We start from the raw sequence: 144,179 nt of genomic DNA, 5'->3' as shown, positions 1-144,179 counted from the left end.
AGCGAACAAAATATACACCCTAGAACGCTAGTCTAGACAAGACACCGGTGTCCGGCTAGGGCTATTTTACACCAGAGCGCCCCGCCTGACTAACCAAATCAAACGGTCTGACTAAAGAGCGTTCGATCGAGCGGTGCGCCTTCGCTCCTTCCCTCCGACAGAGGGGGCAGATACAGATTCAAAAACCCCTTTGGGCCTACCGCACAATCGGTATACCCCTAGCGGGTCCTGCCGTCTAAAACAGCAGTTGTCTTACCTCCTCGTTCCTGAACCTGAGTTCACACTCATCGACGGGGACACCCCAGCACTTCTCACGTAGAGGCCGATGATCTCCTGGACAACAGACCAGTGGCGCCGAGACGAAGGGAGGTCCACGCAGAAGTTCAGGGGTGCAGCCGTAGAGAACGTGGGCAAAGATAGACCGTCTCACGCCTCTGCCTCTCAGCTACCGTTGAACGATGAGCTTCCCGGCCAATGCACCAAATGATACCGGAGAAACTGACGGAAGCCAAGCACAGAGAGATGGACACAGGTTTCTTCAGGAAGGAAGAGATTCTTTATTGGATCACCGATCGGGACTCAGAGGGACTAGCGTCACCAAAATACAGCAAAATCTGAGCCCCGGACAATAGTGCAGGCTCCTTATATAGGCATATAACTCCTCCCATATTAAGCTCCACCCGCACATTCCCTTGACCAATCAACACAAATAAGAATTAACTTCCTGTTTGACCGCATGGCTTGTCCAGCACAATGGAGGAGGGGGAATACTATATCCTGTATTCTTGCACATGCTCCGTACACTACTGATCATATCTTGCCTCGTGCAACCAACTGATCGATACGTCAGCATATGCACGTACACATGCCACGTGGTAATCTCGGCCTACTAAATTTATTTTTACCGAGATTCCACCACAGTACTGTAAAGTGACAAATACTGGATGGTACCAGAAATACACTCACATGAATCAGAGCCCAATATATGACTCAATAAACATGTTGCTGTGCTCTTAAAGGACCACTATAGTGCAAGGAAAACATACTCGTTTTCCTGGCACTATAGTGCCCTGAGGGGTTCTGGAGAGAGGAAGGGGTTAAACACTTACCTTTCTCCAGCTCCGGGCGGGGAGCTTTCCTCCTCCTCTCCTCCTTCCTCGCAACGTCATCGGCTGAATGCGCATCAGGAGCCGCGCGCTCATTCATCCGGTCGCATAGGAAAGCTTCTCACTGATTTTCACAGTGAGAAGCACGCAAGCGCCTCTAGCGGCTGACAAATCCAGCCACTAGAGGCTCTGGAGGCTGGATTAACCCTCAGTATAAACATAGCAGTTTCTCTGAAACTGCTATGTATATTAAAAAAAAGGGTTAATCCTAGAGGGACCAGGCACCCAGAACACTTCTTAAGCTGAAGTGGTCTGGGTGCCTAGAGTGGTCCTTTAAGGCATCACCCCACCTTGCTGCAATGATAATCCATTCTCAAAAGAAATAGAAAGGCAATGATGGTGTAATATAGCCAAACAATAATATAATAAAACTCATCTTACGCAGAGTCCTTTAAATCCTGGCTCTGAGGTTGAATAGCCTGGAACTATTAAAAAAATTATAAATCCAAGTCATAAAAACAAATGCAAAAAAACACTGGTAGTGCCCTTATCAAATGATATAATCCTGTCGAGTAACGTTTCACTCTTCAGCTTAATTGGTAATAATCCAGTTCCAGTCCATAGCTGTAAGCTTGTTTGAGCAGGGCCCTCTCCAACCTATCGTTCCTGTACATTTTCCTGTAATTGTCCTATTTATAGTTAAATCCCCCCTCTAATAATATTGTAAAGTGCTACAGAATCTGTTGGGGCCATATACATAGCAATAAATAGCAATAAATAGCAATAATAATATTTACAATAACTCCATATTTAAATCCGCACACATGATGGATTGGCACGATCATGTGATGTCCTTCAGCCTGTCCTCAGCTGCGGCATCCGGAATTGACATCATCTGCCACTAAATGATGCAACCTTTGCGGCACGTCATTTCCTCTTTCTCGGCTTTGATGCTATAGTCCTCATATATACACTCCATATATACCAAAGCTGCCTTATTATACGTGGGCAAACTGAAAAAGGAACATCATAAGAAACCAGCAATAAAGAAAGGGAAAATGTATACTGTGGCGAAACCTACCTCGCCACGTGTCCTTGGAGGGGGCTGCTTGCCCGCCTCTTGCCTTTAGACTATGGCCCCTGTTCTTTTTCCCTGCAGAAAGGCTGGTTTGTGCCTTTCTGCGGACTGTTAAAGCCATGCTACCCCAGATAGCTATGCCATGGAGCCCAGTCGCATACTGAAAGACTGTATGAAAGACTTTAGCTCCATGGCGATTGAACTGTATGTATATGATCTGAGCGCCATCCGGTAATAAGGTGCGCTCAGATCTAAGCTATCTGGGGATAGGTAGAATGTCTGTATTTTATGTAATAAATGTATCCTTGTGTATTTTATTGTATTTTACTGTCTTTTTACTGCCATGTGCTTAATGGATTACTTCTCAATTATCTCCAGGATAGAAGACTCTGTGGAACTGGTTTTGGGCAGAAAAGCCATGCTTCATTGGTCCCAAAGGACTTCGATCTATCTTTTAAACCAATGGACCAATTTGGATGATTTTGACATATGTTTGTATTTGGAGTACGCTGATTATGAAAATGTATGTTTTGTGTTTGCGACATGTATATTTTAGAAGTTATAAATATTGTGTAAAAACTGTGAGGCAGAGGGGAGGATTTTGTGTGGGAGTGTCTGTGTGTATTGTACGGATTGATTGGTTGTTCTGTAATACCCTGTGGGCTGTACTGTGGTTGTGGATTGGGAATAAAAGAGACTGTATGTGCCAGGACAGTCAGATTCTGCTTAACCCTCAAAACGAAGTGTCGTTTCGTTATTGGGGGAATTGGATTGTATGCTGACTGCCAGGAGTGTAACCCTTTCATATGGTTTTCCTGTTCAGATATTTCCAGGGTTCATGTGTTTTCAGGTCGGGAGATTGGTGCTTACAGTAGCTGCTTGTCTATCTGGAAGGGGATTATCGCCTAAACGGTTTTTAACCTCTGGTGAGCGAAACAGTCCGTTACATATACCTGCAAAATCACATTGTACGCAGTACTGGAGACCGTATCTTCAGAAGGATATTGATACTTTAGAGAGAGTTCAGAGAGGGGCTACTAAACTACTAAAACTTACCAGAAAAGATTAAAGAATCTGAACATGTATAGCTTGGAGGAAAGACGAGACGGGGGGGATATGATAGAAACATTTAAATACATAAAGGGAATCAACACAGTAAAGGAGGAGACTATATTTAAAAGAAGAAAAACTACCACAACAAGAGGACATAGTCTTAAATTAGAGGGGCAAAGGTTTAAAAATAAAATCAGGAAGTATTACTTTACTGAGAGGGTAGTGGATGCATGGAATAGCCTTCCAGCTGAAGTGGTAGAGGTCAACACAGTGAGGGAGTTTAAGCATGCGTGGGATAGGCATAAGCAGTGGTGTACACACAATACATGGGGCCGCGGTGCGAAATTGATCCGTGGACCCCCCCCGATCTGTGCCCACTCCCGATCCATGCCCCCCCAACACATACAGACAGACATACATAGAGGCACACACATATATATACATACATACACACAGACAGACACACATATACAGTCTGTACGTATGTGTGTATGTGTGTGTGTGTGTGTCTGTATGTATGTGTGTGTGCGTCTCTATGCATGTCTGTCTGTGCGTGTCTGTATGTATGTGTGACGACTCGCGCATGCCCATTTCAATAAATTAAGTCTAATTTATTCCAGGATGTGGCACTGGTATAGACGTCACTCAAATGTGACGTTGCGCCAGGATCCTTTGTAGAAACGTCCACACATTGATTTTAAGTCCTTGCACATGCACAGCAAGTAGGATTAACTGTGCCTGCATTTAAAGCCTGACGAAGGTGCACCGAAACGCGCGACAGGTGTTTGTCTCATCACTCTGTACACTGTGCACGCTTTGCACACAGGGCTGGACCGTGAAGAAAATTCAGCTCGGGCAGTTTTGAATTACAGTGGCCCACTAAAAAGGGGGCGTGGCCAGATAGGGTGTGTTTTGTCATCACCAATGACAAGCATACCACATCACAAAGTGTGCATGTTGATTCAATGCTCTTCCAGGGCAGACCATGCGCAGAGCCCTGCTGAAGAGCTCTAGCATGAGAAAAAGACCCTGCATTTGTTCTGCACAGCGCAAGCAAACTTAATAACATGCTTGCACTATGTTTGCTTGAAATTTGTCTCTGGTGTCTCCATAGATGGGATACCAGGAGACAAAAATGCCAGGAAAGAGTATTGTGCAGTGTGTGTGCGAGGGTGCTGTGTGTGTGTGTGTGTGTGTGTGTGCAAAAGGGGTGCAGTGTGTGTCTGAGGGGTGTAGTGTGTGTGTGTGTGTGCTGTGTGTGAGTGATGGCTGCTGTGTTTGCGTGAGGGTGCTATGTGGGTAAGGGTGCTATGTGGGTAAGGGTGCTGTGTGTGTGAGGGGTGCAGTGTGTCTGAGGGGTGCAGTGTGTCTAAGGGGTGCAGTGTGTCTGAGGGGTGCAGTGTGTGTCCTGTGTGTGAGTGATGGGTGCTGTGTTTGCATGAGGGTGCTATGTGCGTGTGAGGAAGCGGTGTGTGAGGGTGCAGTGTGTGTGAATGAGGGTGTTGTGAGTGTCAGGGGTGCAGTGTGTGTGTTTGTGTGAGTGTGTGAGTGAGGGTGCTGTGAGTGTCAGGGGTGCAGTGTGTGAGTGTGTATGTGTGTGAGTGAGGGTGCTGTGAGTGTCAGGGGTGCAGGGTGTGTATGTGAGTTATTATATCCCCCCTCCCTTTTTACCTTTAGCCTGGGAGGGGGGTTGTGCTGTGGCAATCCCTGTAGTGCTAAAACTGAGAATATCTGGCCCATTTGTACAAAGAATTAGATCAGTTTGAAAGAGGAAGCAAAGCTGGTCCAACACTAGACATGAGCAATAAACTGAAACTAGTCAAAGGAAAGATTAACGATTTATTGATTCTCAAAGCTAATGCTGCCTTAGCTAGTTTAATCCCTTAAGGACCAAACTTCTGGAATAAAAGGGAATCAAGGGGTTAAAAAGATCATGGTACTATAAAGGCAACAAAGCAGACAAACTACTTTCTAATCGACTAAAAAAGGAAACATGAAAAAAATTGTTGCTAAGATTGTTCATGGGAATACTGATGTCCTCGCTCCCACCAAAATAGGACAACCTTTCCAAGAATTCTATTATAATATATATATATATATATATATATATATATATATATATATATATACCGTATATATATATATATATATATATATATATATATATATATATATATATATATATATATAACTTATCTGAAAGACAGGATAAAATTAAGTTACCCAAAATTTTACTAGATTGGGCAAATAAACTGAATGAGCCTAACTTGGTGTCGGAAGTTAATAGCGCTATTAAAAAAAACTCAGAGCTCATAAATCTCTGGGCCCAGATGGTTTCAGTAAATTTTACACATTGTTGACCAATAATCTTGCTAATACATTATCTAATACATTTAACAAGTTTATGACTAAGGGGAAGATCCCTGAAGAAATGTTAAAGGAGCACTATAGGGTCAGGAACACAAATATGTATTTGTGTATTTGTATGTATCCTATAGGGTTAAAACAACTATGACGAAAAACCACTTTGCCACTGGGGTTTGGAGGGGACTACTTGACAGCCTTTTACCCTGTGACTATGGCCCCTTTAAGTTATTGTGGTTGAGATACCCTATTTGTGGCTATTGGGACTTTAAACAATGGTTCTTCGAACTCCCGAACAGTCAAAGTGGTCGCCATTCGAACACGTGGTGGTGGCCATCTTGTCCCCATGGACCAAAACCACGCATAGAGTTCAGGGGGGCTAAGCTACGAATGCCCTGAAACTATTTTCGGCATGAAAACCTTGTGGTTTCCGGTCGGTCCTCCAGTGGCACTTAGCCACTATTCTAAGGAACTGTTTTGGGCATGGGACCATGCCTGTGCAAAAATATGACTTCCATAAAATTTTCGAACCCCTTATCTGATCTGGGTGATTTTTGGATATGTTGTTCACCCAGATCAGAGCTATCAGGGGATGTTATATGAATATGTTATGTTTTGGGGTACTTTATAAAAATGTGTTTTTTTTCTGCCTGGGGATAATTAAGTTAATGCATTATCTGCCTTAATTATATCACAGGCCGAGGGGGGGGATTGTGTTCTGTATGTGGGAGTGTCAGGCATTGTTACATTGTTTTTTATTGGTCTGTACATGTTGTAATTTGGTGCCCCATCAGGTCCAGGGGGTGTTCCTCTGGCCTGAGTAATTGTATATAAAGCCAACCTGTACCAATAAACCTTCAGATCTTCTTACCCTCAACTCGCAGCCTCATCTCGTATTGTAGGGAACAGCTATAATCACTACAGGGATTGCTATAATCATTATTCTCGCTTAAATTCTACTAGCTCTTGTAAGAGCTCTACAGCTGATCCTGCTATCCTCTCTTGGAGAAGAGGGTTACCCACTGGAAACTGGAGGCTTGTCGTAGGTCCAGGGTGGTCAGAAGACATCGAGACCCCAACCAAGCTCCGGCGGTGGGGTCTGCAGTGCTTATGGTGTCTGGTGTGGTGCTGGTGGTCTTGGTGAGCACTATGAGCATCCGACGGTGGAGGGTCCATCACAACCACCATCTAGCCCCCCTGGTCCCCTCATGTCTCCCTAAATATAGAAAAATCTTACTTGTATTTAAGTCTGGAGCTGCTTGCTTTGTCCCTGTTTCCTTTTGACCTGCCCAATGCCTGCTGACATCATCAGAAGTGGTAGCCTGATCCAATCACAATGCTTCCCCATAGGATTGGCTGAGACTGACAAAGAGGCAGATCAGGGGCAGAGCCGGCACAATTCAAACACAGCCCTGGCCAATCAGCATCTCCTTGTAGAGATGAATTGAATCAATGAATCACTATGAGGAAAGTTCAGTGTCTGCATGCAGACGGTGCAGACACTGAATGTTTTGATGCATTTTAGGCAGCAATGACCCAGGGATCTCTAACAGCCATCTGAGGAGTGGCCAGTGAAGTTATCACTAGGCCGTAATGTAAACACTGCATTTTCTCTGAAAATACAGTGTTTACAGCAAAAAGCCTGAAGGTAATGATTCTACTCACCAGAACAAATCCAATAAGCTGTAGTTGTTCTGGTGACTGTAGTATCCCTTTAAGGGCTCATATAGTACCCATCCCCAAACATAAAAATCCAGAGCGGATTACAAATTACAGATCGATTTCATTACTAGCTGTAGATCTTAAACTATACTCTTCAATAATTGCTGCTAGATTAAATACAATTATACCCGATATTATACACCGTGATCAAACTGGGTTTGTATCTAATAGATCATCAATATATAATATTAGACGACTTATTGACATAATTGATCAGGCTCACAAAAGACGCTTGTCCCTCCTGATCCTGTCATTGGATGCTGAAAAAGCGTTTGACAGGGTCAGGTGGGATTACCTGGATTCGTTTTTTGACGCTTTCGGATTACAAGGGGATTTTAAGAGAGCTATTATGGCACTTTACGCCTCTGTAACCGCTAGAGTGATTGGGAGTGGGTTCATAGCCGATTGGTTCCCTTTGAAAAACTGGACAAGTCAGGGGTGCCCACTCTATCCACTCTTGTATTTGCTGGCAATTGAACCGATGGCTGTGGCAATTAGAGATAAGTATACAATTAAGGGCTTAGAAATAAAAGATGATTGCGTTAAAGTGACCATGTACGCGGATGATGTAGTTCTCACTCTCAGAGACCCAGTGAGCCCACTGAATAATCTGCTGTCACTCAGGGAGGAATTCTCGCTTTTTTCAGGTTATAAACGTAATCTTAATAAATCAGTGGCCCTACCGATTAATTTAAGTCAGGATGTCATGGAGGCCCTAAAAAGCGAGTGTGATTTCTGTTGTGCTGAGGAATCATTTAACTGTCTGGGCATTGTAATAGCTATTGAATTAGCCATTGAATTACATTTTTTAACATTATTTAAAGCAGGTAAAAAAATGTAATGAATGGAAAAATCTTGAGATTTCATGGTGGGGTAGAATCAATACAGTGAAATCATAAATTCTCCCGAAGTGGATTTACCTGTTTAGGATGGTTCCTTTAATGTGCCCAGTTGTCTTGGCACAATCCTATATTAATAAATTTATCTGGTTAGGGAAACCTCCAAAAGAAAATTCTAAATGCCTAGCTTTAAAAGTCCAAATGGGGGTGCTGGGGCTCCCCCTGCTGAAAGAATATCAAAAAGCGTGCATTTTATCTCATGCATTTATAACTCAAATAGATCATTCTAAAGAGGAGATTTGATATAAAATGGAACAATTATTGACTAATGCGGATACTCTTCTTAATGATCTCAGTCCTATTTTTTGGAAACTTAATGCTAAACAATGCAGCCTAAGTATGAGAACCAACAGTTCTGTTCTAAATACAATTTTGCCACTATGGGAGAACTGCAGGAAAGATATTTTAACATATAATAAATGGATTTCTGGGGGCGGGGCCGAACCGCCGAGCTGAGCGGTCGCAAGAGAGACCAGCTCCTGCAACTTATAATCTTTTAAGCATGAAAAACATGAAAATTTACCTAAATACAGACCGACAGCATTGGACCTCAGTGCTGAGGGGTCACTGGATCCAGGGCGAGGCTGGCTCCTCGAGCTTCAGTCCCCTGGAGGTGAGACCTTCGACGACCCAGTTGAGGCTTACTCCGGCGGTGAGAGGGGTGGACGGCCGCTGCCCCTCTATCCTGCCTAACGGTGCCCAGCCTGAGACCCAGACCCGGGGGGACCCGGCCCCGTTCCTCCCCCTATGGACCGGTGGGGGTGATCCCGGTCCTCACCCAGAGGCAATGAGTCCAAGGCCCAACAACACCACCACCACCCTCGAGTGCCCGGACGCAGCACATAAGATGGCGGATGCCATGTGCTCCGGAATCAGCGGAGAGAACTGCTCTTCCACCGAGCTCTCAACAATCAGCGTGATGCCCAGGAGGACTGATGAGTCCGTGGCTTTCCCACCCCACACCGCAGCCCTGCAGGCGATCTCTTACCGGTCCACGACGCAAGCCAAGTCAACGGCGAGCAGCGACGGAAACCAAACCAGACCGTTAGTGGCTGTGGGGCTGGAGACACGGGACATCGCACAGCAATTACCCCCGCCGGCGACTACCAAACCTGCCGCCATGCAAGGTACTCCTACAGCAGGACTGACCATACGTGCACCCTTGGGACTTGCTGCAGCAAGAACTGGAAGCACAAATAAAAGGCGCATAGTCCCACCTAAGATAGCGGCCGCCTTAAGTGCATCGGGCCCACTATCCCACAGCATGTCGGAGCTTGATCGCATCTTTACGGCTTTCTGGGCCAAGTTGGCTCACAGATTACCCAGTGCCACGCAAGAGCAGATACCCGCTGACATACCCCAGCGACCACGAGACAAAGGAGATGCGTGGGAAGTCGAGCCAGCAAAGCCAGCAGTGGGCCAAACATCAAAGCGAAGGCTTAATGGAGGCAAGGAGGGTGTCCCTTCTCCTCGGCTACTCCGCAAACCTCGAAAGCAACACTCTACTCGACCTACCCGGATCAAACAGCACATCAGTGCGTTTGGCGCGGAGCATGAAACCAGGACTCTCCTTGTACAGACAGCTCAGTCGGGGAAGCCTTGGGTGAAGAGCCAGGATGACCCTCAGGCGCATGGGCGAGATACACGAAGACCTCAGACTACTCTGTGGGACCCTGCTGAACCGGTGAAAGGTGTGGGCTAACTGCATGGACTCTCTTTCGGGCCCTGGGCCGCAGTCTGGGTGGACACAGTCATCCCACCACATGAAGGTCTTAATGGCCTCTCTCTGCTGATAAGCATGCTTTGTACTTTTTACTAGTTCCTTGTTTTATATTTTAATTACTATGATTATTATTATTATTATTTTACTTTTTATTTTTATTATTTATTTTCTTTATCCCTCATTTTAGCCAATTTGGCTTCTTTCTTTTATTTTTTACACGGCACATACTCTTGATAATAGAGACCATCATGTAGGTATCTTACATATCACTGATTAAGCTACCCTAACTGTACAAATTGCATTCTGCTTGCATGTCTATTTGTCCTATATTTTACCTTAATACCTGATACAGTCTATGACACATCAAGCTTCTCTAAACCTCACAATTTGTGTAACTCAGTGGAACGCCATGAAGGGGTCTCTGCGGAAAGCACTATGTTCATATAGACACAGCATTTGTATGTATCTAGCCAGTGTGCCTGTCCTTTTTTTTTTTTTTTTTTTTTTTAATCCTATATTTTTCTACTTTCTTATTGCAACCACTAGGCATGTTTTCAAATAGGCTGTAAACCTACCCTCACTCTGACACATATGTTTGCCTAATACTTTACCAGTTTATTATTTTCCTTTCTTAACATTTAATAGTCATGTCTCACCAGCTTGCTTTGAAACTCATTTTCACATACCCACTCACATGTCTGTGTAACTCATTTAGACCTCATCTTATGTTTTGCTAAACACTTTAGACATGTTTGACTACTCAGTGAACTAGCTACTTAACTTAAAAAATGTGTGCAATGACCTTCTATGCCTTATACTTGTTCATGTATGTATTTTACCAATCTTGTACCTGCTGTCGGGGCATGGCAAGAGCTTGTATTAACTATGTGCACCTCAAAAATAAAGAATTAAAAAAAAAAAAAAAAAATGGATTTCTTGTCTTCCCCTAACCTATATCAAATATTTTATGCCTGATCTATATTTATATCAATGGCTAAATGGTGGTGTGGTTGCAATTGATAACTTATTAACCAATAATGAATGGCTAGATTTTCAATTGTTATGTGACAGTTATAATTTAGATGGTTAAGAAATGTTTAACTATCTTAGAATTAAATGCTTTTGCTACATACAAAATAATAACATTGGAACGTGATGTATATGCTATGATTACACAGGTGAAATAAAAACACATTCACAGCAAACTAGCCAACACAAAGCAACTACACAAACCAGCTAACATGAGGCAACTACACAAACCAGCTAACAAACAGTATCTACGCAAACCAGCTAACACAAAACAACTACGCAAACCAGCTAACACAAAGCAACTACACAAACCAGCTAACATGAGGCAACTACACAAACCAGCTAACATGAGGCAACTACACAAACCAGCTAACAAACAGTATCTACGCAAACCAGCTAACACAAAACAACTACGCAAACCAGCTAACACAAAACAACTACGCAAACCAGCTAACACAAGACAACTACACAAACCCAAATCACACTAGGTTATACCCGCCTAGACAATATATCTTAAAGTACGCAGAGTACACACCTGTCTAATTAAATTGACTGCACATGTTCAGTTTACCTGTTTCAATATTTACGCCTCTGCGTAGGCGACCATATGCTTTTACAATATTATGTTTGATTTCCACATCTACAATGTGATGACAATAAAAACGATTTCAAACAAAATAATAACATTGGAAAGGTTATTACATACCTCTACTAAAATGGTGGCGGGTTGTCTACAACCAATTACTAACGATTCAGATAGATATATTGAATCGATAGTCAACAAATGGCAAACAGAGCTTGATATGATGCGAGAGGATTGCCCTTGGGGTACCTCAGGCCTGTATGTACCTATCTTATGCACTGCAAAAATATAATAAAAAAAAAATTCAAATTAGTTGCGAAGAATGGACGATTTCACTATTTACAGTCTACAAAGATACACACTGTCTTAATTTAAATGAATGCCATTGTAAGGTCTTAAATAGGTGGCATATGGTCCCGAGCAGACTGGGCAAATTTGATTCAAACAAATATCAGAGATGTTGGCGCTGTGGGATATTTGGTGGGAATGTGGTCCAATTCAACTTTTCTGGAATATGATTCCAAAATCAAAATTGTAACTTCCAAGTCTCTTGAGCTTCACCCTACAATATTTTTATTGCTGATTAATATTAGTCAGATATTCAGAAATAATTCACCTTTAGCCACCCATTTGATGGTAGTGGCTAAAATGGCTATTGCAAGACATTGTAAGACATCCCTGGTTCCAACATGGTCTGTAGTTAAACAACAATTTAAATTCCAACTGAAAATTGAAAAAATAAATAAATATAAATATGGTTTATGGTTAAAACAAATAGAGAATCTTTAAGCTGGATAAGGAGATAAAATGCACACATGGGAGAACTAAACTTAATTTAGTTTTCTGCGTGTCTCCCTCCCCCTCCCCAAAGGATCAAAAGGTGAAAGGATTAATATACATATTATTGAGTTATTTATGGCCATACTGTATAAGTTTGTCTTGTGTGTCTTTTTGTTTCAATGCATTGTACAGACGGTCTTCAATCTGAATATCTACTTAAAGTAGGGTCACATTAAGAATTTGTTTTAAAAGATGTCTTGATATTTAAAAATCGATCACGTAGATATTGATATAGACTAATTATTGTCACGGGTGGCGGTACGGAGACCGGGCCCCTTGGTGCAGGGTAACCACACGCCCTCTGGTGTTGAGCACCAGCGTTTGTGCAGCCACATACCAGAACCCTAATGCAGCTACAGCGGATCCCAGGAACTTGAAGCTTGATATGCAGACCTCCCAGGAGCTGAACAGGGAGGCTCTGAAGCAGGAATGTATCCAGTACAGAAAACAAGGCAAGACTAGAACAGACACCAAACATGAAAACAAGACAGAACTAATAGAACCCAGTGTCAGGATCGGGACAGGGATCCAACACGCAGAGTACAAACAGGTGGTAGGTACGTATACCGGACCTTAGAATGGCCGGACTTAACGTAAGGAGTAAGCAGAGAATAGTCTAGGAACAAGCCGAGGTCGAGGGAACGAGAGGACAGGTAAGCGAGAGACAAGCCGAGTCAAGGGGTAACAGAGATAAACAGAGTAGTACAAACAAGCCGGGTCAGAACCAAAGAGACAACTAGAATACAAGAGCACTGAGTGACTAGACAGGCTAGAACCACGACAGGGCAATGAGCAGATGCCGAAAGCCTTACTTTATACCTGGTTCTAGAGGGTAATCACGCCCCCGACAAGTCCTGATTAGTGCTCGGGACTTGACTGACAGGTCGTCCCGGGTTGACGTCATGACGTCGACTATTGAGCGTCGCATCATATAAGGAAGTGGATCCATCGCGGTCGGCTTGTAAATGGCCGAGGGAAACGCGAGGAACGGAAGAAACTTCCCCTCTGGGAGGATAAACGTCTAAGTCTCTCACCTCCTCTGAGGTAGAGACTACAGGTACCCTGACAGTACCCCCCCTCTCAGAAACGCCCCCTGGGCGGAAGGAACCGGGACGAGATGGAAAACGGGAGTGAAAAGCCCTGCGGAGGCGAGGAGCATGTACATCCTCCTGAGGTACCCAAGTCCTCTCCTCAGGACCATATCCCTTCCAGTCAATAAGATATTGTAACTTCCCCCGGGAGATTCGAGAATCGATGATGGAGTTGATCTCATACTCCTCCTGACCCTCAACCTGAACAGAGCGAGGAGAGGATACAGTGGAGGAAAATCTGTTACAGACTAGTGGTTTCAGTAAGGAAACATGAAAGGAGTTAGGGATGCGTAAGGCAGCTGGAAGAGCTAGGCGATACGCAACTGGGTTGATTCGAGTCAGAACCCTGTAAGGACCAATGTATCGAGGAGCGAATTTCATAGAAGGCACCTTTAAACGAATGTTTCTTGTACTCAACCATACCCTATCACCTGGAACAAAAACCGGAGCCGCCCTTCTGTGTTTATCAGCGTGTTTCTTGAACAACATGGAATTATGCAGGAGAATTTGTCGAGTCTGATCCCACAACTTCCTCAGATTGGCAACATGAACATCAACCGACGGTACCCCTTGGGAAGGAGAGACCGAGGGAAGAATGGAAGGATGAAAGCCATAATTCATGAAAAAGGGGCTGGAACGAGTAGAATCACAAACGAGATTATTGTGTGCAAACTCCGCCCAAGGAATCAAACCGACCCAATCATCCTGGTGTTCAGAAACAAAACAACGCAAATATTGTTCAATCTTTTGATTGGTACGTTCAGCAGCTCCGTTAGACTGAGGGTGATAGGCAGAAGAGAAATTTAATTTGATGCCCAGTTGGGAACAGAAGGATCTCCAAAAACGTGAAACAAATTGGGAACCTCTATCGGAAACAATTTCGGAAGGTATCCCGTGTAAGCGAAAAATCTCTCTCGCGAATATCTCCGCCAATTGAGGAGAAGTCGGGAGTTTAGTTAGGGGCACGAAATGGGCCATCTTGGTAAACCTATCAACCACCGTGAGAATCACAGTCTGTTTTTTAGAGACAGGCAAATCAACAATGAAGTCGATAGCCAAACAGGACCATGGTCTCTCTGGAATGTTCAAGGGATGTAACAAACCACATGGAGACGTGTGAGGTTGCTTAGTCTTCATACAGACCTCACATGCTCCGATGAAATCCCTAATATCCTTCCGTAAAGAAGGCCACCAGAAATCTTTAGAGATCAAGGACCATGTCTTGCGAATACCCAGATGCCCAGCTGCCTTACTGTTGTGAAAACACTGTAAGAGTTCCAGTTGGAGTTCAGGAGGAACGAAATGCCTTGCCCCAGGAGTCTGTCTAGGCGCCAGATGCTGTAACTTCATGATCTGATCAAGCAACGGAGAGTGAATCTTGAGACTCGTGTTGGCGATAATATTACACCTGGGTGCTATAGAAGACAAAACCGGCTCAGATATCGCAGAAGGTTCATATTGGCGAGACAAAGCATCGGCTTTAGAATTCTTAGAACCAGGTCTATAAGTGAGCACGCATATGAATGCGTGAGGAATAAAGACCAACGAGCTTGCCTGGAGGACAAGCGCTTGGCTTCCCCAATATAGGACAAGTTCTTGTGGTCTGTCAAAATAGTAACGGGATGTAAGGTGCCCTCCAATAAATGTCTCCACTCCTTCAAAGCCATGATAACTGCTAGTAATTCCCTTTCACCAATATCATATCTGCTCTCAGGACCTGATAGTTTCTCAGAAAAAAAACCACACGGATGCAAGGGCTTATCCACACCTAACCTTTGGGACAGGATAGCACCTATACCTGTCTCTGAGGCGTCTACCTCGAGTAGGAAAGGCAGAGTCGTATTGGGGTGAACTAGAATTGGTGCGGAAGCAAAGAGTTCCTTGAGTGTTTTGAAGGCAAGAAGGGCTTCGGTAGACCAGTTCTTAGTGTCAGCCCCCTGTCTGGTCATATTGGTAATAGGAGCTATAATTGAAGAATATTCCTTAATGAAGCGCCTATAATAATTGGAGAATCCGATAAACCTCTGAATGGCCTTGAGACCCTTGGGTAAAGGCCAATCCAAAATGGACTGGAGCTTATCCGGGTCCATCTTAAACCCTTCCCCAGAGATCACATAACCAAGAAAGTTTATCTGGGATTGGTCAAAGCTGCATTTCTCCAATTTGCAGTACAAGCCATGTTGAAGAAGCTTGCTCAATACCCTTCTGACCTGTCTGTGGTGAGTCTCAATCTCTCTAGAGTGTATAAGTATATCATCCAGATATACAATAACGCAGTCATGTTGAAACTCCCTAAGAACTTCATTGATCAGATCTTGAAATACTGCCGGTGCATTACAGAGACCAAAAGGCATTACTGTGTATTCATAGTGCCCATAACGGGTATTGAACGCCGTCATCCACTCGTGTCCCTGCTGAATTCTCACCAAGTTATACGCCCCTCTGAGATCTAACTTGGTGAAAATTTTGGAGCCTTTTAGACGATCAAAGAGCTCTGTAATCAAAGGAATAGGGTAGGCATTTCTAATGGTTATTTTGTTCAAACCTCGATAATCAATGCAAGGTCTTAGAGTACCATCCTTCTTTTTAACAAAAAAAAAACCCAGCCCCGGCAGGAGAGGAGGATGAATCCTTTTTCAAGGTTCTCACGAATATACTCCTCTAAGACTAAGTTCTCTTTAGTAGACAAAGGATATACATTACCCCTGGGAGGCATAGTGCCAGGTAGTAGATTAATCTTACAATCAAAAGACCTGTGTGGAGGTAAAGTATCAGCATTCTTTTTGTCAAATACTGCCTTTAAATCCAGGTACAGGGGCGGTATTTGTACCTCTGTAGAGTAGGTAGAATTAATTGGTGTGTTAACTGTGCAAAGTGGTGACACTGTCCGTAAACACCTGTCCTGACAACTCTGACCCCATGAGACTATCTCCCCTAGTTCCCAATCAATAATAGGGTTATGTTTCTTTAACCAAGGATACCCCAGGACTATGGGAACAGAAGGAGACTAAATAAGCAATAAAGATAGATCCTCCTCGTGTAAGATACCAACAGTTAATTTAACGGGTATGGTTTCACGAAAAATAACAGGCTCAACTAAAGGTCTACCATCTATGGCCTCAACGGCCAAGGGTGTTTCCCTTAACTGGGATGGGATAGTGTGTTTGGTAACAAAAACTTGGTCGATAAAGTTCTCAGCAGCTCCGGAATCTATCAATGCCATAGTTTCTAGTACTCCACTCTCCCAAGTTAAAGAAACGGGTAGCAGAAGCCTGTGATCTTTATAATTATGATTAGAGGACAATATAGAAACACCCAAGGCCTGTCCTCTAGAGAAACTTAGGTGCGAGCGTTTCCCGAGCGATTAGGACAATTTAGGCGTAAATGACCTCTAACTCCACAGTACATACACAACCCCTCCCTTCTCCTGTACTGCCTCTCCTCTTCTGAGAGGCGAGTATTGCCTATCTGCATAGGTTCTGGAAAAAGTGAGATTGTGGATTCAGAACTTTGAAATGAAGAAGCTAGTTTAAAGGAAGGCCTACGGTCTCTCTCTCGAGTGTTCTGCCTCTCTCTTAAACGTTCATCAATGCGAGAAATAAAAGAAATTAAATCCTCCAAATTTTCAGGAAGCTCTCTAGTAGCAACCTCGTCAAGGATTACGTCTGATAACCCGTTTAAAAATACATCTATATAAGCCTGTTCATTCCACTTAACTTCTGCCGCCAAGGACCTGAACTCTAGTGCATAATCCACAAGTGTTCGGTTATCTTGTCTAAGGCGCAAAAGTAATCTAGCTGCATTGACCTTTCTACCTGGGGGGTCAAAAGTTCTTCTGAAAGCAGCTACAAAGGCATTATAATTATATACTAACGGATTATCATTTTCCCACAATGGATTGGCCCATCTCAGAGCTCTTTCAATAAGTAATGTGATAATAAATCCAACCTTCGCCCTATCTGTAGGATAGGAGCGGGGTTGTAATTCGAAATGGATACCTATTTGGTTTAAGAAACCACGACACTTCTCTGGAGAACCACCATAACGTACAGGTGGGGTAATACGGGAAGAAGCACCTACAGTGGCTACCTCTAGACCTGAACTCACAGGGGAGATAGAAGTATTACGCATCTCTTCTGGTTGATTACTAGAACGAGATAGTAACGCCTGTAGTGCTAGAGCCATCTGGTCCATTCTGTGATCCATGGCGTCCCACCTAGAATCAGAGGAACCAACCTGAGTGTTTGTACCTGCAGGATCCATTGGCCCTGTCGTAATGTCAGGATCGGGACAGGGATCCAACACGCAGAGTACAAACAGGTGGTAGGTACGTATACCGGACCTTAGAATGGCCGGACTTAACGTAAGGAGTAAGCAGAGAATAGTCTAGGAACAAGCCGAGGTCGAGGGAACGAGAGGACAGGTAAGCGAGAGACAAGCCGAGTCAAGGGGTAACAGAGATAAACAGAGTAGTACAAACAAGCCGGGTCAGAACCAAAGAGACAACTAGAATACAAGAGCACTGAGTGACTAGACAGGCTAGAACCACGACAGGGCAATGAGCAGATGCCGAAAGCCTTACTTTATACCTGGTTCTAGAGGGTAATCACGCCCCCGACGAGTCCTGATTAGTGCTCGGGACTTGACTGACAGGTCGTCCCGGGTTGACGTCATGAAGTCGACTATTGAGCGTCGCGTCATATAAGGAAGTGGATCCCTCGCGGTCGGCTTGTAAATGGCCGAGGGAAACGCGAGGAACGGAAGAAACTTCCCCTCTGGGAGGATAAACGTCTAAGTCTCTCACCTCCTCTGAGGTAGAGACTACAGGTACCCTGACACTCAGAACCAGAGAAGGATCGGAAGCTAAACCCAGAACATATACACAATACATTAGGGAAACATTGACATAACATGGGCAGGACAAGACAGGACTGTACATGGACTGGGAATACAAACTAAAACAAGACAAGATATGATAGGCAAAACAAGAGGAGAAATAACTAAGTACTATATATGACAATCATGGGGATTTAGTCATATTATATGATCATACATTGCATAAGCCTGCCAACAACGCCAATGTACCCCATATCTGGCAGGTCCTACTCTGCCTAATGCAAGCTAAACCAACCAAAGAAAACACACATAGTACTTACCTGCAAGAAAGGGCAGAAGACTTGAGCAGCTGCCTGCAGGACACTGAAACAAAAGGAATGATGGAAAACAAACGGGTGTGGCAACATAAAACAAACATTTAAAGGAAACCTGGAGACTGGGAAATCCAGGGATGAAATATAGGAATGAACCCAGCATAAAGAAAACCAGACATAGAATAGAAAACAAAAAAAACAAGAAAAACAAAACAAGAATTGTAAAAAAAGAGTACTGGATACTAGAAGCCATCACCAGACTGATCCGCAGCTAGGAACAGGATGTGACAATTATAAAGACATCACATTTTTAAATTCTAAATTAAGTGAAGACTTCTAATAATATTTTATGCTTGATATTGTTAATAATGTATTGGATGCATTTATATGTCTTAAAAATTAATAATAAAAAAAAAAATCCCCACCTCTCCAGTGGTTCTTGAGAGCGGCTATCCCTATAAATTTTATTTTGATAAATTATAGTAATAAGAGCAGACAAATTAACAAAATAATAAAAAAAATAAAAAAAATGTTACATTTTCAAGGATGATACAATTTTATCATTAGCATTGTTCCCATTGTTAATCTATAATTTGTTCTCTATTTATTTTTAAAGCTAAAAGAGAATGAATAAATGAAACATTATTTGTATGATTGGAGAAGGAGCATTTGGTAAAGCATTTCTTGCCATTGGGAAATAATTATGTCTACACCCAGGCCCACAGCTACCGTGTGTGTTTTATAAACAATAAATAATCTATCTCCAGGCAAATTAAATAGTATACACAGTCATGTAGTAAACTCCAAATTGTAGTGAATTGAGATCCAAATGGCAAAGTTCAGGCAATAATAGCTGATTTGGAAGACATATAGTCACAGATTGGCTATGTTTAGTGAATTAACCCAAAGTTTTAAACTCTACAGAGACAAAAAAAATTGCATTCTTTTACCTTACTTTTACCCTGTATTTTAGTTTGGTTTCCTCTCTATTATTATTATTTGTGGCATTTATACAGTGCCAACTTAATCGGCAGCTCATTACATAATAAAAGGGGTAAATTCAACAATAAATTAGACCATTCTAAAATGCTACAAGAACAATAGGTTGATGAGGACCCTGCTCAACGAGCTTACAGTCTAGACAAGGCAAACATCCCAACATGCAAAAATGCATTTCAGGGAGGCGGCTTTACCAGTACCCCCCTCCACCACACACACACACACATACAGTCATTAAACATTTATGAACATGACACACAGATGGATGCACTGGCGCTTACACATAAACTCAGAAGCACACTGACAAACTGAGACATTGAATCACACACTGACACATAGATACACACTGGAACATACACACAGATACACACTGGCACTTAACACACACAATCATTTACACACTGGCAAATACATACACTGACACGCTCACTCAGATAAACACTGACACATACACTCATAAACACACAATGACCTACAGTACATACTGGCACTTACACACACAGTGATATTATAGGGGCCCAGTCCCACGAGTATTATTGGGGGGGGACACAAATCATATAATATCCTAAAATCACACACCCACACACACACACACAATCTGATAGACATTGTCTGTCAGATTGTGTGTGTGATTTCCGGGATATAGTAGGAGATTTGCAGTTGTCAGGGAGCTGCATTCAAAGTGTGTCAGTCTCCCGGTAACTTTGGACTTGGGATGTCTGAGGTAGTGGGGTATAAAAAACACGATAGCAAGGGCATTGAGGGGGATTGCAACCAAAGAACAAGGTGAGAATGTAGCGAGTTGAGTGTAGCCCTTTAGGAAAGAGCAAGAGACAGATTTGTAAATTTAGCTATTGGTTGTGTTAAAAATATAATTTCAATTATTTCTTTACAATTTGCATGCATTGCTGGGCAAACCCAGGCAAATTATTTAAATCTGTTTTCTCTTGTAGTGCTGTACATACAGCACATGCACTGGAAAAAATGCTGGAAAATGTGTTTGTGTGCAAAAAATCTTGCCATTAGATGCCTATGCGCACCTGAGGCATCATGGGATGGTGAACTGGCCACAACAAGGTACTGCTACCTCCTCTGTGTTGTTCACTCCAGTAAATGCAGTTTATTGACATTATGCCCACATACAGTCATACGACTTACATATATTATGGCAACTAAATTCAAACAATAACAAGATTTCATTAGAAATAATATTAGTCAGATATTTAAATATTATGTTTTAGATTAGAGAGTGTCAGCCATTTATACATCTTATTAAAAATGACTTTATGTTATTTCCACTGTTTCTTATGAACCTGATAAAATTATTGCAAGATATGAGACACTCCATAATCTTAATACTTTATACCCTTCCGGTATTTCTGAATTTGCTCTACAAATGATTGGAAAAATAGACCATTTTATTTGTTATGTGTCCCTTAACAACTGCACATACAGTAAACTGTCCTTTGTTTTAATTTTGTACACTTGCATTGCACTTTATAACGCTTGGTAGTAAAGGGGTATAATTGATGACTCTACCACCCATACATACATTAATGAACTACTGTGATGCAATGCATAGCTTTTGAACTAACTTTAGAAATCTGACAAAGAAAAAAATTCAAGATAGTTGAACATAACTTTAAACCAGTTTTTCTTGTTGTAGTTTCCTGTTAAAGGAACACTCCAGACTAGTGATGTCGTGAACATAAAATTTTCCGTTCGTGAACGGCGAACGCAAACTTCCGCAAATGTTCGCGAACGGGTGAACCGGGCGAACCGCCATAGACTTCAATAGGCAGGCGAATTTTAATTGATGACTCTACCACCCATACATACATTATTGAACTACTGTGATGCAATGCATAGCTTTTGAACTAACTTTAGAAATCTGACAAAGAAAAAAATTCAAGATAATTGAACATAACTTTAAACCATTTTTTCTTGTTGTAGTTTCCTGTTAAAGGAACACTCCAGACTAGTGATGTCACGAACATAACATTTTCCATTCGCAAACGGCTCTCGCGAACTTCCGCAAATGTTCGCGAACGGGCGAACCGGGCGAACCGCCATAGACTTCAATAGGCAGGCGAATTTTAAAACCATGGAAAATTACATAGTTGATGCAGAGTCTGGTTTTAATCCATAAAGGGCATAAATCACCTAACATTCCTAAATTGTTTTGAATAACGTGCTTTAAAACATCAGGTATGATGTTATATCGATCAGGTAGTGTAAGGGTTACGCCCGCTTCACAGTGAGAGACCAAACTCCCCGTTTAACGCACCGCAAACAACCGCAAACAGTCCATTTGCACAACCGCAAACTCCCCATTTGCACAAGGTTGGATACCAAGCTAGCTGAAGTGGAAATCAATCAATAAATTCATCTGCCCCTGGCCAAATTAAAGAAACAGTGCGTGCACGCTCCCTGAAGTAATTCACACCAGACACAAGTTTCAGGTTAATGAAGAACTTGAGGAATGTTTATTCAGAGGGGCAGGCGACCCCTTATAAAGCACAATTACATCATAAGCATTGTCAGAGATAACATTGATTTATGCGTCAATAATTGGTTAGGGGTTAAGTGGTTGATTTATTGCTCGTCCTACCGGGTGTGATGTCACTGGCATCATGCGGGTCTCCCCCAGATTCCAGCGCCATCTTGTTAGTAAGGGTGTTATTCGATGACTCCCTGGCCCTAGCGGCCATTTTAAGTAAATCATATAAAATGATAAATGCTGATTGAGAACTATATAAAGTAAATAGACACTTTACAAGTTTAAGAAATCAGGATAATATTCCATTTCCACAACAGTCCCCCCTCAAAATGGCTATTTATTAAACAGACTACAACTGTCCCTAATATGTCCCTAAATGCCTGCAGCACATCTGTCTTAACAGGCCTCGAACACTTCACTCCGCGGGTATCCCGCAGTGGCTAACCCACTACTTCTCCCACGAGAGTCTTTTGCCCGTAGAGACAGACGCTATCCCTACTCTATCCCTATAGGAAAGCAGTTGTCTGTTTAAATTGGTGAGACTGTAGGGGTGTGTGTGGTCTGTCACATTCTGTATCGTCAATGTCCTGGTGTAGAAATGTGGGAGTTACGTTATCAATGGTCTGTCCTACCGTCTTCTGTAGGTATCTCTGTATACAGGGTAGTATACAGCATATCAGGAAGAGAAAGATGACTGTTACCGTCAGGACGGCTATTCCTACCTGGAGTAGGGTCTTCTGCCACCCATTCATCCATCCAAACCATCTATCCCATGTATTAGGGACCCCAGAATTCTTTTGCAATTTGTCGGAAAGGTTGTCAAATATTTCTATTGCCATAGTCACCTTCCCATTAGGCCCAGTATTGTCAGGAATAAAAGTACAACAGGTCATAGTGTCGGGGAGTATTTTACATACTCCACCTTTTTCAGCTAAAATCATATCTAAGGCCATTCTATTTTTAAATGTCATTTGGGAGGTAGCTTGTAGTTGTTCCGCTAAGCCCTTTAAGGCATCTCTGGTATAATTAACAAACCGCTGTTGAATATAATAAATGTAGTGTATCCAGTTGACGTTTTTGTTAGCGGTGATTAGTGGCACAAGGGATTCAAATCCTGTCGCTACCTCATCTCTTGCTTTGAACTCATTAGGCTCCCCCCTTGGCACCCCTATGGCATCAATATAAATATGTGGGTCAAAACTTCCTCGAAGAGGTATTTCTCGTTTGACTCGGAAATATGCATGTGGGGAGTCTAGTGGGCCTTGGTGTTCGTCTGAAATAATATGAATGGGCATTATAGCCTTAGTCAGGGTACATTCCCCCCACCATAGGCCAGTCAATTGGGATCTTAGATGCATATCTCCACATAGCCAGTAAATATGCCCAACTGATTTTATATGATTTATCAGTAATTTCATAGGTGGGTCATGATAGATAGCACAATAACCGGGTGGGAAACTTACCAGTGTTTTTATGCACTACATAACAGGTGTAATTACCTGGGTATATTGTAACTCCATCGGGTGGTCTAACATTCCCTTGGGTAATGGGATACACCCTTTTCCATGATTCACAGGTAGATGAATTAGTGGGTGTCTGTACGTAAAGGTTTAGAAAACATAACTCAACCTCAGGAGGTAGGTTAAGGGGCACAGTCCCTAAGTGAGGCCTATCCCCACCACATACATAACAGTTAGTCTTGTTATGTGAATTAGCATTATATCTCATCCATTCCAGCCACAAGTTTGTGTCTGAAAACCCAGTTTCTACTGCCATTGTGTCTTCAAAGGTGGGATTTGCGATAGCAACCATGTCTTTTAAAGTCTTGATGTGAGGTTTCAGTGGATTAACAGTCATGTGAGTAGTACCTACCCAGTCAGGTGACGTGAGCATGTCTTGTAAGTAAAAGGTTCCCAACTGATTATGTGAGCCACCTCCCTTCCAATACATACCCATCACATACTCCCCGGCATCCCCTGGACTGGGGTGCTCTATGTTTAAAGTAAGTTTCATAGGGGTCGACCCTGCGGGTTTACACAGTGTCATTCTATGTAACAATGGCTTCCCATTTCTGTCAACCCTGTCAAGAGCACATTGGGGCTTATAGCCCCATGGCCTACCAGTGTTCCATGCAGCCACCTTCCAGGAGCTACAGTGATGCCCCCAGCGGCCTCCCGTTACACAGATATATGGGTCTATCTTGTTAGGTATGTCTTTGTATATAGTAGAATATTGTGTCTGTGGGAAAGTGCAAGAAACAATATCACAATAATCAAAGGTAAAAGTAGCCACGTGTGTGTTTGGTGAATTGTACCAAAATGTGTAAACATGATTGTCTTTAGTGATAGCAACTTGTTGGGCCTTTATCAGGCCTAGCAGCAAAAATATGCACAGAAAGCTCATGGTTCAGCGGAGGTGGCTTCCTCTGGATCGGGTACTTTCTTGCAATGTGAAGCGTGTATCCAGGAACTCTTCCCGGCCAGCTTGGTTGTCAGCAGTACTTGGTACGGGCCATCGAATCTTGGCTCGAGAGTGTGTTTCCTTAGGAATTTCTTGACCATAACCCAGTCACCAGGGAGTAATTTGTGTGTGCCTGTATTTGAGTCTGGATCTGGAATAGAAGAAAACACTTGGGCATGGATTTTGGTCAAGGCGTTAGAGAGAGCAGTAACATAATCTACCATAGCGTCTGACTGGATTTGAAGTTGTTGTGGGAAATAACAACCTAACCTAGGTGCTGTACCAAATAGAATCTCGTAGGGGGACAGACTGTGCTTCCCCCTTGGGGTATATCGTACACTGAACAGTGCTAAAGGAAGACTCTCAGGCCAGTGCATGTTAGTTTCTTGGGACATTTTGAGTATTCTGGCCTTCAGTGTGCCATTCATGCGTTCTACCTTACCGCTACTCTGTGGGTGATATGGTGTATGAAAGGCAAGGGTCACCCCCAGTGCTGTCCAGACCTCCCTGGTTAATAGTGCAGTAAAGGACGTTCCTTGGTCACTTTCAATTACTTCTGGTACTCCATACCGGCAAACTATTTCCGTGAGAAGATGCTTAGCTGTAGTTTTTGCTGTAAGGTTAGCAACTGGAAAGGCTTCTGGCCAACCCGAGAACATATCCACTATGACCAGTGCATATTCATACCGCCCGCTCTTTGGCATTAGGATATGGTCAATTTGAATCCTTTGGAAGGGGTACAGTGGTTAGGAGTAGATGAATAGGAGTAGCCTTGATAACTTTCCCGGGGTTACATTTTGCGCAAATTGTGCAAGATCTGCAATAGTTCTGTGTCAGGGTAGTAATACCAGGTGCTTCAAAGTATTTATCAATTAAAGAGTTCATCAGATGCTTGGACAGATGGGCTGGTCCATGAGCCCATTGGACAACGGCTGGATACATATTTTTGGGTAGACAAAACTTGAGGTTAATAGTATAGACATCATTCTGGAGGATCGCCCCCTTGTCTTTCCAGCTCTGCTTTTCTTGGGGAGTTGCTGCGGCTTGTTGTTCTCTGAGAAGTCTAAGATCTGTGGGTAAAGTCTGCATAGTGTAAATGGAGGTTTCAGTAGAGGCCACTCTTCTGTCCACTTCCCATCCTTGTCGTGCTGCTTCTTTGGCAGTTTGATCTGCCAGATGATTGCCCTGGGCTTCTGTTGAGTTCAACCGGCCATGTGCTTTCACTTTCAATATGGCCACTTCCTTAGGCAGTAATAGGGCATCCATTAGTTCTGCAATAGCTTCCCCATGCTTCACCGGGGTGCCAGTGGCTGTGAGAAAGCCCCTAGTTTTCCAAATTAGACCAAAGTCATGCGCCACACCCAGGGCATATCTTGAGTCGGTATATATATTGACACGTGTACCCTCTGACAGTTTACAGGCCGCTGTGAGTGCTATTAGTTCGGCCTCTTGAGCTGATTTTGATGGCGGGAGTGCAGCAGCCTGTAGTATTTGGCTTTCTGTAGTGACCCAGTATGGTATTGTCCAAGTTCATCAGCAAATCGGGAGCTGTCCACGAATAGTGTACAGTCTGGATTTGGTAAGGTGGTACCAGTCCCTTTCACTCCCTCTTTACTTTGCTCTACATGCGTCACCCCTCCCGTCCGCCGTCTCCAGTCATCCTATCTACAGTATTAGTACTATAGGTCTCCCATTTTTCATATGCCTCCTTTAAGTGCTTTTTGGGTCGAATGTGTCTATGTGCCATCATTTCGTAGTCTAGATTTAGTGAGATTTGGTTCAATAGGGCGGATGTTGTGGGGAGATCTGTGGTTTTCCATGGCTTGGCTATTAATAAGTTTGCCGCAATTAATATATGAAATAGCAAGAAAGATACTGGGCCGGGGAAGCTATCTATTGATGCATACAGGAGACAAAGTTCAGGTGTGGGTTCCATATGTGCACCTATTGCATCGGTTGCGAGCCTCGCCACCGCTTGCCAGAACCTTTTGATTTCTGCACACGTCCACCATATGTGGTACATCATACCCATCTCTCGTTTACATCTCCAACACATGTTGGAAGTGTTTGAGTACATGTTTGATAGTCTATCTGGCACCATATACCACCTATGTTGTATCTTCCTCATAAGTTCTAGATGGGAGGCACAACTTGATCTACCCCGTGCGCCATAAACGCTTTGTTCCACATTCGTGTGTCTAGTGTCTGGTTGAGGTCACGTTGCCATTCCAGTCTAAATTTGTCCTGTGGCTCCTTCTGCGGGTCAGTGAGCACTCGGTATGTGTAGGAGAGCACTTTTTTCAGGGTGATGGGGGTTGAGAAAGCTTTCTCGAAATAAGATATGATAGGTGTGGGTGGTTGTGCTGGATGTTGTGTGAGTTCTGCTTTGATTTGTAGGTAAGAAAATAGCGCCGTAGATGGTAGATTAAACTTCCCCTGGAGATCTGGAAACTGGAGTAGACCTGTGACGTCAAACAGTTGTCCTATGGTATGGCAGCCTCTGGACAAACAGGGCTTAAAGTCAAAGGAGGGGTTAATTATGTGTAAGCAATTTATGGGGGTGGCATGAGACCACAAGTATTCCGCCCTAATTGTTTTTTTAGATTTTCCCACGTGAGTAGGAGCAGCGCCGTGTTGCTACGTATGTTTGACATCTGGGGTCGTTTCAAACGTGGTATCCAAAACAGATGCCGCAAGCCCTTGTTGCAAGTGTAGAAGGACTCGATCCCCATCCACTGGGAGGGGTTAACCCTTGTATGAGAGATTATTACTGAGGAAAGCAGTGCTGCCTTGTAATATTCTTTAATGTCCGGCAAGCCTAAACCACCTCGAGCGATGGGTTTTTGCAGTATTTTAGTGGCGACCTTGGGCGACCTTTACGGTTGCCCCATATGAAATGTGTCAAAAGGGATTGTAACTTTGTTAGATAAGTCTTATGTATGAAAATTTGGGAAGGATGGACATCTTCACTGCCGCCAGTCTCCCCACCCATGTCAAGTATTTCGCCTCCCACGCTTTTAGCGTATTTGTTACCTCTCGCAGTAGCGATTCATGGTTTTGTTTCAGGAGGTCTCCCCAGTTCTTTATGAGTTTAAGCCGTAAAATTGTGATGGAGTTCGATCTCCAATCCAAAGAGAAGGAAGCGCGGAATGCTTGTACCTCCGCTTCTGCTATGCCCAGTCCTAGCGCTTGCGACTTTGCTACATTTAATCTATAGTAAGATAGCTTGCAGTACTTTGTTATTGTCTGCAATAGATGTGGGAGGGAAAACCTGGGTTGTGCCAGAGTCAGCAGCACATCGTCCGCAAATAGATTTGTTTTGTATTCCCTTCCCCCTATCTGTATGCTATGGATGGAAGGGTGACTTCTAATCATCTGTGCCAGAGGCTCCAAGGCCAGAACATAAGGGGGACAGTGGACAACCCTGTCTCATCCCGTTGGTTATTTTGAAGGGGTTAGACAGAAACCCAGCATTAAGCAAATGCGCCTTTGGTGTGCTATACAAGGCCCTCACCACTGATAGGAATCCCTGGGGGATGCCAAACTTCAGCAGTACTGCCTCCAGGAACCCCCAGTGCAGACGGTCAAAGGCCTATTCCGCATCGAGGGACACCAACAGGCCCCCTCGAGCCAGGCTGTCTAAGGCTATGCATAACACTCAGCACTTTGCGGGTGTTCTCGGACCCCTGGCGACCCTTTACAAAGCCCACTTGGTCAGAATGGATTATATGTGGCAGAATTTTACTAAGTCGGGTTGCATATATTTTAGCGAACAGTTTTGTGTCTGTATTGAGAAGTGAAATGGGTCTAAAGTTTTGAGGTGTTGTAGGAGGCTTTCCCGGTTTTTGCAGAGTAACAACATGTGCTGCTAATATGTCTGCGTGTAGGTGTTCAGTGGTGACAGCATGAGTAAATAGTGCTACCAGGTGGGGAGCTAGCGCAGTGCAGAATGTTTTATAGTAGAAGTTGGGCAGGCCATCTGGCCTGGGTGCTTTGCCTCTCTCTGGGCCGTGTTCAAGAGTGGTAAATCAATATCCACCAGATATTGAGCTATATCCTTGTCATTCGGTTGACAAGGGAGTCTTGGTGTAGATTATATAATGTCGTGTAATATCGCTAATATCACTAATGCCTTTTGGGGTGTGTATCTTGGTTCCCAATTGTATTGTGAGGTATGCTATCTTTAGGGAACTTATCTCGCTTTTAACCTCACGGCTAAGAGCCTACCCGCCTTGTTCCCTTGAGCATAGGAGTTGGCATTGAGGCATTTAAGCTGATGTCCGGTAGCCTGAAGGGCATGCTGGTGAATTAGTCTCGTCAAGGTCTGAATCTGGCTCTTAAGGGATGCGGAAGGTGTTAGTTGATTTTGTACATTTAGCACGCAGAGGTCTGTTTGCCAGTGTTTTAGTTGTGCCTGGGACTGTTTACGTAGTGTAGCAGCTCTTTGTATGAAAAGTCCCCGTACCACAGGTTTGTGTGCCTGCCATAACGTGGTGTGTGTTACTATGAAATAGTTTTGAAGGGCTTCATCTATTTTGGTTATAAACTCCTTGTTATGTAACAGAGTCATTCAATCTCCACGGACTCCGATGTGTAAAATCATATGAGTCCTTGACCTGTGATGTGACCGGAGCATGGTCAGACCACGTGAGTTGGATAATATCACAGCGTTCTATTTGGTTAAGGTGTGTCCCTGACACGAAAGAAGTATGTAGCCGGGAATATGAGTTGTGTACATGGGAGAAGTAGGCATAATATTTTTCTGTTCCGTCGGAGGCTCTCCATGCGTCATAGTAATGGTGCAGCGCCCTGCACTGTTTCTTGAGGGGTTCGAATCTAGCTTTTCGTGGGGAAAGGGTGGTGTCTAATGCCGGGTCAAAGATATGGTTAAAGTCCCCACATAGAATAGTGATCCATTGACGTATGTCTGTCACCTGCTTCATAACCATACAAAGGAAATGTATTTGGTTTGCATTTGGTGCATAGATTGATACTATTGTGTACATCATGTCGTTAATTGAGCCCACAACAATAAGGAACCTTCCGTTCGTGTCAATGTCTTAGGAATGTGCCTGAAATTATACGTTTTTGCTGATAAGTATGGAGGCGGGAACCCTAATAAATGGTTACCTCGGTGCTTGGGGACCCCAGAGATGCAACAGACGTGTACTAGCTGTACCCATCTGTTAACTTACTATTTCCGTGGGAACTGTCTCATGGAGCAGTTAGGCACCCGGCAGTGGCAGGACCTCCGTGTAGCGAACCAGCTCACTCACTGATTACCTGGAAGTGACTACACGAATGGAGCGATACAGAGGCGGAGAAGCTGTAGATCCTTGCATTAAGGCTGAACACACATCTGCACACCAGTCAAGCCATAAGACTTGCTTTTCCCACAGAAATCACAAATTTGCAGTGATGTTACTACGCAATGGATTCTGTGTGGGCATATGCAAATTAGTTCAACAAAGAATCACATTTTTGCCTCATTCCATTGTATACATGGATTGCTTGGAGTTTGTGTTTCCTGTATACAACAGCTTTGAAACACAACGCAGGAAGAGATGCAAAGCCAGTGAACCACTCATGACGAGTTGCTTAGTTGTTAATACAACTCATAAGCATGAGGTTAGTTACTGGCTTGCTATTGAGGCTTGGCGTTACAGTGGAATGCATGATCGGTAGTGGAACGCACACGGCAAAACAGCGAGATCAACGAGCAGTGAACGCCTCCTATACCCACCCTCCTTCCTTCAAGACAGCTAATAGGAGGGAGCATAGAGTGGTACCACGGTTGATGGGAGTTAAACTTTTTATGTTCTTTACTGCCCTGCACCTTTGTGAGTGTATTTTATCCTTAAAGGGACACTATAGTCACCAGAACAACTACAGCTTATTGAATTTGTTCTGGTGAGTAGAATCATTATGTTCAGGCTTTTTGCTGTAAACACTCTTTTTAACCCCTTAAGGACAGACGACGGATATATTCCGTCATGATTCCCTTTTATTCCAGAAGTTGTGTCATTAAGGGGTTAAAGAAAATGCAGTGTTTACATTACAGCCTAGTGATAACTTCACTGGCCACTCATCAGATAGCTATTAGAGATTCTTCCTGGGTCATGGCTGCCTAAAATGCATTCAAACCTTCAGTGTCTCCTCCCTCTGCATGCAGACACTGAACTTTCCTCATAGAGATTCATTGATTCAATTCATCTCTATGAGGAGATGCTGATTGGCCAGGACTGTGTTTGAATCATGCTGGCTCTGCCCCAGATCTGCCTCTTTGTCAGTCTCAGCCAATGCTATGGGGAAGCACAGTGATTGGATCAGGGTACCACTTCTGATGATGTGAGCAGATTGCTTGTTTTTTTGAGGCAAACAGTATGCAGAGTTACAACTTCAAGCTTGAATACAGTAAGATTTTGCTATATTTAGGGAGGCATGAGGGGCCCAGGGGGGCTAGATGGTGGTTTTAACCCTATAGGGTCAGGAATACATGTTTGTGTTCCTAACCCTATAGTGATCCTTTAATATTTTATCATAATAAAGTATTACAGAGAGCACTATGGCCCTGTTTTTATATTTGTAGATCGATTTGATATTGAAGTTTTGAAAATACTCCTCTTGTCTTCAGTCTTTTACCCAATTTTTTTTTTTTTAATTCTTTATTTTATCCGTGCATAGATTAAACAAACCGGTTTACACTGCCACAACAACTGGTGTAAACTGATCTTTAGACATAGTGTAACAACAGTTTGGCATTTAAGAAGAACATTGCACATTTTTGTTAATGTAGAGAAGAAACAAGAAGACATAGTAATACTTAGTAAAACTCAGATTGGCATAAGGAAAATATAGCTTGATTTTAGCAGTTTAAGTTAGCATCCCTATATCACAGGTAAGATATGTGAGAAGATGACATTTCAAGTTGCTCCTAAATAGTAACATGGGCATGACAGTAGTGCTGCGCTATTAGGGACATACAAGAAACCATGTAAAGCACATTACTCATTGCCTAGAGAATCAACTTTTTCTGGCAGATAGGCGCTATCCATTCTCCGGTGGAGATTATACGTAGGAGAAAATATGAAAAATGCAAATAATACAAATAATAAAATACGAAAAGCGAGACGCCTAGCTCAAGCAGCGTGTGTAGTTTGAAGCTATGTTAGGCATAGAGACGTATGAGTGTGAGTGTATTGCAACATGTCTATCTTATGAGTTTCAAGCAGGGGATAACATTTTATATGACTATGCAGGCTATGTTGAGTGTGTCTGTGTGGTCGTCCAGAGCACAGAGCTTTGGTCCCTTGTGTGTCAGTCCTGGAGGGGGGACTCTGCGTGTCCGTGTGAAAAACATGTGGGATCCTCGTCTATGGTTCCAGGGACACGGGATTGCAAACTCTTGACTGTCCCGGTCATCCGATTCCCTTTGGTTGTAAGCAGCTGGAGCCCTCCTGTGTGCCTCTCACTCTCAGTGCCGCCATGGTACTGGTGTGAGTGAGGTTGTCCCTCCAGCCCCAGGCTGTTGCGTAGGCCGGCATTTCTGTGCCACTAACCCGGTGATTGCGAGAATCCGGGTGTCTTCCTCGTGTGGAGGTGCCGGAGGGTCTGATGGTCTGCATCCGCTTGCTGTGCGTGCGCCTCCGTTTGTGTGGGTAATGCCTCTGGGTCTGAGCCCTCATGGCCTTCAGCCCGTGAGGGCCCTGGTAGTTAGGAGTAGGAGTGTGATTTGGCGTTGTGCCCGAGGGTAGCTCCTTCGCTCCACATTGTTGGCAGTCCAGCACACTCTTTGCCGGGAGAGCCTGGTGTCCCGTTTGCTCCGCCTGAGCCCGCTTTCGTAGTTTTTCCCAGAAACACATAAATATTTGTTCCAGGCGGTGCAGGGAATCAGTGGAGGTTCCAAGATGGGGCCCTTGGCTTGGAGGCAGGCTCGGTTTGTCGGGTATGTAAGCGGCCGCCATCTTGAGAGCGCCACGAGGGAGAAGCGTTTCAAGTTTGTTTCTCAGCGTATAGGACTGGGGCTAGGCAGATAGCTCCGGACGTCTAGCGTGGACCGGGATAACCCCCACCGGTCCGGGGGGGGGGGGGGGGGTAGGAGGTAGTAGTGCTTGAGAGTCTGTTTTTGGGGCCGCGAGCGGGAAGAGCGGCCGTCTCCTCCCGCCTCAAGCCTCAGCAGGCCTCAGTGGCTGGATCGGGTCCCCCGGCTGTCGATCTGTGAACATGTGGTATTGGGTTGTTCGCCCGGGTGTCCCCTGCTTGTTTAAAGCTAACCTGGAGAGGGTCGTGCCGAGTTTCTTGGGTTTTTCCCCAAAAAAGTCGATTTGGATCAGGAGCTGGGACTCGGCACGTCTGCTCAGCCTGGCTGCTCGGCTCCGCCCCCCTTTTACCCAATTTTATGATATCTGTGTATCAGTGCTTGTATATACAGTTGGGAATTAAGTCTGATGCTATATTTCAGCAGAATCTACAGGTCTCCTGTTTGTTTTTGTTGCAGGAGCCATTGCATTCAGTGGCTTTTACAGGTGATACATTGTGGACTAGACTGTATCATTTTTATTACATTGTGGACATTTATTATCCTCCTTTATGTGCAATATGGACATGGACTGATACCATAAATCTAGACTTTGAGCCAATCTGATTGTAGCATAATTTATTTATTTTTATCTTCCAATTACGGTTTAGTGGATATACCCCCTTTTTCTGTACTTCAAATTTAAAGTATTTTATTTTTTTCTTTTCTTTTTAACTACTCCTGGTCACTGCATTAGCTTTTCCTCTTGCTACTATATTTGCATTTTTTTTAGCTTTTAGGTGGGGGCTTTTCCTTTACCAGTTGAAGTGGGTAATTTTTTTTTTTTTTTTTATTTGATTTGTGCCTTCTCATACTCCCAAAATGTTTGTCTACCTCATTGCATCCTCCAGGTTTCCATTATTTATTGATTGTCTCACATATCTATAAAATTATACATACACATAAAATAAGTTTAGAATTAAATTATATAAATATATAAATACACTTTATTCTAAATGTACATTTCTTTTTTTTTTTTTTTAAAGAAATTCTCTTACGGAAATCTCTGATACTCTTGGTTGTGTCCTCATCCACTGCATTTTACATTGATCAAGAATTTGCATGAGCGATAAAAGAGAAATTGTAGAATCCCCTACCCTAAAATTAGTAACCAAGAACACTACTTGTTCGATACCTAACCACAACACCTTTTATAGACAAACAACCTTCACCCCATTTAATGCGACCCCCCTCTCTGGTCCTCCGTCAACCACTCGGTCACCCAGCAGAGACAACAGAAAAACGAATTAACAATCCCCCTCCCAGCGGAGTATTCCTCCAGAAACTTAGTGTACCATAGACACCATATTATGTAGAATGCTTCTAAATTTAAATGGGAAATAAAACATCCTTTTTCCATCCTAGCTACATGGTCAATTTATTTTGTACCTCACTCCAACTAATGTAATTCAGATTTTTCAAGTTTCGAGCGATTATAAGCTTCATGGCCAAAAGGACATGAATAACCAAACTCCTCAATACAGATGGTAAATTTGTTAAACCACAATGAAGTATAACTACTTAATTACAGACTTAGTCAAGGCAGAAATAATCTCTTTCCAAGTAGGTTTAATGAGTTTACAGCCCCACAACATGTGTAGGTCGTTACCAATGTTTTCTCCACACCGCATGCAGGCCTCAGACATTGATGGATTAAACTTGTGTATCATTTGTGGGACAATGTGCCATCTAAACATTATCTTAAATTGGAGTTCCTGAATGTTTATACAATGTGTAGCTTTTTTTGTAATAGTCCAATTTTCGGCCCATATTTTAAACTCACTCTCAATGCCTACCTCTAGCGACCAACTATCCCAAGCTTTAGGGAACCTATCTGGCGCCCATTGTTCCAACATATAATACCATATTTTTAGACTGCCTGGTTGGTGGACTTTACTTAGCAGTTTTTCTATTTGGGAAAACAACTCGACCTTGTCCTCAGAGCACTGTTTTGCAATATATTAATTTCTATATACACTAAAATATTGATATATTGGGATATTAAAATCAACTTTACAGCTTAATGTAGTTGTTCTGGTGTGTATAGTCAGTCCCTGCAGGCTTTTTGCAGTAGCACGGTCTTTTTAGAAAAAAAAAGGCAGGGTTTACATTGCTCTCCATGGACACTTCCAGTGGCCACACCTCAGATAGCTACTAGAGGTGGTTCCTGGGGCAGTTCTGGACAGACATGCAGTGTCTTTATCCTCTGCATGGAGACACTGAACTTTCCTCATAGAAATAAATTGATTCAATGCAAGGAGATGTTGATTGGCCAGGGCGGTGTTTAGCTCTGCCCCTAGCCAGCCTTCTTGGCTGAGATAATCAGAATTGATAATCTCAGTTAAACACCGCCCTGGCCAATCAGCATCTCCTTATAGAGATGCATTGAATTAATTTATGATTGGCTGAGATCACGTTTGATGATGGCAGATCATGGGCAGAGCCAGCATCAGCAGACTGGAATAAAGGTAAGATTTTACTAGATTTAGGGAGCCAGAGGGGGTTAGATAGTGTTTTTAACATTATAGGGTCAGGATTATGTTTGGGTTCATGACCCTATAGTGTTCCTTTAACGTCTTAATGAGCAGCGACAGTCTGTTATAACAACACTATTTAAACATCTTGTTTCAAAATGAAATGACCCACTAAATTTGTCTTTAATGAGTTAAAAATGCAAAATAAGCAGGACATTGATAGTGCATAAGGATTTATGGGGACTAAATTGTGATGATGGCAAAGTTAAATATTTGGCCCTGAAAGGGACACTATAGGCACCCAGACCACTTCAGCTCATTGAAGTGGTCTGGGTGCATATTTCCAGGTCCCTTAACCATGCAAAGGTAATTATTGCAGTTTTTAATTAAAGGGACACTATAGTCACCCAGACCACTTCAGCTCAATGAAGTGGTCTAGGTGTCATGATCCTCAGGTTTTAACCCTGCAGCTGTAAACATAGCAGTTTCAAAAAAACTGCTATGTTTACATTAGGGGTTAAGCCAACCTCTAGTGGCTGTCTTCCTGACAGCCGCTAGATGCACATCTGCGACGCTGGATGCGAATTTCACATCCATGGCACAGAGTGTCCATAGGAAAGTATTGTGAAATGCTTTCCTATGGACTGTTTGAATGCGCATGCGGCACTTGCCGCGCATTCCGCTCCAGTCGGGAGCTAAAGTCAGCAAGGGGAGGAGAGGTCACCAGCGCCGAGGAAGCCCGGCGCTGGATAAAGGTAAGTGGCTTTGTTTTCCTAAAACTATAGTGATCCTTTACCTGCAATAATTACCTTTATGGGTTAACTCCACCTCTAGTAGCTGTCTACCAGACTTTTGGCATGAGGATGTCCAGTGTCACCCAAAACCCCATAAGAAATGCTTTCCTATGGGGAAAGTCCTAATGCGAGTATGGCTGTTGACGGGGGAAGCACAGGCGGAAACTGAGCAAGCGCAGAGGGACATCAGCGCTGGACTCGGGTAATTGCAGAAGGGATTTTTAACCCCTTCTGCACCACAGGGAGGAAGGGCACTATATGGAGCTTTTTTTTTTTCTTCTTTTGCTGGCACTATAGTTTCCCTTAACGATGTTATAGTATATTCAGAACTATCCTCAGGTTTATTCACTAAAGTGAGAATTGAAAGTGCATTACACATTTTAGCCAAAAGTATATGAATTTGAAGTATAGCTTGGCTATTTTAGCCTTCACTTTGAATTCCCATAGAATTCTTAAAGGGACACTATAGTCACCTGAAAAACTTCAGCTTAATGAGGTTGTTCAGGTGAGAACTATAGCTCCCTGCAGCCTCTCATGTAAATACTGTATTTTCTGAGAAAATACAGTGTTTAAATTGAAAGCTAGGAACACCTCCAGTTGCAGTCACTCAGAGTGAACCAGAGGGACTTTGGAGTTGATGGAGGCATAATATGCCTCCATCCACTCAGATCTGCTGTCAGCAGAGCACAGGGCAGCACTGTGCACAGCATCCTGTGATTCAGTATCTCCTCCCTCTGCATGCAGACACTGAACTTTCCTCATAGAGATTCATTGATTCAATTAATCTCTATGAGGAGATGCTGATTGGCCACGGCTGTGTTTGAATCATGCTGACTCTGCCCTCTTTGTCAGTCTCAGCCAATCCTATGAGAAGGCACTGTGATTGGATCAGGCTATCACATGTCAGCAGACTGCTTGCAGATTTACAGCTTCAGGCTTAAATACAGTAAGATTTTGACTATATTTATGGAGGCATGAGGGGCCCGGGGGGGCTAGATGGTGGTGTTAACACTATATGGTCAGGAATACATGTTTGTGTTCCTGACCCTATAGTGATTCTTTAATCTTAGTAAATAAGCAGCTTTGTGTGTTACCTAAATTGTAGTAGGTGTTGTACTTATTCAAAGAGTTTGGACTTTCTTCCTACCAACACCTATAATGAGTACTAATAAAGGGTTACTCTAACACGGTTTTCTATAAAAGATTTCTATTATTAGAGTAACACTTCCTTATTCTGTCCCCAAACATTCAATATGCACAGAACGGATATTAAGCACAGTAATACCTTGGGATAACTCTTATAAACCATCCAAAGTTAAACATTCAAGTAAATGGATATGATTGTAAAGTCTTCTCTTTCTACATGGTCCTACTAATTACTCAAAACATATTTTGAGGTTTGGTTAGCAGTTAAATATATCTTATTACTGTACAATGTAGAGTATAGGTTTTACAGACATACTGCAATTTGTGAGCAAATTACTGAATTAGCAGGAACATTCCACTGGTTTCCAACGTGACTGCATCATATAAACATCTAAAGCTGAAATGCTATTTTACACAAATGTTTGCCGAAAAAAAATAAAGTTAGCTTTTCACAACATTCTGACATTTTTACCAATATTGCACTTCTGTAACATTCTAGCAGATTAATTTATAATAGCCTTGGCTGTTACATACAGTATTTACAAATTATTAATTTATACACTAGAAGTACCATGAGTCCAATAACAAAAATATTTTACTCCATTTGTTTTTGCAATATATACAAAACCCAACAACCTCTAGTCAATTATTTAAACAGATGCTCTGCAGCAGACAGGAAATTTGTTTCAAACTCGCGGTCTGAGAATCTGGTGACAGAACGGCGAGCATTTTGTCTTATTTTCAGTCTTTCTTCTGGAGACAGGGACATGATTTGGTCCATAACCGAAGCATAGCTATCCTCACTATCTGCCAAGAACCCAGTTTTTTGGCTTTCAAAAGGTATTACAATGTCCATCTTAGGACCTCCTGAATTGTGGGCGAGAATGATTGTCCCGGCTGCCATGCATTCAACTACTCCTGCAAAACAAAACAAAAAAAAAAAAAAATCACAAGTGTATCTATTAGCTGCACATGTAAATCAATAAAAAACATCCTCTCTTAGGACATCACTGCCACATAGTGCTATCTGCAATCAGACTCAGTGGAATAAAATCCTGCCATCGATAGATTAGTCACAAGGTCAAGGAACCAGTGGTTAAAAAAAAAACAAAAAACAAAAAAACTTGCCAGTACAAAATCAAAATGTTATTAAATAAATAAGAAATTTCACTAAACAATGTGAATCTCCTATTGCAACTAATTTAGACATCTCAGCTATAATATACGTTCTGGTGAAAAATAGTCCTAGGTATTAACCATCTACACTAAACTAGTTTGGCTTCACTTGTGTTAAATTTGAAATTCACTTTGAATTTTCACAATGGATACTCCTGTTAAACTCAAATTAGTTTTGAGTAACTCTACAAGTCTGCTCCCTATGTTGTGTAGTGGTGAAAGGTCTGATATTTCAGGTTAGTTTCTTCAGAGGTACCAAGAACTGTACAGGAAATCATTTATAACCAAGTAGCATCCAACAGAACACACTAAGGCCATACAGGATCTTCTACTAGTCAGGAGGAATAATTATGGAAAGCATGCAGGTTTAGATATATCTGCTGTAACTTCAGAAATAGCGCAGGACTGGATTACAGGTATTTTACCGGATTTTAAAAAAGTCAGGTATGCCAAGTAATGAACACTAACATTAAAAACCCAAGCAATACTGACTGCCAAAGCGAACGGTCGCATGTGTCTGGAGCTGCGGACTACACGGCTGATAAATACCCTTTTTACCGATATCCAGACCGGACCAACAGGGCCAGACAACTCCCCCTGGAGCCCTAAACCCAGATGGGGAAAAAAACGAAAAAAGCAAGGCAAGAAGCGCCCCGAATGGGCATGAACATAGGAGAAATGTGGCGGCAGGCTCGTGGCGCTCAGGTGCCTGAGATGGCGGCCATTACTGGGGATTGCTCGGACATCTCAGACGACTTTTCCTGTGGAACCGATGAGGGATATACCCCAGCTGTGGCACTTCCCCCGCCGCTGATCCCGACAACAAAGCCGGACTCTGCTCCGGTGACGGCCACGCTCCTGAAAGAGCTACTGGCGGATTTACAAAAGAACCTCCAGGCAGACATGGCCACGATCCGCCAGGACTTGAAAGGCCTGACAGGCAGGATAGGAACCCTGGAAACCACCTCACTCGCATCTAAAAAGCAGATCACCACCCTCCAGCAAGAGATCCAAGATCTGCGAAAACTAAACGGCTCCTATGAAGGCCGCTTTGCTGCCCTCGAAGACTCCCGCCGCCGGAATAACATAAAGGTCAGGGGGATCCCCGACAACGTACCCGACGCGGAGCTCCCGCATGTGGTGAGGAGACTAATATCGGCCCTGCTTACGCCCAAACTGTCCAAAACGCTAGAGATGGAGGGCATATTCAGAGTGCCCAAACCAGCCCATGCACCGACCTCAGCCACGAGGGACTTGATCTTACAATTCGTTAGAGGAAGAGACAAAGCAGCCCTCCTCAACGCACTGCGCGGCAACTCACCTTACTCCTTTGAAGGCATGTCCCTGACTTTCTATGCTGATCTGAGCGGTAGTACCTTGGCATGGCGTCGGGAGATGCGGCCGCTTACCATCCTCCTACAAAAGCATAACCTCGGCTATAGATGGCGCCCTTCACGTGCCCTATCAGTCACCCACGGGACTACAACCCACATCATCCGAGACCTCCGGGAAGCCGCAACGACCCTGCAGCAACTGGGCATTCCCCAACACCTCCTCAACATCGCTGCATTGGAAACAACACAGAAACCAACCCACGGATGGAACCCGGAAACTTCGACTGAATTTGTACCCAGACGGGTCGCCCAGGGCCCACAGGACAGAGCCAAGACCTGACTTTATCAGAGACAGCCTATCACAGACCCAGTTCGAGACTCATGCCATAGGGCTGCCAGCACTTAAACCCGCATACCCACTCATACGTAGAGCATATAACGCTCATTAGCCTCCCTCAGACTGGAAGGGTTGTATACGCCACCGTTCCCCCCCCCCCCCCCCCCCTTCTTTTTTCTCTGGCCCAGGGGTTAAACAGGCTGGAAAAAAGCACACCACCCACCTGAGTTTAATAGTGTCACTAAATGCCGCAATAAGACCAAGCCAAAGAGGACACCTGACCTATCCCACAATGGGTCATTTTTATTTTTATTTTTTTTTGTATTTCTTTTTGTGTATTTTTTTTTTTTTCCTCGCTTTGTGTACACTGTATATATGGTTTCCTCCGTAGGTACACAACAAGGGTTCCACACACTACACCCCACTGGATCAACCAGGGGGCCCCGCACGAGAGGAACCTTGCATTGACACGCCTACTCACCCAGCAGCCCGTTGTGACTGCAATTTGTAAACGGCACACTACCCGAATACACAAAGCCCACAAAGCAAGCACTACAGGCAACCCTTGTCCAGCACAGCACTCAGCACTACTCCACCCACACAGGGGTTTTGCTCACAGAGCATACAGACGCAAGTAACAGACACTCTGCTACACAGTTTTCAAGTGTGCCTCCCCTGACCCACTAAGAGACCACACGCATCCCAAATTACACCAAAAGCAACTACAACGCAGGACATACGCCTAGCTTACAAACAAAATCACTATTGTTTAGTGCTCGGCTGGATTTGCACGACCCACTTAAACTCCTTGCAAATCACACTTCACTCAAGAGCAACACCACATTTTACCGTGAACACTCCCAACTTACACTAAAAATAATAGTATATTACCATCAGTTTGAATCCACACTGTACTGCTAAGCTTACTAGTATACTTAACCTGCGACTGTTATACCGTTATGATGTTGAACCACCTATTACTTAAAATGTGCAAGTTGTATTCATGCCATAATTCTGTTATATGATGTTTCTAAAAAAGCGCTTGAGATTGCTGTTGTGGCAACTCGAGCACCGCTGTACCTCCATGCACAACAAAAATAAAGAATTATAAAAAAAACAAAACCCAAGCAATATTTTTAGTGTCAGTATGTTCCTTTAACCCCTTAAGGACACATGACATGTGTGACATGTGATGATTCCCTTTTATTCCAGAAGTTTGGTCCTTAAGGGGTTAAATAGAAAAAAAGGGACCATAAATGAGGAAGTCAATGAACCAGAGCCCATGCAATAATCGCAGGTGGGTATAGTGCTTGTAGTGCCCTTTAAGATAATGGGAAATGGCAAAAGAATACTCACAACTAAAAACATTCAAATTAACCCCTTAAGACCGCAGGACGTACTATGCCGTCCTTATTTTGGTGGCTCTAAAAGCCGCAGGACGGCATAGTACGTCCTGCGATCTTATGTACTTACCCGGTCGCCGGCGATCCCACGCCGGCGATCGCGGTATGGGGGACTTACCTGGGAGCCCAGGGAGTCCCCCTGCGTCCTCTTCAGCCGCCCAGGGCCATGTGATCGCGAGGTCCTTGCGAGGACCCCGCGATCACATGGACGGCATAGCCGTCCAAGGCATTGCCAGCAGGGGGAGTGCCTGTAATGACAGGTACTCCCCCTGCTGTCTGAAAAAAAAAAAAAAATGTTAAAACAGTGTAAAAATAAATTATATATACTTAGATCATATATATATTTATTATATATATGATCTAAGTATATATATATATATATATATATATATATATACACACACATATACACACATACACATAAATATGCATACACTGTCTACGTGTATTTTAATATTAATATATACATAATTATATATATATATATATATTAATATCAAAATACACGTACAATGATATTGATTAAATATATATATAATTTTCATTATATATATATATTTATATATAATAAAAAATAAATATATAAATACGTTAAAAAAATAAATAAAAAAATAAAAAAATAATAAAAAAAAATAGATAAAAAATATATAAACATGCGTAATTTCGTTCTAACTGTATTTTAAAATTAATATATATATTGATATCAAAATACATGTAGAACGAAATAATATATATATCTATATACATAAGTATATACGTATAGATCACTATGTATATACCTATATATAAATAAAAATAATTTAAAAAAATTATATACATATATATACACACATATATATATATATACACACATATATATATATATATATATAATAATTCTACGCATATATTTATGTAATAATTTTACATAATTAGGTCATTTTATTAATTACAATTTGCAGGACCTGCCTGCCAACCCAGGCCAAAAGTTCAGGGAATTACATTGTCTAGCACTATATTTAACTCTGTAACTTTCCAAGACACCATGAAACCTGTACATGGGGGGTACTGTTTTACTCGGAAGACTTCGCTGAACACAAATATTAGTGTTTCAAAACAGTAAAATATATTACAACGACGATATCGTCAGTGACAGTGAAATTGTTTTGCATTTTTCACACACAAATGGCACTTACACTGACGATATAATTGTTGTGATACGTTTTACTGTTTTGAAACACTAATATTTGTGTTCAGCGAAGTCTCCTGAGTATAACAGTACCCCTCATGTACAGGTTTTATGGTGTTTTCAAAAGTTACAGAGTCAAATATAAGGTTTGCGTTTCAGTTTTTTCACATTAAAATTCGCCAGGTTGCCTTTGAGACCGTATGGTAGCCCAGGAATGAAAATTATCCCCATGATGGCATACCATTTGCAATAGTAGACAACCCAGGGTATTGCAAATAGGGTATGTTCAGTTTTTTTAGTAGCCACTTAGTCACAAACACTGGCCAAAATTTGCGTTCAAATTAGTTTTTTGCATTTTCAAATATTAACACTAACTTTGGCCAGTGTTTGTGACCAAGTGGCTACTAAAAAAGACTGGACATACTCAATTTGCAATACCTTAGGTTGTCTACTTTTGCAAATGGTATGCCATCATGGGGGTAATTCTTATTTCTGGGCTACCATATGGTCTCAAAGGCAACGTAACCAATCTGGCGAATTTCAATGTAAAAAAACTGAAATATGTAACATGCTATATTTGACCCTGTAACTTCCCAAAACACCATAAAACCTGTACATAGGGGGTACTGTTTTACACGCGAGACATCGCTGAATACAAATATGTGTATTTTATTGCAGTAAAAGCAAACAGTATTATGACATTCACAGTTAGAATGTCACGTAGAACTAAAAAAATTAAAAAAATTCTTATTTTCTCCCATTTTTTAAATATTTTTTTCATATTAAATTATGTTCCATACCTAAATATTTGATGTCAAACGAAAGCCCCGTTTCCCCTGAATAAAATGATATATAATAATGGGGGGTGCATTTAATATGAAAGAGGTGAATTATGGTTGGACAGACATATAGCGCAAATGCCAGGTTTTGTTTACGTTTTTTTGGATCACAACTTGTACATTTGGCTGCGGTCTTAAGGGGTTAAAAGTCACTAAAGTTTGTGTTATGTAAACAAAGGTAATTTAAAAAGACATTCTTACCAATTCCAAAGTGCTCGTTCCACATGGTGTGTAACCCAATGGTAGCATCACTCAGACACTTCTTGAGATCTTCAAAAGGGATGTTCACTTTAAATTCCACAGGGACACCAAGTTCCAAACTAAGTTTTTTCAGTTCAGACACACGATCGTCATCTTCTTTGTTACGACATCCACCAATAAGGATAAGCTTCAGCTTTGAGGTTTCTTCGGATGTCTTCTTGGCCAACAGTTTCTTAAACGCCCGGATCTGAAGTGAATGGTCTTTTTCAGGCCTGAACTGGCCAACTGAAACAATGGAATGGTCCCTTCTTCCCTGCTCTTGGTCTAATTTGATATCTAAAAAGGTTTGTACATCACATGGTGGATACACTATGTTTGTGCACTCACTGCATTTCCACAAATTAAGTATGTGGTTAAAAGTCCAGGTAGAGTTTACCATTATTACATCACTACACGAGCCAACCCATCTATACAATACTGCAAAAAGATTGTAGTATATTAACTTAAGCCTGCTTAGGACAGGATTATTAGTAATATAAGCAGAGTTGTTAAACCTTGCATGTTGGCTACGAACCACAGACAGCATATCTGTACTGATAGTTGGATAATGCACATAACATCCAACTCTACAGCCTCCAAGATACTTGAAAAGCGGTAAAGTAAATGCATATCCCATAGAGTCAATATAAATATCTGGTACGCACTTCATCAGAGCCTCCCATCCTAGAATAATGGAACCGAGACTTTGGCCCAACAATGTAAAATGAGGATATCGGCTTGCTTCCACAAACTCACGTTTTTCCAAAAATATGAATTTTACAGAATTGGTTAGTTTGATGTTGAATCGTCCAAAGGCCCTATTCAGAATCTGTTCTTCAGTGGCATCTTTATCACCAGTGTAAACAACAAAACTGGCATCTTTATACCTGAAACAACAAAATAAAGTATAATATAGCCAGATCCCTACAGTTAAATAGTTAGTTGTAAACTTTTGGTATATACTTGAATATCTACTATAATTTTAGATAGGTCTGACACCAGCACCATAATGACCTTCAACGATGCAACACAATGCACAATCTAATCTCATCCTCTCAGAAATGCCTACTCAATTTCTACAATTACCAAGTTTCTCATACATCCCCACCTTATTCATGGCTCACTACCATGCATTGTCTCTCACAGTCCAACCTCATCTACCATGATACAGCCTTCCCTTCTTTTTCACCCCACCACCTGCTAGATTTTACACTCACGACAGGACCCAAAGTTCCATATAATGAAAGAAATGAACAAGCTGTACTTGTATTTTCACACACTAAAATATATACTACACAGATATAATTTTAGAGCAGGGGTGGGCTAACCATAGATCCCTGTATAACTAACTACCACGATCCTTTGCAATTCTAAAGACTACCATTTGTCCAGCCCTACTATTAAACACTCCAAATTAAAAGTGCATTCTGAGCACCATAAACACTATCGTTCAAAGTAGTGGATATGATGTTACAAGTCAATAGACTTTGTCCACTGGTAGCCTGTCAACTCATTTTGGAGCAGTTTGACAAAATCTGTGTGTGGCTCTTCCTTGAACCCATTGCTCATTATCTTGGATAACGCAGAAGATCACCTTCACATTTTATGTTCAAAACTGTCCAACTTGAACAGTAATGATAATCTCTGAGCATGGGCCTAAACCACCAGAAAGCGCTGTAGTAGTAATGTTGCCTACAGTAACAAAACTAAGATTTGGCCAAATTCATACCTTTTCTGCAAAGCTCTCAGCGCACACCAAAGAACTCTCTCCCCTCCACCTCCTGCGTTGCAATATGGGTGGAAAAATGCCACCACTGTTTTCTTCTTTCCATCTTTGTCTAATTCCACGTTTTGTTTTTTCTTATGTTGAATCCACAAGTGCAGACCATATATAAGGGTGACAATGAGGAGGCACAAAGTTATGATTATGACAAGTCCTGGCATAACCAAGGAAGTCAACAGCCTGGAGACAGGAAAAAAAAAGGAAATAAAGCATATTAGCAATCTTACCTGGTATAATCATTTATTGGGATACTACTAAGCAGAAGGGTTATTCATATTTAACATATAAAATCCTGAGGAAAGAAACACATAATAAAGCAGCAAACCACTGAAAGTTGATATACTGTAACCATTGGTCCACTGGTTCTAAAAGCAGAATGTTTACCTGTTGGTTCTTTTGACATACTGATAGCCAACTATTTGTATTTAAGGGCTGAGCAGGAATTGTGCAGGGTCTGTGCTAGCCCAGCACAGTGTGGACTTGTGATCAGGCAGACAGGCCAATGAACTCCAGGCTTGACCTAACCCACTGGCATATTTCACCATGAGATTGCAATATTTGAGCCAACTAGGCTGCAAGACAACGAGGAGCGTGTAATCAGGGGCGTATTAGCCGCGAGGCAAACAAGGCATTTTCCAGGGGGCGGGAAAAAAAGCCGCCCCCAAATGCCCAGGGCAATTGCCTTGTTAGCCTTGCGGCTAACTGAAAAGGCAGGCGGTCAGGCGGCACCGGCGGGAGGGCGGCTAGCGAGGGAGCACTTCCTCTGAGCTGTCTGCTCAGCTCCCTCGCGCGCCGCAGAGTGAGGCTGGTAGCCGGAATATGACGTCATATTCCGGCTCCCAGCCTCACTCTGCGGCGCGCGAGGGAGCTGAGCAGACAGCTCAGAGGAAGTGCTCCCTCGCCGCCCGCCAAGCAGACAGCCCAGCAGCCCCACTAGATCCCAGGGAGGTAGAGAACCCCCCCAGCATTCCCAAAGGTAAGGAGGCTGGGGGGGGCTTTGCTCTACAGAGGGTATAACAAATTGAAGTAGAACTGTGACAGATCTGCAGCGAATCTGCTTTGCTACTGGATATCTTTGGATGTGCAAAAGTAAAACCCCTAAGTCAAAAGGTGTGCAGGTTGTAAAAAAAGCTGTGCCCAAAGTAATTGTGGCCATATATAACCACTTTAGTTATATTATTAATATTATTATTATTATTATTACATAATTAAATAATGGCAAAAGTACCAAAACAGCATCTTTCCTTCATTTTGTTTTGTAGACATTCTGTCAAGACACAGTGTTTTTGATATCATTCTTGTATGCTGTAGAAAATAGAAACTGGAATTGTTTAAACTCTAAACTATTTTACAATCAATGCTCTAAAGATGCCTATAGTATCCATTTAAATATCTTGAGGTTAATATATATATGTTAATGTGAGTGTGTATGTCTGTTTGTTAGTGTGTGTCAACCTGTTAGTGTGTGTGTGTGTGTGTCAACCTGTTAGTGTGTGTGTGTGTGTGTATGTCTGTTAGTGTGTGTGTGTGTATGTCTGTTAGTGAGTGAGCGTGTCTGTGAGTGAGCGTGTCTGTGAGTGAGCGTGTCTGTGAGTGAGCGTGTCTGTGAGTGAGCGTGTCTGTTAGCTAATGTATGCGTGTCTGTCAATTAGTGTGTGTGTGTGTGTGTGTGTGTGTGTGTGTGTGTGTATGTGTATGTGTGTGTGTATTTAAAAGGGGGGCGGGGGGAAGGGTTGGGTGGGGGGCGCCTGAGTTTTGTCCTGCCTAGGGCAGCACAAAACCAGGATACACCACTGGCGTTTATGATTTAGAGATTATTGAAAGTGGCTGTGGAGTGATGTCAAACATTAACATCAAAAGGAGCTACAGAAATCAAATGTTACATCACTTAGAAATGCACAGATTTCTGTGAATGTGTCCTCATACTATGCAAGTCATATGATGTCACACCTCACAACTCCAGCAGCCTTAATCTAGCAAACACAGATATATAGCATAGTCTGAGTAGGACCCGCCACAAAGATATTCCTGAGTTTTGTGTGAAAAAAGGGACATTAATTGAAACTTGCCACCCCAGTCCAAACCTCACCTAGTACTGTATGCACACATTTTGACTGAGGAAGGATTGGTTAAACATGCATGTGATCATTAGCCATTTCTCTTACAATAAGTGTGCCCAGAGCACCATGGGGTGATAACACCCAGACCCCAGAAGTGCAGCTGAGTTAAGTGCATTTCTAATGCCTCGTTTCCACTGAGCGGTATGGTTCGGGTCGGTACGGTTCAGAGGGGTTAGAATGGTCCAGCCTATTCAGGTGAGCGTTTCCACTACAAGTCGGACTGACAGGGAGCATGTGGGGTTTAGACCAAATGCTTAGCATGTCATTTGTCGTGACAGAACGTTTTCTTGTCCGCCAATCAATGGATTGTATAGTGTGATGCCAGTAGCTCCGCCCTAACCGTACCGTACCATTTCTTATGGACCTACATCTAAAGGGGGCCCAGGAATGGTGCGGTTTGGTTCAGTTGTATGGGCCACTTTTATAATGGAAAAACTCAAAATAGCGTACCAGACTGTACCAACCCAAACCGTACCGCTCAGTGGAAACGAGGAATAATTATCTCTGCTGAGCTCCTCACACCAGTAAGTGCTTCAGTAGTTTACTTGTGAAAGAATAACAAATTGTCACTTATTGACACAACTGACAGTTCTGCTTTAAGACCTGATTTCAGAAAATAAACCCCATAATATAAAAATATAAGCCATACCTCTGGCAGCCTTTTAACTGGCACCATAGATAGCTAAACTTGGATTCCCATCAAAGAGCAACCAGCCTTCTTATATCTGCACTAACAGAATGGGCAATTCTGACCCTTGCCTGGAGGTACTTCCTGTTTGACACGTTAATCAGTAATCTGAATTTCTGGCACTCCAGCTGCTGTGGACTACTCTTCCCGTGATGCTTTGCGATGTGAATGGCTGACACAGCACTATGGCGGACCGTAGTTCTGTGATACTATCTCTCCAAACTCAAGCTATCCCTCCTCTTAGTTACAAGCACTCACCTGAGCAGCCCACACAGGCATAACACACCGGCCATCGCTGGGCGACGCTGACTCTACACGTCACTTCAACGCCAATTGGCCGAGCCAGTGCCTCCTACGCAGTGACGTCACTAATTCACAATCATCTGGGGCGGTGCAGGTTAACGCCCACAGCCAAAGCTGCGGTGGAGGGAAAGAGGGTGCGGCTAAGGATTGATTGACAGCTCTATGCACCGCTGTAGCACCGCGCTGTGCTGGGTAGCCGGGAGCAAATGCATAATAAAGGTCGCTTTGATTGATCGGCTGGTTTCTGGGTCCATAGGTCATTCATCGCTTTGTACATAGCATGTCACTTACACCTTGCTCTCAGAGGCAGCAGCACACTGGGCAAGCTTATAGGTAAATTTATTTTCTCCCATGTTTCACATGATATCTTTTATCTTTTTATACTCTATATAGAATACAATACACAATTGTTACACACACTGCATGACAACGCAAAGTTTGCTGAAGAATGCCATAGGTAGGTAGCCAGATATTTTTTTTCTTTTCTTTTTTTTTCTGCTTGAAAAAGTAACAAAACATGATAAATATTTTATTAATTAAGTAGAAAATTGATATTTCAGATTAAAGGATATTTTACCTGGATTTTCTCTGCCCTCTTTCGAAAACTAAAGATATTAAAGCCTTTTTATCTTACTTTTTTTTTATTTATTTTTTTTTTTTTTTAGAATGTAGTCAAATATGTTGCAGTTTTTTAAGTTCTATGATTGATGGCAGTGATTTTTCTTTTTTTGTAATGTAGTTTAATTGAGTTGAAACTATAACGAGAATGACACATTTACTAAATTATATTTTAGATTTTAGTATGCTTTACCATAATTTCATTTTTATTATTTTTTTTTATATTGTTATTTTTTGTTATTATTATTAATTAGGTTAAAGATCATTTACTTGGCTTTTATTTAATTAAGGTACCTGCATTTTTTTCGAAAACTAAAGATATGAGATGTAGAGTTTATTCTTTATAAATCAATGATGTGTAAATCACATAAAAGTGTTTTTTTTTTTTTTGTTTGTTTGTTTTTTGTTTTTTTCACTCTACAAATAGCTGCTATAGTGATATACCCACATGTTTTGAGAGTATGCACTGGGACCTGTGATTCTGAATTGTCTCAGTCATGTGTAACCTTTCTGTGTGCTTTTCTCACTGTGTCAGTATGCTTAGTTTGAACAATAAGGGTCATTCCCCAGAGAGTGAAATGTCAGGAATGTAAAAATCTTTTTTTGCAGATTTTTTTTTTTTTTTAGTTCTGTTATTGTGGCCTGAAGTTTGAAATTCCATATGAATTTGTTTTGAATTCCTAGTAATTCACACTTTAGTGAATAAATGACCATGTGTTTATTTAAAAGTGCAAGGGAGGTGTTATGCTTCAACATCACTGAGTTTACAATATTTTTGTAATGATTATTTCTGAATTAATCTCCACAACCAACCATTTTTTATCAAATAGGTACACTTATGACTGGAAATAAAGCAAAAAATTACAATGTGATATATTATATATGTTTTTTTTACCTGGGGGTTAATTTTACTGATGTTTTCCATCAAATATTTACTCTGCATGGGGTTGCAGGGATTGTTTGCAAATACTTACCTTGGGAATATGCAGTGAAGAGGTTTATGTTGATATCCCGTCAGTCCACTATCACAACTCCATCTACTCTTTTTTTTTTTTTTATATATATTTGCATAGTTGGGGAAAAAACACCACTCACACAGTTATTCATTAAAATTTGATTTCACAGGAAAAACTGGAATTCAAATTATAGGCCACGTTAGTTGAATGGGATAAATACTCAGTCTGGTATGTTTTCGGTTTTGTTTATTTTGGCCAACATTTGCTTTGAACTTGCTTTGAATACTCATGAATAGGGATGTGAGAGATGAGCACAAAAAATAATGTATCCACAAATGGTACATGAATTATATGGGCAAATATGTATCTATAAATGCTGCCTAAAGCAAAATGCAATTTAACACCATTTTATGTGTCCCTCCTATCATATTTACATCTTGTCGTTCTCTCCTGACCTTTTATCATCATCTTTAACCCTGTCCCTTTCTCTCTACTTGTCTATATTCCTCACAGTTTCTTTACACCCACCCTGTCAGTGACCTCTGGCTCTGTCTCCACGCATATTCTCTGCTTCACCTCTGTATCTGAAAATATTTCCCTATCTGTCTTGTGTTCACTATCCTCTGTCCCATGTAGTGTTTCCTTTAACACTATTATTTGTTCCTTCATATTTTGTTTTCATTACCATCATTTTTCCTTGTGTTTTCTATTTTCATAAACCATCTTTTTCCTGGTATGTGGGATTTTCCCATTTCCTCTTCACCTTCCTGCAATAAACCATCATACAGGGAATTCAGAAAGTACCCCAACTCCTTTTTTTTTTATTTTTTTCACATTTTTATTTTGCAGCCTTATGCTACAATAGTTTCAATACAATTTTGAACATCAAGCAACACTCTACACTATCTTGTGTTTAATGTATTTGCAACTGTGTCAAAAATCTGTTTTTTGTTTGTCAGTAAACATCACATTGAAGTAAGTATTCAGACCCTTAGCTTAGTACTTATTTGTAGCACCTTCAACAGCCTTAAATTTTGTCTTGATACGTCAAGCTTTATACACCTGGATATCTTAGCAAGCCTGTCAATAGACAGGCATTTTCAGGTCTCTCCAGAGATGTTCGATTAGGTTGAAGGCTCTGACTGGGCCATTTAAGGACTTTCAAAGAGTTTCCTCTAAGTCACTTTTGCCTTGCCTGTGTACCTGTGGGCATTGTCGTGTTTGAAGGTGAACATTTGGCCTTGTCTGAGGTCCTCAGCACCCTGGGCAAAATTTTAATTGAGGATATCTCTGTATTTTGATGTGCTCATCTTTCGCTCATCCATGACCAGTCTCCTAGTCCCTGCCACGGAAAAACACCCCCGACAACACAATGCTAACACCACCATGCCTCACTGTTGGGGTGATATTATGCAGATGATGAGAGGTGCCTGGTTTCCTCCAGACCTGATGCTTTGAACTGAGGCCAAACAGTTCAATCTTTGTTTCATCAGACCAGCAAATCTTGCTTCTCATGGTCTGAGGGTCCTGTAGGTGCTTTTTTTTTTTTTTTAATTCCAAGAGAATTTTCATGTGTTTTGCAATGAGGAGAGGCTTCCGTCTGACCACACTGTTTGCAGTCATGGTTACTCCAATCTCCACACATGATCTCTGGAGCTCACCCAGAATGACTTTCGTGTTCTTAGTCACCTCTCTTACTAAGTACCTTCTGCTCAATTTGTCGGGAGGCCAGATCTAGGAAGATTCTGGTTGTTTCACACTTCTTCCACTTAGGAATTATGGAGGCCACTGTGCTCTTGTGAACCTTCAATGCAGCTGACATTTGTTTGTAGTTTTGGAATGCATCTGAGCTAAATTTCAATTGTAAAGGGTCTGAATACTTATGCCAGTGTGATATTTGAGTTTTTTTTTCTTTGTGATTATGGTGTATTGTGTGTAGAATGATGTAAAAAAAAAAAAATCCCCCAAAACAAAACATTTTCAACAATTGCTGCATAAGGGTGCAACAAAGAAAATGAGAAAAAGTGAAGGGGTCTGAATACTTTCTGAATGCACTCCATCTCCCCATTCTCTGGTATATTCCTTAGTACAGATATTTGCCCTTATTATATTCACTTTCTCTCTCTTGCCTTTCTCTTCACTGAATATGTTTGTCACCACCCAACTACAGAATTTTGTGTGTGTGTGTCACTGTGTATTGCGTTTGACACCCCTTTGTTAGGGAAATCACACAATAATACATACTCACACCTACGTTCATTCAGAAACACATTCATGCACACTAACATTTACACACACTCACTGCTGGCATCACTCTGTGCATTCATTGCTCAGCTCCCTGCCTACCCTGCCCTGATACCCAGTCTGGGGTGATGTTATATCTCAGCCTCAGTACAGGATGGTGAGGGAGTTGTGCCATCAGAGCACAGACTGATCCCAGCAGCTCTTACGCCCCCACTCTGCAGTCTGCTCAATTGATCTGGTAGAGCATGAACATGCTGTGCGGCACCACCACTGGTAGGAAGTGCCTGCTCTGCCTAGAGAGGGATGCTCTGCTTGCCCCCTACTGCCTGCCACTTAGGGCGGACCATCCCCACTGTGTTCTTTGTTAGCATGTCACTGTATATACCACTCTAATTCCCATTACATTGTACCCGTTGGAGAGCAGTGAAACGTACCCAAGAAACATATGGCAGGTGTTGTAAGAAGTATGTGTTTATACCTAGCTACTTATTTGTACAACTTTGCAACATTTCCACTTTGATGTAGCAACTGATCATTATTAATCTGTTAACTGCAGAATGCTAATAATGAATAAACAGCCAGTTGGCACAAGTTTAGCAGGTTTAACTGAATTTCTCCTGATACGAGTGTGAAAGATATAACAATAGGTCACTGAGAAAATACCAAAATTGGACTACAGCTGAGCATTTAGAATGTTGGTTATCATTTCAATGTAATTCACTGTTCAGTTTCAGTAACTACTGTGCAAATCAAAAATAACTGACAATATTTGCCATTCTGTAACTTGAAATTCTTGAAAGTATGTTACAGTTTACAAAACATAAGGTGTATCATTGTTTGTAAACCTTCACCCCATACAGGTTTTGTGAGATCGAAGTCTGGAGACAGGCCTGACCAGTTCATGAGAATAATCTTCCCCGCCACTCTGTTTAGACAGTTTCTGCATGCTGACAAGTAAATGACAAACATGCACAGGTTTAATATTAGTCTCAAATTAAAATGCTGCACATGCAGTCTCCAAGCACCAAGACCACTTCAAAACACTAAAGTGGTCAAGGTGCCTGGAGTAATCCTTTAATTATATGAATGCATCGCCTCTTTTGTGAGCTATGTAACTACTTAAATACACATACTAAACCATAATTGTTTAGTATAGGTCATGTAAAAGGAATAGGTCATGTAATAGGAATGTTTTAACTCATTTTGAGACCAGTGATGTGTAGTGTATGTTGACTTCACTTACAAGTTCAAGTGCAGTTAAAAATCTTGTCTACCTGTGTTAGCAAGACTGGGTTGTTTCTGGATATCTTATTAGTGTGACCTCATAGAAATAGCCATGTAAAGGGGCCCCAGGCATTGGATTACCTGGCTATCACTGGTAGCCAGCTTCCATATAAGCTGGCACATCATGGCAAAATCTTGACATGTACTGAGCTATTACTGTAGGTTTCAGCACTGAGGATGTTCACATGGGCTGTCACTGACATGCCTGATAGGCTGCCACAGCGGCCCTTTGCCCTTATCGATTGCTGAAGCCCAGCTGTAGCATTCCATGCCAGGATCATGTGACAATGACCTACTGCTGAACTATTGCTATCAGGTATGGCTGTTTACAGGAGTCACACTAGTATAACATCTACCCTTTGCTCCTACCCCCTGTCCATCTGTCCATATATTCATCCAAAGAAAAATCACAGCAACTACAGCACATACAATATTGTTGCTGTGACATGGACAAGGATTGCAGGAGAGATTTTTGTTTTCCTCTGTCAGATAGCTGTCTGCATGCAGGTTTAGCCATCAGCATATCCCTGTATGCTAAGAATAGACTAACAGGAGAGGGTCACTCAGGGCCATATTTTGAAATGTTTGGTTTTTTTTTTTTCAATAGAATCAATACATTTGCTTCTAATTCAATTTTACATTGCATACTCAGCCTGAGCCTGTCCATGTGAATGTATGTGTCTGTCTGCATGCAGCTAGAAAGGCCCCATGCAATCTTTTGCATTCCATCTGCTATGGAAGAATATTCAATAAAAAAAAATGTACCGGTAATAAATACATTTAAAAATTCTGTAATGTATGCATTATTCCTTCCTTCGCGTGGTGGTGACCCTGCGAGTCTGCATACATCGTTACCACTTTATGTTTTTTTTGTCCAGTGATAATTTTGACTGCAAATTTCAATTTAATTTTAGTCATAGTCTTCTGACGAAAAAGCCGTTTTAGTCATCTGAATTGTTTTAGTTTTAGTCGACTAAATCTCTAATAGGTTTTATTTTACACAACTAAAATCAAATGGGTTTAGTTATAGCTTCTATCTGTCTCTTTTGCCACTTTCCCAGCCCCTATGTGTCTCTTTGTGTGTGTCCCATCCCAACTGGGTGTCTTCCCCCCCCCCCCCTAGCCCCTCTCTATCTATTTTGCCTCTTCCCCTGTTTGTCTCCTTTTCCTCCTTCCACAGCCCCTCCGTGGCTCTTTCCACCCATTCCCAGCCCGTCTGTGTGACTTTTTCTTTCCACAGCCCCATTTGTGTGTCTCATCGCCCCAGAACCTTGTTTCTTTCACCCATAGCCCATCTATGTCGCTTTGTGTCCCAAAGCCCTTCCATGCATCTCATCTCCCCCACATGTCTCATTCCCCCAGCCCCCATGTGTCTTAATTCCCCCCTCAGATCCTCCACAGTGCTGATCCCCCCCAGTCCCTCTGTGTCTCATTCTACCAGTCCCCTCGTGTGTCTCATTGCCCCAGCCCCCCATGTGTCTTATTCTCCTAGCCCCCCATGTGTCTTATTCTCCTAGCCCCCATGTGTCTTATTCTCCTAGCCCCCCATGTGTCTCATTCCCCCAGCCCCCTCATGTGTCTTATTCTCCTAGCCCTCTCATGTGTCTTATTCTCCTAGCCCTCTCATGTGTCTTATTCTCCTAGCCCCCTCATGTGTCTTATTCTCCCAGCCCCCTCATGTGTCTTATTCTCCCAGCCCCCTCATGTGTCTTATTCTCCCAGCCCCCTCATGTGTCTTATTCTCCCAGCCCCCTCATGTGTCTTATTCTCCCAGCCCCCTCATGTGTCTTATTCCCCCAGCCCCCTCATGTGTCTTATTCTCCCAGCCCCCTCATGTGTCTTATTCTCCCAGCCCCCTCATGTGTCTTATTCTCCCAGCCCCCTCATGTGTCTTATTCTCCCAGCCCCCTCACGTGTCTTATTCTCCCAGCCCCCTCATGTGTCTCATTCTTCCAGCCCCCCCCATATGTCTCATTCTTCCAGCCCCCCCATGTGTCTCATTCTTCCAGCCCCCCCATGTGTCTCATTCTTCCAGCCCCCCCATGTGTCGTATTCTTCCAGCGCCCAGCCCCACATGTGTCTCATTCCCCAGCCCCCCATGTGTCTTATTCTTCCAGCCCCCAACCCCCCATGTGTCTCATTCCTTTAGTCCCCCATGTGTCTCATTCCCCCCACCGCCCCCATGTGTCTTACCCATGAATGTTGATTTGGCTGTTGTAAATTTCAAGTTAGTTTTAGTCATAGTCTTCTGACTAAAAACCCGTTTTAGTCATCTGAATTGTTTTAGTTTTAGTGGACTTAATCTCCAATAGATTCTATTCGACACAACAAAATCAAATGGGTTTAGTTAAAGCCTCTATCTGTTTATTTTGCCCCTTCCCAAGCCCCTACGTGTCTTTCTTCCCCCCCAGCCCCTCTGGGTGTCTCGCACCCAGCCCCTGTCTATCTATTTTGCCTCTTCCCCTCTTTGTCTCCTTTTCCCCCTTCCACAGCCCCTCCGTGGCTCTTTTCACCCCCTCCCAGCCCCTCTGTGTGACTCTTTCTTTCCACAGCGCCATTTGTGTGTCTCATCGCCCCAGAACCTTGTTTCTTTCACCCCTAGCCCATCTATGTCGCTTTGTGTGTCCCAAAGCCCCATGTATCTCATTCCCTCAGTTCCCAATGTGTCTCATTCCCCCAGCCCCCATGTGGCTCATTCCCCCACCGCCCCCATGTGTCTTACCCACCAGTGTTGATTTGGCTGCAAATTTCAAGTTAGTTTTAGTCATAGTCTTTTGACTAAAAAGCCATGTTAGTTTTAGTGATATTTTAGTCATCTGAACTGTTCTAGTTTTAGTCGATGAAATCTCCAAAATTTTAGTTGACTAAAATCTGACAAAAATTGTTAGTCAACAAAGATAACACTGGTGTGGGGCAGGCACAGTTGTAATAGCAATATGTCTAAAGTAACAGAAAAATACCCTTCTCTATTTGTTTATCTAGGAGCTCCATAAAAACTGGAGCTACAATTGCCTGTGGTCTCCATGAATAATAGTTATTTTTTAAACTTTATTTTTGCTTCTCACTAGCCTTTAAGGCAGACCTGGGACATTCATGCCAATGTAGTGTGTACGCATACTTTCATTACAGGCCGATGAAAATAAAAATGCAAACAGGTGCAATAAAGATAATAGTACATGTGACTTTGTAAACTGATGCTAATCAAGGTATTTAACCAGAACAATTGAGTCACACATTTGTTTGCCATATCTTCCTTTAGTTTTTTTTTTTTGTGTATTGCCTCATCGACCGACAGGGCTGGGTGACCAAATATCATATCCTTTAATATAGGGATAATTGTAACCAATCTTGTCCATATGCTGAAGTGGGGGTTTTACCTCTTATCCTCCCAAATACAGAGAAAGTGAATTATAAAACTTTACAAATAATAGATAATTTATCACTATGCTAAATAATATATTCAAGCCTATGGGTGGTACTTCTAATTTGTTTTTTGGCAATCTTTTTTTTCAAAGTTTCAGATATAGACAAGACAAATAAATAGAGAGGGGATTACAACAGTGTCCGTTTTGTATAGATGAAAGGGAAAATAGGTTGTTACAATTTGTTCTAGATAGAGCATATAATTGTATCGCAAGATAGGAACAATAGCAGTTTATACCTTATTTTTTCTGATTGTGCTTGCTGATTTGATTGAGCCTTTCAGTAACAACATGTTGATTCTAGAGAATCTTTCCAGTTATGATGGAGTTATGTTTGTTGTGCAAATAATTATTCTGTTGTGAAGGGAAGGGAACTGAGGGGGGAATAGGGTAGGGGTTGAGGGAAGGCTGGGAGGGCAATGGGGGGGGGGGGAGGGGGGGTGTTATAAGGTTATTTGGGGGACAGAGAGATAAAGGGTGTGGAGTGGGGGGAGAATGGGACACTAACACCACTCTAAGGAGTGTCAGACAAGTCTTCTAGCTTTGACATATTTTCAATCCAAAGGAGCCATCTCATTTTGAATTTGGACACATGGCTTCCATCTCCTCCACCTTAGCTATCCACTGGTAGAGCATCAGGGTACTCTTCTGCCATTAGAGGACAGGGATCAGGGATTTGGCTGAGTTGAGTAAGTGCCTAGTGAGAGATTTTTTTTGTATTGGGATATTAGCATTGTTTTGTGGTGAAATAGCCTCTCCACAGGTTGCAGCAACATTGCCTCTCTCACTATTTGCTTCACTGTGGAGTGTATTGATTCCCAGTAGGGGACTATGGTGGGGCATAGCCTCCCACAGCACCAACATGAGTCTGATATCTCAGGGTTGAATCTATGTAGGTGCTAGTGTTTGCAGTACCATCGATTCAACAATTTATAATTGGTTTCCTGTATGGAGGAGCTGATTGACGTTTTATGAGGTAGTTGGTAAATGATATACCATTGCTCCTCAGAGAGGGTGCATCCCATGTCAGCCTCCCACTTCTCAATGAATCTCGGAGATGCTAGGAGATTGGCGTTAGGAGCAACGGTTGTTATGATCGAGATTCGCCTGGCTATTCTTTAGCGGGTGTGGCAATAGCATATTAACATTGAGAGCTGCCTGTGGAGATTACGTCTGGGGATTAGCAAGTTATAGAAATGAGTGATTTGGAGATGGTGAAGTTTGACAGCGCAACATTCCTCTTCAGATCCGTGGGGGGGGGGGGGGGGAATTTGTGAATTTACGCTGACATGGAGCAAGTGTACTAAGGGCCTCTGCCTAAAAAAAACTAGATTTGGGGTAAGGTGGTACACAGAGAAAAATCAGGGTAATGGGTGAGTGGGCGCATGGGGCCTGTTATTGTTGTGAAATTATGATTGAGTTGGCAATAAATGCATACTTTGAGGGGGGGAGGGGGAGGTGTTGTGGGAGTGATTGCTGGATCTTGATCATATCCAGCCAGGTCACTGTTGGCAATGAGCCACTGGTTTCTTTTAGTTCAAATTTGATCCACTGTGCTCATAGGGGATATATATGTCAGGCTAATAGTCATTAAAGGTGGGCTGTCTCAAAATATTTGGTGAGGGAGGGGAGACCCGCCCCTGGTGTTTTGGTAAACAAAGGTGTTCTAAGTAGTGCTTTGTCCTACCAGATGAATATACGTATTGCATAGGTTATGGAGGAGTAAAAGGCTTTAAGGACCGTTATTGGTATATTCTGAAAGAGATACAGGGCTTTGAGGAGTATGTTGATTTTTGGCTATCCTCATTCGCCCAAATTAGGAGATGTATTGTGATTGTCATGAGTGAAGATACGACCATATGATTCAGAGGAGGGGGGCAAAACATAGGCCATATAGTAATGTTACATCAGGATGAAGCCAAATTCTTAGGTATTTCATTCCTTCCCTACACCATTTAAAAGGGAATTAAGCTTTTAGTATATCAGCCTCCCTGTTATGGGCTGTGATATTCAATATATTTTAGACTTGTCTTCATTTAACTTGGGCCTGTATTTTCTAAACTTGGCAAGGACATTGGGCAAGGAGATTGCAGGGTTACAGACACAAACCAGAAGGTCATCGACGTAAGCCGTGACCTTATCTTCCATGTCTCCCACATCCAACCCCTGAACACCTCTACTCAAGTGTAAGGATGAACAGGAGAGGAGATAGAGAGCAGCCCTGCCATGTACCGTTACAGAGTGGGAAAGAGGATGGTAAGGCCTTGTTAATCCTCACCAAATCCATTTGTGGATTCTCTTGCTGCAAATCCTCGCTGAGGATGGCAAAAATAAAGGTCCAGTCTACCTGGTTAAAAGCCTGCTCCACATCAGTTGAGAGGAGGAGGAGGGGACTCTCCATTTGAGAAGTCCCGTGCATCAGATTATATGTTTAGATCACGTTATCTTTTGTCTCCCTCCTGGGAACAGAGCTTACCTGGTCCAGGTGAACAAGGTAGGTGTTAACCGTTTGATTTTCTCAGCAAGGACCTTCACAAAAAATATGATGTCTGCAGCGAGATGGGTTGATAGCTGGAACACATGCTTGGATACTTGCCCTCCTTAGTAAGTACAATGATGTTAGCAGATAATGATAATCTCTTGGAAGATTATCATTCTGCAGTAAGGCAGTCACTAAGTAGCAAGTCACCAAAGATCTGTAATATTGGAAGGTGAAGCCATCTGACCCAGGAACTTTGCCTGTTTGGGTCAGTTTGAGGGCTGTCTGCAGTTCGTCTATGGAGATTGATGTGTCTATTTGCTTTGCCGTATCTGGGGAGAGGGTTCATCATAGGTGTTTGTGATGGATGGCCTGATTTGTTTGGTGCAAGCCACAAGCTCGCGGCACCATTTTTAAAAACTGATTTCTATGTACTTAGGTATCTTTGTGTTACAGGAATAAAGTATAGTTAGGTGTGAAATTTATTTTGTGGCCTAATCAAGTTAAATGCTGCACTGTGAGTGACCATCTGTTGTGGGAGCCAGCAAGAATATCTACTACAGCAAAGGCCTATGTTGATGTAACCAGATATTGCTTTTAAGGGACAGTGGGTTCAATCAAGATAACCTTTTGTTGTCATGGTGTATTGGCACAGGGGAGGGGATAACTGGTGTAAGGAATCACTTTGTAGTTTTGTAGTTCTTTTCCTGTGCCCTGTTCTGTATTCCCATTGGTGAATGTTTTTGTGCAATGTTTATTTTACCATATGCTGTGCTCTATGTAAACTGGATCTGGATACAATAAACTGAGTCAGAGTCCGAGTCTGAGTTCTGTTGAGTTGCCAAGAAAGAAGCTGGTGTTCTCTTCCTTGAGGTCTCACAATATACGGCTATTCATTATCCTCTGTAGAGTAATTGCTAATAAGGGTATTGCCAAAGACTGGATGACAGAATATAATATAGTTGTCACAGCAAGGGTGCATAATTTATTATTACACTATGAAATATTATCCTTTAATGTAATTTGTGTAGTAAATGGCACAAATTACAGAGATGCTATTGCTGAGGTCAACAGGGGTTACATCTTTCGAAGCTGGAACCCCCACAGAGGTCAGATGACAGAAGGGGTAGTATGAATGGCATAGGAATGTGAAAAGGATTTTACTTTATGGACGGGAAGTAATTAAGGCTCTGCAAGGTGTGAGGTTCTACACTTGGAAAAAGTCTGAATGTCTCTTCATCCATTTGGCATGTACCTTGTAAAGGATAGTTCAATCCTTTTGATATGGTAACGGGATTAGTTTCATGAAGATCCTTGTGTTCCAATATCTTATCCAAGTGAAACATTAATACTTACCCACAGGTTAATAATTAAGCCTCATTTTTATTATATTTGGAATGGGACAAGCCCAATCTCTTAATTAAGCCTAAACATGAGTTGCACAACTTAAACCGTGTGGCAGGAGTTGTGATGTCTGTCCTATTGGATCGTGGGCGGGGCGTACAACATGTCTATGGAATGGGAAAACAATAACAAATTCATAGAGGCAATTATTATTTCTGTGGCAAGTACAGTAGAGGAGACAAAAAACAAAAGTTTATATTTGGGTTGTTGTTTCTGGAACAAAGGAGGTGGTCACTTAGAATCAGTATAGGTACGCCTTGGCTCCACCCCTGGGTGAGGTGTGATAATCCACAGGGTATATCTCCTGTGATCCTGAAGGGTGGTGTTGTACTTGCTTGGGGCCAAGATCTAATTTTGAGTGAGTCACCATCTTTCCTTGCCAGAGACCCCCTGGACAGAAGTTGTACTTTGAAAAACCTAAGTGAGTAATTAGGACTTCTGTATTTTAACCTTTTTGTTTTTATCTGTTGTTGGTGTAAATAATTTGTTTATCATATATTGTTATATGCACTGTGACTATTCTTTTATTAAGTTCTGCCTTTGTCTGGTTAAGAATCACGTTACCTGAAGAGACTAGTTAGTATGTTTGTAATTCCTTAAATATTGTACTAAGTAATATTTGATGGGTTTTATTATTGATTTACCTGGGGGACCAAGGCACCCCATTTATAAATTGTCTTGGTGGTGGCAGCGTTAAAATAGTAATAGTTATATTATTATGTTTAAGTGTGGGTGGTGTTAAAAAGGGGGATTTTGTCATTATTTCCGGTCTAGTGCAGACAAATAGTGTACTTTAACCCTTTCACCACCACAACTACGTCACGCACACTCTTGGAGTAGGGTGCGTTCGTGACAATAGTAACCAGATATCAGCTCAGTATATCTTACATATGCTACTAAAGATAAGTCCTAGCATTTAGTGGAGCAGTTTAGTGACCACTTATGTAAAAAGAATACCCACGGACGATATTTAAGCAGTATCGTCACAGTGTTGTATAAGGTAACTTTGGATCTGTGTTCTTTTCTTCTGGAGGGACTCTCTGTTGAGTGTAGGTAAGGAGATGAAAGGTGTGGTGTAATAGTATTGAAATTCCTTGGCTATAACATCTGGGAACTGGAAGAGAGAGTTATCAGAAGTGCGTATCTTATGTATGCATTTTCTAAGCATCCGAGCCAACAATTGCGCACTTTTGTTAGAGTGTTAAAAAAAATTGCTGTGTATGCTGAAATAAGTGGAGTGACTGATGAGAGAGCAGTATGTTTAGCATGATCAGGGCGCCACTTGTGGAACCAGTTATGGAGCGTTTGTGGTCAGCTGCCAAGTTTGCGATGTGTCTGAGGAGGTCTTTTATTGACATCTGTTCATGTTTTAATCTTGACCCTATAGAGATAGTGCCACCTTATAAAACATTTGTGTGCCCCCCAGACCATCACGCAAGAGACCTTAAAGGTCTCATTCTTTACAAAGAAGCAGGCTATAGTGTCCCACGTTTCTGTTACCAACTCCAGATCCAACATGAAAAAATTATTCATCCTCCAGTATTTTTTAAATAGTTTAGTGAGCAGAGAATTATTTGGGCCGAAGTAAGCTAAGGGAGGTATTTCTATGTCAGGAATATGTAGTCAATGCAGCTGTCTGAATTATAGACAGAGGAGTAGAGAAATAATCTGTCCTCTGCATGCCAACGATCCACCAGGCTTATTCATAGAGACTGGCAAATGGTGCTCAGCCATACCTGGGGTATCTTAGATACCTGTCTGGAGGTACCCATCAAGGGTTAAGGGTGACATTGATAAAACCCCCAACTATGTGAATCCCAAAAGGCATGATCTATGTGGTTCCTCCATTGACAATTAATAGCTTCTTCAGTCTTAGTTAATTTTTTTATTTTATTAATTTAGTAGTTAGTATGTCAAATGATATAATGAAATAAAGTGAGTACATAGAATGGGATAAAGCACAGTGCTTGCTTATCTGATTAATATATGTTGGTTTTCACAGTATCAGCAAGTCCCAATGTTTCCAAAAATGATGTCCATAAAGGAAGAGGATCACTTGCTAGGTCCTGAGGAAAAGGTTCGGTTGTTGGATATAGAAGAAGACAGCCTTGGCCAAGCACAAGCAAAAAAATATTCTGCTGACCATTATCCAAGCAAGGTACGAGTTATCTACTTATAACTTTATTAACCCAGGCCATTTGCATGTCTTTGATTAACTAACCTACCAAAGGAACACATCAGTTTATCAATTTGCATCAAGACATTTTTTATTTGCATTGGAGCCCGGGAAAGCATTTGCTTGGGATCCCTGGACCCCACCTTCCCACTCCCTAGCATGCAATCACGCTGTCCACCCCAACACACACACACACACACACACACACAAAATAAAAATAAAATAAACATCAAATATCAGTGCTCCTCATCCTTTTCTCACCCATTGCACACCAAAGCTCTTCCCAGAATTCTGCAGCACACCACATGCAAAAATATATGTCCACAGGGTCACCATACACCAACACATGCCAAAAGTTCACACTGCCCCACAGCACTTGTAAAAGGATAATACTGCCCCCACAGCACTTACATGTGTCACATTAACTCATGTCAATTGTCGTATTGCTCCACAGACTTAGCACCGTGGAAATTTCACAACACACATAACTTGCCTGTTACAAGTGTCACTTTGCCCCACATAACATGCCACAGTCAGTTCAGCTCAAAATCAAATTCCAAAGACTTCACAGAGTAGTGCAAATAGAAAGAGTTTTATTCCGGATCAGGTGAACAAAATGAGATACAACGTTTCGGCGTCAAGCTTTAATATACATAAATAAGGCTTGACGCCGAAACGTTTTATATGATTTTGTTCTCCTGATCCTGAATACAAATCCTTCCTATTTGCACTACTCTCGCGAATTTGATTTTGAATACTTAGAATGAACTGCAGATCCCCTTTCATGGTGCTCCCGGCGTGGTAGCAGACTCTATTGGGTTCCCTGAGTGCAACACTACCTTTGGAATTGAATATTTCACCAGCTAACGCAGACGTGAAACAATATTTGCACTGGCAACATAGCAGCCAGGATTTTGAGTGTCAAAAGAGCAATTTTGGGGGGGTGAGGCACAAACCACCCAAAAAGAATGTGACCAGAAAAGGAGGGTCTGCAGTTAAACTCTGCTTGAACTATAACTTACACAATACGTTGTTGTGGTTATGGTGCTTAGTGTCCTTCTAGCCTGTGGTCTTGAAATTGATATGATGGCCACATATTTAAAAATCATTGCGAAAAGAGGAAGGTGGGTGGAGGCAAGATGGCAATAAAATATCTACACCATAACCTAATTATCCCATGGATATTTTCAATATACTTCTAAGGATCATAAAGGAAAATATTTTGTCTGTGTCTTAAGAAGAAATTTATTTTTTTTGCAGGAAATTTTTTTAATCAAAGTTATCAATCATTCTTAGATTTTGTAGAAAAAACATAGACTTGTTTTGGCAATACATTGGACAACAATGAAAAATAGACTTTCTGATAGTTACACAATACAGAACTTCTCCTTAAACAGTGATGTTTTTGCTTTTGTTCAGCTGCCATAATACTTTACTGGATCCTGTGCATCATGGTATCAGTTTCAGTTGCTGAGTAGGTATATAGGGAATGAGAAAATAGAGTGTAACTGAAAATCTGCAACAACTTTTCTTCTTCTATTTAAAATAAAGGAGGATCTGTTTTGATTCTCCACCCTCTCTGTTCCTGTACGTCCAGTTGTCTGGTTACAATTACATGTCTGTTAGTCCACCCATTGTACAGTGGTACGGAATCTGATGGCGCTATATAACTAATAAAATAATAATAATAATTATATATATATGTGAAAAAATATGTAGCTTGGCACTCACCCTGTCTCAATTAGGTAGTTTTGTTGCCTTGGTGCTATCCCACGTTAGAAGATATATATAGAGCAATAAGAGATGCACTCTCCGGTCTTAGTAAATAATCAATAGGTATTTATTTCCCAAAAAAAGGTTTACATCATCAGATCCCCAAAAAAAGGTTTACATCATCAACATTAAAACTACCTTCCTAAGATCGTGTAGGTCCCCCCTTGTGCTGCCAATACAGATCTGATCCATCCAAAACATGGAATCCACAAGACCTCTAAACGTGTCATGTGGTATATGGCTGGTGCATTAGCAGTAGATACTTTAAGTCCTGCAAGTTGAAATGTGGGGATCTCCATAGATCGGATTTGTCGTTTCAATTCAATGTTCAATCAGATTGACATCTGGGGTATTTGGAGGCCAAGTCAGCATCTTGAACTCTTTGTCATATTCCTCAAACCATTCCTGGAATTTTTTTCAGTGTGGCAGGGGGCATTATTCTGCTAAAATAGGCCACTGCCATCAGGGAACACCATTGTCATGAAGGGGTGTAAGCAGGGACATATTAGCCGCGAGGAAACAAGGCATTTGCCTTGGGCAGCACTTTCCAGGGGGCGGCAAATAAAGCCGCCCCCAAATGCCCAGGTAAATGTCTTGTTAGCCTGGCGGCTAACTGACATTCCAGGCGGGCGGGCGGGCGGCCCTGGCGAGGGAGCACTGATTAGTCATATTCCTGCTCCCGGCATCACTCTGCGGCGCGCAAGGGAGCTGAACAGGAGAATCAGTGCTCCCTCGCCGCCTGCAGTCACCGGCCGCCCGCCCAGCAGCCCCATTGGACCCCAGGGAAAGGGAGAATCCCCCTCCCCAGCATTCCCATAGGTAAGGAGGCTGGGGGGATTGAATTTAAAAAAATTATGCCTAGGGCAGCACAAAACCAGGATACACCACTGGGTGTAAGTGGTCTGTAACATACTCTAGGTAGGTTGCTCGTGTCAAAGTAACATCCACATGAATGCCAGGACCCAAGGTTTCCCAGCAGAACATTGACCAGAGCATGACCCTTCCTCTGCCGGCCTGCCTGCTGTCCATAGTGCATCCTGTTGCCATCTCTTCCCCATTCTTATCATTGTCAGCATTACGTTTTTCAACAATTTGAGATACAATAGCTCTGCTATGTGATCAGATCAGATAGGATAGCCTTTGCTTTCTACGTGCCTCAGTGAGCCTTGTGTCCCTTCTGGCCATATTTTCATTCTGTTGTAAAAAAAAGTATTGTCAGGGAGCTGCATGAATTACTAAAAAGAACAAGGGTTGATCTATATGGAACTATAAGGGTGATAGATGTATGGGCAATAAAATACAATGATAGGGGTGATAGGCTTTTCAGGTGCAATGAGATTGATGCTAGGGGGTCACTAGCCATTATCTAATAGGAGTGATGGGATAGGAGGATATAATGTAGAGAAACAATTGGTCAGAAGTTATAGATTTGGGAAGTGGATACTTTGGAGACGTATGTGCTGTCTACAGATTGGTCCTTTAATGTCATTACATTTAAAGGAACGCTATAGTCACCAGAACAACTGCATGTTATTGCATTTGTTCTGGTGAGTAGAATCATTACCTTCAGGCTTTTTTGCTGTAAACACGGTCTTTTCCGAGAAAATGCAGTGTTTACACAACAGCCTAGTGGCCACTCCTCAGATGGCTGTTAGAGATCCTTCCTGGGTCATGGCTACCTAAAATGCATCCAAACATTCAGTGTCTCCACCCTCTGCATGCAGACACTGAACTTTCCTCATAGAGATTCATTGATTCAATTCATCTCTATGATGAGATGCTGATTGGCCAGGGCTGTGTTTGAATTGTGCTGGCTCTGGCCCTGATCTGCCTCCTTGTCAGTCTCAGCCAATCCTATGGGGAAGCATTGTGATTGGATCAGACTTGAATACAAGTAAGATTTTACTATTTTAGGGGGAGGCATTAGGGGCCAGGGGGGCTAGATGGTGTTTTAACCCTATAGGGTCAGGAATACATGTTTGTGTTCCTGACCCTATAGAGCTCCATTAATAAAATAACTGGTAGGGAGCAGTTTGCAATTACATGGATGGCGAGGGGTTATTGTTTTGAGGTTTATATCATGTAAGGTACATACATACATCATAGTAAGTCAGATTGTGATATTATAGTTATATAAGGCTCAAGCCCCATGTTTTATGTGAATTAGCAATACTCACCTTCATGCAAAAATCTTATATATTTTTTTTTTTTAAATATAGTCGAAAAATATTAGGCTTATTGTTTACACTTTGTGAGCTGTGGAGGCAACTGAGTGATTGCTAATTCTATGTCAAGCCACTGGTGTGATCAACTCATTAATTAATCATGTTCTGGTGATCTCTCCCCCCATCCGCTCCCAGTAGGTTATCTACCCAAAGGATGCCATACATGTAATTCATGTTGGAGTGTTTTTTTAATTGTTGTGTATACATTTATTTAATAATAATTTAATTCGTTATTTTATTAACTCCAGCACATAACTGAAAAAAAGAGATAATTCTCCAGTGTATTTCTCCTGATAACACTTTCTAAATTAATAAATACAATAAATTTGTAATCTACATTTGTAAGCAGCATAACAACATCAGCATGCTGAAATGCATATGGCGCAAGGATCCTGCCTGTACAGTGTTTCAACATGGAATGAATGTAATTATGAAGGGAGGAATCCGAACTCATCTAATGTATATATGAAACCAGGTGCATAGCTGGACCTGAGGCTGGCAAACCACATATATAAAAGTAAAAAGCAATGCGATACAGGCACTCAGGGTACAAAAGGTAGCAGATTTGAAAAGGTAGCAGATTTATTTAGGAGAATCAGAATATAAACAGCAACGTTTCCACCTCCAATGAGATCTTTATCAAGCTCAGTATTGATGAAGACCTAATTGGAGGTCCAGATGTTGCTGTTTATTTCTGACTCTCCAAGTAAATCAACATGACATGATGTCTGTACCAAGATATTTAGCTTCCTTACTGGGATGTAGCTCCACTTCTACCTCCAGACAATCAGACCGTTGGTAACAGTTTGTCAATTATGTCCAATTTTGCTTGTGCTATCGGCATGCTGGATGATGCACATCTTGCACTGAGCTTTATTTCCTCCCAAGACAGACAGCAAAGCCACGGGTCATGTATGTGCAGAACGGAGACCTGCCAAGAGTCTAATCTAGTCAGATTAACTCAGGGGTAGTCAACCTGGTCCCTACCGCCGGGGGATTTCAAGTGGGTGGTGGCGGATTCTGCAGAAATAGCCTGGTGGACCTCCATGGCCATGGGCCAAGGCCAGCAGGGGAGATTCTTTCATCTCCCCTGCCGGCCCATGCAGAGCCAGCCTTGCTGTCAGCCCCCTTGGGCTGGTGAGGAGATCAAAGATCAAACACACACAGCACCTCACAGACATACATATAAAAAAGTAGAATAGAAAATAGAAGAAAATGGAGAAAAATAGATAGATGTAACTATATATTTTAAAAAACGAACCCCCTTTGTAAAAATAAATAAAGAAATAAATCGCACGTGCTCTATAAAATTATTGCGGCACTGGTGGGCGGTAAGGAAATTTTACCAGCAACAAATATACAAAAGTGAGCAGTAGGTATTAAAAAGTTGACTACCCCTGCATTAACTAATCAGTAAACTGATAGCTTTTGTGGTATGGTTGATATCGGTTTACAGAGTAGTCCCACTTATTCTTAAGTGGGACTATTCTTTGGAGATAAACTATTGATCCCATGTAAACAGAAAAAATGTGCAGTAGATAAGTTGGCGCAAAAAATTAAGATAAAATATAAATAGGTTTGCAGCACCCACAATATACCCAGGTAATAAGGTACAGAAACAATCTCAAAACAGAAAAGTGCTGGTGCACATACATATGTATAGAACCCCTCAAGTGTTGAGAAGTATTTACAAACATATAATACTGTGCAAGCAAGTGTGATCCCTTATAGGGTGTCTACAAGCCCAGGTGTATATGTGTGTATACTTATAGCCTGTTATACTGTACAATTGATATCCTTAACTACAGAAATCAATTGTCCAGTATAACAGGCTATAATTATACACACATATACACCTGGGCTTGTAGACACCCTATAAGGGATCACACTTGCTTGCACTGTATCATCTGTTTGTAAATACTTCTCAACACTTGAGGGGTTCTAAACATATGTATGCGCACCAGCACTTTTCTGTTTTGTATTTATCCCATGTATCTCTGTTGTGAAGAGGTTTATAGAATAAGAATTTCTTTCCTGATGACGGACAGGTCAGCAGGTTGACTAACTAAACAGAAACCCTGAAGGTGAGCAAACTTTTTTTGTAAAAACAGAAAAGTTTTGCAGTTTGAAGTTTGCAATTCACACATTTTTACTGCATGCTCATTGATTGAGGAAATATTTATTTTGCTCTGCCATACTTCTCACCTTTACCAGTGTTTCCTGTGTTATGAAACCTTTTTCATGACGTTGTTTTCTTTTTGTTTGTGTAATTAGTAATGCTTCAGGTATTATGTATATTGATTATATAAGATGCCTGGGACCTACCCTTTGTCCACTGCACCCTCTTTTCTCCTCCTTTTCGTTCTACCTTTTTTTTTCTTCTTCTCAAATTGGATTAAAGTGCACTCACTTTATCCAACTTTTGCTGTTATGTTTTCCCTTAACAAAATGGTCCTTTTTATTATTATTATTATTATTATTATTATTTTTGGTAATTATATAGCACCAACTTATTGCACAGCGCTTTACAGTATTCTAAAAGGGGGACAGTTAACAACAAGTGAGACGATTACAAAATGTTGCAGGAACAATAGGTTTATGAGGACCATGCTCAAATGAGCTTACAGTCTAGAGGAGGTGGGGTATAAAACACCATCGGAAGGGCATGGCGAGGGATAGCAACCAACTAAAAAGGTGGGAAAGTAGCAGAACTGGAAGGAGCGAGTGGAGTGTGGCCCTTTGGGAGAGAGCAAGGACAGGTTTGTGAAATAGAAGGTATTCTGGGAGGCAGTAAACTTTTTCTGAGCTGATAGGTTTTGAGGTACTTAAAATCTTATACAATATTGTTATATTGTTTAATTTATATATACATTGTCATGCGTTTTATGTTTTTTTTTTTTTGTTTTGTTTTTTTTAATGGAACAAAAACATATGGTTTCTTAATAACCGACAGTCTTTAATTAAAGTTCAGAGGAAAAGACAACGTTTAGGCACTATCCTGTGCCTTTGTCGTCTGTGTTTATTTGTTTTTTTTCTATTTTTTTGAATACATTTTCTTTAACATAAAATATTTTTTACCCAATAGTTTTCCTTTATGTAATATGAAGGACTGTTGTCTTTATGCAGGAGCCTGTTGGAAACTGCAACTTCTTGTTTGGATTTTGTTTGCTGGAAAATTAAGCATGACAAGCTATAATAAATTAAATGAAATTGTATAAATTGAGGCCAATATAATGTATCTGCAAAAATAGCTGATTTAGAAAATGTTTTGGTCTAAATTTGTAAATTTTATTCTCACATGATCGTTATGTAGGATCAGTGTACATTTTGAATCAGGCAGCTTTGTATGCTGTGTTATATACAACAAGCAAGATAACCCCAAAATCAAAAGTAAAAAGTAAATCTGTACCCGTGATATGGCATACAGGGACTGGTCAAGGTCGTACAGCCGAGGTAGCTCTCAAAACAAAAGTCAAATGCTTGCTTTACATTATGTACACACTGTCAATGGCACGGTCTCTACAACAGTTTATATAATAGGTTAACAGGCGCAATGCTATCAGCTCAACATGGTCACAACAAGGTGGCCAGGAATGGTTGTCTGGATTCAAACAATTTTAACTATGGCAAATTTTATAGAGGACAAATGTTTTTTTATTAGCTGCCCGGGATTTGTTAGGTTTCAAAGAGACTCTCTAAGTTTGTGTGGACTTCAAAAACAAAAACAAAAAATAAAAAAATATATTTGAATTTCATGACCATTGATTTCAGTGGCAGAGCTATGGATATAAGCTCCAGCTCCGTTTTGGTTTATGGGATAAGTAGTTGACACTACTAGTTAACACTTAGCAGCAAACTGGAATGGAACTGATAAGTAAATATCTATATAGAATGCACTTGTCCATCAGGCTCACAACATTTAAGTACATGCATGAGGCTTCCTTGTGTGATGCATTTCAGTTTTTGCAAATTACTGCCCTTATAAGTAGCTAGAAGAAGGAAGACAAGAACAGGAGACCACCTTTGTATCATAGATGCATAGTTGTTATAGTATTTGTAGTGTTTTGATTAATTCATCATTATCATCGCTGTATGTGGCACACTGTGTGCAGTGGGGTGGCAGACCTGCTGAATCTGGGACAGTTTGGGGCTATGCGAGAATTACATTTTCATAAAACAAGTCAATATTCAATCATAGAAGGATTGTCTATTTGTATACATAATAAAACTATTTACTTTTTATTTTTTTTAATGAATTTTTTTTTTTTTTTTTTACAGTGACTAAATTACAAATACAAAGCACTTTTGTCTGCCACACTTTGCTTCTTGTAATAACCCAACATACACAAACATGTTGTTTTTATGATTTTTTTTATTTCCAGCCCACATTTAATATTCATGAAAGTTCTATATAAAGATCATATTGGAAGTAATATGACTTTGCAGAACAAATAAATGAATGGCAGGAGGTGTGCACTGGCTGCACTTATGCACACGGATTTAGTAGCATACACAGACTCAGGTTATTAAACACTTGCTATGTGTGACGGCCGTGTCCTCATTCACCTGGAGAGCAGTGTGCAAAGCCAATCCGGGTGGAGTGCTAGAAATGTAAATCATACAGTAGAATTTGAATATTGTGCAGGTGTAAACAGTGGAGTGCAGACCTTTCCAAGTCTATATAAGCATGGATTACAGTAACTGTGCTCTAGTCACGGGAATCACAGGAGACGCTTAGCTGAATTAAACAATCTCCCAGAATTCTTCAGAACAGAGTATTTTTTTATTTATTTTTTTCTTTCTTTAAGTAATTTATTTTTCAAGTTTAATGTAGTTCTTTATTATTGGTCAGAATTAATATTACTGATAACAGTGATGGCTATGGATCACAGGGAAAACGAAATAGAAAAAAAAGACACGTCTTATACAGAAGACGATAACGTAAGAATTATATCTTATCGAAAGTTGCACGATGAGCCACCAAGGCTATGTGCAGCTGGTGACAAATCTGGAAAGGTATTAGGGGGAGACCCTTGTATACGGATCGGAGAATCTGAAGAACTTGATCAACAGGTACGTGAGTTTGTGTTTTACTGGAAAAGAAAATCTTTTATTAAGCTATGGGGAATTGATATCCAAGATGCAAAATGTAGGCTGGGAAAAAAAAAAAGGTAAATTTTATTTTTTTCCCCAAAATTACTATTTTGACTTAAATTTACATTCATGTACATTTTGCAATTACTCCACACTTCAGTCAATAATTAAAGAATTAATGTGATGTTGAAATGACTATCATCATTGTTCTTTTTAGCAAAGATGTTGTTTTGGTCTAGTTGGTTGCTTTTATTATATATTACATATATAATATTATACATATAATACATTAATTCGACTTATTTGTGTATGTAGAAATATTGTGGGTTCATCAAAAAGGAAATTATATTTATTGTTCTATACCACCCTGGTAAGTCATATTTCCCGATAAAATAAAAGCATATCAGTTTCTCCTGTAAGTGTTAGGAGTTACATAGTAATAAATGCAATAATATTTCTCATGCACATTCTGAGAAAAGACAATATCATTGTTAAAAAAAAAAAAAAAGACAGTATCTGTGCTCAAAACACGTACATTATAAGAGGTTTTTAGTTTTTTGGTGCTTAGAATGTCCCTTTTAATTTGGAAACAACACCCGACAGAAATATAAGCCAAACTACGTGTGTACTAATAGCGAGGTAGAATAAAGAGGAAGGAGGCATGTTTGGTATCAAAATCAAGATGAAAGTCTGTCTGGAAGTGGTTTCTGTGCCGGGGATCACACTAGAAGTGTCAGCAATCAGCATGTCCATTTGATGGTACCTGAATGAGGAAAAATTAAACGTTATCGATGTAGTTATCTAATTTCTAGAATGGTTTTTGACATTAATTTGTTTTAATGTTTATACTTATGGAAGGAGTAAGATCCATGAGTGATACTATAGTTTCGATAATTATTTGGTAAATGAGGCCCATTCTCTGGCATCCAAATGGGTCGTATTTTGGGTTACGACCATCAAATATGTAAACAATAAGAATCCATTTTGTTAGCATCATAAGTCTGATTGGTGGTTACCTTACAGTCCCAAAGGTCTATGGGATAGTCAACATTTTGCTCTGCAAGTGTTAAATTATTTTGAACTGTAGGACTTTAGCTTTTAGTTTTAACCAAGGCTTTTACACCAATGCTGTTTACAAGGTAATTGACCAATGGGTGTTTAATCCTAAAACTCATAGACAGGCATATATATCCATCCATCCATCCACATTAGGTGCGCATAAAACACAAATGTTTCAGTATCAAAACAAATGCCAACCTCGTCAACTCTCTAATATAATTTTACATAATTATTATGTTCAATTTACATAATATGCGTATTCAGTTTTAATTGCTCATAAGAATTACTTCGACAATTTTTTTTTTATATTTACCGAATGTATGTGCACGTAGGTAGACAAAGAGTTTTAAGAGAAAAACATCATGGAAAAATTAACTTTTGATATCATGTATTACAGGGAGTGCAGAATTATTAGGCAAGTTGTATTTTTGAGGAGTAATTTTATTATTGAACAACAACCATGTTCTCAATGAACCCAAAAAACTCATTAATATCAAAGCTGAATTTTTTTGGAAGTAGTTTTTAGTTTGTTTTTAGTTATAGCTATTTTAGGGGGATATCTGTGTGTGCAGGTGACTATTACTGTGCATAATTATTAGGCAACTTAACAAAAAACAAATATATACCCATTTCAATTATTTATTTTTACCAGTGAAACCAATATAACATCTCAACATTCACAAATATACATTTCTGACATTAAAAAACATAACAAAAACAAATCAGTGACCAATATAGCCACCTTTCTTTGCAAGGACACTCAAAAGCCTGCCATCCATGGATTCTGTCAGTGTTTTGATCTGTTCACCATCAACATTGCGTGCAGCAGCAACCACAGCCTCCCAGACACTGTTCAGAGAGGTGTACTGTTTTCTCACATTTAAATCTCACATTTGATGATGGACCACAGCTTCTCAATGGGGTTCAGATCAGGTGAACAAGGAGGCCATGTCATTAGATTTTCTTCTTTTATACCCTTTCTTGCCAGCCACGCTGTGGAGCACTTGGACGCGTGTGATGGAGCATTGTCCTGCATGAAAATCATGTTTTTCTTGAAGGATGCAGACTTCTTCCTGTACCACTGCTTGAAGAAGGTGTCTTCCAGAAACTGGGAGTTGAGCTTGACTCCATCCTCAACCCGAAAAGGCCCCACAAGCTCATCTTTGATGATACCAGCCCAAACCAGTACTCCACCTCCACCTTGCTGGCGTCTGAGTCGGACTGGAGCTCTCTGCCCTTTACCAATCCATCCATCTGGCCCATCAAGACTCACTCTCATTTCATCAGTCCATAAAACCTTAGAAAAATCAGTCTTGAGATATTTCTTGGCCCAGTCTTGACGTTTCAGCTTGTGTGTCTTGTTCAGTGGTGGTCGTCTTTCAGCCTTTCTTACCTTGGCCATGTCTCTGAGTATTGCACACCTTGTGCTTTCGGGCACTCCAGTGATGTTGCAGCTCTGAAATATGGCCAAACTGGTGGCAAGTGGCATCTTGGCAGCTGCACGCTTCACTTTTCTCAGTTCATGGGCAGTTATTTTGCGCCTTGGTTTCTCCACGCGCTTCTTGCGACCCTGTTGACTATTTTGAATGAAACGCTTGATTGTTCGATGATCACGCTTCAGAAGCTTTGCAATTTTAAGAGTGCTGCATCCCTCTGCAAGATATCTCACTATTTTTAACTTTTCTGAGCCTGTCAAGTCCTTCTTTTGACCCATTTTGCCAAAGGAAAGGAGGTTGCCTAATAATTATGCACACCTGATATAGGGTGTTGATGTCATTAGACCACACCCCTTCTCATTACAGAGATGTACATCACCTAATATGCTTAATTGGTAGTAGGCTTTCGAGCCTATACAGCTTGGAGTAAGACAACATGCATAAAGAGGATGATGTGGTCAAAATACTCATTTGCCTAATAATTCTGCACGCAGTGTATATGTTAATGTATGCATCTTTGCAAAGTTTTAATTACCATAGTCACTTAATTTGAAATCGGTTACAGTGCCAATTAATTCTCCTTTCTCCAGTGTGAGTCAGTGGGTTCCCTAAATTTTCTACAAACAGTAGTTGGCCTTTCTGACTGTTTGAGTTATTGCCTGCCCTTTTCTAAGGAATTCTAAGCACACACTGCTTAGATTTTTTTACGGAAAAATTAATTTTCTGTAATGTCACCAAGACTCATGGCCAACTTTGTTAAGTATTTCAAGTTTTCATTTATAGATAGTTCCCCTATAAGCAAATATCATGACTGTGGAATGAGAAAACATTACTTATACCTGGCCGATTCCCCACCTCTGGTTTAAGTTTATGGGAAAATAGCGGACTATAAGAAAATAAAATTTGATACATAACTAATCTGTCCTTGTGAAATCCAGATCTCAGTATGTTGCAATAAGATCATAAGGTCTTTAGTGTGAAACCGCACTAAGGACCTGGGAGATTAAAAAATGTAATTTGATGACGACAATAAAGTGGGGTTCTTCTAAATGTCCCCAGGAACCACAGTTGCAGATTTAATTATATAGGACATGAACAGTATGTGGATTTTTATTCTATATATTTTTTCATTGGATGTTTATAATGTGTTTTCAATAAAACAAAGAACTGAGTAAAATAAAGTCATTATTTATTTTCTTTTTCTTTTTTTCATTGTTCCTATTAGGATATATTTATTTTTCTGCTCAATGCCAGCTACATTATGTGTGTGCCAGATTTCTAATGCTGCAACAGACTTTTTAATATGGTTTTATTGACCAGATCTAATTTCGTTGGTAATTTATCTCTATATCAAAATAATTGGTGAACTGCCAAATCTAGATTAGCCTTATTTAACATGAAACCACAATATCTCGATATATATATATATATATATATATATATATATATATATATATATATATATATATATATATATATGAAAATTGCATGTAAAAAGCACATAATTACGTTATTGTTTTAAATCAGGGTTATTACACATTTTAAAGATTCACACTGTGAAGAACAATAGGGATAAATTAAATACAGAGTCTGATAAAAACAACAGAAGCATATGATATTCTGAAACTACAATTTTCTACGAGGCAAAATCAAATATTTATTGTTTAGCTGGGACTGACCAGCGGCGACTAGTGAAGTTTTAAGATGGCGGGCACCAGACTCTTCCCCCAAAATTTTACTCCTCCCTGTACAGTACAGAGATACTCGTACTATACAGAGAGCTGACCATAATACATAGATACTCATACATTAAAACAAGCTGGGCACAACATAAAGATATCTATAAAATACATAGAGCTGAGTACAATACAGATACAACCACACCACAAATATAGATGGGAAAAAATACAGATATAATAGACAGAGCTGGGCACAATACAAAGATACCTATACAGTAGACAGAGCTGGGTAGACTACAGACATACCATACAACAGGTAAAGCTGAGTAAAATACAGAGAAATAACACACAGAGCCAGACAAGATAAGGAGATAACATAACTATCCCACACAGCAAGGATCACTGTGATGGATTACACAGAGCTGCAATACAATACATGTCTGTATAGTGCTCCTGTTCTCTATCTTCCTAGTCCCCTCTTAGGTCTTCCTTACATGATCTCATCTCCAGTAGTGCTCCTGCTATGATAACTGTAGCTTTCTATTTAACTATTGCTGCTGGTGTGAAACATGTCAGCTACCCCATGAGTTCTCAGCACTCAGTGTGGTCAGGGGTCAAGTCCTGGGGAAAAAAGTGTGGGAACTCTCCCCCACCAAAAAAAAAAACTCGTATGCATATATAAACGCGTGCACACACATACACATGCACTCAGACACTCACAGACGCACACACATACTCAGACACTCACACAGTGGTGTATTTTAATTTTGTGCTGCCCTAGGCATGACTTTGTGCCTTAATTTTGTGCTGCCCTAGCCCCCTAATCTAAATTTACCACCCCTTCCTGTCAAGGGCGCACCGCTTCCTGATTAAGAACCCACCCCTTCCTCTTTAGACTCCACCTTTTCCTGCTCCTTTTAAAGAAATACTATAGTGCTTTTCCTGGCACTATAATTCCCTGTAGTGCCCCCCCCCCTCCCTCATTCGACACTGATGGGGTTAAAATCCTATGGGTATTTAGCAGATGCTGGATGTCCTCATGCACAGGGGTGAGGACGTCCAGCATCAGTTAGGCGACTTTTGGTCACCTAACCACCCGAAAGTCCCTCTAGTGTCTGATAGACAGCCACTAGAGGTGGAGTTACCCCTCAAGGTAATTATTGCAGTTTCTGAGAAACCGCAATAATTACACTTGCAGGTTTAAGGGGACTGGGACACTGCACCCAGACCACTTCAATGAGCTGAAATTGTCTGGGTGCCTATAGTGTCCCTCTAAGCACACTCTCTGGCAGACACCCACACTGGCAGATACACACTGACAGTAACACACACACTACGTGACAAACACACAGACGTCACTGATTTGACACACACACATTCACTGACACACACTCATTCATTGACAGAGAGACACACACAAACACACTGACAGACACACACTAATAGTCACACACACTAAATGACAAACAGACTCTCACTGATTTGACAGACACTTACAAACATACACTAACAGAAGCACATACACGCAAACATGTGCATACACTAACAGAAGCACATACACTCATACGCACACAAACATGCATACACTAACAGAAGCACATACACGCAAACATGCATACACTAACAGAAGCACATACACTCATACACACACACGTACATATGCTAACAGACGTAAATACACTCATACACACACACACTGACACAAACACACACATACACCAACAGACATGAACTAACATACACACACATACATAGACTAACAGACATACACACACACAAACAGACATATACACACACACACACACACACACTAACAGACATACACACATACACTAACAGACATACACACATACACTAACAGACATACACTAACAGACATACACTAACAGACATACACTAACAGACATACACTAACAGACATACACTAACAGACATACACTAACAGACATACACACACACATACATAGACTAACCCACATACACATACACTAACAGACATACACATACACTAACAGACATACACACAGACATACATACACATACACTAACAGACATACACACAGACATACATACACTAACAGACATACACACAGACATACATACACATACACTAACAGACATACACACAGACATACATATATACAAATTATTCAAATAAACATTGCCCACCCACCCAGCCTCCCTACCTTTCAGGAAAGCTGGCATGGATGGGTCCCTGGGGTCCAGTGGGGCTGCAGTGAGGCTGGCATGGGGGGGCCACCTGATCGCCTGCCCCCTCCCCCCGGCGGGCGGCTCTCTCCCTGTCACACGCGGCGAGGGAGCTGTGTCCTCTCTGCTCCCTCTCGCCGCGCGCCGTTTTCTGATGCAGGGAGCCGGAATATGACGTCATATTCCGGCTCCCTGCATCAGCAGACAACCCACGCGGCGAGAGGGAGCAGAGAGGACACCGCTCCCTCGCCGCGTGTGACAGGGAGAGAGCCGCCCGCTGGGGGGAGGGGGCAGGTGGCAGGCAATCAGGTGGCCCCCCCATGACAGGGGGAACAGAGGGCATTTGGGGGCGGCATTTTTTGCCGCCCCCTGAGTGCCTGCAGGGGGAACGGCGTTCCTGTTGTGAAAAAAGTGCAGGAACGCCGTTCCCACGCGTTCCTGCAGGACTCGAGCCCTGAGTGTGGTGCACATGGTTAAAGCATCAAAATACTGATAGACTCCAACCAAGTCAGCTACTCCTGGCTCACTATTAGCTCTCAGCACACAGTGTACCCAGAGTTAAAGCAGCAGGATACTGATAGACTCCAATATAATGAATCTGCAGTGGTAATATTGGGCCAATAAGGAGCTGACATGGTTAACTGAATCAACAATTATAACAGATTAAAACAGATTGAAATCAGAATCAGTTCAGTCCTCAGAGTCACAGCCATAGTCCTGCAGTTTGAATCTTCACAACTTTTCAACTAGCAACACCATGAGTGTCTCAGGCCTCCGCTGTAGAGTGACTGAGCACTTTAAAGAAGATGGTGGGTATGTGCAGTAGGAGTTCTTAAAACTATTAATGGCAGGTGGCACAGTGCTGTGTGTAAGGTATGTACCGCTCCCCTTGTCACCTCAGGGGACTGCAGGCATTATTACCCATTCAACAAGTGTTTACGTTGTGTAATGTAGTTTTTGTTTCAGAAGAATGAAACTGATTTTATTTTTGATATAGGTAAAGCTGAACAAGTGCCCATGGCATCCCTTTGTAAGGGTTATCTAATAATATACAATTATGGGTCTGTCTTCGATATTGGTCCGTTTTTACAATATATAATGTATTAAATCAGTAAAATTGCATAAAAGTGTTAATTAATTTATTTAAACTGAGTTTGATTTTGGCAAAATCACGCAGAACTAAGAAAATTTTATGTGGAACCTGTAGCAATTAAAAAATTAAATAAAAGACCTACACTCTATTGATGACACCGGCATTCTGTGAACTTAATATATATTTCTCATCTTTTTTCTTTTTAGAAGTTTTTACGTTCCAACCTCCCACCATGTACTGAAAAATCATCACTGAAGCCTGGTTTAGCGTTTGACAATTTGGGCTTTCAGGCTAGCCTAGATGATGTTTCCCCTTCATCCTCTAACATAAGCTCTGTTGTGGTGGATATTATAGGTATGACCTGCCAATCATGTGTCCAATCCATTGAGGGTAAGATTTCAAAGATACCAAGTATTGTGAACATAAAGATTTGCTTGGAACAAAACAATGCCGTCATAATTTATAAACCTGCAGCAATAACACCACAACAAATCTGTGAAGAAATAGAAGATATGGGTTTCGATGCCACTATATCCGACATTAAAGAAGTTTTGCTGGCTATAAAACCTGGGAATTATGTAGAGGAAACAGTCAAGATCAGAATTGATGGTATGACATGCCAATCTTGTGTCAACACTATTGAAGGAAAAATAGGCAAAATCCACGGTGTCCAGAAAATTAAAGTATCTCTTACAAACCAAGAAGCTGTTATTGTATATCTGCCTCCATACATTGAACCAGAGGTTCTCAGAAGTTGTATTGATGGCATGGGATTTACTGCTTCTTTTAAGGACAAATCAGACTCCTCAAACCTTGGAACAATTGACATTAAACGTCTGCAGGATAATTCTTCCCAACTTCATCTACAGGTTCCAGACACCTGTCCCCCGGAAAACTGTGAAATTATGACACTTGCAATTGAGGGCATGCACTGTAAATCTTGTGTTCACAATATTGAAGGAAACATGTTGGACCTTGATGGAGTATTAAGTATTAAGGTTTCTCTTGCGGACAAAAATGGAATTGTGTGTTATAACCAAAATGTTATTACCTCGGCTGCCTTAAAGGAAGCTATTGAAGCACTTCCTCCTGGTAAATTTAAGGTTACACTGCCAGTAGGAGTAGAACAGAAGCCTGTATCAAAAAGTAAATCTAACTTTGGACCATCAACTAAATGCCAACGAATGATCACAAACACTGTATTGATAAGCATTGGTGGAATGACATGTTGGTCATGTGTCTCTACAATCGAAAACATGATCACACAGAGGAAAGGAATTTACAATATATCTGTTTCTTTAGATAAAGCAACTGGGAAAGTCCATTACAATCCATCTGAAACAAATGCAGAGGAAATACGTGCTGCTATTGAAGACATGGGATTTGATTCTACGCTGGTTTCTGGTACGTTTTACAGGGCTTGCATTCCTGAGTATACATAACATTGCCATCCATGTGATTCATTAAAAACATGATTGCCATATAGAATGTGCATGACTGTGCTGGACAGGTTATTCTCCAAAAACACTTCTGTACATCATATCATGAGCTAGGTTTCTATGAATATGTAGTCCATTTGCTTTATACAGTCAGAAGGTAACCATTTAACTACAACTCCCAGGATTCCCTTCTCACTGTATAAAATGCACAGCATGGGAATTTAACTATAATGTAGAATCTTCAGATGTGAGCATAGTTTTGATTTTTTTTTTTAAATATTTTGTTAAAAAGTTATCCAACCTCCATAACCACTAATCACTGTAAGAACAGTTTGACAACTTACCTGGGTCCTGCCAGGTTACCACCACTATCTCTCTTGCTGCAGGGAACTTCCATTTAGCTCGACTAAGTAAGCTCAGTCTGCAAGGCTGACAAGGCTGAGCTTAGCTCAGTCTTGGGGCTTATGGCAGTAGGGAAGGTAGTGATTGGCCCCCATCATGACCCAGGTAGGACATGTTCAAACTGTTCTTAAAAAGCTTGACTATTTCCTCTTGGAGGGCACCAGGGCACTCCCGACACCATAATGGATGTAGTGGATATGGTGCTTGGAATATTCCTTTTGATTTAGCATTCGAGCAATACATTTAACACACCTACCAACATTTCACATGGGCAAATAGGGACATTTTTATTTTCGTGGTGTGCATGAGCGTGTGAACAGATGTGGGTTGTTCTTTAAAAACTTAGGTGACTTGCCAATAAAAATGTATGTAACTAAAATCTGCTTTAGAACAAGAACAACACGTTTATTGCAATTAAAAAACATATTACGAATACACAGACACAACAATAATACGGAGCTCCTAGAAAAGAAGGGCATTAAAATAGAAAAGATAGTCAAATGGGTGTAGGGCCAGTTGGGAGGTGTGATTTAAAATAATGGGTCAATTCCAACCTGTAATGTCTTTTTACAGTTGGAGGCAGGATTGCTGCAATGAGTTTTTTTGTGATAGACAACCCTCTTTATTCCTTTTTCTAATCCCATGATTTCTTTAAGGCAGGTCATTCTTTTCTGTGATCACACTAACCTTTAGCAGACTGAATTTCAGTGTTCTGTAATGCAATGTGTCTTCTCCGTGAGAATGGCAAGAGGAAGTGATGCCACATAGTTTAGGACGAAGGAAGAGTATGGATTTGATAAAGTTTAATATATGGGATTTCTACTTGTATTTGAGCAAATTATCCTGTTTCTTTATATAACTCTGATGCACAAAGTAATTTTGGATATTGCAGATACCTTATCATCAAGCAGCTGTCACCAGACCTCCTACAGAACACCTCAAACCAATCCGATTCCCCCTAAAACTGAATGCAAAACAGATTCTACCAGTGACTATATTTTGGATGTTCTTCCCAAAAAATCTCACCCAGAACTTTCAGCCGTGGACAGTGACACTCCACCCCAGAAGTGCTTTATACAGATCACTGGAATGACTTGTGCTTCCTGTGTGTCTAACATTGAGAGGAATCTGCAGCGCAAACATGGTGAGTCTATCAGCTGCCTCAATTAGTCTCAAAACAGGGAATAAATAATAATATAGCTTTATTATGGGAAAATGCCATCGAGGGGTCCTGGATACATCAACATAAACCAAACAACAGCATAAGACCAAAATTCTGTCACTGTAATTTCTTTAAACTTAAAGGGTTACTCCAAACACTAATGTGATTTAAAGTGGTCATCATGCTTGGAGTCGGTATGTGAAGCATTTCACTGCCAGAGGTAGTGTAACTTGACATATGGCACCATCATTGGGACCTCATTGGCCTAATGTTCCAGGCTGACTAATTTCATATTCGATTTTTGCCTTCAGTACACACAGCATGCTGGCAATAGATGTCCCAGCACCCCTCTAGATTCCACCCATGTCCTTTCCTTGGCCTCCACTTCTTGACATCCCTACCCCTGCAGCGAGGGGGAGTAACATCAGCAGAGGGCAATTGAGCTGTAGGGAGAACTTTGAGCGGAGGTATGTTACTGCTTTATTTATTTATTTTACGTTTGAATGAGGGGAACCAGGACAGGGAGGTTTACTCTAACCAAAAAGAGTGTTTTATTAAAACACTGTTTTTTGGTTGGACGTTTCCCTTTAACTCACCCTTATTAAAGGACCACTCTAGTGCCAGGAAAACATACTCGTTTTCCTGGCACTAGAGTGCCCTGAGGGTGCCCCCACCCTCAGGGACCCACTCCCGCCGGGCTCTGGAAAGGGGAAAGTGTTTAAAACTTACCTTTTTCCAGCGGTGGGCGGAGAGCTCTCCTCCTCCGATCCTCCTCTTCTCCTCCCCGTCGGCTGAATGCGCACGCGCGGCAAGAGCTGCGCGCGCATTCAGCCGGTCACATAGGAAAGCATTCATAATGCTTTCCTATGGACGCTTGCGTGCTCTCACTGTGATTTTCACCGTGAGAATCACGCAAGCGCCTCTAGCGGCTGTCAATGAGACAGCCACTAGAGGAAATAGGGGAAGGCTTAACCCATTCACAAACATAGCAGTTTCTCTGAAACTGCTATGTTTCTGTCAGGATCGGGACAGGGATCCAACACGCAGAGTACAAACAGTAGCCAGATACGTATACCGGACCTTAGAATGGCCGGACTAACGTAAGTAGTACAGTAGAGAATGGTCAAAGACAAGCCGAGGTCGAGGGTAACAGAAGACAGGTAAGCGATAGACAAGCCCAATCAAGGGTAACAGAGATAAGCAGAGTAGAGCAAACAAGCCGGGTCAAAACCAAAAGGGATAACTAGAAAACACGAGCACTGAGTGACTAGAACAAGCTAGAACCACGACAGGGCAATGAGCTAATGAAAGAAGCACTGTTAAATGCCCTGTTCAGATAAGTAGACACACCTCCGACGAGTCCTGATTGGTCCTGAACCAATTGAGTGACAGGTCGTTCAGGGTTGACGTCCTGACGTCGACTTCCGGGCGTCATGCTATAAAAGGGAGTCACTCCCTCGCGGCCGGCTTTGCATGACCGGATGGACCGCGAGGAAGAGGGAAATCAGGCCGTCCGGATGGATGAACGACTAAGTCTCTACCTCTCTTGGAGGTAGAGACCTCAGGTACCCTGACAGCTTCTGAAAAAAATGGGTTAACCCTAGAAGGACCTGGCACCCAGACCACTTCATTAAGCTGAAGTGGTCTGGGTGCCTATAGTGGTCCTTTAACAACCATTAACATTGCCTTTAGCCTCTTAACTAGAAAGATACTGAAGTCACACCTGGCACTATCACTCTTTGAAGTTCATTCGACAGCGGTATGCAACCTTCGGCACTTCAGATGTTGTAGACTTCATCTCCCATGATGCTCTTACAGCCATATTGCTGGCACAGCATCAGGGGAGATGTAATTCACAACATCTGGAGTGCTGAAGGTTTCATACCCGTGTCATACCTATGTTTTATGGAGTTACCAAGTAAAGCAACTGCAGAAACTCTGCCATACATAACGTTATCAGACATACTTATCTGTTGTCTCCTATAAATTTATAATGACCAGTGCAAGAGCTCGGACCCTAACTCTCAAGGTACCTGACAGTATGGCTAGGTTTTCTGTCACAGTGCTTTTAAAGTAGCTCTTTTATCTCAAACTTACCTTTCTCCTACTGTTACTCTTCTCTTCCTCTTTTGGGATATGTTATTTTTTTCTTCATTTCTGAACTATTTCTCTTTAAAACAAAAGACAAAGTAGGGACTACTTTGTATTATTTATTTTTTCCAAGCTTGACAATCTTGACAAAGGGTGGAACTTAAGGCAAACTTTTTTTGTTAGCTTGAGAAAGGAAGTGGAGCTCGCCTTAAGCTCTAACCGTTGTCAAGTGTAGGAACAATACATAAGACAAAGTAGCAATTAGTTTTATGTTTTTAAAGAGAAATAGATTAAAAAAAAATAAGAAAAGAGTAAGAGATTCTGAACAAAAGGAAGAAACGAGGAAACAATAGAAGAAAGGTACGTTTGAGGTGTCAGAGCCACTTTAATGTACTTTTCGTCTCTCTGTGTCCCTTCTATAGGTATAATTTCGGTGCTAGTGGCATTGATGGCAGGTAAAGCGGAAGTCAGGTACAAGCCAGACAAAATTCAACCACACGAAATAGCACAACTAATAGGCAACCTAGGATTTGGTGCCACTGTGATGGAAGATAGCATGGCTACGGACGGCAGTGTGGAGCTCATTGTGAGTATTAAACAAGTATTAAACATTCCATGTGGTCCAACTTTATACAGTGAAGATGATACACATATATAACTAAACACACCTATACTTTCTCAAGAGAACTGATTGTTTATTTTTTTTTAAGGAAAGTGTTGAGCTTGCAGGTGTCTGTAATAAGAGATTAAAAAAAAATAGATTATATTTTAATTTCAGCCATTAAAAATAAAATATGTGCACTTCACTTTATTATTTGATTTGGAAATTTAAAGCAATGCGATTTTCGTGCTAATTGTGTGCTGGCCTATCAAACTGGATCTAATCCCCCAATCATGAAAAAAGCCATAGCTAGGGCATCTTTGACATTCTTACATTTATGCTATTTAAAACAGTAGAGCAATAGGAAATCAAATATCGTTTTTTATTGTTAAATTTCCCATTTATATTTCAATATTAAACATTGTATTCTATCCTGCTATTTGCTAATCATTACTTCAACTATTCTGAATAGAGATCAGTGCAAGGAGGTCTCCCAGCTCCATCCAGGAAAGATGGGAGGGCAGAGGAGACCTGGTCACTTCATCACTTCATCACATAAGCATATCATCTGCTTCTTCAGATAGTAATTCCTTTGCATTTATCAGAGCCATTGCATTTCAGATTCTAACTTAAACAGCTATTTTCCTTTCTTCTGTATAACTATTACCAATTCTGGCAGGATTGCCAAGCTGAACCTCTCTAGCTGTTACCAAATATTTAATGAACATTTTCCTGGGCAGTCTCTGAACCTAATGTTTTTCTAGAAGATTTAATAAATGCACCAATCATTAAAAAGGTTTGATGTTTTGTATCGGAAGGTTTAATTTACAGTTGCAAGAAAAAGTATGTGAACCCTTTATAATGATATGGATTTCTGCACAAATTGGTCATAAAATGTGATCTGATCATCATCTAAGTCACAACAATAGACAATCACAGTCTGCTTAAACTAATAACACACAAAGAATGAAATGTTGCCATGTTTTTATTGAACACACCATTCACAGTGCAGGTGGAAAAAGTATGTGAACCCCTAGACTAATGACATCTCCAAGAGCTAATTGGAGTGAGATGTCAGCCAACTGGAGTCCAATCAATGAGATGAGATTGGAGGTGATGGTTACAGCTGCCCTACCCTATAAAAAACACACACCAGTTCTGGGTTTGCTTTTCACAAGAAGCATTGCCTGATGTGAATGATGCGTCGCACAAAAGAGCTCTCAGAAGACCTACGATTAAGAATTGTTGACTTGCATAAAGCTGGAAAGGGTTATAAAAGTATCTCCAGGGGGGCGGGGCCGGACCGCCGAGCCGAGCGGTCGCAGGGAAGAGCAGCTCCTGCATAACATGGCCCATCCACGTTATAAACCGTGATTTTCACGGACCCAGACGACCAACAACCGTGTCCTGCAACACAGACTGGCTACCGGAGCCGGGGAGAGGCTTGCTCCTGGAGTTCTAGTCCCCCGGAGGAGGTTTCCCTGCAGCATCCAGCGGGATCCAGCCTGGCGGTGAGTGGAGTGGACGGCCGCCGCTCCACTATCCTGCCCATCGGAGACTGTCATGCACGCAGCCCAACGGCGGATCCGGCCCTGAACCCCCCCCTCTGGACCGGGGGGGAGATCCCGGTCCATGCCCCAAAACTACGCTCAGAGGCATTGCTGGACCAACATGCAGGCCCAGGACCAAGATGGCGGGGGCCACGTGTGCGGAGACCGACCTGCAGACTCTAAGCCAGATAGCAGATACGACCTGACATGGCGCACAAGGCTGTAAACAACCTAGGACCCACATCATAAAGTGACACCCAAGCCCAGGGACTCACCGGGCGCAAAACACTGAAGACCCTGCTCGATGCACTGCTCACATGAACGGAGCTGCCTATGGGACTGCTCGCCCTTCTTCTGGGTTGGGCGCTCACTAAGAGGAACCCCTCTGCAGCCTGCCATACACCCTGGGAGAAGAACGGGATCGGAACCCAGGGCCCACGATCCTGCTGAAGGGATCAATGGCACAAGGGCGCGAGCGCCTGCAAAGGCCTCAGGCCTCAGGCTGGCGGCTCCCAGACGCAGTACCACCACAACACCGGGAAACTTGAGGACCCACCGCAAGACGCAACAGTGCACCCGGTGGAGCATGACGACGAGCAGGGGGACACCAACAGACACACAGGCCACTACCACGCGGACTTATAATTGTACAGCATGGACTTGGGTCAAAACATCTGAAACAGCCGGTACATCTTAGTACGCTGCTCCGATCTGACCGGTCGACTCGCCGCACACATCTCGGGACGCAGCGGACAGGAACTATACTCACCGGGACAAAGCGGGCACGCAACACTGGACAGCAGGCAACACCAAGCGGGACATAATTACTTACCGTGTATACTTTCTGCTTAAACCTCCTGAATGTGATCAGTTATACATGTATATTCTTTAGCCCATACTAAAAGGCGACACCTTAATTTTTTTGTGAAATTAGCTGGCCCTTTTGGCCTTTGTTGCCAAGCAAGACCCAAAAGTTTAACCTGTACTATTCACAAGGTTCCTGTCCAAATGCCCCAGCCCTACCACTGTCATTGATATGTAGCTATAAAGGCCTAAAGGGGTGATGTTATCTATCTCATATCTAAGCATATACTCAGCAAATCGTAATAGTATATAAGGCCTGCATGCTCACCTTGTTTTGCTTTCCCTGCCTCTTAAACTTTAGCCTCCGCATAGCATAAAAAGTAATTACATATCTGTCGTGTATTTAACTACGGTCTTGACCATAGCATGATTACATATGTCATACCTAACCACAGTCACTTTGTCACTCCTTTGCATAATCTTTTCTAACGTGTCCCTACGTTTTCTCAGCATGTATCAGCAAAACAGCTCAGCATGGCTAAGCGATACTAATCCATAAAAACGAGGCACAGTTTTTTGTATGCACACTCAGTTTGGCATGCCCTTTATGTCTTGAAAGCCTAAGGGGTTCAGTACACTGCCTACCCAGTCTTGCTGACTGTTCACTTGTCTGCCTAATCTACTTAATTATCACCTAACAGGTCTGCTGTATTTCATCCACATATTACCTACATCACAGTAATTGTCAACCAATGTTTAATCACTATTATATATGTTGGAACAGCAGACACACTCCAAGTTAGCTTGACTTAAACCTGTTCAATATTTTGCAATCATATTGATACCTATCCTGCCTACCAAACAACGGAAAAAAAACGTATACACTTTAAAGCGAAGACACTCAACGTAAACGTAAATGTTAAAGTAACAGTCTTAATCGATCGATATCCTCTTGTATTACCTAATCAAAAAAATGTGTGCTCTGTTTCTCTATTAACCAATGTAACCAATGTTTTGAAACCTACGTATGGAATGCCGTTGGGGTACCATATGTAAGCATGTAACTATCATAAGCACCGCAAAAATAAAGATTTACAAAAAAAAAAAAAAAAAGTATCTCCAAACGCCTTGCTGTTCATCAGTCCACGGTAAGACAAATTGTCTATAAATGGAGAAAGTTCAGCACTGCTGCTACTCTCCCTCGGAGTGGCCGTCCTGTAAAGATGACTGCAAGAGCACAGCGCAGACTGCTCAATGAGGTGAAGAAGAATCCTAGAGTGTCAGCTAAAGACTTACAAAAGTCACTGGCAAATGCTAACATCCTTGTTAGCAAATCTACAATACGTAAAACACTAAACAAGAATGGATTTCATGGGAGGATACCACAGAGGAAGCCACTGCTGTCCAAACAAAACATTGCTGCACGTTTACAGTTTGCACAAGAGCACCTGGATGTTCCACAGCAGTACTGGCAAAATATTCTGTGGATAGATGAAACCAAAGTTGAGTTGTTTGGAAGAAACACACAACACTATATGTGGCGAAAAAGAGGCACAGCACACCAACATCAAAACCTCATCCCAACTGTGAAGTATGGTGGTGGGGGCATCTTTGATGCGTCAGGGCCTGGACGGATTGGTATCATCGAAGGAAAAATGAATTCCCAAGTTTATCAAGACATTTTGCAGGAGAACTTAAGGCCATCTGTCTACCAGCTGAAGCTCAACAGAAGATGGGTGTTGCAACAGGACAATGACCCAAAGCATAGAAGTAAATCAACAACAGAATGGCTTAAACAGAAGAAAATACACCTTCTGAAGTGGCCCAGTCAGAGTCCTGACCTCAACCCGATTGAGATGCTGTGGCATGACCTCAAGAAAGCGATTCACACCAGACATCCCAAGAATATTGCTGAACTGAAACAGTTCTGTAAAGAGGAATGGTCAAGAATTACTCCTTATAAGAAACAGAGATAAAGAATGGCGCTAAAAATATATATATATTAAAATATCATATATAAAACCAGTGCAGCACACAGAAAAACCACCCAAGTGTATAGTCACTATATAACACTTACATACAAGGATAAAACAACAGAGAGGATGGTGGTTGCGCACACAGTAAATGATATCCTTTGTATAAAATGAGATCCCTAGGTTCTGTGAATATAAAAAACCATCATAGGGTGATAAATCTCAATATAAATACAATGTTAAAAAACTTGGAAAAACTCACAATATTTAGAACCTTTCTGAGTTGGCTCTAAACTTTTAAAGCAGATTTATCAATCTGGTGCAGATATTGAAGTATAGGTCCCTTGGAAAACGTCTGGGGTCTTCTCTTTTATAAAAGTCAGGAACCAGGTCACCAGGTAAATAAAAGGTAAATACTTTAATTAAAATAAAGGTAAAAAAACAAGCACAACGCGTTTCGACCTAGTGCAATAGGTCTTCCTCAGGTGCATAACATCAAACAGTACCACAACATTCTTATATAGTATACATAATAAATACAATTATTTTACAAACATTAGCAGCTGTGGAGTCCGTCCTCATCTCCATATATGGAGCGTTTCCGGCGGTAATCTGCCTCCTCAAAGATGGCCGCCGTATAGTATTGTCTATGAAGGTACATATGACCTTCCAAAGATGGCCGCGCGACTTTGCCATGTAACTATGAGCCAGTGTTTCCGGTTTCGTTTCACTCCGGTCACGTGATAATATTACAGATTTAAATAGAGCACAGTTATTAAATTATAGGAATAAGGATAAAAAAGATCAGAATAAACAAATCCCACTTATTTTTAATTATTGTAGCAACGTTGGTACACTAAAAAGAATTGTGAACAAAAACTGGCACATCTTACAACAAGAACATGAAATGCGTGATTTTTTAGGAGATAAACCAAAGTTCACTTTTAGAGGGGCAAAAAATTTTAAGCAAACTTTAACTTCTAATTATGTAGATAAAGAAAATAAAAATTCTAATTTTTTAACTAAGTGGTCAGAAACCCAAAAAGGTTTTTATCATTGCGGCAACTGTTATGCCTGCAGAAATACTCATATAACTAAGAAAAAAGATGATTTTATATCAAACATAACTAATAAGAATTTTAACATTGATTCTTTTATTTCATGTGAGTCTACTAATGCCATTTATTTGTTACAGTGTACATGCGGCTTACAGTATGTAGGAAAAACCTCAAGACCGCTAAAAACCAGAATTTATGAACATATTAGGAATATTAAAATTGGGTTTTTAAATCATAGTGTATCTAGCCACTTTTTAGAAAGACACAATTCCAATCCAAAAGAATTGGAATTTACAGCGATTCAAACAATACAAACCCATTGGAGGGGTGGTAATAGTGCTTTTAACTTAAGTAAAAAAGGATCAAATTGGATATTTGAGCTCCAAACATTATGTCCAAAGGGCTTAAATATCGACTTTGAAATAGGTCGCCGCACCACGTGACCGGAGTGAAACGAAACCGGAAACACAGGCTCATAGTTACACGGCAAAGACGCGCAGCCATCTTTGGAAGGTCATATGTACCTTCATAGACAATGAATACTATAGGGCGGCCATCTTTGAGGAGGCAGATTACCGCCGGAAACGCTCCATATATGGAGATGAGGACGGACTCCACAGCTGCTAATGTTTGTAAAATAATTGTATTTATTATGTATACTATATAAGAATGTTGTGGTACTGTTTGATGTTATGCACCTGAGGAAGACCTATTGCACTAGGTCGAAACACGTTGTGCTTGTTTTTTACCTTTTATTTTAATAAAAGTATTTACCTTTTATTTACCTGGTTCCTGACTTTTATAAAAGAGAAGACCCCAGACGTTTTCCAAGGGACCTATACTTCAAAATCTGCACCAGATTGATAAATCTGCTTTAATAGTTTAGAGCCAACTCAGAAAGGCTCTAAATATTGTGAGTTTTTCCAAGTTTTTTAACATTGTATTTATATTGAGATGTATTACCCTATGATGGGTTTTTATATTCACAGAACCTAGGGATCTCATTTTATACGAAGGATATAATTTACTGTGTGCGCAACCACCATCCTCTCTGTTGTTTTATCCAAGAATTACTCCTGACCGTTGTGCACGTCTGATCTGCAACTACAGGAAACGTTTGGTTAAAGTTATTGCTGCCAAAGGAGGTTCAACCAGTTATTAAATCCAAGGGTTCACATACTTTTTCCACCTGCACTGTGAATGTTTACATGGTGTGTTCAATAAAAACATGGCAACATTTCATTCTTTGTGTGTTATTAGTTTAAGCAGACTGTGATTGTCTATTGTTGTGACTTACATGATGATCAGATCACATTTTATGACCAATTTGTGCAGAAATCCATATCATTCCAAAGGGTTCACATACTTTTTTTTGCAGCTGTAGTAGTTTTCCTGAATTATCTGAATGCTTAACCCGCTTCCAAGCTAATAAAATCTAATTTATACATAAAGATTACGGGAATGACCTGCGCATCATGTGTTCACAATATTGAATCCAGACTGAAGAGGATAACAGGCATTTTGCATGCCTCTGTCACTCTTGCTACTTCAAAAGCCAAAGTCGAGTTTGAACCAGAGATTATCGGCCCACGAGACATCATCCAAGTTATTGAGGTATGAAAAATTAGATTTAAATTTGTCATACGTCCTGGCCACCAGGTTACTGATAAGCAAACCACGTTGTAAACCTGTTATAAACTATTATTATTGTTTTTACTATTGTTCACATTTATGGAGCACCAACTCATTCCGTATTGTCTTACAATTATACAGTGAGGATATATAACAGCAAATGAAGACAGACTAAATACATGTTGTCAGATAAAAGACGTGAAAGGGGCTTTGCTCAAATCCGCTTACAGTCGAAGAGAAGTTGGGTAAAAGAAAGAGAAGAGACAGAAGAACATGTCCGAGGGCAGGAGAGGTCGATAGGTAGAAGATGACTGTAGTGGAGTGAGGGATGTGTGGAGGGACAACAGGACTCTTGAAACAAGAAAAATTACTCAGGAAGGTAAACTTTTTGATAGAGATGAGTTTTAAGGGTCATAAACCTTAAAGGGTCTTAAACGGCCAGAGGGCAGGGGAATGTGTGATCGGACGAGGTAGGCCCTTGAGAAATCTTGTTAGCAAGAATTAGCAATGTGGGAATGAACAGAGGACTGAGTAAGTTCGCTAACAGAGCATAAATGGAGTTTATTTGGGAATTAAAGTGGAAACATAATGGAGGGTGTAATTGTTGAGGGCTTTGAATTTTAGTGTAAACAGTTTAAAATGGATCCAAAAGAGTATGGGAAACCAGAGCAAGGACAGGCGCTAGTTGCAGTAGTCAAGACGTTAAATGATAAGTGGGGCACCAGTTCGTGTTTCTCTACTATTAGCAATATTAGGGGTGCCAGCAAATGAGTCGGGCCACATTCCTAAATTAGCCCACATAATCTTAGCTGCAGCATGTAAGTGTATATTACACCATTGTATTAATTCTTCTCATCTTCCATTATCATTGCTTCATACAAAAGTTTCCTTTTTTTTTTTAATTTTAAATGAATTGGATTGAAGCCTCTTTAAAGAAAAAGTACTTTGAGAAAAAACAATATTAATTGCTCGGCAGCAATATGTTCACTCTTTAGATAGGTCTATCTAGTTCAAAATCAAATCTACTTTTGAATTCATAGACTGGTATCTTACTAGAGTAATAGCGGGCAGACCCCCCATAGTATCAACAAAATCAATCTCTTAATGCAGGGGCATGATCTATACACTAAAACCACTTCATTAAGCTAAACTTGTTCTGATGCTTATATTATCCCTTGAACTGACCAGCGGCAACACTAAGGGACGCGTTTGTACTATGGTATCCCTTTTTGTCGCCTTTGAATTGTGATAAAACAATTACAGACAATAGTGTTGTCAATGCTGCGTGTTATAGTCCAATCTTTGGTACTTTAATTGCTTTAAAGTAATGTTTATTCCATGTCTGTAGTCTCAATGTTATTATTACTTAGTGGTACTAATTTTATTGATCTGAGAAATATGGAATGTGAAGTGACCTTGCTGGGAATCGAACTTGAAATTCTGATATACTGCCATTGGAGCACTAACATCTAAGCAATATCTTATATTCTCACATTGACAGGACATTGGCTTCCATGCTTCTTTGGCCAAAAGAGACTCCGCTGCACATAACCTGGACCACAAAGCCGAAATTAAACAGTAAGCAAAGTATAACCTTACGAGATATGAAAAAGTAAAATGTACCTGTCATACAAAATTACTTGGTATCATTTTACTGAATTTAAAATGCATTTTCTACATTGTGCTTGATAATTTTTTTAACAAATTCGTAGTATATCCTGATTTGGAAAATTTTTCCAGCTAGGCATTGTTTGCAAAAATGTTGCAGTTTACAATTTGCTACTTAATGAATAAACCTTTTATATATGTTTTCCTTTTTAAAGGGTTACTCCAAGCATCATAGCCACTACAGCTCACTGTACTGGTTATGATGCCTAGGACTACACTGGCACTATTCCCCAGTAACGGGGTAAACCATTTTGAAGTGGTTTATCCTTTCATCTGTTTCCTGGTGGTCACCAAGCCTCTTGTCATGCAGGGTGGTATGTATCTGGCTTCCGCAACTTTTGTTGCGATCCTGCCGGTCTCAGCCAATGAATGAACATCTGTGCAAAGAATGTTCATAGAATTTACATTAGCCAGGATAGAACTCTTGTTCCGGGCTGCCATTGGCTGTCGTAGGTGGAGTCAACACAATTTTTCATTCCCTGCATATCATGAATTTTGCCAATATGTATTTTTCAGTCATGCTTTATGGCATGTATGGTTTATCTATTAGATTTTATTATTCACTACAACTTCTTCTTTGTAATCTTCCACGGCAATCATGGTCAATTCCATCATTATGGTATTTTTCCTACAGAACATCAGTCTGAATTTACGGAGTTGTTGATGGCAAAAACAAACAAACTGGTTGTTCAATGCCAGTTCGGGGGTATTTCATTTCTGCCTATGGGGTAAATTAAAATCCAGCGTTAATTACGTGATCTTACAACTAATATAGAGACAAACAAAATGAATCAATCTTAAATTTATCTGATTAGCCTATCTGACCTTCAGCATTTTAATAGTGAGTAATGATACAAATAGGTGACTAGCCATTAGCTTACGTTCCAAATTGACCTTTAGGCATAGTGTACGTGGTTATTTGTTGTATTATATCCATAGTAATGTAGATTGGATTAGCCGTATTAGTAATGTAGATTGGATTAGCCGTATTAGTAATATAGATTGGATTAGCCATATTAATCCAGTAGGCATAATGCCAAAAGAACCAGAGTATGAAATTATAAATTTTTTATTGGACTAACATGATATTAAAAGAGACAATCTTTGGAGAGTTAACCTCTTTTCATCAGGTCTGGAGAAAGGAGGATCAGTATTGCTTCAGAACTGAGAAAATGAGAATAACTCTTGGATGTTTTGTCTTTTAAATATAGTCCAATAAAAAAGGTATCATTGCCTACTGCAATATTCTAATTATTCTGTTATCTTGTATTATCTCACTATATTGTTACAGCGCTTATTTGTGGTTGTATTTGCTTAAATTGATTATCAATGAATAGTTATTAAAATTGGGTAGTAGACATGTGCAATTCGTTTCGGTCCGAATATGAATTTGGATGAATTTTGGGCAATTCGGACATTCGGGTACTTCCGAATTGATGAGGTCCTGAAGTTCTGAAATTACAGAATTTCCAAAGTGCCGAAGTTCTGAAGCACAGTATTGCCCAAGTACTAATATACTTACCCAGTGGAAGAATGAAGAATGTTACACTGTATACAATTTTAAATAAAAAGTATACAAACATAGCCAGAATTCAGCTGTAAGCATGTGCAACACTTACAACAATCAAGTAACACACATTCATATAAAATGTAAGTTACTTAGCCAGTTAATGTAATGACGGGAATGAATAAGTAGATAACTCCCTAATTCCCACGGTATCAGGGAGCTATCTACTAAAAGGCTTAAAGTCCTCCCCCCTGGCCCCCACCCCTGAGCGGTGGGTGGGGGCCCTAAATACTAATAAGGGGGGACCTAAAGTCGTGGATGGGGGCCCTAAATACTTATAAGGGGGGGTCCTAATGTCCTCCCCCCCCGGCCCCCACCCCTGAGCGGCGGGTGGGGGCCCAAATAAAAATGTTACCCCCCCCCAGGTGACTAGGGGTCCCAGACCCCTAGTCACCCCCCCTTAAAAACAATTAACCCCTTACCTACCCCCCTCACCCTAAAAATAATGAGGGGGGGGACCTTTAACTAAGTACCTGTAAAAGAAAATAAAACTTACCATTCAATGTTTTCTTTCTTCTAAAATCTTCTTTTTTCAGACCCAAAAAGGCCAAATAAAAATCCATAATAACCGACGCAATGCAAAAAAAAAAAAACCGGTAAGTCTCTACATTTACCTGTCACAGCACTCTGGTTGGTTTGAAATCCACCAATCAGAGTGCTCTGTGTCATTTTACACAGCGTGGGAAAGTTCTTTGGAATTTTCCCACGCTGTGTAATTTGGCTCATAACACTCTGATTGGTGGATTAAGTAACCAGCTGGATTTCAAGCTAACCAATCAGAGTGACAGGTAAATGTAGAGACTTACCTGTCAGTCTCTTCATTTACCTGTCAGAGCACTCTGATTTGGATGGCTTAAACCCACCAATCAGAGTGCTCTGAGCCTAATTGCAGGACGGGGCAAGGCTTTATAAGCCTTGCCCCGCCCTGCAGAGCTCAGTCTGCGCGGAGCCCTCGCCGGGTGAAGATGGATTATTTATTTTTTTGCGCTCGGTTTTTTTTTACAGGTACTTGGTTAAAGATCCCCCCCTCCTTATCTTTAGGGTGAGGGGGTAGGTAGGGGGTTAATTTTTTTTGGGGTGGAGGGGGTGACTAGGAGTTTGGGGACCCCTAGTCACATTGGGGGGGGGTAAAAAAATGTTTAGGGCCTTGCCCGCCGCTCAGTGGTGGGAGCCGGGGGGAGGACATTAGGTCGTCGCCCCTTATTAGTATTTAGGGCCCCCACCCACCGCTCAGGGGTGGGGGCCAGGGGGAGGACATTAGGTCCCCCCTTATTAGTATTTAGGGCTCCTACCTGCCAGGGGGGAGGACATTAGGTCCCCCACCTTTTTTAGTATTTAGGGACCCCACCCGCCGCTCAGGGGTGGGGGCCAGGGGGGAGGACATTAGGTCCCCCCCCTTATTCCAATTTAGGGCCCCCACCCCTGACATTAGGTCCCCCCCCTTTATTAGTATTTAGGGCCCCCACCCAACGCTCAGAGGTGGGGACCGGGGGGTAGGACAATAGGTCCCCTCCCCTTCATTTTACCTTAGGGCCCCCACCCGCCGCTCAGGGGTGGGGGCCGGGGCGGGGGCAATAGGTCAATAGGGCTCGGGATGGGGGACCCTATTATTTTTGTTATTATTATTTTTTTAATAGTGAGCAGCCATAGGCTTGCATTCTTTGTATAGTTAGACAGTCTGTTTAATAGACATTCCCCTACTCGCGGTATAGCGAGTAGGGGCAAAATTTACTAATACTAAGTAATTTTTACTAAGTATTAGTAAATTTGGCTGAAAGACCAATTTAGGTCTTTCAGCCTTTTGGTAGATAACTCCCTAATACCGTGGGAATTAGGGAGTTATCTACTAAGCGGCTGCAAGAGAAGTCCCGAAGTGGCGAAGTCCCAAAATGCCGAAATTCCGAAGTGTCGAAGTGCCGAAGTTGCCAAAGTTCCGAATTTCGGAATGCCGAGCCGAAAATTTTCCACATGCACATGCCTATTGGGTAGTATTGCTTCCACTCCAGACAGGGTATTTCATGTATTAGTCAAAGGACTGAAAATATTAGAGCTAATGGTAAACTGTTAGAATGGCATTTTATGTGCTATATCAAGTCAATTTTGGTGTTGAATTCAATATGTGTCAATAAAACTTTGGAAGGGTTGTGATTTCTTAAGATTGACTGGTTAATGTATGGTTTTGGGCACGTTGTCGCCAACCCAATAATGTTATGTGTGCTGTTGAAAAGTAATGGACAGTGTGATCGTTATCTCTCCATGTTACTAACTACTCATTGGTGGAGGTAATTTTCAAATGATAGGCTGTAATTACCCCTAAGTTACTTTGAACCCGAGGCAGAACATTTTTCATTTAGCAATACCTGGCAGTTCATTTGGCCAGATAATCTATGTCAAGTGCTGGCAACTTTGATTTTCTCGTTTTACTCCCATCACTATGAAAAGGCCACGTAACCTGTTAAGGATTGAAGAAATGTTTCAGACCTGAATTTACCTGTGTTATGGTGACTGTAGCAGAATAACTTCAATGCCAAGTCTGCAGTAATTTAGCTTGTTTTTATGATAGAAACTGTTTTTGACTGAAAAGCTAACATCCATTTCCCGTTTTAGGTGGAGAAATTCTTTTCTGTTCAATCTGGTTTTTGGCATCCCTGTCTTCTGTCTTATGATTTACATGTTCTTTGTGGACCGTCACAATTCCATGGTACTAGATGAAAACATTATACCCGGGCTGTCAATAATTAATCTCATCTTCTTAATGCTGTGCACCCTTGTACAGGTACGTGTAAGTGTAAAACCAGTATTAAACCACTCTAAACCAATCTCATACATGGCCTTTATCATTACATGTTTTCATTCTGATGTGATACACTTTGAACCTCTTCTGAAAGTGATCTAAAGATTTGACCAACAGTTAAAATTAAAAGAAGACTCCAATAACCGTAACCACTGGTGCACCCCCCCTTTCCCCCACCTCCCCCATATGTAGTAGTTATGCTGTCAGCAGTACCCTGGTCTCCCCCTATATGTAAGTAGTCAAACTGTCTTAGAATGGTTTGAATTCTTACCTTGGATCCATCAGGTTCCATATCTGACCTCATCTGACACTCTCAACTTGCACTTCAAAGCTAAGCTCAGGAGAGCTAACAGAAGTTACTATTTTGGCTCTCTGTTGCTTGTAGTGAAGGTGGGAAGTGGTGCTTGGTAAAACCAAGGTAAGTAGTCAAACAAAGACAATTTGACTACTTACATTGAGGAAGAGCAAGGGTACTCCTAGCGCCATAAACACTACTCTGCTTGGCGTCTACCTTTAACAAAAACAAGATGCAAAAGTGAAAAAATTTCAATACTGTTCTCTATGTGCCACATGTGTTTGTTGTTATTTTTATAAATCATCTTTATTGTAGTTTTTGTAATGGTGCATGTACCTTGCATACTTTAAACATTTGTGAGATGCCGGATTTAATGCAAATATGTGCTTTAATATCCAAATAATATGTTTATATAATAGATACAGGGAGTAAAGCAAGATAGCAGCAAGACATTAAATTGAAACATATGAAAATAAGGAGTTGATAGGAAAAGGGCTTCAACAGAGAGAAAAGTGTTGTGGTGACGGTGCAGGAAGATAGTAAGCATATTTGTCTTGTTGACTAAAAAGTACCAGTAGACCAGAAAGTAGACTATCTTGATGTTTATTGTAGTATTTAGAGGAGAAGAGGACAAGGTGATTCATAATTAATTTACAACCTTCCTAAGCTGTTTTGTAAGTTATAGAATCTTGTAATTTGTGGGTTGAATGTTCATATTAATGATTGGTTTTATTAGAAGTGTTTATGGAGAAGGTTTACTGCAAGGTTGGTGTCACCAAAATCAAGTCGAGCTTCTTTTCAGCTGTTGTGTTGTATATACTGGAACCACAATCTAAGTACCAACAAAACTTGGGCTTAATGGAGCAGTTTTAGCTTATAGATCATGTGCCTGCTGTTTCACTGCTCAATTCCCCGCTCTTTAGAAGTTAAATCACTTTGTTTATGCAGCTTTAGTCACACCTCTCTGCATGCAACGTACACAGCCTTCCTAAACACTTCCTGTAAAGTGTAATCTAATGTTTACATGTTCTTTACTGCAAATTCTATTTAATTTAGAATTTTTTATCTGCTGAACTGTCAATAGCTTGCTAAACCCTGCAGGAGCCTCCTGTATGTAATTAAAGTTCAATTTACAGAGCAGGAGATACAAACTTTAAATGACATCTGATTGAAAATGAAATACATTTCTTTTCATGCAGGCTGTGTCAGTCACAGCCAGGGGAGGTGTTGGTAGGACTACATAAACAGAAACAAAAGTGATTTAACTCCTATATGGCAGTTAATTGAGCAGGGAAACTTCAGAGGAATGATCTATACACCAACAGTACTTAATTAAGCTGTTATTTTGGTGACCAATTTATAAAAGTTGTTTTGGGGACTCTAATGTTCCTTTAATTATTTTTTTTATGATATCTAAATAAAATTGTACTTTTTTTTTATTACTTTTTTTTGTGCCCACCACAAATGTGGTGCTTTAAAGGGGCACTGTCACACATTATTTAATCAGAGATGTTTATCTCTAACAATAATATGGTGCCAAAATTAGACATGGTGTTTGTATGTAGATACACTTGTAAAAAACAATATTTCTATGTGTGCATATATGATTACCACTGTGTCATCTTTATCCTTCCGTACTAGAATTCTAGGTGTTATAATAAGTTTATTGTGTTTGTTTGTGCCTTTGTCCTAACAGTCCTTAGGAGGAAGGTATTTTTACATCCAGGCTTACAAGTCCCTGAAACACAAAACAACAAACATGGACGTTCTAATAGTCTTGGCCACAACCATCTCCTACATATATTCAGTGGTTATCCTGCTTGTGGCCATTGTAGAGAAAGCTGAGAAAAGTCCGGAGACGTTCTTCGATACACCCCCCATGCTGTTCATGTTTATTGCTCTGGGGAGATGGCTTGAACACATAGCAAAGGTAATTATCCTGTAAGATTGGTCTCAGTGGAGGATTGTCAGGAAATTACAAAGATCCTTCTTAGATACAGGAAATGTTTAACCCTTCATGGTGTCCTATGTAGCACAGGAGATCAAAACATCTAAAGCATTTTTGACACTATAAAAGGTTTAATTGTATCCGTTCACTTTTCTGTGGACAAAATAACCGGAGCCAGCCCAAGGCGTGTACAAATACTGTGGCCCTTGCTAATCAACTAAAAATCGTTTGATGCTTTGTTAAAATGCTAGTAACATCAAGCAGACACAGCGGGTGGCATTCAAATGAAATGGTTAAAAAAAAAATCAGTACTGGGCCTTATATATCCATAGGGACATCTCAATAATGGTCTCAAAAGTACGTCACACTTTAAGAAGGAAAATTCATGTATTATTGGTAAATAATCCCATTTAATCCTCAACAATAACCTTGTTCTGTGGTGCTTACGGTGTTTGTGCTTTTGATGGGTTATATCACATAATTTTCTTGTTGAAACTTCTTTTCATTTCAATTTCACTTTACTCAAAAGTACTTCAAAATATGTATTCATTATTAAAGTTTTAACTAGTGCTTATCACTAAAGAGATGTTGTGATGGTGTTGAATTTGTTAGAATGCTGAGCCTTTACAGCATTGGTGGAACTGCCATGTATCATCAGAGTTGGTCCTTAGTGCATGGTTATAGCCATGTACCTCTTACCTCCCACCAAGGGTAGTTTTCTAATTTAACATTGACTCTGGAGGTAATGAAAACGGTAGCTCTCCTTGCTTTGCCTGCATGAGCATGATGAGTACATTGTATGTTAAATGCACGTGTACCCTCTGTCTGTCTTTACCATTTTTACTCCCCAGCCCATGACCTCCTAATTGTACAATAAATTGGCGCTATTTTAAAAGGTGAAGTCATGATGCTGATCTTTTATGAATAGAGTATGGTTACAATGATAGTTTGACACTTGGCATTTTCACATTGTGATGGTGCTATTTTAAAACAATAAACTTGATATCTAGGGTTTGATCTAACTCTTCATCATCCGTATTGTGTTTTGAAGAGCTTGCATTCTTTGTATAGTTAGACAGTCGCAAACCTGGCAATGATGCAAACTTAAACACGCAGCTAAACCTTGAGGTCATAAAACTGAATTCAGCGCAGGGATGTTCTGTAAACAATCAGAGCTTTTTGTATTTTGAAATGTGTCTATGCTTTTAATGCAGGGCACACACTTACAGTTACTCTTCCCTTCTCATTTGGTTTGTGTGACGGATTAAACCATAGTAATATGGCTATAAACGTCCACTCTCCACTAGCCATTGGCAAGTAAAGATTCAGCAGTGGCAAGTTGAAATTTGCTCATGGTGCGTGTGCCATGGACCCTCGAAGCTCGCACTGGCAAGTAATTTTTAGGCCGGCTAATACCTTAGGACTTAGAATTTTGAGTACTGATACTAGTATAACTCCCTTATACTTATTAAATGCAATCCTCGTGTTTTGTCACAGTATGTGTTTGGTATATCAGATGGAATCAAACTGTTTTAATAAACGTGAATTCCTCTGCCTTCCATAAAATCGTTGGTCCTAGTTCCTGTAACAGTAAGGGTCTTTTTCCCATGAAATACCATGCACCAAATACAATATTGCTTTCTCCAAAGCCTTCCTACCCTGCTAAAGCTAACTGTGACTTCCTTTCATCTCCTAGAGTAAAACCTCTGAAGCTCTTGCCAAACTCATATCCTTACAAGCGACGGAAGCTACTATTGTAACCCTTGGACCAAATCATTCAATCTTGAGGTATAGTCTTCTGTTAGCATTAACCTGTTAATCTTGCATAGTTCTCAGGCACTCAGTGGTAAACCTGTGATCTTGTGTCTTAGAAGTGTAGCATGTGCAATTAAATGTTGTAGAGATGTAAACTATATTGTAAAGCAGTGGTACCCAACATTTGACCAAGGCAATGAGAGAAAAATTACCAAGGCTCACTTACTTTTGTTTTTTTCGTCAATAGCAGTTTATAAATGCCACATTTACTTGAAACCTTATTGACTTGCGAAATTTTAATGCTGACATGTATTTAAAGAAGAAACACATTTTATGAACTGCATTTATCCAATTACAGCCCAGAAGTCCGCTTGAGCCTTACAGCTGTTCTCCATATGTTCATTGCAAACGTTGTCTTTAGAATTTCTGCGCACCTCCCTGTGGCATGCCTGCAAATCCTCGTATTCTCCCTGCTCAAAGCTGTTTGCTTTTTCACAGCCCTGTTCATTGCTGGTAACACTGATAAATAGCATTTCCTCTCTGCAGGGCCTTTTTGCCTTATGGTAGCGCTGGCCCTGCCTCTCTGCCAGCAGCCTGACACATGCACGGGCGTATTAATAGTCCAAAAAGGAGAGCACAAAGTTTGCAAGGGCCCACATCACAAGGGTACAGTCAGGGTTCATTTCCCACAAGGCATTGGGCCTAGAGTGCCATTTTTTATACTGGCTTCACTGGGGACAACCTAGAATCATGTTGGCTACCCATTTTTGCTTTTATTCTCGTTATTGTCTGTCCTCTGCCCATTTGTGCTAAGTCTTAAATGATGTTTATCATGTTTCTTATAATTTTCCTATTTATAGTTAAATAGCCCTCTCATATTATTGTAAAGCGCTACGGAATCTGATGGCGCTATATTAATGGCGATAATAATAAAATAATAATGTGTGCATGTTTAGTTTTTTATTATTATTATTATTATTAAAGAGGTAAATCTAGTCCTATATTGCAATCCAAGAAAAAATAAAAATAAAAACATGATTTGGAGGAATGGGTACCGGGGGAACCCAACTCTGTATGTGAATATTAATCATGCATTTGTAACTAATTAAGAGTAAGGTAATGGGATGCTTACATGGTATGCTTTTCTGTGGAGAGTTGATGTTAAGAACCTCTTAACAACTTATAAGGAGATAATTTGAGTTCACATGAAGCATCATGACAAAGAGGGGGTCATTTATGTTCTATTTTTTTCCAGAGAAGAACATGTGGCTGTAGAACTGGTCCAGAGAGGAGACATTGTAAAAGTCGTTCCAGGTGGGAAATTTCCAGTCGATGGAAAAGTCATTGAAGGGACATCAATGGCAGATGAGTCCTTAATTACAGGTATATTATCAGCTTATAATGCATTTTTATATACAACAGACATAAATGGACTTTTAGAATTGCCAAATTATTATTCGGAGGGTCGGTGACTTGCAGGATTTTTATAAAATTTGGGTGTTTTACTTGCTCTCGACACTGGAGAAAAATGTTACATTAAATAGAGCATCTCATCCAACAGCAGTGACACGGGTCTTAAAATGAATAATATGTCCCTACCCTATGCCTAATGGTACCGTACATGCCGACACATGATAAATGGAGTATTTCTTCTCTGTTCAAATGGCTAATGAGTGACCTAACTACAATAATTAATGTTGGTGGTTGATCACCTACTCACCCACACATACTATTAAACAGTGAATTCCCCTTCTTTTTAAGATATATATTTTTACAGCATCATGATAGCCAGCATTCTATATCATGGAATTATATATATGGCTAGATAAAGGCTAAATTGCATATTTCCATGTGTTTTAGAATCAATCATGTTATTCATGGTATAATATGTTCTCGTACTTTAGGTGAACCTATGCCAGTCAGGAAGAGGCCTGGGAGCACGGTGATCGCTGGTTCTATTAACGCCCATGGATCTGTTCTGGTGGAAGCAACTCATGTCGGTGCTGATACAACACTGGCACAAATAGTCAAATTGGTGGAAGAAGCACAGATGTCCAAGGTAGAGGAATAGTACTGAATTAACTGTACTGTAGTTTTGTATGTCCCGCAGGTTTTCGTCTATTCCCCCGTGCCCACCCTGTAGCCACTAGGCAGTAGTGAGACATGTGGGCCACCTAATGTGTAGGGTCCCATCAGGACACGCAGCCCCCTTGTGACCTCGTGTCTAGAGTCCTGAATGGCGGTATAGTGGGGTGTTGACCCCCTACTTTGGTACGATTCGGCTCTGCCCAGCGTTATATATGGTGTTGATGGGAATAACCTAAGGGGCATCCTGTGTTTCCTTCTAAACTAATAAACTTTGTAGCTCACGAAACTGGTGCACTTCCACTCCCTGCACCCGCGAGGCCGTAGGCCGTTTTGGGTACTGCAGGTGGCCGCACCCTGACAGGTGTCTTACCCCCCCTAATCACGCTCCCAGGCCCCCGAGCCCGCGCTCCACCCAGACCTGATAGGGGGTGGGGTTGGGTATGGGAGTGAGGTACTGTGTTTTGAGCCAGGTGTGGATCGTCCCGTTAGTCTCCTGATGTCTCCTCCTGGGGATCGTCAGTTCCTCCCCCCTTGGTCAAATGCACAGTCCGAAATTCCTCCGTACCCACCCGTGCCAGCCAGGGTGTCCATGTGTCTAAGTATGTCTGCGTTCGGTCTTGGGCTGAATACCAGATTTCCTCTGTAACTCGTAACTCCTCCATTCTAGTAAACCACAGGGAAAGCGTTGGGGTTGTCTTTTTTCCAGTACAAAGGTATTAGGTGTTTTGCGATTCGGATGGTCAGGGAGCGTTTGTATCGTGGTGTGGGGGTTTTCGTGTGGTGCAGGAGGTATGGGGCGGGCTGGAAGGGTGGGACATTGTCCGTGAACAGGGCCACTATGGCAGCTATTTTCTCCCAGAACGGTACTATGAGTGGGCATTCCCACCATATGTGGAGGAAGGATCCTACCCCTCTGTTGCACCTCCAGCAGAGGCCGTCCGTGTCTAACTGCATTCTCTGTAAGCGTTCTGGTGTCAGGTACCATTGTGTGAGGACCTTGTAGGCCGTTTCCTGAGTTTTGCTAGCGAGTGCGCAATGGTGCACTAGATTGCAGATCTTGTGCCACTGGGTCTCGGTGAGTGTTTCTCCTACGGCGGTATCCCATTTGGACATGAAGGGGGTGGGGGATGTCACTGCTGTCGTTGTAGCATAGAGTAGAGGTAGGAAATGCTATAGGGGAATGGGCTCCGGGTACTGGCACAACTGTTCGAATGGCGTAAGATCCCTATATACGTTGGGGTGTTGTGGTATGGCGGTGATGTAGTTCTTAATTTGGGTGTATCTAAATGTCGTCATGAAGGGGTGGGTGGGTGTGCCCGTGAGCGTCTGTAGGGGCAAGATTTTCCCATTTGCAGTCATGTCTCGGAGTCTGGGTATGTTTTGTGGGAGGACGCAGCGGAGGTTTCCTGGTCTTACCTCCGGTTCAAAGTCCGGATTGTACACCAGAGGTAATAGTGGGGATGGGAAGGAGGAGAGGCGTAGTTTCCTCACTTGTGAGTGCCATATGGTTAGAGTGGCGGTGATGAAGGGTTGTTGGTAGACTAACCGCCTACCAGTCGAGGGGACAAGCCACAGAAGGGCTGAAAGGAGCCTGCCTGCGTGGTGTGTTTCGATGGCCTTTTGCTAATCCCCTCTTTTGCCCATTCCAGGGCCCGTTGCATGTGGCATGCTTGGTAATACAGTTTGAGGTCAGGAACGGCCAGGCCTCCTGCTGTTTTGGGGAGTGTGAGTTGTGTGTACTTGAGTCTGGGTTTAGTGCCCTTCCAGATAAATTTAATGAGGAGGGTGCGGAGTGCTGAGAAGAAGGTGGTAGGGAGTGGGATTGGTAGTGTCTGGAATACCTTGCCAAGCCAGGAAAAGTGAGGTGTGGCTCATTCTGTCAGATTCTTCCGTATGGTTCCCAGCAGTGGGGTGAAATTCATATGGTATAGTTTGGATAGGTCGGCCGTGAGCCTCACACCCAGGTATTTAATAGCAGTGTCCTGCCATCGGAAGGGGAAGTTTCGTCGGATTTGGTCTGCCCTCCTCCAGGGGGAGCCAATGTTGAGGATAGAGTATTTAGCATAATTGATCTTGAGGTTGGCGATTTGGCCGTATGTCTTAAACTCTGCCATGAGGTTTGGGAGGGAGATTTCTGGGTTAATGATGAAAAATAGCATATCATCTGCATATGCTGCGATTTTGTGGTGGTTTGCCTCCACCGTCACCCCCGAGATATCTGGGTTGTCCCTTACCACTTGTAGGAAGGGCTCCAGGGCCAAGATGAATAAAAGCGGCAACAGGGGGCAGCCCTGCCTGGTTCCGTTCCTGACCTGGAATGCATCCGTATAGACCCCGTTTAAGCACACCGTGGCCGTGGCGGATGAGTAAAGAGATTCTATCCACTGGCGCATATGGGTCCCCAGGCCGATATGTTCCAGTACGGAGAATAGATAGTCCCACGCCACCCTAGCGAAGGCCTTCACCGCATCCGTAGAGAGGAGGAGAAGGCTCTCCGAGGTGCGCTGCGCGTGGCGGATCAGAGAGAGGGCCCGGACCGTATTATCCCAGGCTTCCCTGTGGGGGACGAATCCCACTTGGTCAGGAGAGATTAAGTCTGGTATGTGTGGATTCAACCTTGTAGCTAGTATTTTAGCGAACAGGCGTAAGTCGCAGTTAAGTAGCGATATCGGTCGGTAGACCGTACACCGTTCAGTATCTCCCCACTCCTTTGGCAACAGGACAATGTTGGCCGCCAGTGTTTGCTGGGGGATAGTATTTCCCTCTGTTATGGAGTTGAAGGCCGAGATATATTGGGGGACAATGTGGCCAGGAAGGTTTTGTAGTATTTGAGGGGGAGGCCGTCTGGGCCCGGGCTTTTGCCTGTCTTTGAGGTTTTGATGGCCAGGGCCAGTTCCCCCTCCGTCAGGGGCGCCTCCAGGGCCTCCGCTGCATCTGAGGAGAGTTTGGTTTTGGTGTATTTAGTGAGGTATACATTCATGCGGGTTGCTCCCAATTTCGGGTCTGCTCGAGGGGCGTGGGGGGGGGATCGCGTAAAGGTCCGTGTAGAAGTGGGTTACAGCTGTAGCGATTTGGTCTGGCATGTGGTGCAGTTGGTCTGCGGCGTCGCGCATGCGTGCAATATATGTCATGGAGTGTTTTTTATTGATCATTCTGGCCAGCAACCTGCCGCACTTGTCTCCTTCCGTGTAGAAAAAAGATTTAGTGCGCTGGAGGGCCCTAGTGTAGGATTGCCGCAGGACCCGTGCTAGTTCTTCACGGACTGCTGTGAGTTCCCCAAGAAGTGTGTCGTCTAGTGTTCGTTTGTGGGCCTGTGTTAGGGTCCCTATCTTCGGATCATATGTTCCCGTGCCTTTTTCAGGGCAGAGGAGTGTGAGTTAAGAATCCCTCTAATCACACACTTGTGGGCCTCCCATGTCAAGAGGGGGGAATGTGTTCTGTGGTAAGTTCTTGGCGAAGTAATTCGTCAGGGCTTGTTGTACGTCTTGGGCCACCTGCGGGTTGGATAGAAGGCTTTCGTGGAGCCTCCATGTCGTGGTTTTGGGTTTGTGTAGTGGCGATGTGAGTTGAATCGTGAGTGGCGTGTGGTCGGACCACATTGTCCCCCCTATGGCAATCTGGGTAGGTAGTAATATGGAAGGAAGAAGTAGTCGATGCGTGTGTAACAGTCATTCGGGGTCGAATAGAAGGTGTAGTCCCTAGCCGTCGGGTGTGTTGCCCTCCAGCAATCCGGAAGCCTGTACTGGTGGAGAAGTGTACGAATTTTGAGCAGTGTGGGGGGGTGTCGATGATTGGCCCCAGGATGCGTCCATCGTCGGGTGTAAGGTGATGTTGAAGTCCCCTCCCAGGACCAGACAGCCTGTCGTGGAGGGCCCGTAGTGTGTCCCGAAGGAATTTGGCCTGTTGCGTGTTTAGGGCGTAGGTAAGGTATAGGTTTCGTCCAGGATTTTACCCCTAACAAATACATATCTGCCCGAGTTATCCGTCCTGGTCGAGTCAGCTACGAAGGGTATGGATTTGTGTAGGAGTATTGCTGTCCCCTTAGATTTCCCATCTGGGTTATTGCTGTAGAAGCCTTGGGTGTATATGTGGTTACAGAGTTTCGGAGCAGAGTCGATTTTAAAGTGGGTTTCTTGGAGATAGACCACATGGGCTCTAGTTTTCTGGCAGAGGCGTTGTGCGTCTGACCTCTTTTCGGGGGAGTTTAAGCCCTTTGCGTTTAGGGATAGGAAGTTGAGTGGGGCCGGTGCGTATTTGGGTGCGGGTGTAGCCATATTGTCAAGTCCCACAAGTGTCTGAGTCGCTCCGGTCTGTGGGGGCTGGTGAGGGCCCAGGTAGGTAGAGCCCGGTCCGGGGCAGGCAGGGCGGAGCGGGGTAGTGGGTACGGAGGGGGCCGCCCCTGTAATGGGGCAGAGGCACCAGTGTCAGGGGGGTAGAAATCCCCTGGCCCGGAGACCGGAGCGTGGGGGCGACCCCCCCTATACAGAAGACACCGACCTCACGGGGAGTGGAAGGCGCCTTGTCAACCAGCCATCAGAGGTGGCTGTGGATCACAACAAACACTAACAGTTGTAACTCAAACCTGTGATATACTTCTGTCGCGTCCCCGGGGTGAGTCTCCCAGGGTATGGTCGGGTTCCAGACGGAACTATGACCTCTTGTTGATACTTTTGTGTGTCTGCGGGAACTCACCCCCGGGTCCCGACATTGTCTAGTCTGAAGGGAAGGTGTACAAGCCGACCCAGGGCTTAACCCCCTTTCTACAGCTCATATGTCTAGGATACTGATAGACCCCCCCCCTGACCCAGCCCCCCCCCCCAACCTGTTCCCCTGTGTGCACCAGTGTAGCCCCGTGGTGCCGTTCCTCCATCCCTGAAAGTGGTATGGAAGGCCTGTGTCCTTTTGGGTTCCCCCATCTGTGTGGTGGTGAGTTGTGTTGCACTGGGCTCAGCTCGTCTCTGGGCTGTGTGTGCGGGTGCTTATACAATGTTATATACAAAGCTGCACCCCAGTGTAGCATATTCTGGCACCTATCCAGTGTTGCATACGAACCAATAGACATTTTGAACTTGGGCAAGTGCATAACCCGTGGTATAAATAGTAGACAAGTTTAGCATGTGCAGGAGCATATACCGTGTTATACACAATGCCGTGGACAATTGTAGCATGCACGGTGTGTATACAGGGTGATATAAGAACCAAGAAGCAATGTTAGCATGCGCAGGCATACATACACAGTGGTCCATGCAATGCAGTAGACAATTCTAGCATAAGCAGGCGTATACGCCATATTATACAGAAATAGAGCAATTAAAGATAATAAAGGAGCAAGTCCAAAAGGAACCCTATAAATAAAGGGACCAGATAATAGCTCCTAAGAAAGACATACCATGTTATATACAATGCAATGGACAATTTTAGCATGCGCGGGCGTGTATAAAGGGTTATATACCAACCAAGAAGCAATTTGAGAATGCGCAGGCGCGTTTACAGCGGTCAATACAATGCAGTAGACAATTTTAGCATGTGTGGGCGCCTATGCCATGTTATATGCCCTGCAGTGGGTAGTTTTAGTATGTGCGGGCGCATATACAGTGGTTTGCAGTGTAGAGGGTGGTTGTAACCTGTGCGTGCGGGTATGCGTGTGATATACAATGCCGTAAATAATTTTAGCATGCGCTGGCACATATGCGAGTTAAAGAATAATTTACCCCGGTGTAATTATGGTGAGACAGCTGTTGATAATAAAGCCTGTGATGATCACCGTGGTACATCAACTCCCATGGACTGCATGGTCCAACATGCACATCCAGCTGTATAATCCTGCTCCCATAGAAAACAGCTGGATCGACATAATGGGCAAAAGTTGCTGTATTCTCACTGCTTGCCTGGATTGTGATCTATTTTATGTATCTTGAGCCGTGTAAATGGAAATTAGATGTTGTCAGCCCATCACGTTCAATCCCTAGATTGTATTTAAATTACTATAAAATGACTCTGACAAATACCCCAAATATTTGCTAGGGCCACCCAAGTAATTACTACGAGGTGTTTAATATTGTCACAGTATGTTGTATTCTTGAGCCATGTTAAATAATGTATAACTGGGAGTGTGCAGAGAATTGGCCATTTCCTTTAAAAAAAAAAAAAAAAAGTTGCTATTTTTTTTTTGCAGTAGCAAACACACCCTTGTTATTGTTCAGAACAAATCCATTCCTGATTCTAATGCTAAAAAAAATATTAAAAGGAAGGAAACTCCTGGTAAAAGAACATAAGCATATGGAAAATAAATATAAAGTAGACTGAGTCAGCATTGTGCTTGTTTTTAATTGTGTAACTATCTCTGGCTGGAAAGTTTAATAATTACTTTTTGGGGCCTTTGGTGGCCTTTTGGTCCAATAGAAGTTAATCTCTGTGAAGTACTAACTAGCCTCAAGAAATATAGAAAATGCTCCGAGATATATATATATATATATCTTTTATCAGGCCTATAGTTTGCAGGAATTTCTCCCAAATATGAGCTTTAAGGGTTACTCCAAACACATGCTTATGTTCAAACACAAATTATATATGCATATATAGCGCTTTATGTACATAATATGCACACACTGCATGTCCAAGAGAATTGTAGCTAGTTCATCATCGGAGAAATCATACACAGGGTTACTCACAAAAATGTGACTTCAAAGTGAATTTTAAATTTAAGGTCAAAATAGTTGAACTGGCAAAGTTCTCTAAGCTATACCTTCAGTTCGACTACTGTGGCCTTAAATATGAAATGTACTTTAAATTCACTTTGAATTCTCACTTTAGTAAATAACTCTGTATGTCTTTATTGTCTAAAGTGTCAGATGTCAGCTATTCGAAGGTGTTAGATGCTGGGTTGGCTGAGAGTTATGGTAGCTATCATCCACAAACATCCATCAAAGCTCCCGCTAATGGTGTTTGAACTTGTGTTCTGTTGTGCATCAAAAAAATATAGGTTTCTATACATATGCAACAGAAAATGCCGTCCTTTGTTTAGACCTTCCATTTAGCTGGCCATTTAGAACTGATTTAAATATGCTGGCCATTACTTTTTTTTCTGAATCATTTACTTTCCTTTGATCTTTTTCCCATTCTATTTTTTTTTTTTTTTTTTTGGCTTTTACAGGCTCCAATTCAGCAGCTGGCAGATAGAATAAGCGCGTACTTTGTGCCTTTTATCATCGTCATTTCCGTAGTAACGCTAATCTCCTGGATCACAATCGGTTTTGTGAATTTTGATATCGTAATTAAATATTTTCCAGTAAGTAGCCTTATTATCTCTATGTGAATCCTCCTCAAACTTTGAAATGCTGTTATGTAACTGAAGCTATTGTGACTCCTTTCCTAGGAATATAGATAAAATATAAATAAAAATAGCACAATTAATATAAAAATTATATATATATATTTTTATTGTCTGCTCAGAGAAAGATTAAGATCCCAGAAGGGCCTCTGCATGTTGAATGCTTATTCTTCACATAAATGCATATATCCCAACTGTCCTAATTTCAGGAGACCAGTCCTGATTTTGGTCCCCTTTCGACTATTTTTCAATTAATTGTCCAATCTAACTCTTTTTTAGCTCACTAACATTCAAATGTTAACTTTTCTAACACTCTTTCCTTTTTAGTCTATAATAACTTTTACCTTTCTATTTCAGAGTTACAGCAGAAATATGTCTAAAGCAGAGGTGATAATCCGGGTGGCATTTCAGACCTCCATAACAGTACTAAGTATCGCATGCCCATGTGCCTTAGGCCTAGCAACACCAACAGCAGTGATGGTTGGTACGGGAGTTGCTGCACAAAACGGCATCCTTATCAAAGGTGGTGGACCCTTGGAGATAGCCCACAAGGTCAGTTTGTTTTCTTTTCTGCTTTTTCTGCTTTTAAGGCGATACTAATACACCTACAAGAAATGTCTCTCTCAAAAATGCACTAACGTAATAGGATGGGGGGGGAGATAAAAAAAATCTTTCTATTTACCATCGGACTGTGACATCTCATGTGATAAAACCTGGAGGTTTAAATAGGATCAATGACATTCCACACTGCATTCTTTGCATATGTATTTTTGATATTGAGACCCCCTGCCCAGCTCATACTTTAGTATTATTATTGATATTTATAAAGGGCCACCAAATTCCGTAGCGCTGTGCAATGGGTGGACTATCAGACACGTATTTGTAACCAGATGAGTTGGACACACAGGAACAGATTGATTGAGGGCCCTGCTCAATGAGCTTACATGCTAGAGGGAGTGGGGTAATGTGACACAAAAGGTAAGGCTAGGGTAGAAAAGTAGGTTGCTAGGATAGAATTCACTGAGGGCTTTGTGTTTTGTTTTGAAGACATTTGCAGAAGAGGAATCAGGGTCCGGGTAGGAAAGCTGTTCACAGTTTAATTGATATGCTTTCTGAAGAAGTAAGTTTTCAAATATTTTTTGAAGGAGTGAAGACAGGGTGAAAGTCTACCATCAATGGAGCTAGTACCCGTGGTAGCGTTGCAATAAATATTCCTGGCAGTGTGGCACTGAGTACTGATTGCGGCACGGAATGTAATGGATCTTTCAGTGGTTTCTGCTATTCCACTGCTGGAAATCTGATTAGAATGTTTCTCTAGAGCAGGGGTTCTCAGCCCAGTTCTCAAGGACCCCCTACCAGTCCAGGATTTAGGGATTACCTGGGTGTGTCTAAGGTGTTTAGAAAAAGAAGAAAAAACACCTTAGACACACCCAGGTAATCCCTAAATCCTGGACTGGTAGGGGGTCCTTGAGGACTGGGTTGAGAACCCCTGCTCTAAAGAATGTATTCTGATTAACTTTTCTCAGATTTTTCTTAACCATTTTTATAGCTTTGTAAGTGAAAATAGATTGTTTATTATTTCAGATAAACACAGTGATGTTTGACAAGACTGGCACTATAACTCACGGAGTGCCTAAAGTCATGAGATTTCTCTTGCTGAGTGATACTATCAGCCTGCCACTGAAAAGAATGTTAGCCGTTGTAGGCACCGCCGAAGCCAGCAGTGAACATCCTTTAGGAATGGCTATTACCAAATACTGCAAGGAGGTAAGGACTGTGTATGTGGATGGCTAACAGCTATAGCAGAGATAATTAAGATCCCATGTGGCTCTAGGAAGGTTTCCAGCCCCCCTTCCTTCATACTTTACATAGGGATGGTAAATAGGGCCAAGCATGTCAATAGTATCTGGGGCCACTGTCTAACCTCTGGGCTCTGGACATCTGCTTAGGTTGCCTTATGGTTAATCCTGCTCTGAATTACAGTATTCAACCATTATTAGGAAACACAATGACATTTAATGAAACCTCAGTGAAACTGTATTCCGTTTACTGGAAGATACACAAGTGTGAAATATTTTACAAAAAAGCAAAACATTTGGGTTGACCACAGATTGTTTAGTGTTTTTCCATAGTCCTCCTACATGTGTTTTTATGATATTCTGATAAATAATTAATTAAGTCTCGCCATGACATGTCTGGACTGTCAAGATAAAATGAGATTTGCTCTAACCCTGATCCTGAAAGGATTAATGTTGGTTTATGATGCTGAACTTTATGAGTCTGCAAGTAAGAGAATGAGGAACTGTTAGTTGATATTGCTCTTGTTTTTCAGGAACTTGGAACAGAATCTCTGGGATCATGTACAGATTTTCTGGCCGTCCCTGGATGTGGAATCAGCTGTAATGTTAACAATGTTGAGAGTGTTCTCACGCAGAGCGAAGAAGGTCTGAATGAGCAGAATGATTATAGGAGCAGTCTTATCCAAACACACCATAACTCCTTGATCATCGCTCCAGAAGAAGGTATGGCTTGGAACGTCTAGTCCTACGTTTTGTAACAAACCCACTTCATTAGTGTCTTCCCAAATCAGCTTATGGTAAAGTAAACCCCATACATTCTGTGTGTCCTGAGTGTCTCCTGATTTGTGACTTGCCCATCATGAAAGGGTCCAGGATGTTTCCGCACCTTATCAATGATACAACCATAGATTAATGCCAAGGACCCTAAGTCTAAATATTATCTTTAACCCCAAATGCTACATGCACATTAAACATAACTCTAAATGTCACCCTCTCCCTAGCCAGAAATAATAATAATCTCTAAACCGCATGTTACCCATAACCTTAAATTCTGTCCCTAATGCTTGTGCTAACTATATATATTTTTGGCATGACTATTTAGCCCTGGCAAGTAGAAATTCACCCCTTGTGAATATACTATTGACTCCAGACTTGCAGTGTTGAGTAACTTTTAAGACCTGGCCCCTAGCATTGGAGCTCAAATTTTAAACCCTGTGTATCTGTATCCCTAAACTTAAATACCAAACACCTTCTCTAACCTAAATAACTACATGTAACCCTAAGTGTCACACATAATGTTAAATTCAATCATTAAAGGGACATGCATCACTTGACAATTGGTTTTTTTTTTTTTTTTTTTTTTTAACCAACAAGCAAACACTCAAAAAACAGCAAGCAAACTGTCAGGGTACCTGTACTGGGGATGTCCTCCATGTGGAGGGAGACGGTCCTCATGGTCCTTCCTCTCTTCTCAGCGGTTCTAATGCCAGCCGATGTAGCTCCGCCCCTTTCATGCTGCGGTGGGTGGGCCAACGGCATGACACCAATTGCATCACAGGCAGCCAAAAATTCAGAATTCAAACATTTTGGGTGTGTGGTTACAAAATGAAAGAGCCACAATATAAACAGGCTCCTAGTGCTTGTACCTCACTTCCCTGATTTCTGGTTTCTGACTTTGGCTTGTCCCTGACTGTTCTCTGTCTAACCTATGTAAAACGCGGCCATTCTAAGGACTGCTTTACAGTTATCTTTATCATCGTTTATACACTGTGTTGGATTGTTTAGTAATCCTGACAATATCAAATATACAAATCAAAATAAAGCAATACAACTTTTGAAAAGTATTTAGTAAATGTTTATAAACTTGGTCAGATTGCAGTGTTGAGCATACCTCCCAGCTAGGGAGTTTTCTTTAGCATCTGCCCCCACCCATCCATCTAAGTTTTGAACGAGTCTGTCCACTAATAACAGAAACTGGAAATGATTATGCAGCAGCAGGACAGATACATTGGACACCAGAGCCTGCTCTGCATGATCACACTGACCAGACTCCCTCTCTATCTTGTGTCCCCTTGGATACTAGGTGAAGAGATCTTTCAACTGCACATGTGTAACACTCTTAGGCACTGCCAATGCACTTTTCCAGTATTCCTAGGGATAGTACGTTGATTAGTTATACTAGCATCCCCTGTGAGTGAGTGTGGAAAACATAAAAAGAAGAAACGGGTAAAAATGAAGAAAAAAATAATTTACCTATTTTTGTCAACTGTCAAGAGTTTTTGAATGAGACAGTTGTCTCAAAGTGATGCATGTCCTATTAATCTTAGTACTGACCTTAAAGGGTTACCCCAAGCACCAGGATCACTTCAATAAATAATATTTAAATGATCTTGGTTCTTAGAGTCTGTATGTGCAGTGTGTCACTATAAACACACTGTGCATGTAGAATTAAAGAACTTTGCTGCCGGAGGTGTGTAGCTCCACCTCCGTCAGCATCTTTAACTAACCTGGAACCAGCATCTGGGGATGGCTAATGTTAATTCTGTGCTGCCCAAATCTTTCCCTCATTCCATCCTCCATCAGTGGAGGAGGATCATGTGCAGGAAGACCTGGCTGTAGCGAGGGTTCCAAGGTGAGTTTATCCTAAATTTTCGTTATTTATGGGTCTATTTTTAACAGGGGCAATGCTGCTACAACCAAAAACAGTAGTTTAATAAAACACTAAACCATTCTAAACCATTACAGAAATAAATTAGGTAAATAATAAAAATCAAAAAATGTAAAACTGTGTGCGGTAGCCAAAAGGAATTGCTAGTTTAGTTGCACTCTTTATAGATGTTCCCATTATGATTTGATAATTGTTTGATTTACTTTTTTGCACCCTGGAGAAAAAGTATCTAACTCTGTAGCCACTTACCTATAGGTCATTTACATGTGTAACTATATACAGACCACATTATAGTATCTCTTGTCTGTGTATTGCAGGTGCAGTAGCCCCACAAGCTCACTCCGTACTAATTGGAAACCGAGAATGGATGAGACGCAATGGATTCTTTATCTCTACTGATGTTAACGAAGCAATGACCGGCCATGAGATGAAGGGGCAGACAGCTGTACTGGTAGCAATAGATGGTATTACATTATTTTATTTTCCCATAGAGATGGTATAAATACTAAGTAAAGTAGCTTTGTCAGCTATATAGTGTTGCAATATATTTAAATCATACCTTGGGTAAGCAGAGAGTTTACCATCTTTAAGATTAGTTTTTATTTATTTTAAATTCTTTATTTCATTTTTTAAATTTTTTTTAGAGTGAAAGCTTAGTCAGAAATTTATGAGAAAAGAGCACTAGTTCTAAAACCGAAAAGACTTACAGATATAGGGGTAACAACCAATTAATGAAAGGATACAATTAGAAGACAGGAAGCATAAAACCATTAAAGGAATGATTGAGGAGGGGATCACTGAGCCATAGCTTAAAGATCTTGTGGAATGATTTACAAGACTAGTATGTTTGTAGCGGTTGCCTCTTTAAAGGGACACTGTAAGTACCAAAACAACTATAGCTTAAGGAAGCAGTTTTAGCGTATAGACTAGGGCTGGGCAAACTGTAGCGTCCGAGATATAGCAGACCTCCAGCCTCTGTGATGCTTTGTCATTCTAAAGGTCTGCGAAGTGTTATGGCAGTTGGAGTTCTAGAAAATCTCTGGATCTACAATTTGCCCAGCCCTGGTATAGATCATGCCCCTGCAGTCTCACTGCTCAATTCTCTGCTGTGGGGATAGAGCGTTTCATATTCCAGGAAAAGCATGTCTATTTGCAAGAGCTAGTGGAACTCCAGCGTTCAAATTCTTGAAGGCGCTCTCTTTATAGTAATCTAACTATTTAGTTGATTTCTTACACAACATAGATTTTGGATAGGGAGGGAAATAAATAAGTCAGTTGGTTAGTGCACCCACCAACTGTCGTACTTATTAAAGCCTCTGGTTTGTAGGTTTTTGTTAACCTTTCAGTGAGTATCATTAGGTTGGTTTAAAAATTTAAGCATCATGTATCCAGGATACACTGGAAATATTACTGCTACAACACTTTCATTATTTTCATTAGTGTGTGAGTTCGTTCGGACCGGACCCTTTTTACATAGTGTTCCCGTGTGTCATACGTTTCTTATTAGAATTTAAAAAAATTCTTGTTTACCTTGTATAGCTCTGGGGAATACTTTGGTGCTATATAAATAATAGTAATTGTACGGCCATTAAGTATTGTTATTATGTGAACACGTTTTTTAGGTTATTTAAATTTAATATATGTTCTTCCGTAGGTGAGCTGTGTGGAATGATCGCTATAGCCGACACGGTGAAACAGGAGGCTGCCCTGGCTGTGCACACACTAAAAGCTATGGGTGTGGATGTGGTTCTGCTTACAGGGGATAACAGGAAGACTGCCAAAGCAATTGCCACCCAGGTAGGTGTTTGTCTATTTAAGACAGCTACAAATATAACAACATATCAGTTTTTAAAACACACATTAATAGTGTTTGGACTAAGTAATCCTTTGTGTACCTTGTGTTATGCTAAAGCTGGAAATGAAATATTAAATGGAAATGGCATGCGGTTTAATATTCTGTTTATTCTGTTTCACTGTATCCTTTCAGTCCGTTCAGTAGATATATCACTGGCAGAATCTTCCCTGTAAATCTGTTTCTGTGTCCCATCAATAGATAAATCATCGATACTATCGTCACCTGCATCCTGTCTGTGAATACAGTATTAAAGTCACTCACTTTATGAAATTCTGCATGATTCAGTTTGCACCGCATTTTTATGTATTTATTTAGTTTATTTTTGGTTATGTTCTTGCAGGTTGGAATAGAAAAGGTTTTTGCAGAAGTGCTTCCTTCCCATAAAGTTGCCAAGGTCCAAGCACTGCAGACTCAAGGGAAGAGAGTGGCGATGGTGGGAGATGGCGTTAATGACTCCCCAGCATTGGTCAAAGCGGACATTGGTATCGCCATCGGAACTGGAACTGATGTGGCCATCGAGGCTGCTGACATTGTGCTGATCAGAGTATGTTTTCACACCTCGCTGCAGCCAATAACTTTATTGAGTACCATTGAGTTGGGTAATGATGGTATCTATTTATCAGCTGCTCAATTATGACCTAAATTTAATATTTTTGGATAAGCTTTTCAAATGTAATATTTTTTGATAAACTTAAAATATAAAAAAAAAATCATATATAAAAGATATATATAAAAAAAAATCTAAATATTTAAACCTTTTTCAAATTAGTAAATTATTTGAAAACATATCCAAAATATTAAATCAAGCCATATGGCACCGATTTAATAATTTTGGATAAGCGTTTCAAATTATTTCAACATTTAGAATAACCATTTAAAATAACACAAATAATACTGCGGCTGAAGCCGGGGAGAGGCGGCCGTTCTCCTCGGCGCGAGAGCCCTTAAGCGACTACTCTTCGAGCTACCCTTCCCCCTTTGGACCGGCGGGGGATATCTTGGTCCCCACTGAACACAACGGTCAGGAAGGCAAGGAGCCGATCCAGCCACAAGCCATATTGGGGCAACTGACCCACAGGGCAAAACCAAGATCGCCGCCCAGCATACACACAGAGCGCGGAACACCCAGCCACACCGGTCCCCTCTGGAGACATTCGACTGCCTATGCACAAGCTTCAAGAAAACCCTGCTGAGCAGAGGAGCGACCTACCGCCAAGCAGAGTCACTGGTGACCAAGTGGATACGGCCTGCAGCACAATGCAGCTGCTATAAGCAGACACCACGAGCTTCTAAAATGGCTGTCCGGCAATATAGATACCAGCAGGCCCAGAAATGGCGGCAGGCATAACGGGGGCACTCTTCCACCCGCAAATTAAAACACCCGGGATTACAAAGCAAAATGACGCAAACCAGTACCTCACCTGTCCAACACCTCGGCATCCAGCGCAGCAAGAATCGACTCTACACAAAAAACAATGCAACACAAATGACTGCGCGGCAACATACTCCATGAGGTAACGCCGGACCCGGCCCCAGCAGTAGCGCCAGCAAGCCAAGGGGCGACAATGGAGAGACAGAGACAAAATCCGGGACTTACCAGCACTAGGTATTGGCTGAGGCACCCATTATGCCGCCCTAAACGGGTATTCTTAGCCTGGACTGTTCCGAGCACTCATAATAACGAAGCACCCAGACTCAGATGTCTCATGCATACCCTATGCAGACTATACACCCATGCCAGCATTCATCTGTGATCAACATGATATCAATGGCTACACTTGTTCCCAGTGGTTTAGAACTTAGTAATAATCCGTTGTGCCACAGGACAATCCTGTATAGAGAGACTAGTGATGTTACTCTATAATATAGGCAAGTTTTAGCACTGTTTATAATACAATGCCTCTTAGCCTAACTACTCATAGCTTAACGTTTCTATGCATTATTTCATAACTAGATACTGCTCTGCTACAAAACGTGCTCACACTGTATCGACTCTAGCATAGGTGAACTAGCAAGGTTAAAGGACCACTCTAGTGCCAGGAAAGCATACTCGTTTTCCTGGCACTAGAGTGCCCTGAGGGTGCCCCCACCCTCAGGGACCCCCTCCCGCCCGGCTCTGGAAAGGGGAAAGGGGTTAAATCTTACCTTTTTCCAGCGCTGGGCGGAGAGATCTCCTCCTGCTCTCCTCCTCCGATCCTCCTCTTCTCCTCCCCGTCGGCTGAATGCGCACGCGCGGCAAGAGCTGCGCGCGCATTCAGCCGGTCACATTCATAATGCTTTCCTATGGACGCTGGCGTGCTCTCACTGTGAAAATCACAGTGAGAAGCACGCAAGCGCCTCTAGCGGCTGTCAATGAGACAGCCACTAGAGGACATAGGGGGAAGGCTTAACCCATTCATAAACATAGCAGTTTCTCTGAAACTGCTATGTTTATGAAAAAATGGGTTAACCCTAGAAGGACCTGGCACCCAGACCACCTCATTAAGCTGAAGTGGTCTGGGTGCCTAGAGTGGTCCTTTAAGCATCTAGCATCTTTATTTTATTTTATTTCATCATCCTACTCTGAAAAGCTAACTGTTCAGTTAAGCATGCAAATATAAAAATGTGCGAATTATCATGCCACTGTTTATCTTTTATGCAGCTTGAAATACGCTGTTGTGGCGTCAGTTTAAATCTTGTAACCATCTGCACAATCAAAAATCAAGAATTTACAAAAAAAAAACCTTTAAAAATTATTAATTATTATGAAAAATTTAGAATATTTTAACTTTTTTTATATTTTTTTATACATAAATTTTTTAATATTTAGGAAATAAATTTTTTTAACTTTATCCAAAATATTAAATCATTTCAAAAGCTTATACAAACACATTAAATTGAAGCCAATGTCAAAGAGCTTAGTTAATCTTGTTAATGCGGTTAAAGATGCTTTAATTCTGATTAATCAGTATTATTGTTAGGTAACAAATGAGGGACGCAAAATTGGTTTAGATATGTATATTCTCCATTTCACCCATAATTTTTCATCAACTTGAAATCAAATGCCGGAATCAATTAGTTTGATAAGGTAAAAAAAAGCTAAACGTAATGATGGCTTAAAATGTAACAACCCCTATTATTGTCAGCCAGCCAACCAGCCAAGCTAGGACATGTCAATTGTCAAATAAAGCATGACAGTATCTTGCTAAGATGCCAATGGAAAAGTCATGTTGTGGTTAATGTTTTTCTTGTTCCTCGTCTATAAATAAGTTCGACATTGATTTACTTGGAAAATATATTCTGATTTTAACATTAAAGGAGAAATCTGAAATGAGAAATTATTGATTGCAATGCCTGCATAGTAATCAGATTTATTTTCCTACTTACAGAACGATTTACTTGATGTTGTCGCCAGTATTCATCTTTCAAAGAGGACAGTCAGAAGGATACGAATAAACTTTCTTTTTGCCTTAATATACAATCTTGTTGGAGTACCTATAGCAGCAGGTATGTTATCTGGTATTTTCAGTTGCATGTATACTCACTGTATATTTCAATCACACAAACTATCACTAGCCAATGTAATGTTTTGAGCTGTGAAGTGGCTGGTTGCTGGGATAACAAGGGTTCTCCTGACTGGATGTTTGATGGTTACAGAATGTGCAGAGTTTTGGGTGATATGGATTGACTATATCGATAATGAGGTTTCTCCATGCTGTATGTTGGCAGGTTAGGGAATAATGAGACTTCTCCAGACTGGATGTTTGATGGTTACAGAATGTGCAGAGTTTTTGGTAATACAGATTGACTATATCGATTATGAGGTATCTCCATGCTGTGTGTTGGCTGGGTTAGGGGATAATGAGGGTTCTCCAGTCTGGAGGTTTGATGGCTACAGGATGTACAGAGTTATTGGTGATACAGATTGACTATATCGATAATGAGGTTTCTTCATGCTGTTTGTTGGCTGGTTAGGAGATTAATAGGGTTCTCCAGACTCGAGGTTTGATGGTTACAGAATGTGCAGAGTTTTTGGTAATATCAACTGACTATATTGATAATGAGGTTTCTTCATGCTGTGTGTTGGCTGGTTAGGGGATAATGAGGGTTCTCCAGTCTGGAGATTTGATGGCTACAGAATGTGCAGGGGATTTGGTGATACAGATTGACTATATCGATTATGAGGTATCTCCATGCTTTAATTGGTTGGCTAGGGGATAATGAGGGTTCTCCAGTCTGGAGGTTTGATGATTACAGAATGTACAGAGTCGGTGATGTGGCTTGAATGACTATATTGATAATGAGAAGTCTTCATGCTGCATGTTGGTTGCAGGGATAATGAAGGTTTAAAGGTCTCATAATATTCAGGGTTCTTTACTGTGTGGCATGTGGATACACTGGCTACATTCGTAATGAGGTTTATTCATTCTGTGTGCTGACTGTTTACTGGGATAATGGGGCTTTTACATATTTTATATATTTGATATTTTCAGAATATGCAGGGTGTTTACCATGTGGATAGACTGGCATTATTGATACTAAAGTTTCTTCCTGCTCTGGGTTGAGTACAGGGTAGCAGGGGTCCTGCAGGTTAGAAGTTTGATGGTTACAGAATATAATGTTCAGAGTTCTCTACATTGTGGATTGTCTGGCTGCATTGATATTGAGGTGTCTTCATGCTGTGAGTTAGTTAATTACAAGGGTTCTCCAGTCTAGAGGTTTGATGGTTGCAGAGTATGCAGAGTTCTCTAGGCTTTGGGTTTGATGACTACACTGATAACCAACTCACAGTGGGATTAAACTTTATTGATTACAAGGTTTCTCCAGTCTAGAGGTTTGATGGTTGCAGAATAGGGAGGGTTCTCTAGTCTAGGCTGTGGGTTCACTGACTGACTACACTGATAGTAACGTTTAATCCCACTGTGGGTTGGTTGATAACAGGATCTAGTTTTCCTAGCTAACAATAACTGGTAAGGGAGGTTTGCATGATATTATCCAAATCGCGACATGGGGACATGGATTCTCAACACTATAGATTAGTTGGTACCAAGACTACAGTAGTTTTCCAGATTGTTGCCTCTCCAGGATTTACTCAATATCAATGATTGTTTAGGTACAAATAGGCAATGTATGGGCAGGGTGAGCTGTGGGATGGGTAAGAAAATTGTTCAAGACTCTTAACAGATATAACTTTAAACTTCGCTGTATTGGCTTTATTATGGAACCGAGCATCTCAAACTTAGCTCCCACTCAATCAATATTATAAGGGCCGCCACCTTTTAGTAATTTATAAAAAAACAGCCTTTACACCAGTATCATCAACACATCATCCAAAAAATATGTTCTTGTACAAGTGTACAATGAATACTCGCACAGAGAGAATCAGACTGCTTAATAGATATAATACTTAACCAATTGTTATCTGATGAGTATATTTGTCCAATGTAGAGAAGTATGCACAATTAAATGCTGTAAAATTTAGGCAATTCTTGTTATTTTCCATGTAGACGTAGATCATATTCTTCTTAACAATCACTAATAATTCTGTCTCTACCGTCTATCTTTACAAGGAGCCTTTATGCCTCTGGGGTTGGTGTTGCAGCCATGGATGGGATCGGCAGCAATGGCAGCATCCTCTGTGTCTGTTGTTTTATCTTCATTACAGCTAAAATGGTATGGCCCATGTATTAATTCCTTCCTTCCCATCATCTTGTACACATTCTGAATCTTTGTTGCAAAATCAAACAAAAAACATGAACAAGCTTCAGAAGTGATTGTAGAAATTATTATTATTATTATTATTATGTTATTTATATAGCGCCATCAAATGCCGCAGCACTTTACAATGGGTGGACGAACTCAATCATCAGAAAAATATCTTCGAATTCCATGGATTCATTTCACTGTTCAGAGCTTGTCTTACAATTTATTCTTTATACATACCCTCTTGAAGTCCATAAAAGTACTAATGATAAATAGAGAAGATAAAATTGAAGCATAGTTCAGATGCATCTTTATTATGAAAGTTAGAAACTGAATAGCAAACCTTCAAATCATAAAAAAGTAAAAACCTTCTATAGCACTTACTATAAAAAAATAATGAAGTTATAGAGCCTCAACAATATTAATTTTGAGCCGTCAACAGTGGCTTAAAATATAGCCTCTGTGATGGCTGCACAAAATCTATAGAAATGTGATATTTCTAGACTTGCATTCAGACAAACAAAAAAATAATTTTGAAATTCAAAATGAATTTCGTCCGTTAGTTGATTTGGTTTGGCCGACATCTGGCCAATATGTTCACTTCAGAATTTCCAAAATCTTTCAGTAGATAAGTCCAATACTTTGAAACCCCTTTGTGGGTTTGACAATGTTTAGGGATACCAAATTGGGGAGCTGTTTAGTAAATAGCTCCTTCATTTGGTATCTTTAAATATGGCAATCCTAGATAAGGATGCTAAAATAGGGAGCTATCTAAGCAGTTGAAAGATAAAAATTACGAGAATCCCTTTGTTTTTAGCTTTTTATTAGATGATGCCCTAAATAAAATTGAATTAATTTACATTAATGAACTAACGAACCAAATGCCCATGGAAGCATTTCAGTCTTCAGTGATTAATTAATTATGTAATTCTTCCAATGTGCCATTCAAATGGCTGAATTATACCATAAACAAATGCCCGTCTAGTTATTTCCTTAGTCTTTATGTTATTAATTTCCAAATACAGTACTTCCAAAATGTTATGGGAATATATACAGTAAATTATGTTCTGTCTCCCTCTAGTGCTAGATTTTGAAACTACTGTACTAGGCAATTAGAATGACTTATTATGCAGTATACAAACGTGGCAGTGCATCTTACATTTGAATTTGAAGCTCCAAGCTCCTATTAAACCACCAATTTATAAATTGAAGACTTTTTATCAGACAGTTTCCAAAAATTATGGAATTAGAGTTATGGGATAAAATTGATCAGCAGACAACGCAAAAAATCCAATGAATGATTGAGTAAAAAAAAGTTTGTATTGTTTGGGATTGAGTTATTTATTTTTTAGATCCTATTAATTTCCTGTTACAGGCGCATCAACTGTATCTTTAGTACAAGGAACAGCTCTTTTGTCAAGCAATGTTTATCATGTTTCACAAGCTTCTTATCTAAACAGTAGCCTGACCTCTTAACACGCAATCAGCGCTAGAATCCCGGGCAACTATCTAGTGTCTGTGATCTTCCAGGTCCAAGACATCAGTAGTTTATCTCCCTTGCTCCCTGTCTCCAACTCTCCTGGTCAGTACTTGAGTAGATTCTCAGTCACACACTCTTTATTTTAGATCTCCATTCTCCCTCTCCTATTTTAATTTCTCTCTTCCCATCACTCCTTCCCCTATGAGTCGGTCATCTTCCTAATCCAGTATTTTAGCAAATCTATGAACATTCTATTTTTCTAAAGTATACCTCAATAATCTGTCATGACCTTCTCTTACATTCTACTTCTGCTGTACTTCATATTGCATCATTAATTAAAAATTAACTATAAAGCTGTATATAGACCTGGGCGTATGTTCTCTGGCTGTCCATACATGAACGGTGAAGGCAATGGTTAAATATACACTATGGCTACAGTAATTGGCCTGGCCTGCGATATATATTGGCTTTGGCCTAAATCCTCTTTTAAAATGAGAGCTAATGTGCATTGTCCATGCATTACAGTATAAATACAAATTGCCGCTTATTAAAGGACAACTGTCACCTGAAAACTATTTTTTTTTTTGTAATTTTTTTTTTGTTGTGCATTGCATTACACATATGCATATCCGTCACTTTAGAAAAATAAACAGAGTGATATTGTACTTATTACACATATACAGTGATTGTGATTATGCACATTTTTTGTTTAAGTATATCATGAGTGGGTCCTTAGGGGGCTTCTGTTGAGTATGGTGCATGGTACACTGGTGATGTCTGTTCGAGCCCAGAGCGGGTGGTACAAGTGGTGCACTTTCCTAGGGCAATGTAGGGGTTTATGAGTCGGTTGTATTTGCTCATGTGTGAGCAAGCTTGGGACCATGTACAGGTCTTGAGTTAGATCAAGCGGTTTCTGCACTAGGGTGTCGGTAGTGTGAGTGCTGCCCTCCTCATTTTAGGGGGGGGGGTGACTACCTTCGTGCATGGCTGACCTCTCGGTGGAGGTGTTGCCCCTAACCAAGGGGGTAGTGGGGGGGGGGGGTGTTTACGATTCGGTGACTGATTATGTGTGACTGTATGGAACTGGACTAGGGCCATAGATGGCATTGCTTCATAAATGCCTGGTTGTGTTATAGTGAGCCCGGTCTCTATATTCCTAGGTGACCCAGGCCAAAGATCGTATCCTCGTATGAGTGATTCTACAGTAATAAACAAAAATAAGTAAAAACATACGGCAAAAACAGGTAAACAAAATCATATCAATACAACTTTGCAACTCTGCAACTTTGCAGCCTAGGGCTGCTGGATCAGTGAGTCCCTCCAGTGGGTTTTGGTTGGGGCTGGTGGTGTCCCTGCCAGTCAGGTGTCAGGCGTGCCGTCGGCTGCAGTTCTTGGCACAAATTTAATTCATCAAGATTTGAAAGGAAATAGATTTTTTTTTTTTTTTAAATGAAGTATATGCTTCTGGGTTTCAAAAACTGTCTGACCCAAGGTGTATGTATATGGCTGTCATATACTAAAGGTAGAGATGGGTTTTTCTCCTTTTATTTTTTTTTTACATATACTTAATTTAAATAATTGTATTTCTTTTCTTTTTGAGGTGACAGATGTCATTTAAATATTTTTTACCTTAGTGATTTTAAAACCACATTTCTACATAAACGTAGTGTGTGTGGGTGTGGGGGGAAGGGAGAGTGTGCGAATATATTTTACTTTCTAATGTGCCTTACTATTTCTGTTTAGCTACAATAAGCCGGACCAGGACCAATATGAGGCCCGAGCCCAGGGGTGCATGAAACCTCTTACGCCCTCACAGATAAGTGTTCACATTGGCATGGATGACCGGAAACGAGAACTACCAAAAACGAACACCCGGGATGAAATCAGCCACGTTTCTATGTCACCTCTTTCTCCAAACAAACATTCTCGGCAGAACTCCCTGGTAAGAGAGCGACATGATGAGTGGTCTCTGCTCGTCAATGAAACAGATGAAGACCATCATATATGAATAACTGTCAAGAGTAAGAAAAACTATTCAATGTAAAGTACCACTTCAAGCCACAAGCACAGAGACTTTGAAAACAGCCATGTTCTTATGACTACCTTAACAAACCAATGGTACCGGTTAATTTTCAGTAGCAGAATTCTGATTGGCCACAGCAGGCAGCTGGGATGCAAGTTAATTGCAGAATATGGTGTATGTCATCACACTGTCATTTGGACCATTGTAATGCATCTTTAGCCACAGTTTACCATCAGAGTTGTGATCCTTTTATTCTCTGTGTCGCTAAGGGAACACAGGTAATCTTCACTACAGGGTTTAGTTAGAGCTAACTGAGGCATGAACGGGGAGGTAGCATTGCCAACTTTAAAAAGAAACTAGCTGCTTTGAAACACAAATTTTCTTTTTTTGTATAATGCACAGTTACTGTTTTCTGATATTAATTTTTTATACCAAAATTACCAAAAAATAAGGCCACGGCCACTTGGGTTTTAATAGATCCTGTAACTGGTAATTCACTATAAATATATTCCGTGTACATAGAACACAAAGCAAGCAATATCATATAAATGTTTGGCTATATTTCTATCAGTAACTCAGATGTAGTCTAGTGTATAAGTAAGATGGATTCTCTGAGCAACCTTATTTGATATGTTTATCAGTGCAAAATTAAGATCTGATATTTGAAGATTGTAACTGCAGATGCTGACGTAGAGTGGTGTAAGGAGATGTTACACTTTATAAGGTACCAAAATGTTAAAAATATATATATATATAATTTGAATAATTGTGAAAGTATAATAATTTAAAGTTTTTTGTAAAGATGAAATCATTTTAGATGTGCTTTCATTTTTAGTGATAAGATAATGAATGGACCATTACTACTGTGTCATTAATACGCAAAAAATCTGTGACTTATGTGCTTTCTCCAACCTGCTTAATTTAATTGTCTTTTACATGGCATTGGTAGTTTGTACAGAGTTATCTGGAATTTTTTTGCCTGAGCAGTTGCTTAATTCATATTTATGCTGTGCTGATCCTGGTCGTGAATGTGTTGCAGTTACATAGAATTGACCTTCGTCAGTGAAGTTGCACAACAGTGCAATGGACACACTTGCTGCCTTCGTGAGCAAGGAAAAGGATCATGTCTAAAGTCTATGTATTTAGAAAAGACTGGAAGGGACAAATGGCATTTAGCTGATATCAAAATCAATTTACATTTTTAATTTTTTTTTTTATAAATGTGCCTTTTAACGGTTTATATGTTCAACATGTCATACCTTGTTTATTTATACTTTTTGGAATTTTTTTGTTTTATGCTTAAATGATATGTTTACTTGCACAATGCAATTTGCACTATATCATGCATTATTTTTTTTTATCATACATATGTGAATATGTGCCCACAGAGTATGAGAATAAAATGAACTAACATACTCGAAATGTAACAAATCCCATTGTAGTCTGACTGGTAAAATATGTTAATTATTGCTATTTAGACGGGGATAACCATGGTTTCTGTTATTATTGTAAATTTGTATTGTGTAGCCATTCTTTCTGATTGCTCTGCCTATAACCTTTGCTCCAGAATTACACCTTATTCATAATGCTAGTGTGTTTCAAATCTAGCACCTGACATTCCAAATTCCACTCTGCAATCAATAGGTAAGAAATGGAGACTGGTCAGAGACCCTTCTAAACAAATGTTGACAAGGGTATCCTTCTCAACAAGAGCAGCAAATCAAAATAGTTTACACAAATCTTTTAGACAAACAGCGTGTTGAACCTGCTGAGCGGACTCAGTTACAGAAACAGATGCAATAACTCCAACATGTATTCACACATATAGTCTGATCAACTCTTTATTCCTTTGAGGTCAATAAAATAAGTATCATTTTGAACTACAAAATAGTAATATGTTTACTCTAATGACACAATTGAAAGCTAGTGAAATCTCTACATATTCTTTGGTTAATTACTTTGATATTATCACAGGCACTTTTCGCATTTAGTATGTTTGGCAAGAAAAAGTTTGAGAAGCCATTAATAAATTCATCTCAGTAGCTAATGCTGAAATCCAAAAAATTCTTTATCTAATGCAGAAAGAGGAGAGTTGGAGTTATGTGGCATGGGCAATGCTTACCGTCTAAAATGTTGAATCACTGAGCATGCAGGCTGCCAGGGCTGAAGCATTAAAGAGACACTGTACTCACCAAAACAACTTTAGCTTAATGAAACATTTTTTGATGTATAGATCATGCGCCTGCAGTCTCACTGTTCAATAGTGATGTCCCGAACTGTTCGGCGAACTGTTCGCGAACTGTCCGCCGGCAAACAATAGCGTGTTCGCGTTGGGCGAACATATGCGATTTCCGGTCCACCCCCTATTCGTCATCATTGAGTAAACTTTGGCCCGGAACCTCACAGTCAGCAGACACATTCCAGCCAATCAGCAGCAGACCCTCCCTCCCAGGATGTGTCTGCTGACTGTGAGGTTCCGGGTCAAAGTTTACTCAATGATGACGAATAGGGGGCGGACCGGAAATCGCATATGTTCGCCCAACGCGATCACGCTATTGTTCGCCGGCGGACAGTTTGCGAATAGTTCGGCGAACAGTTTGGGACATCACTACTGTTCAATTCTCTGCCACTTAGGCATTAAATCACTTTGTTTATGCAGCTCTAGGCACACCTTCCTGTAAAGAGAGATCTAATGTTTACACTTCCTTTATTGCACAGTGTGTTTGTTTAATTTATAATTTCTTATATCCTGCTCTGTTAATAGCCTTCTAGGCGCTACAGGGGTCTTCTGTGTGTGATTAAAGTTTAATTTACAGAGCATGAAAAAAGAACTTCTAAAGCAAGTTAACATCTGATTAAAATGAAACCATTTTTTTTTTCATGCAGGCTGTGCGAGTCACATGCAGGGGAAGTGTGGATAAAGCTCCATAAACAAAGATATTTTACTCCTAAATGGCAGATACCGTATATACTCGAGTATAAGCCGACCCGAATATAAGCCGAGGCCCCTAATTTTACCCCAAAAAACTGGGAAAACTTATTGACTCGAGTATAAGACTAGGGTGGGAAATGCAGCAGCTACTGGTAAATTTCTAAATAAAATTCGATCCTAAAAAAAATTATATTAATTGAATATTTATTTACAGTGTGTGTATATAATGAGTGCAGTGTGTATGAATGCAGTGTGTGTGTGTGTGATGCAGAGTGTGATGCAGAGTGTGATGCAGAGTGTGATGCAGAGCCTTGGTGGGGGGTTATTTTTTAATTATTATTTGAATATTGTTTTTTTGTTTAATTAATATTTTTTTATTATTATTATTTTTTATTTTATTATTTTTTTATTATTTTATTATTATTATTATTATTGGTTGCAGTGATATTAGGGCTAATTGGGCCAGCAAGGGAATCAGGAAGCCGTACCATGTCAGTAAGGTTAATATAGCCCACAGAGAATGGGAATTCTAGTAACAGGGGAAGTCTCTTTTAAATTCTTTATTTTTGTAGTGCAAGGTATAACAATATGCTCACTCAGCCACGATAGCGGTCGTAAGCAGTAACATACAATGATCAGAACATGACATAAGAATATACGGCACAAATTTTTAAGTTTTGTTGAGATAATGCGTAGACAGTAGCTTGATTTATCGGGTAACCTGTGGGTGTTCCTATCGTTCATGCACAATTTTAAAAAGGTAATAAAACAAGTGTTGACTGTTGCTAGGGTTTAGTTAAGTAGGCAGTAGCTAGGGTGGCTATACATATTAAGCTTTGTTATATCAATATCCAGTAGTACGGTTTGCGAGCGTATACGTACGTAAAGTCAAAATAATAACCAAATAAAAAAACATTGAAACAGTGCTGCATAAACTTAGTAGGTGCGGAAATGTTAATGCCAGAGTACCCCCTGTCGTTTAGGATAGCGATAAGGTAGCTTATTAACATTATTTTGAGGAAACATCTGCTATTGAAAATTAGTGCGTTAAATAAGCTAAGCATTGTGTGTTCAATCTCGTTACATTTACTAGGCATTAGTCGTACGAAGGAATAGGGTGTGGGCATGTGTAGGATGTGGATAGTTCAGGCCTGGATTGTGAGCCCAGGGGTGAGTATCATGAAGACTAGCGGGGTCTGGCTGTTAGTGCACAGTCATATGTGGCCATTGATTGGGGAGCACGATTCACAAAAGCCTATCCTGTTAAAGTTATCCGCTCATACATATGCTATTATAGGCAAGAATAATAAAAAAAAAAAAACACAAAAAACACAAAATATAAAAATAAATTAAAAATAACTATATACAAATTTAAAGCTGAGCGACTGCAAAAAGCCTATGAAAGGGAAAAGCAATGCCATGGTATGGTATTAGTGGCCAGTAAGGCCCAGCAGTCCCTCGAGAGCTCTCAGGTGTTGGCTCCGGTCTGTGCTGCGCTGGTGGATCCACCCGGAACGAAGGGCCTAGAGGTAGCCGGATTCCATCTGTGCGGCTTGTAAGTTGCGTGTTGTCGCTTCATGGCGTCTGCCGGTAAGCCCAAGGCTTGGAGGTGGGTCTCCGCCTCCCGTATGTCCGCTATGAGGTATGTGGCATCTCCGTGGCACACTTGCAGTTTGTGCGGTGTGCGCCATCTGTATTGAAGGTCACGGTCACGGAGCAAGGCGGTAAAAGGCCTCAAGGTAGAGCGCCAGGCCATAGTCCCCTTAGAGAAGTCTGAATACAATGTCAACGACATGTCCTCGAAGCTGAGCGGTGCGGTGCCCCTGCTTGCGGCCATGACTGCGTCCTTGTCTTCTCGTTTCTGGAATCGTATTATCAGATCCCTGGTTGCTGCTGGTGGGGCCGTCGGTGGTTTAGGGAGCCTAAACACGCCGTCAAGGCCTACTCCTTTGGCCTGTTTTGGCGGCAGTATCGTGTTTAACAGGCGCCGCACTAGGTGGGGGAGCTCAGAGTCCGGGACTGAGTCAGCGATGCCCCGTACCTTAAGGTTCTGTACTCGTCATGAGTCCTCCATAACAGCCATGGCCTGCTCCATTTTCGCGTGTTTCTGTTGTAGTAGGGCCATCTCCTGTTGGAGTGCGGCCACTTGCCCCGTGTGAGTGTTGGAGGTCTGCTCCGCAGTTTCCATGCGGTCTGTGAGGCCTTGGATGTCTCTCCGCATGCCTGCCACGTCCTCCTGGATATTCTGGCGAAGCTCCGCCAGCAGCTCTCTCATTTCGGCTTTTGTGACCGGGGCTGTGTCAAGTGGCTTGGCAGGCTTCGGGTTGGGCTTCTCCGGTGCCTGTGTCACGGGCTGGTATAGCTCCTCCGACTCAGAGAGCAAGTCGTCGGAGTCCTCGATGCCCTCCATGTAGGCGGCCATGTCCGGTTCGTGTGCGCCATGCGCTCGCCGCCACAGGTCTCCTATGCTGGCGCCCGGTCGGGGTGGGTCGTGCTTGGGCTTCTTACTTTTCCTGCCCATGTCTGCTTCTTGCGTGGGTAGTCAGCGTGCTTTTTGGGGGGTGATTTTCCGATATTTTGGGACTTTAAAGCCGATTTTGCCAGGAGCCCTCTGAAGCTGCGACCTGTCGGTTCAATAGCTCGGGGCAGTCTCTTTTGATTGTGGTTCCCTAGGACCCTTGGGCATTATTGAGCAGGGAGAAGGACAAACATATTTTAACATATTCCTATTTGGAAGGATACATTTGAGCAACTGAAAGATACTAAGACAATACATGAACTTTACTTTCAAATACATCAACACATGTCCCCAACACATCTTAGCCAAGCACGTATATATATATATATATATATATATATATATTATGGTGGTCCAGTGGCATTGGTAGTTCAGTGGGGGGAAGAGGGGGCTGGCAGGGAGCACTTACCTCTCCTGCAGCTCCTGTCAGCTCCCTTCTCCTCCACGCCGGTCCGGTCAGCTCCTCTGTCAGCTCACACTGTAAGTCTCGCGAGAGCCGCACTATGACCCCGTCTCTCGCGAGACTTACACTGGGAGCTGACCGAGGTGCTGAAAGGACCGGCGCGGAGGAGAAGGGAGCTGACAGGAGCTGCAGGAGAGGTAAGTAACCGCACACAGCCCCCAATCTCGTATGATGAGCTAAAATAAACATTAGTATTTTTTTTTTACTCTGTATTGAACTGTTTTGTGATGTCTGTTTATATAAATAGGATTGAGAGAATACACAATCTGTGCTACTTCAACCCGCCACCCATTAATTTATAGTTATTGCATCATTTTCTAAATGAGTGTTACATTGTCTTGTATCTACATATACAGTACTGGCATTTTATGATTGTCTGTTTGCTGAATGAGCTGTGAATATTTCTTGTGTTGGAATAGAAACACTGTTACATTCTGAAGCTGGGCTATTTAAATCCTCTTTATTCTAATTCTTCTTTCCATGCAGTTTTAACTGGAAGGTAAATGTACAAGTAAACCGTAACATAGTTACATAGTTTGGAAAAACGGCACCTGAGAGGGGATATGATAACATTATACAAATATATTCAAGGCCAATACAAACCATTGTGTGGAAATCTATTCACAAACCAGACTTTACATAGGACACGAGGTCATGCGTTTAGACTAGAAGAAAGAAGATTTTGTCTAAGGCAAAGGAAAGGTTTTTTTACTGTAAGAACAATCAGGATGTGGAATTCTCTGCCTGAAGAAGTGGTTTTATCAGAGTCCATACAGATGTTCAAACAGCTACTAGATGCATACTTGCAAAAACAGAATATTCAAGGATATAATCTTTCAATGTAGGGTAATAACTGCTTGATCCAAGGATAAATCTGACTGCCATTCTGGGGTCAAGAAGGAATTTATTTCCTAGCTTGTTGCAAAATTGGAAGTGCTTCAAACTGTTTTTTTTTTTTTTGCCTTCTTTTGGATCAACAGCAAAATACATATGTGAGGAAGGCTGAACTTCATGGACGCAAGTCTCTTTTCAGCTATGTAACTATGTAACATAGTTACATAGCTGAAAAGAGACTTGCGTCCATCAAGTTCAGCCTTCCTCACATTTGTTTTTGCTGTTGATCCAAAAGAAGGCAAAAACCCCAGTGTCTCCTTGGATCAAGCAGCTATTACCCCACTAATTAGAAATTATATCCCTGTATGTTATGTTTTTGCAAGTATTTATCCAATTGCAGTTTAAACATCTGTATGGACTCTGATAAAACCACCTCTTCGGGCAGAGATTTCCATATCCTGATTTCCATATTACTGTTACTGTAAAAAAACCTTTTCTATGCCTTAGATGAAATCTCCTTTCTTCCAGCCTAAATGTGTGACCTCGTGTCCTATGTATAGCCCTGTTTATGAATAGGTTTCCAATTAATGGTTTGTACTGGCCCCGAATATATTTGTATAATGTTATCATATCCCCTCTCAGGTGCCGTTTTTCCAAACTAAAGAGATTTAAATTTTTTAACCTTTCTTCATAACTAAAATGCTCCATTCCTTTTATCAATTTTGTAGCTCGTCTCTGTACTTTTTCTAGTGCCATGATATCTTTCTTTAGAACAGGTGCCCAAAATTGCACAGCATATTCAAGGTGTGGTCTTACCAGCGATTTATAAAGAGGCAAAATTATATTTTCATCTCGAGAATTTATGCCCCTATTTATACATGACAAAACCTTACTGGCCTTAGCAACGGCAGATTGACATTGCATATTGCTACCTAATGTGTTGTCTATAACAATTCCCAAATCCTTCTTGTGTGTGGTTATCCCTAGTTCACTACCATTTAGGGTGTAAATTGCTTGTGCATTCTTAACCCCGAAGTGCATAAGTATCTATCCAAATCCCTCTGCAGCAAGGCAATATCCTGCTCACATTTTATTACTTTACAAAGTTTTGTGTCATCTGCAAACACTGATACATGGCTTTCAATGCCCATTTCAAGATCATTTATAAATATGTTAAATAGAAGTTAAGAAATGATGACATGCTTGTTTTTGTCTATTGTACACATCCATTTTTTGTTTTGAATAAATACTAATTGATATTTATTTCTTGGTATAGAATTGGGGTCAGGGCTCTAATACAATATTGAGGTAATTTCTGGTACAACGGCCCATCTCTTATGTATTAATATACACTTGCAATAGTAAAATTAGCCAATTCCTTTGACTGACTACAGTAGGAATGTCCATAGGAAAATAAATTTACAGATAAATACCGTAGAACATTCTACATACATGTAAACAAACCATATCAATTTGCTCTATGTTTTTTTTCTTCTTATCTTTCAGTTTTCCTTTCCTTGTGCCCCTTGTATTTTAATGATTATACTCCCCCTTTGCCGCTTGCCTTTAATAAAAGTATAGAGATCACACACGCTCTTAGCCGTAAAGATTAATTCCAGCAAAGGACGAATGTGATAGGCTGTAACCAGCCAACTGACACTCTAAGACAAACACCAGCACCCACCTAGAGGTGATGGGATCCTCGTAATTTTAATTTAGTGTTAAACTATAAGGAATGGTTTAACATTGAACAGAAGGATGGAGCAAGGGTATTCTAGACACGATTACCACTTCAGTGAGTGGTTACAATGCCTGGGATGTCTCTTTAACCCCTTAAGGACACATGACATGTGTGACATGTCATGATTCCCTTTTATTCCAGAAGTTTGGTCCTTAAGGGGTTAAAAGACATATTGTAGCTATGTTGCACCAAGCGTTTTCAGTCTATCCATGGTTGGAGGGATTCATAGTTTTATCACACAGAATTGTAAGTATGCATTATATCATGGTTATTTTGTAAATAGAGAATTGTTGAGTATTAAAGTGAATTTCAAATTTAAGGCCAAAATAATCAAAGTGAAGAATTTTTCCAATTTAGATAGTTTGATCTTAAATTCTCTGCAATTTTCACTTTAGTGAATATTACTATATCTGTGTGGCTGTGAGGGAATGGCGGAAGTTTGACGGAACACACTGAGATTCTTTTTCCCCAGCCTAGTCTTGATGAAGGGTAGAAACTAATGTGTTTAATCATGGCCAAATGGCCCACTTAAATACAAAACAAGGATGTAAAACACGCCCAGAACACTCCCACAAAATGTCCACAAATTCCTATATCAGAGTGACTCGGCATAAAAACATAACATATCAAAATACATAAAAAATACATACAAAACAAATAGGGACCCCCACAAATGATATATAATTAAATAGCCCTGATCTGAGCTCCCAAGTTCTCCAAATAGCGCTCAGTGTAGGGAAAATGCCACCGTGTGGAAGTTCTGACCGGCCACATGGTCCTATGCCCAAAACAGTTCCAGGGCGTTTGGTGCTTTTGCCGGTCAACTTCCGGGAGCTCCTGCGGCCGTAATACGGGGTGCTCCGGGTGGCTCCTAGGTAGCGTTTGTTCCCCTTAGTCTCGGGCACTTTCCCTCCAAAAAGCGCTCTCCTGGCATATTTCAAAGTGGTCCAAAACCGCGACACCAAGTTATTCGGGAACCGGGACCTCACGAAGTCCTCATTAGTTCCACAGCGGTCGCGGCTAAGTACCCGCTGGGACTATTCGTGGGTTTGGTTCATGTGAACGGCCGCCAGAGAGCCAGAATTCGGTTCCATTTGCATGAAGGGAAAGTGCCAAAAAAGGGGCACCCAGGGCAAGCTATTAATGGCAGTTGGGGAGATTTAACACCCAAACAGGGTCTTTGTATATGGCCCATAGTCAGTGGGCAGGAGGCCAGCTTCAACACTCCTCCATGAATTCGTGGAAAACGTCCAGGGCAAGGAGCATTTGTCACTGTGGCGAAAGTGACCTCACCACTGATTTTTGAAGGGGCCTGTTCTCCAGCCTCTTGCCCCAGGACTATGGCCCCTGGAGATATTGCCCTTTGGAAATTATTATTTGGGCTTATTGGATTTTGGGACACTTTTTCTGCCCCTTTGAATTCATGGGAAGGTGTGCCTCTTCCCCTCTCCCCCCCTCCCATTGTTCTCCAGCAGGGCGTTGTCCCAGGGACCCTGCCAAACCAGTTGGAACTGGCTGCTTTGTCCCTCCTCGGTCAAAAAAAGGACTTCTAACTAACGTTTTAACCACTGAAGGGAATTGTCTGAAGAAGTGGTTTTATCAGAGTCCATACAGATGTTCAAACAGCTACTAGATGCATACTTGCAAAAACAGAATATTCAAGGATATAATCTTTCAATGTAGGGTAATAACTGCTTGATCCAAGGATAAATCTGACTGCCATTCTGGGGTCAAGAAGGAATTTTTTCTTAGCTTGTTGCAAAATTGGAAGTGCTTCAAACTGGGTTTTTTTGCCTTCTTTTGGATCAACAGCAAAAAACATATGTGAGGAAGGCTGAACTTGATGGACGCAAGTCTCTTTTCAGCTATGTAACTATGTAACTATGTAACTATGAATGTTGGATATGTTTATATTTGAAGTGTGCTGATTAATAATATGTAACTTATGGAGATTGGATGTATATTTTAGAAGATATAAGAATTGTGTAAAAACGGTATTTGCCTGCCTGTGATAATTACTTTAACCCATTGTGTACAGTAATTATATCACAGGCAGAGGGGAGGGTTTGTTTGTCCTGACTGGGAGTGTTTAACTGTATTATAGTGTATTTAATTGGCTGTGCTACAAAACCATGTGGGTGGCAACATGTGTAAAAATGTGTATATAAGAAACAATAAAGCCCCAGCTCAGTCTGTTCCTGTTTTACCCTCGTCTCATGATTGGGGATATGACTGCATCTACACTGGGGGATTGCTATACTCTACATATTCCCCTAACTATAATCACTAAGCTCTTTTAAGAGCTGTTCCAACAGCACGGAAGAGTCTAGGTTTTGGGAAATCTACGACTACTGGATGGGCATGTATGTTTGGGCTGACGAACGTAAGGTGAGCAAAGACATGACCCACCTGGTAACAAGGGAGTGGGAGCTGGAGCAGGACTACCAACACCTGCTCAGCTTTGTGCAGCCCCAACCTACCCGACAAGCAGAGCCAGACCTCATCGACTGGTTCTGGGATGACCATCAGATGGCAGGTAGAGATGGGACCGAGGTCTCTCCACCGGCCCTACACAGGTGCTGGGCAGCCAACCCAAATCCCCAGCTATAGCCGGAGCTACTGGGAGAGGAGAGGGTCGGCAGTGTGTTGTCAAGGGAGAAGAGACAACCGGTCTCTCTCCCCAGCAGCAGCCAGCCAGAGAGGAGATTGTCGGTCCCTCGTCCCTGCAACAACCATCATCACTGAGAGTGGAGATGGTCGCTACCACTATCCAGCACCAGGCAGCGTCCCCAGGAGTCCCCTTGCAGTGACAGTCGGTCTGACTCCCCAGCGGCAGCCAGCATCCCAGGGAGAGGAGGTTATCTGTCCCTCGTTCCTGCAACAACCATCATCACTGGAAGTGGAGATGGTAACTACCACTATCCAGCCCCAAGCAGCGCCCCCGAGAGTCGAGACAGTCGGTCTGACTCCCCAGCGGCAGTATGTTGTCAAGGGAAAAGAGACAACCGGTCTCTCTCCCCAGTGGCAGCAACTCTCCCAGGGAGAGAAGATTGTCGGTCCCTCGTCCCTGCAGCAACCATCATCACTGGGAGTCGAAACAGTCGATCTGACTCCCCAGCGGCAGTGTATCGTCCAGGGAGAAGAGACAATCGGTCTCGCTCCCCAGCGGCAGCCAGCTTCCCAGGGAGAGGAGATTGTCGGTCCCTTGTCCCTGCAGCAACCATCATCACTGGAAGTGGAGATGGTCACTACCACTATCCAGCACCAAGCAGCGTTACAGGGAGAGGAGACACTCAGTCTCTCTCCCCAGCGGCCGGGTGAGTTACAGGGAGAGGAGACAACTGGTCCATCTCCCCAGCAGCAGTGTTCCCTACAGGGATTGGAGACAAGCAATCTCCCTCCCCAGCAGCAGTATGCATCCCAGGGGGCCGAAGGTGTCGCCCTTCCCCCCCAGCAGCAGTGTGTCCTACAGGGAGCAGAGACAACCGGTCTCTCTCCCCAGCAGCGGGACAATTTATTGGGAGTGGAGAGTACATTTTATTTACTAGAGTCACTGAGTGCAAAGAGTTTTTTTTTATGTTCTTTAAAAAAAAAAACTAAACACTAAACTACCTTATTTTACATTTTATTTGAAAGGACACTCCACTACCTAAATGTTTTATTTGTTTTTTTTAAACACTGTTTAGTAGATATACCCCTAATGAAAGCATGCATGCATTTAATAATGCCTTTTTACTGGTGTTATATATAAAAGCAGCTTGAAAAACTACTAATGTCTGCAGCCTTTGCAAGCCCTCCTCTTCTAACCCCGCCCAGATTTTCTGTGACTGTCCAATTACAGACTTCCCAATGCAACTCAATGAGTAGTCTGTGCAAGACATTGGAGTGGTCTGGGTGCCAACTCCCACTACCCTTAACCCTGCAAGTGTAATTATGGCAGTTTTCATAAACTGCATTATTTACCTTGCAGGGTTAACTTCTCCTCTAGTGTCTGTCTATCAAACAGCCACTAGATGGACTTCCGTGTTCTTGGAACACGAAAAGTGTTTTCAGTGACGCTGGACGTCCTCACGCTATGTGAGGACCTCCGGCATCGCCAAAATCCCCATAGGAAAGCATTAAATAATGCTTTCCTATGGGGAGGTCTAATGCGCTTGCGCGGCCAATGCCGCGCATGCGCATTAGGTCTCTCCTTTCAGCTGATGTCGCCTGACCAGCGCCGAGGGACATCAGCGCTGGACTCCGGTAAGTCACTGAAGGGGTTTTAACCCCTTCAGCAACTTGGGATGGGGGTGGGAGGGAGAGGGGTACTACAGGGTATGTTTTCCTGGCACTGGATTTTCCCTTTTAGTTCAGTGCAAATAAGCTAACCAAACCAGGAAGTAATAGGACTTGGGGGGGTCTGCTTGAAAGCCAACAAATCTAATAAGGTTAATTTATAAAAGTGCCACTTTCTATTAAAAGCTGCCTTTTTTGTACACATAAAGCATTTTAGCTAGCTCTAGGCGTTGGGAGTCATTCATTTAAATTAAATATTTTTTATTTTCTCACCATACTGTGTTTTTTAATCTATAAAGGCACACTTCATGCAGCAGGTTACCCCATGCACTAGGCTCAGTCACTGTAATTCCATCAAGCAGTACAAGGTTACAATGTGACACACACTAAGATCCCTGCAGTGCTCAGTGGGCATGGAATAGTTAATGTGGGCGGGGCCTCCTGCTAGCTGTCAGTGTGGGAGGGAGGTGAAGAGGTGATAGGGGCAGGGACATGGGGGTGCTGCTCTCAGTGCAAACTCCTGTCTGATCCTGTAACACACAACATGTCGCTGTACAGGAACACTGTGTGGTTTATAAAGGGGCTGAGAGAATACACCAAGTAAGTGCAGAGCTCAATGTGTGCAACTGTGTGCAGAACAAGCTCTATCATGGGAACTGTATGCAATCAGGGCTGGGTGTGGTGGTTATAGTCATTTAGTGTATAATCAGAACCTGCCTCTGAGTGGGACCCTCTCCGTATTGCACACTCTGTTTTACTTCTGCTCTATGCCTTATATCAGGGGTGGACAACATGTAAATCCCATTTAAAGGGTCCCTGGCAAGGCATGATGGGAGCTGTAGTTCACTGAGGGGAGTCTACCTTTTCCACCCCTACCCCGTTCCCTATTGATTAGCATCAGGAAGCCGGTATACCTAACATACTTGCTGTGTTGATTGCAAACGGAAGTCTGAGCTCTCTTAATTGCTACTAACATTGCCATATAATGCTGAATTTGTGTACAGTGTAATGTAATTTATATAGGTGTGTGTGTGTGTATGTGTGTATATATATATATATATATATATATATTCTAATGGTTCTTTTCTGGCTATGTGTGATTTTTGTAATGCATTGTGTGTGTTTTATGTATAATCAATGGCACTAACTTGTTCACAGACCCACATTGTGTAAGGCTTGTGTAACAGAGAGGGCGGTAACTGCTATGTAATATACTGTTACATAGTTATTGTTTAACCTAACAGATCAGGGGCTGTCTTGTTGGTTATGAAATCTGTCTGATGCACTCAGGTACCATAACTATATCTCTATCTCTCTCTCTCTGGTCTTTGGCCAAGTCACTATAACCATCACATCTGTAAAGTATTGACCAAGCTAGTATATTCTGTTTCCTCCATATGAGAATAATCAGCCCACAGATTGGTTCATAGTAACAGATACTTAACACATGGTTAACATGCTGATATCAGTTTATTAGTAGTATCAATAATATTTGTTAATGTGAATAATCTTAAGAATTGATATAAACGGATTTTTACCTGAAAGGATATGTTTATATCAGCCGAGTTTTGAAGTTTGTCCTCCTATATCTACATTGCCTTGGTTTTTAATTATTCAACTCTGTATCCTTGGAAGGATGCAGGATTAGTTGATAGTGTGGCAATTCTGGAACTTGTCTCTCCAGCCAATGCATTCCCCAGACATTTTATATTCTAAGAAAATTTTATTAAAAACATTCAGCTCTGAGTGTTAAAAATATTAACGTGATTTGTGTACTACACTGGGAGCAAACTAACACAGAACACCTTCCATCACATTTTTACGCAGTTACAGGGCATGATGTTTTAAAACCTTCCTGATACCCCCTGGCCTGGGTTAGAAGGGGAGAGCTTGCAAAGGCTTCAGACAAGAGAACCACACGTTTCTCAAGCTGTTTTTAGATATACCCCAGTGGGGAAACAATGATTAAGTGCATGTATGCATTAATTTGGGGTATATCTACTAAACTGTGATTTATTTATTTGGGCAGTGGAGTGTCCCTTTCCACATATTTCTGTGATGTCACACCTCATGACTCTAACAGTCTCCATTGATATAATCCTATATGTTGCGTGATTGGTGTGAGTAGGACACACCGAGATCTGTGAGATTTGTGTGGAAACAAAGACTGGACGATTGTACTTGCCCCGGTGTCAAGTTAATGTCAAGTTAGCAGCCTACCCCTGGATTGCTGATAGCATTTCCCACGTGAACCAATGTTGTTTGCTTGAAATTACATTCAAATTGACACCAGTTTATACTTGTATATTTTTTTTATTTATTATAGAGGTGGATATGAAGCGGCAGCCAAACACTTTTGTGCCGGTGATTTGGAAGTGGATGTCACTGGAAGACACTACATGATTACTGGTGCTAACAGTGGGATTGGCAAAGCAACGGCTCTGGCAATAGCAAAAAAAGGTGTGGCAGATGCTACCAAAATAGTATGCAATATGCTATTTTATTTGAAGATTAGGAAGTTCGAAACCACTTTCACTGGAGTGTTCCTTTTAAATAACCTACCAGTGTCCCTCCTGAGATTAGGTTCTGGTTCCACCCTGGGTCAACCATGTCAAAAGCAGCGGAGAGGTTGAGCGAAATTGGTGGTTAATAGTGACCTTTGAATTGAGTTGTGATGAATGTAGAGAGTGGAAACATTGAAGAGAGTCAACAAAAGAACTGGTATTTTAAAAAATGGCTCAGATGGGTACATACAAATTGTTTAAGAAGCTTTGAGGTGAAAGAGAGGTCATTGGATGGTAGTTAGATGGAGAAGTTAAATCAAGAGAAAGCTTTTTAGTATATTGATCAGTATATGCAAATCATTGAGCTGTTGTCTCTTTTTTATCTTTTTATTTTTATCACAATTTGCTGCATGTGGCATCAGACCTGACCAATTATAGATTGACCTAAGCTATGAGCTATGAGTTTTCCTACTGCAACTAGGAAGAGAGACCCATAATGTGAAATATAGTATACATTTTTATAATAGTACGAAGAAGAGTAGATCATTTAAAGCCAACATTATACAATTTTTTTTGTACTTCAGCATGCAATACAACTGTGATATTCATGAATATATCTTAATGTAGTGTTTCTTAGAAAACTTGAAGATTAATGTTGCATAGTTTTGGTGTTACTTGGCACACACTTAGAATTCTGTCTTTGACAACTGTTTTATTTTCTCTGCATAGGTGGCACTGTTCATTTAGTGTGTAGAAACAGCGAACGAGCAGAAGAAGCCAAAAATGAGATAATATCTAGCAGTGGGAACCAGGTGCGAGTCTGTCTTATCTGTCCTTCTCTGAGGGGTTTGCAATTCCTAAATTATTAATTGATATTGATAGCTGCATTGTATTGCAGCAATAAGACTAGCGTTTTATGGAGTGCGGATGGACTCAAAGAGGAGGGAAAAAATGAACTTGAAGCAGTATTCTGATTGGCTGCTCTTAGATTTCATCCAATGATCGCACAAAGAATATTGTGATGTGTGCAGGATCAGAGGAGAATGATTGATTAAAAGGACACTATAGTGTCAGGAACACAAATGTATATTCCTGATACTATAGTTCGAAATCCACAGTTTAGGTGGTCGGGGCCCCCTTATCTCTGGAGAGAGAAGTGATTTTACTCGCCTTTTCCAGTGTTGCGCAGGGCTCCTCGCATCTAGCCCCGCACCCCTCCTTGGCTGACATTATCAGAATTGATGGTCTCAGCCAATCACAACACTTTACCACAGGAAAGCATTGAATTGGCTGATAATGTCAATTCTGATAATCTCAACCAAGGAGGTGAGGCGGTAGGTGGAGCCAAAGCCCTCCTATCCAATCAGCATCTCCTCAACATTCGGCGAGAAGCTGAACTTGTGCAGCACTGCCCCAGGAAGCACCTCTAGTGGCTATCTGAGTGACTGCCACTGGAGGTTAGGCTCTGTTAACCGCAAAAAACCCGCAGGGACAGGCAGTCGATACCAGAACAACTACAATAAGCTGTAGTTGTTCTGTTGACTATAGTGTCCTATTTATTGGTTGCCCCACTTCTATAAAAACACATGCTCTCTAGAGGAATAAATGTAAAACTG

The 144,179-nt window shown here is 41.4% G+C and overlaps 3 protein-coding genes across 4 annotated transcripts in view; 2 read left to right on the top strand and 1 right to left on the bottom strand.

Moving 5' to 3' along the window:
• Nucleotides 1–37,215: 37,215 nt before the first annotated feature.
• On the bottom strand, nt 37,216–48,485 carry ALG11 (ALG11 alpha-1,2-mannosyltransferase). The gene is made up of 4 exons (XM_063444852.1): nt 48,435–48,485; nt 45,315–45,548; nt 43,547–44,472; nt 37,216–38,006 (listed from the first exon to the last, which is right to left on the bottom strand). Exons 1-4 carry the CDS (start codon nt 48,467–48,469, stop codon nt 37,735–37,737), a joined length of 1,467 nt encoding a protein of 488 aa, XP_063300922.1. The 5' UTR covers nt 48,470–48,485; the 3' UTR covers nt 37,216–37,734.
• A 219-nt stretch (nt 48,486–48,704) lies between these two features.
• Nucleotides 48,705–128,028, top strand: ATP7B (ATPase copper transporting beta). Of its 2 annotated transcripts, XM_063428845.1 has the most exons (22): nt 48,705–48,812; nt 62,889–63,044; nt 79,836–81,033; nt 82,363–82,614; nt 85,146–85,309; nt 92,162–92,323; nt 93,843–93,919; nt 98,184–98,352; nt 100,362–100,595; nt 102,310–102,401; nt 103,624–103,751; nt 104,273–104,427; nt 111,610–111,744; nt 112,144–112,338; nt 113,371–113,553; nt 114,119–114,308; nt 116,571–116,717; nt 117,908–118,050; nt 118,449–118,652; nt 121,477–121,594; nt 123,658–123,760; nt 127,014–128,028. In XM_063428845.1, the coding sequence occupies exons 2-22, from the start codon at nt 62,904–62,906 to the stop codon at nt 127,276–127,278; spliced, it is 4,455 nt and encodes a 1,484-aa protein (XP_063284915.1). In that variant the 5' UTR covers nt 48,705–48,812; nt 62,889–62,903; the 3' UTR covers nt 127,279–128,028. The 2 variants fall into 2 exon arrangements, with proteins under 2 accessions (XP_063284915.1, XP_063284909.1); XM_063428839.1 differs by lacking the exons at nt 48,705–48,812; nt 62,889–63,044 and adding an exon at nt 71,913–72,133.
• Nucleotides 128,029–140,559: 12,531 nt separating this feature from the next.
• Nucleotides 140,560–144,179, top strand: part of DHRS12 (dehydrogenase/reductase 12) — a 20,197-nt gene continuing 16,577 nt past the window's right edge. Inside the window, exons 1-3 of the mRNA XM_063444851.1 lie at nt 140,560–140,659; nt 142,386–142,519; nt 143,293–143,375. Coding sequence (XP_063300921.1) covers nt 140,604–140,659; nt 142,386–142,519; nt 143,293–143,375 — 273 coding nt within the window. The 5' untranslated portion in view covers nt 140,560–140,603. The remainder of the gene's footprint in view (nt 140,660–142,385; nt 142,520–143,292; nt 143,376–144,179) is intronic.

Source organism: Pelobates fuscus, chromosome 1, assembly GCF_036172605.1.
Source record: "Pelobates fuscus isolate aPelFus1 chromosome 1, aPelFus1.pri, whole genome shotgun sequence".
Classification (NCBI taxonomy): Eukaryota; Metazoa; Chordata; class Amphibia; order Anura; family Pelobatidae; genus Pelobates; species Pelobates fuscus.
The sequence above is the reverse complement of the archived record's forward strand: the minus strand, read 5'-3'. Positions and strand labels throughout refer to the sequence as shown.

Bases quoted from the DNA above. Each gene is read 5' to 3' on its own strand.
- ALG11 (XM_063444852.1), bottom strand. From the start codon at position 48,469: ATGGCCGGTGTGTTATGCCTGTGTGGGCTGCTCAG. The intron at 44,473-45,314 runs GTATGAATTTGG...TTGTTGTTTCAG, and splicing joins CTGAGAGCTTTGCAGAAAAG to GTATAAAGATGCCAGTTTTG. The intron at 38,007-43,546 runs GTAAGAATGTCT...TTTGTTTTGCAG, and splicing joins GAACGAGCACTTTGGAATTG to GAGTAGTTGAATGCATGGCA.
- ATP7B (XM_063428839.1), top strand. From the start codon at position 71,936: ATGGCTATGGATCACAGGGAAAACGAAATAGAAAAAAAAGACACGTCT. The intron at 85,310-92,161 runs GTGAGTATTAAA...TTATACATAAAG, and splicing joins ACGGCAGTGTGGAGCTCATT to ATTACGGGAATGACCTGCGC. The intron at 116,718-117,907 runs GTATTACATTAT...GTTCTTCCGTAG, and splicing joins TGTACTGGTAGCAATAGATG to GTGAGCTGTGTGGAATGATC.